Source organism: Ostrinia nubilalis, chromosome 22 (assembly GCF_963855985.1).
Source record: "Ostrinia nubilalis chromosome 22, ilOstNubi1.1, whole genome shotgun sequence".
NCBI classification, from domain to species: Eukaryota; Metazoa; Arthropoda; class Insecta; order Lepidoptera; family Crambidae; genus Ostrinia; species Ostrinia nubilalis.
In genome coordinates, this window is record NC_087109.1 from 11,894,772 (window position 1) to 12,038,950 (window position 144,179).

Sequence of the window (144,179 nt, forward strand, 5' to 3'; positions counted from 1 at the left end):
ATTTGGCAAAATTTTACTTGGCAAATGTTTATATAGCAAATGTTTTATTTTGCCAAATATTATATCCTAAATAATTTGTTTGGTCAAATTGACACTTCACATACTTATCCACCGTTACCCAGAAATCAAAGCATAAGGCAGATGATCATGGTTTTCACGTGAATTTTATGTAAAACAAAGAGATTGCAGAAAGTAGGTATTGCAGAAAATAGTAGGTTAGGTTAGGTTAGAACAGTGACCCTTAACGCGCGAAGGCGAGCGAAGCGTGCCGCGGCAGCGGCCGCCGAGCGCTAGAATCACCTCTATTGTTAATGAATCATTTGGAAATTTCGATAAAAAGAATGAAATATGAAAATTAATTTAGAACAAATTGTATGTTAACTACCCACTAAACAAAATAATAACCACAAGCTAATTTGTATTCCATTCTATGCACCAATCAAATTAGTTTGTAAATAGTTTATCGTGAAATATTTTTGCCAAATGAAACATTTGGCAAAACATACTTTGCCGAACAATAATTTGCTAAACAATAATATGCCAAAAACGACATTTGCGAATTAAAAGTTTGCAATAAGTTGTTTTGCCAAATGAAAATTTGCGAAACGTTGTTTGCGATGTGATAATTTGGGAAACCTTTTTTGGCCAAACATTAGTAATCCTATTAAGGGTTGTACCCTAGCTATCCAGCGCCACCATATTTTTTTTGATTACTTTTGTAATAGACCGAAATTAAAAAAGTGGTTTGAAAAATGTATAATATGTATCGAAGCTATTTTTTAAAATAATTTGTTTGAATTCATTAGATATTTGCAGCAAGTTACAGATTTAATTACTGCTAAAAGTTACCATTTTAGCTAATTTTGAATTTCGAACTTGCAGAATGTAATAAATACACGGTTTTAAAAGTAGCTTAGATATGGCTTTAACTATTTACAAACCACTTTTTTATTTCGGTTTGTAACAAGAGAAATCACGAAAGATTATCTGTGGCGCAAGTTTTAGAGGGGTAAGTAAGCTCCTTAAATATTTTTGTTACTATTACTTAAAAAAATAGATTCAAAATGTACTCTTCGTGCTTTTTTCAAAGCAAAATCTTTTACACAATCGTCGATATCAAATTGTATCTCATTTTCAATCGCCAGTATAGCTAGATTTGTTAGTCTCAACATAGACATAGTCGACCTTTTTTTTTCTTGTTCATGCAATGTTTTTTTTCTTATCCGCCGCCCCCTTTCATATGCCGCCCGGGGCCATGGCCCCCCCTGCCCCCCCCCAAGCTACGCCACTGCGAAAAACTTAATAAAACTCAGTCGAAGTGTCTACGCATTATACTGGGAGCTATGAAATCTTCGCCTATTAATGCTCTGCAAATTGAATGTGCGGAACCTCCCCTATATTTGCGTAGACAATACCTAAGCGACCGGTTTTACGTAAAAACTTCTCAAAATTCCAATCACCCTCTGCATGAAAAACTGGCTCTCCTCTCTTCACTAAGTAGCTCTGACTCCTCTCAGAGTTCACCTTGTGTTTTGTTGAGTTACAGGAAATTTACCCGCCTCCCTACTCCAATTGAGAAAATTCCATTGAATCCTCTTTTCAGCAATAGCTATGATTCCCTTCTTTTCAATCCCTCAATAATCCTCAACTTTGGCATATCTAAGGACTCGTGCTCAGCTGGTCAGGAATTCATTAATATTGTCTCTGAGCACTGGCAAGGTTGGTTAAAAATTTACACTGATGCCTCCAAGCTGGATGAAGGTGGATGCACTGGCGCAGCAGTCTGGATACCTGCATACAGAATAGCACTAAGCTTTAAGTGTCCTCCAGTTACATCAGTCTTCACAGGAGAATCAGTCGCTATACTAGAAGCTATTCGTTACTCTATCTCACACCGTCTTAATAACACCTTGATCTTTACTGATTCTCTGAGCTGCCTCCAATCTATTTTAGCCAATCCATTTAAATCAAAAACTAAATTCCCCATCGTTTTCAAAATTAGAGAAGCCCTTTTTGAGTGTAAACAGCTCGGTTTAAATGTCACTTTAGCCTGGATCCCAAGTCACCGAGGTATCCCTGGCAATGAAACTGTAGATTCATGTGCTAAAAACGCTATATCCACAGGTTCACTGGATCACTACAGATTATTTGCTCATGATGTCTCTTCGCTCCCACGTAAACACCTGTTCAAGTCGTGGAATACTCACTGGGTTAACTCCAAGAGATATGTAGGCAGATATTATGCTGATATCCAACAGGATATCCCCTCAAGACCCTGGTTTTTCAAGCACCGCCACTTACCAAAAAGAACAGTGTCCATTATCTGTCGCCTGCGTATAGGTCACGCGTGTACCCCTGTACACCTCGCAAAAATTAGGATCAAGGATAGCTCCATATGCGAATGCGGCTTGGATGAAGGAACAGCTAATCACATCTTTTTCAACTGCCCCAAAATTGACCATTCGTTGTATGAATTCCTTCCCAAAAAAATCCCTTTTCCAACTAACCTTAAATGTGTCCTTAACTTTACTAATCCCCATACTTTGAAATCTCTAGTTAAATTCATTAACATTAATAAAATTAATTTGTAACCTTTTGTAACAAGCAAGAGTTGGCAGTAAACTTTTTCCAAACTAAACCTCCCCATTTGTGTTCACTCGTATGTGTTATTTTTATGTATTGTGTTGTCTTATTTGAGTCGTATAAAACCAAAGGTGGCAATCTGACGTTTTGGTCAAAATTGAGTTATGGTAGTGGCAACACTGGAAATCTTGATTAAATTTATATAAACTACTCTCTCGGAATCATAAACGGCTATCTCCCATGGTTACAACTGTTTAAAATGGCCCTTAGTACCAAATCCGGCAATCTTCTGATACTTAGAAACAAAGATGGCAATATTGTATTCTCAACCAATAGGAAGCCCTCAATTTACACGTCATAGTATGGCGCATCTACGGAAAGTTCGTTAATTTGCAGTGCCTTTTAAAGTGAATTATAGGTGTCTAAATCATTGCATTTAGTTAAATTTATAATAAAAGTGAAGATGGAGAGTCACCCAATACCAGAGACTAATAGATACACAAGAAAGCGGCGAAGAAACACAGAAAACTGGAAGAAGAATGTGGCCAAAAAAATTAGGTTAGTTTCAATCTAGGGTTGTCCATTTTAAATTCGCGTTAGGGGGCTAGTGTTGGTACAACTGGGCTTTTTAAGACTCTTATACAGTGTGAGTCACGTTAAAGTGTACATATGAAAATAGATGAAACTAGACCTATTTTTATCGACAAAAAAGAGGTCAAAAATTTTTTGAGATTTTTTTTTAATTTTTTATAGAATTTTTTTTCTTCAAATTACTTATTGTAAAGAAAACGTAATAACTTTTAAACTAAGCGGTATATCCTGATAAAATAAAAACAGTAATAAAGCTAAATAACAGGCGATTGGCTCGTTTGGTTTAAATTGACAAGTCCGATATAATATCTTTAACAGTGTATTATTTATTTTTATGAAACTATAATTTATTTGCTTTATTTTGATGAATTACATGCTATTTTTGAACTCATAAAAATCTCCACAGGTATTCAGCTCCATCTACTGAAACTAATTACTGTGAAGAGTTATTGGCTGATACTAGCGAACTGCGTATTTGAAAATACGACTCACAGACCACAGTTACAATCGTCTGGTCATAAGTAAATTTGTAATGAGAAAAGTAATTTATTACTGTTTCTAAGAAAGTCTAATTTGAGGCTCATTTATGTGACCAAACATTTTTATTTTATTAAATAAACAATGAGTAATATTTTTCTTGCTTTGTTTGATTGACAACCCTGCATATTATTTATTTTCAAAATGGCTGCCTATTTAAAACTTCGTAACAAAAACGGCATTCTGCTCTTAGTTCAGTACCAAATACGGCAATCTTCATTTTTCAATGACAAAGGCGGCAATCTGAATTAAATAATTACGATTTTTGTCTATAATTATAATATTCTATGTGATTTACGTTGTGTCATTGAATATTCGTAGAAAATGCAATATTTTAAAAATGTTCTTGTTGTTGTAAAAAGTAAATCTAGCGTATACAATAGGGTTGCCAACATTTCATCAGCGAAATATAGTATTTTCCAAAATAAGGTGTAAAAAATATAGTACATTTAAAAAAAATATAGTATTTTATGGGAAAAACAAAAAAATAGACAAATATACATTTTTTAATTATTTATTTTTATAAAAACTATATTTTTTTGCAGTTCTTGCGCTGTGTAACAGTTTTTTGTTTAAAATAAAAGTGTATGCTTTGTCACATTCAATTTTTAAATTAATATAAATCAAAAGCTCATTTTTTATTAATGATACACTACTTCTGTTTCTTTCTTCTCGCCACTTCGAATTCATAACCGAAAATATCCTTTCTGTAAATGCCGAAGTGGCGGGAATAGAGAGCAGGAATGAAATTACTTCAAATAAATTTGGTAAGTCATTTTCAGTATTTTTTAAAATATGCTGCCATTTTTGGCCTGTACTTTTGTCAGTAAAGTCTTAGACTGTAGTCTTTTAATTTAGCAAAGATTTCATTCAATATCGTTTTTTCAGAGTATAGGTCGTCCATTTTGATACTCAATTTTTCTTGTAAATTTAGAACTTCTAATATTGTCTCACAGTCATTAAATGAAACCTCCTTTTTTAAATTTAATTTTTGGATTTTAAATAACCAATTGCTTTCACTGAAATCAAACCATTTATTAAGATAGTCTAAACATTTATCAAGAAATAGCAAAAAAATCTTTTGAATTCCATAACTTCATGTGGTGGGGATTTTGCTTCTAATTATTGCAACATTTTTTTTGTTTTGTAACCAAAAAAAATATCTTTTTTACGTTGTTCTAGCGCCGATTTTAAAATTGACATAATATGTTGTGATAAGGATAGAGAAATTTTTAGTTTTACAAAAGTAATACGATAGAGAATAATACAAAGCAATAAAAACCACCTGTTATAGGGGCATTTTTTGGAGAAATTGATCAAATAACCAAAAAAACACGAATTTAAAAGCAGATTTTTTTTTTAAAAGTATAATTTTTTATTATTTGTTGGCATTTTCTGGGTATTTTATGTATTTTATTTGTATCGCCTGTTATTTAGCATTATTATTGTTTTTATTTTATCAGGATATACCTCTTAGTTTAAAAGTTATTACGTTTTCTTTACGAGAAGTAACTAATTGGAAGAAAAAAAAATCAAAAAATATCTCAAAAATTTTTTGACCTCTTTTTTCTCGAAAAAAAAAATAGATCTAGTTTCACATATTTTCATATGTGCACTTTATCGTGACTCACACTGTATATTTTGGGGATCTTCAGTAATCCAGTCATACTCTCTTTCCTACTCCGGTTTATTTTATTTGGAGTCTTTTTGGTATTTTTGATTTTTAATCGGCGTTAGCGGCGCAATAGAATAATTTGACGCACTTTCGTTATCACTACCACTTTCCATACCTAATTATATAAGATTTCAACTTTTCAAAAGAAATAACAACATCTAGTTGAAAACGATTCTGCCGATAAATAAAGCAGACCAAAATACCGTTTGACGACGTTAAAATTTACGTTGTCAATTTGACATTGACCAGTTCGTTACGTGCGATGGGGCGGAAAGGTTCTGGAATGGAGGCCGCGTACCGGAAAACGCAGTGTGGGACGTCCACCTACAAGGACCGACGACATTGTAAAAGTAGCAGGGAAGCGCTGGACGCAGGCCGCTACCAATCGATCAACATGGAAAGCATTGGGGGAGGCCTATGTTCAGCAGTGGACGTCCTATGGCTGAAATGATGAAGTTCGTTACGCAAGCGTTCGGATACACGCTATCGCCTATCGGGTATGTTCACGGACCTCATCAAAGGAAATGGTACGTGCGCAATAGGTTATATGACTTAGCCATCTTAACAGTTAAAAGTTACTTTAAAGGCGCGTTCTTATTTTTTTTAAATGAAGGATTTGTTTGTTAGATTTGTCGGTGTTGAAAATATAGTATTTTTGCGTACTATATATTTTTTCAACAGTATATAGTACGCAGACCCGAAATATAGTACAATACTATATATTATAGTACGGTTGGCAACCCTAGTATACAACGTTTTTTTCATTTTGCCGACAATGAGTCAAACTGCAGATGGCCGCCTTTGGTTTTATACGACTCATTTGTGATGTCTCTTTGTTTTAGGTATTTTGCTTAGCATACCTTTGAATTTAAATTTCTCAAATACATTGTGTAAAAGCTGCGCACGTGATATTGGCGGAACAGTGTGCCTTGTGGCGAAAATACACAAGTTCATCGCCATTAATAAAAGAAGAAGAAGAAGAAGAAAGTTTGCTATTTTTATCAATTTTTCATGAAAAATCTTGTGTTTTAGTGAAATTCTTAGAAACCTGAAAAAATCTATCACTATGACATTTTAATCACAGAAACATAACTAATGTTTACGAATACCAGCAGAAAATCATGCAAATTCTTGAATTAGCAGGTTTTTCGTTTGTTTAAGACTTTTTCAGTCGACATGGAGGAAGGAAACTCGATTATCTACGGTCTGGAACACCAGGTATACCAGCACATATCCTTTATTTAGAATAAAACTTGGAACGACTCGTCATCAACTAGATTTTCGTGTTTTCAGACTAGAGCTCTGTCTCCTCAGTACGAGAGCGATGCCATTAGGTTCCTGATAGGAACGCAGAGTCTGAAGCCGCAGTCCAACCAGGTCCACGTTGTGGAATTAGAGGAAGACACTGGTGCTTTACATACGAAGGTATTTCTTTAAATTTTGACTCAGAATCTATCAAGCTTTTGAAAATCATCTTCATAAACTACTCTTTGTAGCTTGTATTAACTGTGCAATTACAGACTATACCTATTTCTCAGTAAACCACGATAATTTGACTTTTTTACTTCTCTCAAGTTAACTTCTACTACTCAAGTCCCAATTATACTAAAGCTAGAATAAAACAGATATTAGAATGTGCAAAACTGTCTTGTGCGAGATAGCAACATGTTCTTATAACTAGCGCCCTGAATAAATTGAGTAAATTGCTTAATTTTTCGCTTTAACATTTGTATGCCGACAAGGCTGATCACGGCTTGAACACATCTTTTGTTTGTACATCATACTCCTTACCTGTGTTTTACAAATGAATTATTTGAATTTGTTGGGTTACAGGTCTTCAAGCATGACATCGGAGAGATCTGGCATCTCCGCTGCTCTCCACACGATGTGGCCACGCTGCTCACAACACATAACGCGTACGACCCCAACACGTCACAATGTACTATGGGTGTGTCAATCTACAAGCTACCTACTGTTGAGGTAAGAAAATAACTGCAACTTAAATAAAAGGAACAGTTTACAGCTTTGGAAGTTACTGAAAAGAGTATTAATTCTGAAGCATTATCTTTAGTTCCGGAACCTATTGCTTGCTTTTGTTTGCAGTTTTGCTTCATACTGTTGTTAGTGGATTAATGTCTGTAAATAAACATTAGTAAATTCTTAAGCAATATTAATGACAATTTATCTATTTCTTAATTGTAATTTTGTAATAATGATGTTATTTCCCAGGTTATACCAAAGGATCTGGATGATTTGAGTGCAATACAGGGAAGAAATGCTGAGGACATGGAACTATTGCTCACTATCACTCCAGAGGTATGTATCATTTATTAAAAGTATATAACAATATAAATATATAAATAATGTTTACTAAACTACATAATTATTTAAACTTGATATTTCTATATCAAATTATGGTTGCCATTTTGGTTCAACCTTATTTTACTAAACAAAACACACAATTTTATATGATCCAAATAAACAATTCTTCTTTTTTTCTATTTGATTATTTTTTAATTGCTCCAGTGCCCCACAGTTTGGCCACTGGAAATTAGCAGCAAGCATGAGCTGTATTTACCTATAAGGTCACCACATCTTTTGGTCTTGTCATCATTGCATGCATTACTTGTTTTTGTAAAGATGTGTTTGATGGTAGATCTTTGTCAATAAATAATAATAATAATGAGTTGGGAACGTTTTTGGTATACGTTTTTATAAATGTGAAATAAACTACCAAATACACGATCTTCTTCTCTTCCACCCAGAAACCGGAGGAAGAGATCCGTTGCGCGGAATGGCATCCTACCGACCCAACGCGGGTAGGCGTAGTCTTCGAAGCACGCGTGGCCGTGCATGACGTCACAACCGGCGCGGCGGCGGCGGCGGCCGGCGCGGGCGCACGTGCTAACTACCACGCTGGGAAGTGGAACCCACACCAGGGACATAGCCAGGTGAGATAGACACATATAAACCAGTCCACTTACTTTAGCCACGTGTTATCCGTTCGCTTTAAGTTTGCCGCTGGCGATATGACGTCACTCGAAGGGAAGCGTCTATAACTAGGTATAACACATTATAGTTAAAAAAATATTTATTAATATTGATAAAAGAATAAGAATAAGAATACTTTATTCAGCATAGAAAAATAAAATAAAAATACAGTACATTATAACATTAAACATTAAACTACAAGCTATGCTGAAGAGGCGTCCGCTCAGCTATATTCGCGACATAACAAGCGCCATGTCGAGAAGCTGGTTTTCAGCGGGAACCAACACGATGAAGATTGCGGATTGCGCGCCCTCTTGACCTTGTTAAAAAATGTGTATTTACGTAAAATAACACATAATTGCGTTTAATCGCGGTTGGAGGAGGGGACGCGCATTCCACGGACCGGCAAACTTAGCGCGAACGGGTAGTAGGCGTGGTGTTTGAAGCGCGCGTGGCCGTGCATGACGTCACAACCGGCGCGGCGGCGGCGGCGGCAGGCTCCGGTGCACGTTCTAACTACCACGCTGGGAAATGGAACCCACACCAGGGACATAGCCAGGTAAGATAGACACATATAAACCAGTCCACTTACCTTCATCATCATCATCATGTCAGCCATAGCTTACTTTGTCTGTATGTCCTTATCATACCGTCCTGTGAAAAGTGTGTGATCCCATTTTCCCGCTTTTCCTACAAAATATTCCTGAAATTGTGTGATCCAATTGTCCACAAGGTTTGAGTCTGAAATAAACGGCCGCTTGGTCAAGACATTTGTTTTTAAAAGCTTCCCGGCAGCATAGGACGTCCAGTCGTCCACTACTGAACATAGGCCTACCACTTACTTTAGCCACGTGTTATCAGCATCTTTTACGCTCGCGTGACGTCACAGCGGGGCGGCGGCCACCAGGCGGTCACCAGGGACATAGTCAGGTGAGTTTATAACCAGGGGAAATGTCAGGGACATAGCTAAGAAGGGCCTTTGTGGCCCAAAGTGTAATCTGCTCGCACACTCACTGCGGGCGCCCGTCGCACAGTCGCGACAGCAATATAATTACGCGCGAGCGATAAGGATGGGTAGCTTGGGGTCATTGGACAAAATTCTACGTGCTCACGGACCAGACTATAGATGGTGGGGAGCAGTCGGTTGTTTGACCCAGGGAGGAGGGAAAATCTAGCTAGAATAGAGAGGCTGCCTGTCTCGGGGGGACAGTCTAGGTAGGGTCCCCCTCATCAAGACACTTTAGAACTAAGGTGACTGAGGTTAGGGTGTACTACGCAACGCGGGTGGGCGTGGTTTTCGAGACACGTGTGGCTGTGCATGACGTCACAACCGGCGCGGCGGCGGCGGGCTCCGGTGCGCGTGCTAACTACCACGCCGGGAAGTGGAACCCACACCAGGGACATAGCCAGGTAGGTTCATATCCAGGGGGCAGTCTGCCTCAGGGAAAGGAGATATAGCCAGTTTCCAAGCAGGCAGGGGCATTTTTTTTATCCACAACGAGAAATATCTTGGCCTGTATCTCACCTGATGGTAAGTGATGATCAGGCCGAAGGTGGAAGCGAGCTTCACCCAAACCATTGTGGCCCAAAGGGGAAATCTGGCCTACGTGGTGGGGGTAGTCTGGCTTAGGTGATGGGGAGTAGTCTGGCCCAAGGCTGGAGGAAGGAAGTACAACTGCTCTCACCTGCTCCTCCTTGGTCATCACTACATAGTATAAAATAAAGTCGCTTTCCTGTGTCTGTCCCTATGTAGGCTTAGATCTTTAAAAGTACGTAACAGATTTTGGTGTGGTTTTTATAATGGATAGAGTGATGCAAGAGGAAGGTTTATAAGTAGAAAACATGCATATTATAGAAGAAAATAGCCGAGAAAATCGCGAAGTCGGGAAGAGCCGCTAGTTGCTCATATAGTTCCAATATACTGAACTGTCCTATCCTTGACGTTGACAGCGGGGCGCCACCGTCAATACCGAACCGGTTCGCTGGTTCCGATTTTTGCCATGTTGGAAACCATATAGTTAAACGATGGTAGCGCCCCCCTGTCATTGAGTTTGGTGGGACAGTTCAGCGTGGGTCATCTATACGATAATTCCCATAGAAGGTACTTAAACCAGACTGCTCCCCTGTTTGACTCAAGACGAAGTTGTCTCACCCACAGTCCCAGAGTGGGAAATATACTGGTCATCACAAAAATCGGCCCACCTACGTTTTACAGGAAAACTCGTTTCTACTGACACAATCATGGTGCCCCAACAATATTGGTGTTATTTGAAAGCCCAATAAATATCCTTAAATAAAAACACATTTAATTTCTTAATAAATGATTTAAACGATTAACATATACAATAAACGTGACTTGAAAAAAGACCTCACTTTGGGCTCACCTCTGGGATCAATTAGACCAATTTTTACCCGACTACGGCAAAGCAAAAGGAGGGTTATGATTTTGACAGGCTATGTATGTATGTATGTATGTATGTATGTTCATGTGTACCCTCGTAACTTCTAAACTACTTATCAGAATTCGACAAATGATATATCATTAGAAGCGTCTTAATTGTCCGCTGGTTATAGGCTATATGGGGTTTCACAAAATCTAATGTGGCGCCCTCTAGCGGACAAAACATACAGAGTAAAAAAATAAAGTTAAGATAAATATGCCGTGTTTGGTATCATTTGAAAGCGCTTTACTTGTACATTTTGAATATATATATATTACTAGCATTTGCTTGTGACTTTACCTGTATTCATGGGCTAATTGCATATAATTCACATCTTTTCGTTCATAGCTTCTTTACTACTTATTAGTTCATCAATTTAACTTTTGTTTTCACAAATACACTTTATCACCAAAATAGTACAAATAATAAAAAGTAAAAAAACTAAAACCCAACTACGACAAAAAACGACGCTGAAAAAGTATAAAACAAGATTTTCAGAATACTAAACTGAACAAAGTTGCTAATGTAGTTGCATAGTAATTTTCATGTTTGGAAAGGCGTAGTCACACGTTACATATGTATACCTACCTACCGTAGCACTTTGACAACGTGTGACTGCGGTTTTCCAAACATGAAAATTACTATGCAACTACATTAGCAACTTTGTTCAGTTTAGTATTCTGAAAATCTTGTTTTATACTTTTTCAGCGTCGTTTTTTGTCGTAGTTGGGTTTTAGTTTTTTTACTTTTTATTATTATGGTTATAAAACCAAATAATGATCTCACGTGTCCTCTTCATCAGATTGATAGCGATTAATCCCTACTTAACAGTTTTATAGCCATAAAAGTTGGCTCAAGCGTAACTACCTATTTTTTGAAGAAGTGACTCTGGATTCTTCTACAGACACATTTTTGGGGTAAAAACCTTTCCTTTAATGAAATGAAGTTTAGAACTAGGCTTTTAAATGGTGCCAATATTAGTGGGAAGTGTGGAAGGCATACGTTTGAAAGTGCTTGTCGCGGGAGGGTCGATTTTTGTAATGACCAGTGTAGTAGCTGTATGGGAAGTCGTTCAGTTTTCTTAAATAATAAACTAGCCTATCTCCACCTTTCCAGTTTGCGGTGCTTCAAGACATGCACGTGAAGTGTTACGACACGCGCGCGGACGGCGCGCGGCCCGCCTGGGCTATCGACCACGCGCACCGCCAGCTGGCCAGGGACCTCGACTTCAACCCCAACAGGTAATAGTCAACCTTATACTTATTGCTTTAGAGTGCATTATGTTTTCAAATTATAAATATCTTTTTTGTGGGTCTTTCGTGGTCCTTTTGTGGGCCTTTCGTGGGTCTTCAGTGGTCCGTCCATGGGCATTTAGTGGCCCTTTCATGGGACTATAAAGGACCGGTGGTGGTCCTTCCGTGGGTCTTTTTTGGGGTTTCCCATGAGGTTTTAGTGGTTCTTCCGTGGGCTGTTAGTGGTCCCTACATGCGTCTTTAGTGGTCCGTCCATGGGCCTTTAATGGTCCTTTCATGGGACTATAGAGGACCGATTGTGGTCCGTCCATGGATCTTTAGTGGTCCTTCCGTGGGCCTTTAGTGGTCCTTCCGTTGGTCTTTGTGGTCCCCCCATAGACCTTTAGTCCAAGACATGCACGTGAAGTGCTACGACACGCGCGCGGACGGCGCGCGCCCCGCCTGGGCCATCGACCACGCGCACCGACAGCTGGCCAGGGACTTGGACTTCAACCCTAACAGGTGGTTGTCAACCTTGTATAGATTGCTATAGAGTGCATTTTGTTTTCAAATTAAAATATCTTTTCTTGTTCTAGTGTGCCAAATAAATGTATTTTCTTTCTTTCTTTCTTTTTTGTCGGTCTTTACTGGGTCTTTAGTGGTCCTTTCGTGGGTCTTTAGTGGTCCTTCCATGGGTCTTTAGTGGTCGGTCCATGAGCCTTTAGTGGTCGGTCCATGAGCCTTTAGTGGTCGGTCAATGGGCCTTTAGTGGTCGGTCCATGAGCCTTTAGTGGTCGGTCCATGGGCCTTTAGTGGTCGGTCCATGAGCCTTTAGTGGTCGGTCCATGGGCCTTTAGTGGTCGGTCCATGGGTCTTTAGTGGTCGGTACTTCGGCCTTTAGTGGTCGGTCCATGGGCCTTTAGTGGTCAGTCCATGGGCCTTTAGTGGTCGGTCCATGGGCCTTTAGTGGTCAGTCCATGGGCCTTTAGTGGTCGGTCCATGGGTCTTTAGTGGTCGGTACTTCGGCCTTTAGTGGTCGGTCCATGGGCCTTTAGTGGTCAGTCCATGGGCCTTTAGTGGTCGGTCCATGGGCCTTTAGTGGTCGGTCCATGGGTCTTTAGTGGTCGGTCCTTGGGCCTTTAGTGGTCCGTCCATGGACCTTTAGTGGTCCTTTCGTAGCCCGTTAGTGGTCCTACCGTGGGCCAACCCCAACAGGCGACTATCACCATTATTGACATAGTATTAGAGTGCATTTTCCAGGGCCGTTAGCGACTTTCCAAGGGTCTTTAGTGGGCCGTTAGTGGCCTTTCGATGGGAGTGGTCCTTCCGTGGGCTTTTAATACAAGACACAATATGCGCGTGAAGTTACGACATGCGTATAATCTGTAGCAGCTGATTTATTTAACATTTTTGTTAAATTCAAATTTTTTATTGCATATTAGGTGTTATTCTTGATGCAAGCCTATCCTAAATTCTCCATTGGTTTTTACAGGCAGTTCCACTTAGCAACGGCGGGTGACGACGCAGCGCTCAATATCTGGGACTACCGGAACGGAAAGGAACCCATATTCAGCAGGACTGATCATTCTCACTGGTGAGTGCTACTAATCTATTTTAACTAGGAGTATGTAAAAAAAACACTGTTAAATCCAAACCTACGTTCGTATCTTTCGTTTGCCGAGTGGCTGGAAACATAACACAACTTTGTTGAAATTTTTATTTCAACAGAACTCGAGATGACAAAATTTAAATTTTTTGTCCGTCAAACAAATAAGTAAATATTGCGTAGAATTAGATAAGTTACGATTGTGTCGAATTTTGCAGTACTTTGTCTTACACGAGGTGTTGGTGTCCTCTCCTAGTAAATTAACAATGTAAATTGATACTGTATGGTTAGTTTTAAGGTATTATTAAGTACCTAGAATAAGCTATGCTATCGCATTAGGTCTTACGTGGGCGGGGCACGTAGCTCGTAGAGCTGATGGCCGCTGGGCAGGAAAGTTCTTGAGTGGCGACCACGAGCCGGAAGACGTAGCGTGGGCAGGCCTCCCACTAGGTGGACCGACGATCTGGTGAAGGTTGCGGGAGGTGCCTGGTTGCAAGCGTCGCAGGACCGGTCTTTGTGGAAATCCTTGGGGGAGGCCTTTGTCCAGCAATGAACATCTTTCGGCTAAAACGAACGAATTAGGTCTTACGTAACTGTAATGATGGTGTAAACGTGTGAAATTTTTTTTAATTAAAACCCTTCTTTTTATTATACACAGGGTGTGGACAGTCCGCTACAACACGTACCACGAGCAGTTACTGCTAACCGGCAGTTCAGATGCTCGCGCGCTACTCACAGCCGCTGCTGCCGTCTGCAAAGACCCGGATGACGACACTCCTGGGCCCGTGTAAGTTTCATCATCATCATCATTTCAGCCACAGGACGTCCACTGCTGAACATAGGCCTCCCCCAATGACTTCCACATCGCACGGTTGGTAGCGGCCTGCATCCAGCGCCTTCCGTGTAAGTTTACCTAACCCTAAACCATGTGATCCTATCAGTATACACTGTGCTCTCTTCAGTGAACCCTGTGCTCCCCTCAGTAAGACCTGTGACCCTATCAAAGAAAGAATATACTTAAATAAATAAATATCCTTAGACATTTTACACTACGCTTCTAGTCCCAAACTAAGCAAAGCTTGTACTATGGGTACTAGACAACGGATATAAACATACTTAAATACTTTTTTTTTTGTAAATACATACTTATTATACACAGAAAACACCCAGTCCAATACAAACAAATATGTTTATGCACACAAATGTTTGTACTGTGCGGGAATCGAACCCGCTACCTCCGGAATAGTAGTCCGTTTCGAACCACTACACCAAATGGCCGACATCTCAGTTAACTTTGCTGTTTTCAGTAAATACTGTGCCCTATTCTGTAAACTATGATCCCATGAGGCAGGTCTGTGCTCCTCACAGTAAAGACCTGTGATCCTATCAGGAAACCCTATGCTCCCCTCAGTGAACGTTGTACTTTTCTCAGTGAACTCTGTTCTCCCCTCAGTAAACCCTGTGTTCCCCTCAGTTAATTTGTGGCCTCATCAGTGAACACTATCTCCTATGATCCCGATCTTTGTTTATTAAACTTTTTTGTCCACGGACCCCTTAGAAATCGAGCACAATAAGGACCCCTTAATAAAAAAGCAGAAATATTTAATATTGTTATATGGTCCATAGATAAGGCTGCATAGGTTAAGTAAGAAACACTGATATAGACTTACTTTTCTTATTCCATGTAGGCTGGAAGACGGCGTGCTCCAATCATATGAACAGCACGAGGATTCTGTATACGCTTGCGAATGGAGCGCCGCGGAGCCCTGGACGTTCGCCTCGTTAAGCTATGACGCGCGTCTCGTGCTGTCGCGCGTGCCGAGACACTTCAAGTACAAGCTGCTGCTGTGATGACGTCACACTGTGCTAGGATGACGTCACCCTGCTGCTGTGATGACGTAAGACTGCTGCTGTGAAGATGTCACGCTGCTGCTACGATGGCGTCACACTGCTGCTGTGACGACGTCATAACGCTGCTGTGATGACGTCACACTGCTGCTACGATGACGTCACACTGCTGCTACGATGACGTCACTCTGCTGCTGTGATGACGTCACGGAGTGGAGCGCCGCGGAGCCCTGGACTTTTGCCTCGCTGAGCTATGACGCGCGTCTCGTGCTGTCGCGCGTGCCGAGACACTTCAAGTACAAGCTGCTGCTGTGATGACGTCACACTGTGCTGCGGTGACGTCACGGAGTGGAGCGCCGCGGAGCCCTGGACGTTCGCCTCGTTAAGCTATGACGCGCGTCTGGTGTTGTCGCGAGTACCGAGACACTTCAAGTACAAGCTGCTGCTGTGATGACGTCACACTGTGCTGCGGTGACGTCACGGAGTGGAGCGCCGCGGAGCCCTGGACGTTCGCCTCGTTAAGCTACGACGCGCGTCTCGTGCTGTCGCGCGTGCCAAGACACTTCAAGTACAAGCTGCTGCTGTGATGACGTCACACTGTGCTGCGGTGACGTCACGGAGTGTAGGGCGCGAGTGGAGCGCCGCGGAGCCCTGGATCGTCACCTTCGAAGAGATACGACTTGCAACTCGTGCTGTCGCACGGGCCAAGACACTTCAAGTACAAGCTGCTGCTGTGATGACGTCTATGGCAGTAGTTTGATTCACTCGTAACATTCCTGATGGTAGTTGATACAGCCACGGATCTTTGGCAAACCGGTGCAATGGGGATTATGACGTCACATTTGAATAACTTGTTGCTAAATGTGGGCAAAAATACTTAATTGTTATAAACAATAAATAGATGTACCTAACATAGAGCTGAGTCTGTTTTCAAATAAGATTTGTAAATTTGAGTTTTCCGTTTCGAAAAAGGCGATGAGATGCACACTTTTCAATTTTATTATAGCGAGTATGCCCTTTTCGTAATTTTATATTTAAAAAAATATGCATACTATTTATTTAATGTTATTGTACTCGTAAAATTAAATTATTAAGATTTAAATAAACTGTTTTTTATGTACTATCTATCTAACCAATTTAACCGCGACTCCGCGATTGGAAGCGAGAACGACACAAAATGCTCAACATCCCAACTGTCAGTGTTGCCACTATCAACAAATGTTGCCATTAGAAAATATTGATAAAGTTGCAACACTGTTATATTTGTGGTCAAATATTTTTGACCCTTTAAAAATAAAAGCTGCAGTAACCATTTAGAATATTTATTAAATAATGCACATTCTACAATATTTTAGTATCCCACTAGATGCAGTCGGAATACTTGGGCAACTTGTTCTTGAAGAGAGTGCCGGAGTCGCGCGACGTGTAGCCTTCTGTGTATTCGAACGCTGGGTGGCTGGAGATCACCTGAAAATGGAAAAATAAGTCAGTTTAAAAATAAATACAGTTTCGTATCAAAAAAGTTTCCTACAACCTCAAAAGATTTATGAGGGATAATTAAACTCGTAGTACAAGCACAATCCAAAGATAGTGGTATCTAAATCTAATATTTGATTGATATCGATTTATGTTAATCGATTACTGGGCAACAAGTTAGTTCTCCTAGGCGTCATCGGCGCTAGATAAGATTGGGGATTTCAGCCCGACCGGACCTTTATCGATTATTTCGACCTTATTCAGCAACATAATATGGGTTTGCTCCCACTGCTTCTGCTTACCTATTCGCGCTTGTAGAGAATCGATTATTCCGGTATCACTATGAGACAAAACCTACTTTGACTGTGGATTAGCTCGTAGACAATCGATTAGTCAAGTCAAAATTTCTATATTTGTATAGACTATTTATAGTGCTTACAAATCGTCTATTTTGCTCTTAAGGAGCCTCTACATGTCTCATAATCTTTTTACCCTACCAGCTCTTCGAGATTATTTAGCATCATTAGCGGGCAAAATCTATTTTGACTGTGGGTTTGCTCGATTATTTAGCTTCACTAGCGGGCAATACCTATTTTTAGTGCTGATTAGCTTACCTACTTTGCAGATTTGCGAAGTAGGTAAGATAATCTATTATTAGTCGATTATTCGACATTTTTAGTAGACAAATCTACTTAGACTTACCTTATCGCGCTCATAGGCGTCTTCAGCGCTAGTGATAAGCTCAGGGACATCGGTCCGTGGGATCGCAAACAAATTCATGAGCAGATGCTTGTTGTTGGTGTACAGCATGCGCTTGTCTGAGTACTCCACCTCGCGCGGGAAGCGCCAGTCCTTCATCTTGGGGTCTTAGACTGGGTTGCAGCACCTTATTTTAACCGTAACAATAACCGGTGCTTTTTGTATGGAATTTGACAGATTTTTGACGTTTGTCAAAGTAAAAGTAAGATGGTGCAACCCAGCCTTAGTGGTATCGATTGATTGACAATCGATTACTCGGTAAGTAACTAGTTATCGCTCTCCTGAGCGTCATCTGCACTAGTGACTAGAGATGGGTTTCCACCCGGGTAAAAACCCACATGAGGGTAAAATCCCAATAAAAACCCGTTTCATTCCACCCGTGGGTGTTTACACCGGGTGAAAACAAATAATTTTATAATTATTTCAATTGGTATCTTTTCTTTATTTTTATTGAATTTTTCTCATTAAAGTTTATTGATTAATAAGTAATAAGTCAAATTTAACACTAATATGCATTTATATCGTGGCCAAATCGTAAAATTGAACACGTTATGATGATGTGACCAATTATTTTATAAAATGGTGTTATTTCAAGAATCGTTGAACCGATTTAGAAGAAATTTAGTAGGAACACAATAATTTGTGATCATGGCAAGGACATGGAGGGGGGGGGGGGGGGGAGGATGCCAAAGATGCCAAACTCTCTCTTTGATGACATTACGGTATAAAGTTACAAATAACAACACCAACTACAAAGTACTTCTGCTTAAAAACTTGAAATCGAACCGCCCTTCCGCCACTGTAAGGCATTGTAACGTTTTTCAAGACCTCCTCTCCCCCCAGATTGCATTACGTAACACTAGAACGCCCCCTTAGCAACAAATACCACTTCTCACTTTAAAAAAACTCTATTTTTGTTTTCACCCACCAGAATGGGTGATAATGGGTAAAAACCGGGTTTTTACCCAAATCACCCAGTTTTAACCCAATCGGGTGAAATGGGTTTTTACCCACTACCCATCTCTACTAGTGACGATGGGGGAGTTGGTAATCGATTATTCTATTTGTCGGCCGTTTGGTGTAGTGGTTCAGAGCGGACTACTATGCCGAGAGGTCCCGGGTTCGATTCCCGGCCGGGCAGAAATTGAAATCATGAATTTTAATTTCTGTGACGGGTCTGGGTGTTACTATGTATAATATTATTATGTATGTATTAAAAAAAAGTATATAAGTAGTATATCCGTTAAGCTAGCACCCATAACACAAGCATTAAGTTGCTTACTTTGGGGCTAGCTGGCGCTGTGTGAAATTGTCCAAAGATTTATTATTTATTCAGCAACACTCGTGGGTTGCTCCTACCGGTTCTGCTTACCTAGTCGCGCTCGTAGGTAATCGATAATTTAGCATCGATTAATTTGACTGTGGGTTTGCTCGACGATTGTTCGTGGATTATTTATCATCACTAGGGGGGTAAAACCGTTTTACTGTGGATTAGCTTGTAGATAGTCGACTATTTGGCATAACTAGCGGGCGAAACCTACTTTAACTGCGGGTTTTCTCACCTTATCGCGCTCGTAAGCGTCCTCAGCACTAGTGATAAGCTCAGGAACATCGGTCCGTGGAATAGCGAACAAATTCATGAGCAGATGCTTGTTGTTGGTGTACAGCATGCGCTTGTCGGAGTACTCGACCTCGCGCGGGAAGCGCCAGTCCTTCATCTTGGGGTCTTAGACTGGGTTGCAGCACCTTATTTTAACCGTAACAATAACCGGTGCTTTTTGTATAGAATTTGACAAGATTTTTGACGTTTGTCAAAGTAAAAGTAAGATGGTGCAACCCAGCCTTAGTGGTATCAATTGATTGGCAATCGATTACTCGGTAAGTAACTAGTTATCGTTCTCCTGAGCGTCATCTGCACTAGTGACGATGGGGGAGTTGGTAATCGATTATTCAGCAACACTCATGGGTTGCTCCTACCGGTTCTGCTCAGTGTTGCCAACAGCTACCAAAGGCTCGTAGCTAGGAATTTAACAGAAAGTTGCTAGATTGAGTATTTTTTTCTCCCTAAAAAGTAGCTAGAAGTAGCTAAATTCCGAAATAAATAAAATACTAAAGAAATAAAACACTGCAGTTAATAAATCAGCTATAAACTTTAACCAACTTAACTTTAATACTGTGACTACTTAATTAACAAATAAAAGAAGACAATATTTTGATTATCTACCGAATATTATAATTATCTAATTATGTACGAGAAGAAGATGTAGAAGGTTGAGAAGATGTAGAAGGTTCAGCTGCACATGATTTGGAATATTTTTCCATAGTTCCCATTTTGTCAAGTAGGTACGGCTTTAGGAAAAACGTAATTGTGACAGCACTGGCCGCTTTTCCTGAGCGAATCTTTTATGCATAAAAAGAATTCAGAGTTATTAAACTCATTATATTCCTCTGTTTATTTTTTATTAAATTCATTTGGGAGAACAATCTTTGTACCTCAGCATTTCAATGCGGAAGTAAAAGACATGCTATAGCGAGTTCACTTATGTCTTCAAATACTTTGTAAAAATATATCATAATCAATAGTTGCTAGAAAAAGTAGCTAAAAAGTTTAGCTACAAATTAAAAAAAATTGTAGCTGCCTGACATCAAAACGTTGCTAAATCTAGCTATAAAGTAGCTAAGTTGGCAACACTGGTTCTGCTTACCTAGTCGCGCTCGTAGGTAATCGATTATTTAGCATCGATTACTTTGACTGTGGGTTTGCTCGACGATTGTTCGTGGATTATTTATCATCACTAGGGGGGTAAAACTGTTTTACTGTGGATTAGCTTGTAGATAGTCGATTATTTGGCATCACTAGCGGGCCAAACCTACTTTAACTGCGAGTTTTCTCACCTTATCGCGCTCGTAAGCGTCCTCAGCGCTAGTGATGAGCTCGGGGACATCGGTCCGTGGAATAGCAAACAAATTCATGAGCAGATGCTTGTTGTTGGTGTACAGCATGCGCTTGTCTGAGTACTCCACCTCGCGCGGGAAGCGCCAGTCCTTCATCTTGGGGTCTTCGCGCTCGGTGTACTTATCGAAGTCTAGACGCTCGATGTCCTCGATTACCTGTGTTGAAAAGGATACATTAGCGATAAAGGGAAGCCACGCGGTGGGTGGCGGATTTACAGTTTTGCCGCCCGTAGGCTAGGGTGTTGTTGGGTCTTTATTTAACTTTTATCTTCTGAAATTGAGTAAGCGTCATCTGAAATCTGCTGCCCCTAGGCCGCGGCCTATACGGCCTATTGACAGATCCAAGACTGGCCGGAGCGATGTCGCTGCGGCGTCCTGCATTATAAAAATCAATGATATGCCAGACGGTGCGTTCCACCGCACTTCTGACTTCGATTGAGCGAGACGGTGATTTGTACAGTGATAGATGCGGCAAAATGTTTTGTGGCTTCTCAAAACTGCTCTTTCTAGCAAAATGTCTTGATGACGCCACTCTTGTGGCTGAGTTTTGGGGTGACACTGTAGGTATAAGTTGACACACTACAAGAAGAAGCGACAAAGTCGGTGATGAAAATCAGAAATACAAATAGTAATTAGAAAGATGTTCCCGTAACGCGTTGACTCGCGCGCACGAGACTGCGCCAGTTTTAGCTGAAGCCCTAAATGTGCGAAAATTTAAAATATTACAATAACAGGAAAACAGAAAAAAAAAAAACAAAACAACAGTTTCTGAATCATATTATTTGTAAACACTTTCAAACTCTGTATCATGAGACTAGATTTATTAAAATGTCAACATACCACATCAACCTCGCCACCACCGCTCCAGTCGTACACCAGGAGCTCGGCATGCGTGGAGATGTCTCGCAGATACTTGCTCTTGTATTGTTTCTCCACTTCCGTGAGGAACTTTGGAGTGAGGGCCTTACCACGCACTTCGTGTTCCAAGTTACGTTGCTTGATCGCTTTCACCACCTGTAATTAATATGAATATTAATACATAGAAAGCCTGCCTAATTTCAATGTAATTAAACTTGTTATAAAATGTATTTTTTGCGGCTATCCAGTAAACTATATTCTGCTCTAACATGAATTTAGGCCCATTCTGTGCTTCAGTTAAATCAATCACAATAAGGGTTTTCGCGAATGAAAGATCCGCTAGATGGCGGGACGTGGATGTGGGGTCTGACTACTGCGTGATTGGTGGATTTTGACATATCTGTCAATGTCATGTCAAAAATAACCAACCATGCAGCATTTGGACCTCGCGTCTAAGTATTGCCATCTGGCGGATTTTTCATTCGCGAAAACCCTCATTGAATCTATACCTATCCTATCAATCCCCAGGCGGTCCCACATGACCACGTAACAATTGATTAACTATTGTATCTTGATTCGTGAGGCTTGAAGGGTTGAAAACATTAATGCTTTGAGACAAACAACGAAGAAATATGATGTATGTAACTATTTCTTCATAGTCAATTAATACTTACACCATCCACAGGCAGGTCCAAATAGATCACAAGGTGAGGCCTCAGCAACTCCTCAATCGTCGCGTTCCTCAGCTCATAGTACACAGACTTCACCCCTTTGCTGATGTAGTTCTGCGAGAGCATCGCTTCCAAGAACACGAAGTCAGAGTACGGAGACCTCTCCAGTACAACTCCTTGGCCAGTGTTAAATAAGTGGGCCAAAGCATCAATGTACTGGCTGTATCGAGCGCTGTATGTCATAATCTGGAAGTTACCCGCCAAACGGTGGTTCGGACACTGGTTGAAGTTAACGTGGTCGAAAGTTCTACAGTCTTCTGGTATTTGATCATCGAACATGCGCAAGTCACAACCGTTAGGCCGTTTGTAGTGGTGGTCCATGTTCGCTTCTTTAAAGTGCTTCATGCCGAGGTCCTCGGCCAGGGCTGCAGCGAACTCCGTCTTACCGACGGCCACGGGGCCCTCGACGACGATGACCTTCGAGTTGTCATCGAATCGGTGAGTGGTGCGGTCGAAAAGACTCCTCAACCAAGTGTAGTCCTTATTCTCATAGTCAAAAGGCGCAGGCTTCGGCGGCGGCGGGGGCAGCGAGTCCCTGAGGGCTTTCCCAGCGATTCCTCGGTGCTGCACGAAGGTGCAAGCCGCTATTTTGCCTCCTTGAGCAGGACCTAGGACCTTAACCACTGCGGTCCTTACCAACGTAGCCATGGTGGCCAGAGGTATCAGCCACTAGCAAGACACCTATAAAAAATTAAAGCTGCAATTATCTGTCTTTAGGGACTGGAATTTCAGGGAATTGTAGCGTTTCTTACCCCAATTTTAGATCAAAACAAAATCTTCAAAGAAATAATTGTGACATAACCATTCCACTTGGTATCGTTCAGAAATGTTCAGAAACGTCATTATTTAAAAATATTTATTAAACTATAAACGAAACTGTAAAACTCAATCATTGCATGCGCATAATTTTAACTTATAAAATAGTATTTTTTGTATTATTTATGTTTGTGTACTTCATTTACATGAAAAGAAAATTGTATTTTATTAAACAAAATTTTATTTTCAGATTTTTGAACGCAAACATATGACGATTTGACAGTAACTGACAGGTGTATTCTTTTTAATCTGTGGAGTGAACGTGTGTACCATGTGAGATTTATTTTGCAACAAAAACCACAAAATAAACACGAATTTTGTTCTATTTAGTATTACAAAATAAATAAAATGGAAACAGAAAACATAAATGTTGAGGAGTTTCTGCCCGCCAAAAACCCAGTGAAGTTGAAAAATGTGAAACGCAGAGCTGTATCGGAATCTGGTGATGGTATGGAGGTAGAACAGCATAACGGCATTGAAGGGAAGCCCAAACACGCGCGTTCTCGTCCGAAGAAGGCGAAGAAAAACGCTGAACCCAATGAAGCTAAAGTAAACATGAGAAAAGTCGCTGTTCCCGCACACAGGTACATAACCTCAAAATTGTGTGTTTATTTTTAGTATGTGGTATTTTCTGTTGAATTTGTTTCCGTACTCAATACTTTTCCCTCTGATTCTATTGTATTATTGTATATGAATTCTTTACTATAAAATAAACAAAGTACCTATGTATAAATACCATTTAAATCATGTTATTAATATAAAAAAATGTCTAAGAAGTGGTATTTCCTAAGATTCACAGTACTTAGTACCTAGATTTCAATCACCTCTAATTTTTGGCAGATTAAAGAAAAAGGATATTCTTATTTCATCTGTTTTTATTCCCTTGTTATAACTAGCTGATTTATATTTCAGATACACACCACTAAAAGAGAACTGGCTAAAGATCTTCACACCGATCGTAGAGCACTTACTCCTGCAGGTCAGATTCAACACGAAAATCAGGAACGTTGAAATCAAAGTGGGCCCAGAAACTAAAGACATTGCAAACTTACAAAAAGCCGCTGACTTTGTGAAGGTAAATAATACTGTTTTTCTCTTTTTCGTCACTAAATGATCATTAATCTGATCATTTTGTAAATTTTTCACGAATCCTGAATCTTCCTTTTGCCATTTTTGCTTTCTCTTACAACCAGTTTCAATAATTACATTATGTACATCTGAGTGTCATAATACCTCACTAAGTTGTCCCAGTTGTTGAAGAAAAACTACTGTCCAATTTTTGGTACTTCTCTCTCAGATTAAATGATAACTTTTTGAACTTATGATACGTAAATAAGATTGAAATTATGGTTGTCTCTCATAATAACTGTGTCTAAATTGGTTTTCCTGTTACAGGCATTCATCTATGGCTTTGACGTTGAAGACGCTCTCGCACTCCTCAGGCTAGACGACTTATTTGTGGAGTCCTTCGAAATAAAAGACGTCAAAACGTTACAAGGGGACCATTTGGGAAGAGCTATCGGTCGTCTCGCTGGCAAGGCTGGCCGAACAAAGTTCACGATAGAAAACGTAACGAAAACCAGAATAGTGTTAGCAGACTCCAAAATTCACATACTTGGAAGTTACCAGAATATTGCATTGGCAAGGAGAGCTATATGCAACTTGATCATGGGATCTCCACCATCAAAAGTGTACGGCAATTTGAGGAGTGTAGCAAATAGGGTCGCTGAAAGATTTTAGTTCTAATATATTTATCGTTCACAAAACTTGTTTTATTATTCTTCAACAGCTTGAAAAACCATACCACAAACTTTAACCTTATTAACTACATGCCACAATAGTTACAATTATTAAATGTTTATGATTATGTGAAATAATGATTATTTTTCTGCGAAGAAAAAAGTAGTTAATTAGTAGCTAACCCAAAAATTACAGAACACAAACACAATTTAGGTTTTCATCAATGGTTTATTTTGTTTATAAAATCTTAAAACAGTTTACAGCACCAGTAACTTACAGAACAGATTGTTCCATTTCATAAGTTTTAATAAATGCATAATTAAATAATGTTACATTTTGCATGATTTTATTATAATAATAATTTATACAGTTGCAAGTGTTGCCCATTTGGTAAAACAGGTACTAATAGTACCTGTTTTACCAAAAAAAAAAAAAAAATGGGCAACACTTGAAAACTTTGTAATAGTACCGTACTATTACAAAGTTTTCTTTTTTGCTGGTTGCCTATGAATTACTAAAATACATGTTAGTATATTTTGAAATTAATAAAATATAATTAAAACAGTTTTATCGCAAAATAAAAAATATAACGATGGTGTTGTAATTAAATTTTATAATTTATACGGTTACTAATTTAATTGAGACAGTTAAAATATGTAACTATAGCAATATTAGAAAAAAAAAAACAAACTATGCTAAATAAAAACAAGACAGAAAAACGGAATGTAGAATTAATAATACCTTTTCCATTAGTAATAACATGATAATTATTAGGTTAAAATTAAATAACGAAATTGTTACAAATTGACACCCATTTTTATAAAGTACACAAGTAGTGGACGAAATTTTTCAAACATTTCTGCTTAAAAGTTTTGTTCCCAACTTGTGGTGACCGTTTGAAGAGGGTAATTATTTTAAACAATTATGAAGACTCCGATTAACGTTTTAAGCGCTCAGAGGCTTAGTTTTGGTAATCGCGTATACGCGCGCCTTATGGTTTATATTAAAGCACCAAATATAACGCTCTTGCAAGCCTAAATAAGTTCAAAAAGTCAATCGAAAGTGTTCGAAAAAAATTAATAATAATTCAGATAAAAATAATATCTATTTAACTATCAATATCAAATGTATGGCACAGCCATAATGTTTTTGGGTAGGTTATAAAAATATTTATTTAGAAATGCTAAATTGATTTCTTGTAGGTAACATGGTGTTAATACGTTTACTTTGAGCACGACATGACGTTCAGTACCGCCTCTGTTCTGTGGTAATACCGCTCTAGATTTCAAACATATCTGTAAAAAACAAAATACATACAGTATTAAATTATACATAACATAGAGATATAGAGAGTAATCAAAAATGTGCTCCTTATCCACTGCTGTATCAGTACTCAACGTTCGATTAATCTTTAATACAAAGCAATGTAGACTGTTTACATTATGACTAGAGATGGGTTATACTAGGTAAATTTGATACTAGGTGCACCTATTCCAAGTATTTATTAATACTTGATCCAAATACCTATTCCACCTAGTACGTAGTAATTTACCATACTTGACGCGACTAGTGCGGACTAATCCACGTATTATGACTTTAAAATACAATTTTCTTCGAAAAGATACAACCGTAGTATTAATAATGCAATTTGAAATTGAATAATAATGTTTTTGCTGGCTGTTGATTTATTGATATCCTCCCTTCATACTTCAACAGGCTATTCCTATCTCACACCTGCCTGCGCTCAAATTTGTTTGTCAGACAGAGACGGAGTGAATCTCTACGTTCGCACATAAGCTTAGCGAGAAATACGCGGTGCGCGTAATACACGACTACGGATTATGCAATAATAACCTCTATTACTTTGAAGGTAGGGTCGGAAATCGTGTAATTTAAAAAATACTAGGTGGACGACTACGGATTATGCAATAATAACCTCTATTACTTTGATGGTAGGGTCGGAAATCGTGTAATTTAAAAAATACTAGGTGGATCAAGTATTTTAAAAATTGGAATAGGTGCCACTTAGTACTGTAAAATACCTAGTGTGTGGATCTGTTCTAGTAAATACGTCTCATCTCTAATTATGACGTCTGCAGCAATGTGTTCTGTTTTTGATCATATTGCTGCGACACCGGCCCCGTCCCCTTGTCACATCTCCCTTTAGTTTCTGTGATCTGTGAGCATACCTAAAGTAAACTCATGGTAAGAACACTGGTGATATTGTCACTTACCACGGCTAGTTCAGAGACGTCATAAGTTCCATCGTGCTAGAGTTGCAGCAAGTAGGGCGAGTCGAGCGCTCCCAAGGGGCCCGATTTCCGGCCCCCTAAGTGGGCCCTAAGGTTTGTGAATCCAAGTCTGGTGATATTGACACTTACCACGGATATTATAGGTTCCATAAGGCGTATCGTGCTACAGTTGCAGCAAGTAGGGCGAGTCAAGAGCCCCCAAGCCGGCGGCGACTCCGCCCTCATTCGCGTCGGCTAGCTTGGTGCTACCAATAGATCAACATGGAAATCATTGGGGGAGGCCTATGTTCAGCAGTGGACGTCCTATAGCTGAAATAATGATGATGACACTTAAGGCTTGGGCAGACCAAACGCGGGGCAGTAGCAGCGCAGTTTGAATGCGGGCCCGCGCAAGTTGTAATACAAGAAACTCTTTGAAGTGTGTCACACCAAATTTAAACGCGGGCCCGCGCTCCAACCGCGCCGCACTGCAACTGCCGAACGACAAACGAGGCGGCGCGGGAGCGGGACAGAAGCGGCGCGAACGCGGGCCCGCGCTGTTGTATTACTATGGCGGACATATTAGCATGACACACCGGACGCAGGGCGGTTGAAAGCGGTTTTCGAATATTTAAATTTTTGACAACCGCGTTGCAACTGCTTTGAAACTGTGCTTTCAGTGTGCCTCAGCAGCGCTGCAACTGACTCGCACTGCTTCTGACCCACGTTTGGTCTGTGGAAGCCTTTACTGACTTACCACGGCTAGTTCAGAGACGTCATAAGTTCTAAGGCGTATCGTGCTAGAGTTGCAGCAAGTAGGGCGAGTCAAGAGCCCCCAAGCCGGCGGCGACTCCGCCCTCATTCGCGTCGGCTAGCTTGGTGCTACCAATCGATCGACATGGAAAGCATTGGGGGAGGCCTATGTTCAGCAGTGGACGTCCTATGGCTGAAATGATGATGATGATGATGATGACTCGATAGCGAGCATACCTAACGTAAACTCATGGTAAGCAGTTAGAAGTAAGATAGCCAGTTCCTCCGCGGTTGAGGATTCCGGGTGAAGCTCGCTTCCACCTTCGGCCTGATCGTCACTTACCATCAGGTGAGATACAGGCCAAGAGCTTCCTCGTTGTGGATAAAAAAAGCACACTGGTGATATTGTCACTTACCATGGCTAGTTCAGAGACGTCATAAGTTCCATAGACGTATCGTGCTAGAGTTGCAGCAAGTAGGGCGAGTCAAGAGCCCCCAAGCCGGCGGCGACTCCGCCCTCATTGGCGTCTGCTAGCTTGGTGCGCAGCATGTGCCCCACTTGCTTGTTGCTGAAGATCTTGTCTTTGGTGCTGTTGGAGGAAACGTTCCTCTATTACTGGCTATGCCAAAGACTGTATTGTACGCGTGAAAATTAAAATACAATAGTTGGATATTTTTATTTTTCCATTGTTACTTAATTTTTAGCGGTAAGAGTTGCAGTGAGATGCAAGTTGCATCTCAATCTAAAAAAAAAAGTTATGGGTTCGATTTCCGCCTTATTCAATTTAGGCTGAGTTGCGCCACCTTACTTTAACCGTAAGGCCCAGAACAGACGGTGAAACGCAACTGCAACGAAACTGCAACTTTTGAGTTGCATCTAAGTTTCTGCCATAGCGTCCGTTGAGAGACCACACATGACGCGACCAGTTTGAAACTTTCAGTTTCAGTTTCATTCATCAGAATCATCAGAAAGTTGCAGTTTCGTTACAGTTGCGTTTCACCGTCTGTTCTGGGCCTAACTATAACCATAACCAATGTTTTTTTTGTATGGCGATTGACAGATTTTTGACGTTAAATAAAGTTAAATTAAGATGGTGCAACTCAGTGTTAAATTATTGAACGGAAGCTCTAGACAAATGACATTCTTGATCGCTCAGAAACATTTTATTTTGCCACTAGTCTATGGGGGCAAATGATTAAGAACTCACCCAATGATGACCCCAAATATTCCTAGTTCAGAGACCAAGTCAGTGACGGGCGGTGGGACAGATGCGCCCGGTCTTACCACGTATCCGGAAACCTAAAAATATAAACATACAGGTGTTATTTCTTCCAGTGGGGCCAATGGGAAAATATCAGTTGCATTATCCCCCTCTAGTGGAAATAGCGGAAAGATTTTCTTGCGAAGCGAAGGTATTTAAAAAATTGACTACTCAATGTCGTCAACAATATGGTGTAATTTAGCTTTTCTCAAGGGTCGAGCACCGTTTCTGTGCCGATGCGATATGACAAGTAGGTAGCTGTGTTGGCATTTAGCGCATTTTTTCCATAGCTATTGTTTTTTTACTGTAGGTAAAGAATACTTCGCGCGTACGTCATTCACTACTTGCTCGTGAATGCCTTGTGGATTAAACCCGCTGGGGGGTACGCCACACGTGTATTGTTTTCGACGCTTATTCGGGGAGATGAACAGGCCTAGTATAAATAAATAAATAAATAAATATCCTTGGACATTTTACACTGCGCTTCTAGTCCCAAACTAAGCAAAGCTTGTACTATGGGTACTAGACAACGGATATAAACATACTTAAATACTTTTTTTTTGTAAATACATACTTATTATACATAGAAAACACCCAGTCCAATACAAACAAATATGTTCATGCACACAAATGTTTGTACAGTGCGGGAATCGAACCCGCTACCTCCGGAATAGTAGTCCGTTTCGAACCACTACACCAAACGGCCGACTAAATAAATATCCTTGGACATTTTACACTGCGCTAGTGTTGCCTTGTAATTACCTATTAACTCTAGTTCGACACCAGCAGGCAGCCAATCCTAATTTTTCAACGGACTAGTCTTAATCATACGTGTGGCTCTCGTGGTCTCTACTTGCGTCATACGTGTGGCGCAAAGATAGAAATATGGACTATTGTGGAAGACTAGAGGCCTATGTCCAGCAGTGGACGTCCAGCAGCTGATATGATGATGATGGTCTATGGAAGTAGTTGTATCTCACCAGCGGCGGCAGGATGCGTTCCATGAGGATGTAGGCGGCTCTTGCGGCTAAAGCGCATGAATGGAAGTAGACTGGTGTGGGAGACTAGAGGCCTATGTCCAACAGTGGACGTCCAGTGGCTGTAATGATGCTGGTCTGGTGTGGTAGTAGCTGCGACTCACCAGCGGCGGCAGGATGCGTTCCATGAGGATGTAGGCAGCGCGCTCGCGGCTATGACACAAGGATGGAAGTAAACCAGTGTGGAAGACTAGAGGCTTATGTCCAGCAGTGGACGTCCAGTTGCTGTAATGACGCTGGTCTGGTATGGTAGTAGCTGTGACAGGATGCGCTCCAAGTGTGGAAGACTAGAGGCCTATGTCCAGCAGTGGACGTCCAGTTGCTGTAATGACGCTGGTCTAGTATAGTGTAGCTGTGACAGGATGCGCTCCAAGTGTGGAAGACTACAGGCCTATGTCCAGCAGTGGACGTCCAGTTGCTGTAATGACGCTGGTCTAGTATGGTGTAGCTGTGACAGGATGCGCTCCAAGTGTGGAAGACTAGAGGCCTATGTCCAGCAGTGGACGTCCAGCGGCTGAAATGATGATGTCCAGTGGTAGTGACTCACCAGCGGCGGCAGGATACGCTCCAAGTGTGGAAGACTAGAGGCCTATGTCCAGCAGTGGACGTCCAGCGGCTGAAATGATGATGTCCAGTGGTAGTGACTCACCAGCGGCGGCAGGATGCGTTCCATGAGGATGTAGGCAGCGCTCACGTCTGTGACGCATGGATGGAAGTAGACTGGTGTGGAAGACTAGAGGACTATGTTCAGCAGTGGACGTCCAGTGGCTGTAATGACGCTGGTCTAGTATGGTAGTAGGTGTGACTCACCAGCGGCGGCAGGATGCGCTCCATGAGTATATAGGCAGCGTTCGCGACTGTAACACATGGATGGAAGTAGACTAGTGTGGAAAACTAGAGGCCTATGTCCAGTGGACGTCCAGTAGCTGTAATGACGCTGGTCTAGTATGGTAGTAGCTGCGACTCCCCTACGGCGGCAGGATGCGCTCCAAATGTGGAAGACTAGAGGCCTGTATCCAGCAGTGGACGTCCAGCGGCTGAAATGATGATGGTCTAGTATGGTGTAGCTGTGACAGGATGCGCTCCAAGTGTGGAAGACTAGAAACCTATGTGCAGCAGTGGACGTGGCTGAAATGATGATGATGGTCTATGGAAGTAGTTGTATCTCACCAGCGGCGCATGGATGGAAGTAGACTAGTGTGGAACACCTGAGGCCTATGTACAGCAGTGGACGCCCAGTTGCTGTAATGTCGATGGTCTAGTATGGTGTAGCTGTGACAGGATGCGCTCCAAGTGTGGAAGACTTGAGGCCTACGTTCAGCAGTGGACGTCCAGTAACTGAAATGATTAGCATCCAGTATCTCACCAGCGGCGGCAGGATGCGCTCCAAGTGTGGAAGACTAGAGGCCTGTGTCCAGCAGTGGACGTCCAGCGGCTGAAATGACGCTGGTCTAGTATGGTAGTAGCTGCGACTCACCAGCGGCGGCAGAATGCGCTCCAAGTGTGGAAGACTAGAGGCCTGTATCCAGCAGTGGACGTCCAGTGGCTGTAATGACACTGGTCTAGTATGGTGTAGCTGTGACAGGATGCGCTCCAAGTGTGGAAGACTAGAGACCTATGTGCAGCTGTGGACGTGGCTGAAATGATGTCCAGTGGTAGTGACTCACCAGCGGCGGCAGGATGCGTTCCATGAGGATGTAGGCGGCGCGCTCGCGGCTGTGGCGCATGCGTACGAGAGCATCGCGTACGTCCGCACCGTACAGGTTGTTACCACCACCTTCGCGCTGCGGTTTCAGAACGAATCTGCAAATGCACGTGTTTATTCAAGTAAATAAGCGTTTCATATCTAAAAGTAATAGGTACAGACAACACATCAGGCTACACATTTTTGTCACAAAATCACCCCTATTACAACTACAAAGATACCAGTGTATAGCTTGGGGCGCCGTAGTCTGCACAAATGATTAATGATTTCTGAAATGCAGATGACAATACTTAACGCCCCATCTGGAACGTTTGAAAGGTACTAGTACCTCTCAGTAACTCTAAGGCCCTTTTCACATGTTCCGGTTGCCGGCTAACCGGTGCCGGGTACCCGGTGGTGAAGTGTATGGGCATGCCGGATTAATTACGCCGGAACATGTGAAAGCTACGTACCATGCCCATACACTTCACCACCGGATACCCGGCGCCGGTTAGCCGGCAACCGGGACGTGTGAAAAGGGCCTTAGGGAACATTTTACCCGACGACATATGAGATTTAGATGTTGATTGACACCTCTCAAGGCTAAGCATCTCTAGAGGAGGGCTTCGCCTGCGGGCGTTTTACGCGTTCATAGGCTGTAAACACTCGACAATTTATAAATGCTCATTACTCACCTCTCAACGTCCTCAAGCGCCATTTCCACAGCCCTCTCGCCGCCCTCGTCAAAGTCCAACGAGTAGAGACCTGTGAATGTATCTTTCACGCGACTGCTTCCCATAGGGACATCTGATATGCTTCCCCTAAGGACCTGGAGTATATGAGCTCACCTCTCAGCGTCCTCCAGCGCCATTTCCACAGCCCTCTCGCCACCCTCGTCAAAGTCCAACGAGTAGAGCCCCGTGAATATATCCCGCACGCTTCCTCTGGGGACACTTGATATGCTTTCCCTGGGGTCACCTGATAAGTTCATAGACTCACCTCTCAGCATCTTCTAGCGCTATTTCTACAGCACTTTCGCCACAGCCTGGAAAATATATGCTCACCTTTCTGCGTCCTCAAGCGCCATTTCTACAGCCCTCTCGCCGCCCTCGTCAAAGTCCAACGAGTAGAGGCCCGTGAATATATCCCGCACGCGACTACTCGCTGCGCCCGCGCCCATAAACTTCTCCAACACACCCGGTCCTGCCAGTGCTTGTTGCACCTTCTTCGTGCCGGCTAGCTGATAGTGGATGGAGGGGCACTTGATTGCTCTAAAAGTAAGTCATAAGTCATTCATTTTCTACAGAGACTTTTAAAAAGCGCTTTTACACGGCCCAGTATTACTTAAAGCCACTGCTTTGGGATAGTAATGGGAAAGTGTTGAAAAGCAGCGCAAACTAAGGCAAGCTGTGAGGAAGAATATAATTTATTTATTTGTGAAAGATTTTTTAGGGTAAATGGCAGCCTATGACTTTCTATCTTTTGAGCAGTATTCATCAGATTTAGAAATAGGCGTGGAAGATTTGGGGAAAATTTGATTCCTTTCTGGTTTATACTTTATAGCAGTTATACTTCGGTGTCCGCGTTTAACGTCATTTTACATGAAATGAAACACATTACTTTAGTATGAATTTTACTTAAATGATAACTCACGTGGATCTCTCAACGCGCAGTCTTGCGTCCCACTCCCGCGACGATGGGTATTGCGCCGGTTCGTATCCCGACCGGTAGTACACCACAGCGACTGGGCGTCCATCTCTGAATAATTTTTATATATCTTTACAATCAGGCAAAAAGCGCATCTCCACTTTCCCTAATTTTAACCTTATCATTGCTTCGGAACATTAATACTAGTAATGTAGCAATCGTCTGATTTTTTCCCATAGGCCCCATTGGGGACGGCTGGGAAAAGTGAAAAATAATATAATCATAATACAAATTGAATGGTTATTACTTTTATGAATTTTTTATATTAATAAATAAGATCAACTCATACTCACATAATCAATTGCTTCTTATCGTTAAGTTCAGTCTCTTCATAAATTTCATTTAAAGTCTTCCTCATTATCTGCAGACAAAAAGTGACATTACAAAATATGTTTAGCTACCATACTCATCCAACAACGAGCAACTACAAAAATTGGACTATTCCCAGCTTTCGTTCCCACCGCTGACATTTGTGTAGCCAGGATTTATACAACATTACCGTCAATAAAAATCCAACCGATTAAGGTGAAGTTTGTCCCAGTGGAAAGTTAAACTGTCGTTGGACTCGCAACAAAATTAATTAGAAAAACAGGAGTTCGACTTCTGTCCCGTGCAAATTGCATGACATGTGACAAAAAATGCGTAACCAGAGCAACTACAATAGCCCACCTGTATCTCAGGACGTGTCTCAGATATATAGAACTCGTGGAAGCGTTGATCGCAGATGTTGTAAGAGACCTCTTCCACAACGAATATGACGACCGCGTCCGGCGCCCCGAACAAGTCGAAAGCGTCCGTTATACCCGAGCAGAGGCCGGATAGAGCGCGGTTTTCGGGCATCTGTTTAAAATATAATAATGCTATAATATTTAAAATGGACAAGTGTTGACGACAGCAAAATTCGTTTTCTTAGTTAATTTAAAAAATATATTTATTGGATAACGAAATCAAGTAAGTCTACATGCGTATATTAAGACCTCAAAGGTATGATTCTGAATTCCGCTACTTGCAGCAGCTCAGGAGCTCGCTTCCACCTTCGGCCTGATCTTCACTTTCTATCAGGTGAGATGCAGGTCAAGAGCTTCTTCGTTATAAATAAAAAAAATATGACAACCTGAGCTCGTGCAGCGGAGTTCGGAATCATACCTAAAGGCATACTAATAAATCTAAGAATGCAGAACCTTATGAAATGAGAGAAAAAACGTGTTTCCCTAACAAATAGGAATATAAATTTTACTTACATTTTTAATTAGATCACCATGTCCAAGTTGCCTCAATATGTAGCTGAAAATATTGAAAGTTTTATAAGCATTTAATAATAAAAAGTCGAAAATTTGACCCATATAATTTATTAAGATAGAATATTTTTTTTTAATAATTGCTGAATATTATTTAATTCTTTATACATAATTATATTTTAACAAAACATGCTGATATCATACTTTTTATAATTCAGTAAGAAATCTAATGTGGTCAAATTTTCGGACACAAAGAGACAAGAAAAGAAAAGAAAAAAGTAGTGAAGAACAACCAAAGCAAACCATCAAACAGCTACAAAAAGCGCTCAATCAACAACAGCACAGGGCCCCTAAAACAAAACAACATCAACTAGATACCAAACAGCAAACACAAATACTATTAGATACCACCTTCCAATATCAAACATATTTTTTTACCTGTGTTGTGTATTTTTCTCATTGGCCACCACCAAAAATATTATCTCCTTTTTGTTTTTAAAATAAAAAAAGAATTTCCTACCACTAAGGTGCTCAATGGGACACTTTTCCCAAACGCCACCCTTTGAGAAAAATATTTTTAAATATGACAGCGAATATTTAAATGGTTAGACCAATGTAAAGAACATTTAAGCCTTTACAGTAAAATAAAATGTATTACTGGAAGATGAATCATCAAATTCTATTCAACGTGCACAATTATGAGACCCCTATGAAAAAAGCAAAAATATCCATACTGCTTTTTTTAGTCCGAATGTGTGTTACCCAGCCCTAAATCTACAACTACAATCTAACTCAAACTACTTTTATTTAAAATGCGTTTTTTTTTTATATTTTGATATCATAAAATTATTTTATTTGCATTCAGTTTTTTGAATTTTTTATTTAGGTATTAATTAATTCATGCAATGTTACAAACGTTTTATCTATCGCTTTTGGAATATTATATTTTATTTTAATTTTAGTTAAATATATTAACAGATATTTTTGAATAATGTGGTATTATTTATTTTAAAATGTGATGCATTTTTGTTTTCAATTTTATGTTAGTTTTGTGATTCGTATCAAAATTAAATCTTAGCATAAGCTTCATAAGAAGGGACTGTGTTTATTTGTAAGTTTGTAGCTAATTTATTGTGTTACTAGGACTTTATCTTATTAGTATATTTAGGCAAAGGAGTGATAGGAGTTGATTGGAGCATTTTTGTAAACAGTAATTAAATCATTATCTATCGTCTTAAAGCGAGAAAGTATTCCTACGTTAATTTCTGAGGTTTGAGACACTGTCTAACCATAGATCAGAGAGTATGACTATTGCCCGTTTTCACCATAAATCCCTAATTTTTAAGTGACCCCTATGAAAACAGAATTCCTGTTATGTGTTACCATAGGGGTCACTTAAAAATTAGGGATTGATGGTGAAAACGGGCATAATTATGTCTATTCTGTCTGCAAAACAATTATCCGGGGCCATCAGTGACTTACGAGTCATCATTCGTGTTAACCAATCTGTTATCGACATGGACAGAGTAGTTACCTCAGGAACTAACTTAGCGGCTGCCCTAAAAGACTTAAAATTCCAAACCTCAAACCATTACCACTCCAATGCTCGAATTTGAGAAGAATTTAGTTCTGTAAATTGAACGAAAACATTACATTAAACCTATGTATAAATATTTAGTCAATGGTAGGCTTATAAGGTCAACACGTTCAGAAACAATCCATCAGAAATGTAACAAATATTTTGAACGCAACATTTAATTGTGCATGGGTGATTAAAGCAAAGTCATTTTTTGAAAGATGTGTACCCTAAGCCATACCCAGCAATGACTGGACAGAAAGACAACAACATCTGAACAACAGCACACGATTTAATGTTTATTATTTGACCGACAATGCAGGCGTGGTCAGGTAACATCTCTCAAGTGATCGCACTACTGAAGCTTTTAAAATGCGTCCACAAGATACATGCTCTCGAATATCAACTCAAAAAAACATCTAAATAATACACTAAAATAATAACCTAACTTTACTTTAAAACTATGTGCAAAGCTAAGCCATACAAGTGCAACAAACAACAATAAAATAAAAACGGACAAGCATAGACATGATTCGAGTGGAAGAGATGGATGTATAGCGTGCATTGAGACGAAGAGATAGCAGTCACATGAGAGATGTCGACTGATACTGTCGCTTAAGCACATGGGGTTGTTTGTACCTGGATACTTCCTTCTTAAAAACCTGTTACAAGACTAAGAACTACTAAAAAGTTTGCATTTTAAAAACGGTAGGTAATTAGGGTAAAAAATAATATAAAAAGTCCGTTTAGCAATCTAAAAAAATGCAAACATTTTTAATAGTCCCCACCACCAGAGGTGCGACATGTGCTCGTGAGAAGTGTGTGTGAAGAAGGTGATTAAAGCCTAAAACATATTTACATAATTTCACAACCATGTTTCAGTTTTCATGCAAGTGTTTTCCTGTAAAAAAAACTCAAGACTTCACAGAAAAAAGACATGCTCCTTAAGGGATGGTAGTGGAAGGAAAAACAGAATGTAGGTGCATGCAGTTTGTAACACGCTTTCTCTGGTGGCGCCATGTTGGTTTTTAGACAAACCTGTGTCGTTTACGTCTATTTCGTTATTTATTTTTTTAACATTTTGATTAACTGCGCAGAGCGGGAGAGGTGTATTGTGCGTACCAGATCAAAACGGAACCTCATATTAAAGAGAACGATAGAAACAAAATGATGGGGTCAGAACTCAGAAGAAAAAGCATATTTTAGATTTTTTTACAGTCACACCGTTCTTGAACCTTCACAGGGTCTGAGCCTGCGCCTGGACACCGCTGACTGTTGCCAGTGCCTTACTGCACTGTTTTTAATTACATTTTGTATGTTATTTCAATTTTACTCATACTTTTTAGATTAATAAATGTATTACTGATTAGCTCTTAAATCATGAATATACCCCTTCAGCACTGCGTTTATTATCAAGACATGAAAATAGAAAATAAAGATGTTAAAGTATCCAGGTAAATCCCCATGCGCACGCGACGCGTCGGTACCGAGACATGGCTGGTAGGTTCGACGCGATGGCGCCGAAACTGGATGCCACAGTGTTAAACTCCACTTGCTTAATGTGGTTGCCGCCCTTCTGCATCAGGTAGTCGGAGCGAAACAGGCCCAGGCTGAGGGTCTGCAATATTATACAGTCGGTAACTAATAATAAAATGGCTTCGTGAATCATCAGCACATTCATTCTTCTCCACTGCAGGGGACGAATCTTTAATTTACACAGGGAGGATTCGGCCTTCACTCCTTACGCTGGCCAGACGGGCCGGGGAGGCCTGTCGACATCCACAGAGAGAGTGGAGGTAGTCCTGAGCCCCGATTACGGTAATTTTTAACGTCTCCAATCCAGACACGCTTCTCGATTCTGCGATACGATTGGTCGTTCAACAGCGTACGTCAGCTGTTTTGACCAATCGTATTGCAGAATCGATGAAACGCGTCTGGATTGGAAACGTTAAAAGTTACCGTAATCGGGGCTCTGTTCCACTCTGCCGGAACCATATGGCTTCGTGAATGGCAGAAACTTATGTAGATGGCGCTTCTTTTCCACTAGGTTCCATAAGCTGCTTGTTAAGAATAAAGTTGCAAGTTTTGCCTTGAGGACTGCTTAGTCATCATGATATGGCAAAAGAAGTGACCAGTTTAAGAAAGGCCTCCCCGTTTTAATTTATTAAAATACAAATTCCACTGCCCTGGTTATTTTTTTTTGCAAATTAACAAATAATAAAAACAAAAATACATAAACCCATTAGGACCCGAATATTCCCATTTGTCCCCTGATGGGACTATAGGGACATTCTTCCCAGACGACCCGGATATCGTTCACTTCCGATAATATTTATGAATAGTATTAAATTATATTTATCTGTTATTCTAACACATTTATGTAAATATGACGCGAAAACTAAAACTAAATCAGCATAAAATACAGTCATCAGTCTTATGGGAACGATATTCACAGTAGTCCCATCAAAAGATAACTATGTAGGGATAAATGGGAATACATGGATATTCTTACACTATTTTTTACAGTTTTTACACACATACTTTATACAATGACTTGTTATTCTAATTTCCTTGTTATGAAGGTCATAGCTATAAGATAACAATGCATACTTTAATAATATTCTGTCCACTCATTGTTGATTACAACTTGCTCTGAACATTTGATATTAAAATAAGAATCAGACGAACTTTGGAATTACATCATTACTCTTGTACCAATTTTTTTTGCGCAAGACCTCAAGTTTGAGAAAACTTGAAACAGATAATAACTAAAATGGTGATAAACTGGAAATAGTTATTTGTGTGTTTAGGGTGTTTTTATTGTAATATCTGTGCTTAAAAAATGTAGTCAAAAAACTTTGCATATAAATAAATAACGTGTTTTTATCCTAATAGTAATAACCTATCAAGTCATTATTGTAATAAATAATATGTTCACGATTTCAACTTCTTTTATGTAAGACCTAAATAAATAAATTGTGTCATTTTTAGATTTATAGCAGTCTTTACTTACACGTCATTTTTAATTATGTATGTTCTCATTATTATTTATTACATAAGGCTGCTAATATATTCACTCGTTTCAAAGTTATTGACGATTGTGAAAACACCTGTATCATTGATACTGCTTACGTCCGATCCATTTAATATCATTTTGGAGTTTAAGTAAGCGAAGAAGTTAATAATTTTCGTTTAGAGAAAATCATGCATAATAGTAAATTATTAGTTTGCACCAAGAGACTTGAACAAATACTTGAGCATTGCACCTAATTAGATAAGTATTGTTTTCTTAACACCACAGCGAGGGTCGTTTATTATTATCATAATAATTATTAATTACACATTTTATTTACCAAATTATGAAAGTATTAATGCAAACCATATCCTATTCCTGTTCAAGTCTCAAATAGTTGCTACAAAATGCTGTTTCAATTTCTCACTATCCAATTGTTACGGTTAGCAAGACAATACAATTGTTTACCAACATACGCTTCTTGTAAGATGTTAATGTCGAGCATCATTGTTTAAGATTTAATACACATTCATGTTAATAATTGATGATTATTGGCTAGAGGTGGGCGCCGATATACAATTGGCCGGCGGCGGCGCGCCGACTTTTTGACCTCGGCGGCGGCGGCGTCGGCGGCGTGACCTTGTTTGACCTTTGTTCATTAGGTATTTTTTTTAATCTGCTTTTTTAGTATCTGTCGTCAAGACTAATCAGGTGATTTGCAGTTGTTTGGGGTTTGAGCCACTAGAGCAGTGGTTTATCCTAGTAAATTAGCTCTCTTGATCATAGATACTTTGATATTTGGATAGCGGGTTTGGCTGAGATCAGGTTCTCGTGTATTTCCTAAAGGCGAGCGTACAAATGTGCCGGTAAAAGTACCCTTAACATGTATTTTTGAGCTCTTTGGAGGCACATAGTTAATGTTGGATTAGCTGACTGTTGGTGCAATATTATATTCAGTTCTGTTTTATTTATATTTATGGTCTTACCATGTTATTCTACGGTCCAGGATTTTAATGCAGGTTGATTGCAGCAATGTGTCGAGGTCTAGATTGGCCGGAGGATAAGTTTCACGTCTTAAATGATAATATGGTGAGACTTCGGGGCTTAATTACATGTGCCACTAGGTCAGCCAAGCAGCTGACTTTGCAACAGTCTAGTCACTAAGATCACAGTTACATTTGAGGAAGGCCGCAGCTTTCTGGTGTCTGGGCTACTTTACTAGTAGATGTTATAGAGTATCGGACCAAGTACAGATTCCTGGGGTACTCCAGCTCTGCAGCTAAAAAGAGAAGATTTTGTCACAGAGTTTGATTTAAAACTGTCTGTCACTGAGATAAGAATCCATCAGCAGGTAGTAGAAATGTGCTAGAAGGTACTTTTTAATTTCATAGAGTAGTCCTTTATGATAAACCCAGCTGAAGCCGCAGCGAAACCAGACGTACGGGATTCTTTCTTTTCCAAACATTGTACTGATTATGGTTGGTATGGTTTCTGCCAAAATTTATGGTCGGGTATACTATATTACATGGGTCATAGTTAGGCAAGGGAATAAACGAGCAAGAATGATCCTTTTCCATAATTTTAACAATACAAATGTCAGATTAATTGAGCGATAAGAGAATTCATTAGGCGACTTGCCAGCCTTATGGATCATTTACAAAGTTAAGAGACTTGCGAGGTTCTCACTCAGAGTGGTCATTGTCAAGACCATGGACTTCATGGTGATCAGATCAAATGCAAGTGCTTTACGAGGCTCCATTTTTGATATTTCTTTAGTTTAGCCTTAGCGTTAGTTCTTTCGTTTCAGCCGAAAGACGTCCTGCGCCGCTCGCATCCAGGCACTTCCTGCGACCTTCCCTAAATCGTCGGTCCACCTAGTGGGAGGCCTGCCCACGGCTCGTGGTCGCCACTAAGAACTTTACTGCCCCAGTGGCCATCAGCTCTACGAGATATGTGCCCCACCCACTGCCACTTGATTTTAGCGATTCTGTGGGCTATATCAGTCACTTTGTCCTCCTGTGTCTTTCGTCCTCAATTAGCGTAGTAGGAATCAATCTTCTACTTTGAACTTGAGGAGGGTAAGCGGAAACATGGCGGTCAACTCCTCAGATAGTCAAGTACAAAGATGTCCAGAAGCAGCATACGAAAAGATGCAAAATGGGCCCTCTCAAACACAAAAGCGGGATTGTGTTGTGTAGAGGCGAGTCCGCGAATTCAAGGAGCAGCGCACAACTGAACTCGACGCAAAACGCGATGATGTAAATCCCGTCCATCTATCGCCATTCACTATAATTATGTTGGCGGCGGGTAATTACTCTCAATGTGCGAGGAGTTTGCCGCGAAGATCGGCTTGGTAAGCCATCTTCGGGCGCACCAGCGCCGCTAAGACAGCTAAGTAGAAGTGGTCACCATGACCGAAATCGGTCGGATGAATCATCATCATCAGTAGGAATCAAAGGCAGGCATAGCTGCAAGTGTCGGATCAAGTCCAATGCTTGATCTTATTTTTTTTGATTGAATTGTGGATTTTTTGGATTATCCGTGTCAATGGGTCAAATAAACCGGCTCGTCATGTAGCAAAGGTCTGAGATTTTTCTTCTCAGTTCGCACTCATGTATTATCGGACCTAATAAGCGGAGAACACTTTGAGCGAGGTACTTTGTTGCCTTCCAGAGGTTGTGGTTCCCATTTGCATTCCGAGACATCTTAGCCAATCTCTGTGTGAGTGATTCGCTTAAAGTATAGTCCAATAGTGTGGGTTGTCTGCCAGACGAAGGCGGCGATTTTTTTCTTGACAGCAAGAGGGACCGGCGCCTCTCGCGATCAATTATTTACTAGACCAAGCAGCAACTTGAATAATGTAGTTGATTAACTGTTAATAAAGTTAGTATTAAGTTATTCAATCAATTTATTAGTATATCAACTGCATTAAGTTCGATTGGTGTACCAATTTATATGGCATTAAAGAATAAATATTATAGTTAGTTCTTCTGTTATATGGTTTACTGATGGGTCAAAAATGGGCCCTAACGTAGGCTTTGGCGTGTATGGAGAGCAGCCGAAGCTTAAGCTATCTCATAGCCTGGGTAAATTTGCCTCTATCTTTCAGGCAGAAGTCTACGCCGTTATTGAATGTGCGGAAGCTAACCTGCGAAAAATTATGCCAACCACATAATTTACATTAACTCAGACAGTCAGGCCGCGCTGATGGCCTTAAACTCCAACTTAATTACCTCAAAGTTGATAGAAAACTGCATGAGTCGACTGAATACCCTAGGAGAACGTACCAGAGTAACGCTGAGATGGGTTCCAGGTCACGCGGGAATCGTGGCAATGAAAATGCCGATGAACTGGCCAGAGCGGGAGCGGAGGGAACACAATATGGTCTAGACCCCTTTTGTGGCATTCCCAAAAGTCTCGCTCGAATGACCCTGGAGAACATCTATTTAAACAAATCCTTTAAGGCATGGTCAGACACGCCAGGATTAACTCATTCCAAAGCTCTCATAAAAGCCTATGACCGAAAATGCTCTAAGCAGATCATAGGACTGAGTAGGATTAAAATGCGCATCTTAGTTCGAGCCGTCACTGGACACTGCAGCTTAAACAAGCACTTGTCCACTATGGGACTGTCCGAATCAAGAACGCGCAGGATGTGCCAAGAGGCAGATGAAACGCCACTACACATTCTCACGGCTGCGGACCTTTGATGCGCAAGCGGAGCTTACACCTGGGCAAACACATCCTAAGCCCACAAGATGTAAAACATATCGCCCCCCAAAAGATACTGCAATGACTCGGAGATGAACTGTAAGGAAAATAGCGGCCATCACAATAGATCGGTACCGATCGCAGTGATACTAGGACTTTATTGAACTAGAATAGCCACTCAACTCAATTAAAAAATAGTTCTTCTGCGTTCGAAACACAAATCAGTACAGTAGGTATAGGAGAGGAATAAATTGAAAATAGTTGGTACAGTATCAGTATCGGCGCGCCGACAGCTGGTCGTCGGCGGCGGCGGCGTGAAAAAATTCGCGGCGGCGGCGGCGCGCCGGCGTGGCGCCCACCTCTATTATTGGCTTAGACATCACGGATGTAATTGATTAGGGTTACTAATTAACTATTTTAGATTCAACTAAAATTGAGGCAAAATATTTACAGGCTTAACCTCGATTCAGGGAATTTAAATAGATTACAATGGTAAATTGGAATTACTTGAAACGAATGATAAAGCTTCTTTCCATTCCACTTATAAAATAAAATTACAGATTATTAGCTCTTCACACCATACAAAGCGTAACAAGAAAACTTGATACATTTCTCGTTTTTTTGTACACCCTGTAATACTTAATATTATTTAATCTTAATAACTTCGCAGTAACTCCAGCAAATCAATCGAAATTAATATTTTACAAGCCAACCACTCCCTCAAATAATAAGCAAAATAAAACTATAAAAATATTTACACACAACGGTTATTTTAGGCTCAAATTCAGTCGAATCTAATTAATTTCTACGTCATGCGAAATAATAGTTAATTATTTTAGCTACAATTAGCAAAAACTGTTACTTTACTGGACCTAAGCGGACCCCTCGACTATTAAGAATGTCGTTTACGCCCATTTGATGACACGAGTAAAGCATACTACAACAGTCTGATACATAGATGTTTTTATTAAAAAGCAAAACATTAGAAAGTTTCACGATCAATCTTTTATACGCTAAAATGTCGTCACGGTTCAGTTCATTTCTATTTTTCTCGCTTGGTAAAAGCGAATTGTTATACATAGTTTTTGTTATTACCTAATAAACAGTGAAAGTTAACCGCTATCAAAAATAAAGATTATTTTGTAGAAAAACTTCCGATTTTTGGGAAGACTCATGCATTACATGGCAAATAAATGATTTATTATTATTATTACGTTTTTTGAAAGATTTAGGTGAAAATTAAATTGTATGCTTTATCGAACTGTTGTCACTTTAAAGCGCAATATGAATAAAATTACACTATACCTTTCTTTAAAAGTCAATAATTTTATTTTTATAGTGTAGTACATAGTACCAATTTCTAAACTAACGTAATTATTTTGTAAACCTATGTTCCTGTTTTAATTTAATTCTAGAAAGGTGGCTTTAATGTTGTCCCATTATCCACCTAGGGGGGGATGGTGGGAATAATTAGGTTTTTGGTAAATTGATTTAATTTTGAGGTCTAAAAAAAGATTGTAGCTTGCAGTACAATGCAGTATTAAGGAAAAAGACCACAACTTAAACATTGCATTTTAAAATATAGTTTAGAGACTGCTACAATAGGATTATTATTCATTATTTTATTGATATTGCAACTGCATTTCAACAATGGGCGTAAATGACATCGGCTGGTACGTGATTGCGGTCGCTTTACAATGGAGGCGCAGGCGTATAGTTATCCATAGCAAAGTGATTTATATGGACACCGTGAAGATAATTCTTCCCGAAACTTTTTAAAGATAACTTTAAGGAAACCATCGGGCCCAATTTTTCTACGAAAGTTTTTGTGTTCTGTATTGCTAAAAGTGCGATAACTTGCGCGTGCGCCTCCATTGAATCAGCGGGCCTATTTCACACCTACGTATTTTGAGTTCTATTCGTCTCTGTCACTCGCTTCTAGTTGTTATCACGAGCAAATGGGACAGATAACGATAGAACTAAAAATACGGAATGATATTGCGGGGTACCGAAGAGCGTTTCAAGACGCGACCCTGAACTCCACGTATTCCTGTTGTCCCCCAAGATTTGTTCCCCACTCGTGGATTTTGGGAAAAAGTTGCGATATCCGCCAGTTGGGGCAAAAAATGGGGCACAGTAGGAATACGTCCGGACCTCTACCTCTGAATCTCCCTCGAGACGGGCCCTAGGTGTCCGAAGCCGGACGCAATACTGTTAATCTCCACTTGCTTCCACGAGCAGTAGGGCGTGTGCTTCGCGCACTGATTCTCCGTGTGGGGACACCGCGACTCCAACATGATGTCCGAACGGAGCATGCCTAGCGATATCGGCTACGCCGGACAGATGACGTTGTAAGCGCAGTTGGGGCAAGTGCTTGGATTGGGGCAAATGTATGGACCCGTTGTCCTAAATGAACGATGGAACGCGGCGACGCTATGCGACCAATACTTCACGTGACGTGTGCCCTACGTGATTAAATAGAGCACTATCATAAACAACGTCTAATTGATATTTTCGCGTTTGTCGTTCATCTAAGACAACGGGTTAGCGCGCCAACTTTAATGGGGCTATTCTTACTCAAACGGGCATGGGCAGTTAATATATTTAGTTATTTCGGGACTTAATGACAAGGGTATGAAGGGTTCGCCTTTTAGGGCTAATTCACATTGATTCATCATCAAGAAATATCTCTCCACTGCAAGATCTACACGATCCTTCAATTAATGGAGGATTTGGCTTACACTCTCCGTGCTGACCAGACGGGTTGGGGCTATTAACGCTCCTAATTTCTCCCAAGTCCTGTATTGTCATTTTCTACAATTTGACCACCAAAAATTTACTTCTTTTTGTACCTAACGACTTAACACTGTGATGCTGAAGTTGAATTTGAATCTGGCACCAATGTTAATTTTTCTAGGCGGCCAGGATTTAGAAATAACCTTTAGTAAGTCGTCTCCAATGAATACATGAATCTTGAATATCTTTGCCGCAATTACCCCATCGGCACTTGCCTCAACTGCGAAATACCGAAGAATGGTGTACGACCATTGAAGTAAAATAATACATGCTTATTTAATATTTATACATAAAAACCTATATTACCATTAATTTCTTTACATGCATCATTTCTGACGTTAATATTCGTAGAAATATCACCCTGTATAAGCATTATAAATTCCATTATTATAGGCACCACTCGAAGCAGACGCTTTGACACTTAAGGAAGCGATAACGGCAATATTTTTTTGACATATCGGAGCGAACTGGGCGGAGCGAGCTAGTAGACATTGTAGTTATCCCTTACAAGACAGACATAGCAGATATGCTGGTTTTAACTTTGGTGACATAATCTCTAAAGCCTGTACCTATTCACTCTTGTACGGTCTAAATATTGTAATTGGACCAAATAAAACAGGTTCGGGTCTATCTGAGTTTTGAGTATTGACGTTCTATAATACTTGAAAAGCATTAACTTCATTCAGTTTTCAAACGAAAAAATCGAAATCCATTGTAAAAATAGCATATCTGCTTGGTCTCCAAACTCCAGAGGCTTCGCTTTTCTTGCTCCACTCTTAATGGACCTTCGCACTGGTGGATTGGACCCATTGTGGTAACTTGAAATTTTCACTCTATATTATTAATATTCGTTACTAACGGGTTCTTGCAAAGTCCCAACTCTTAAGTCTATTGAAATTTCTGTTTTTCCTGATAGAAACGATTGCCCATTTATAGCTATACCATTATAAAATTCGGACTGAATAGCGAGGAGCTCTGAAGTATCATAGCCGCTAGCAGATATTATTAGAGATATTAAAAACTAGTCTCCGCTTTCCGAGATAGCCGATAAAAATTGGCAGTTACAGTCGTTTTTGGGCGAATAAAACCTAAAATTTTATTTTAATTCCCATTTGTCCCCAGTGGGGGCAACTGGGAATAACCCTTACATTTTTGTTAGCCTAGCTAGGTTTTTCCATACTCAAGTACTTCCGTACTTTTGCTATTGTTTAAGCCATTGTATAATACTTGTATTTTTTTCTTATTCCAAACAAATCAGACCAAAGCTGCTTATTAGATTGTCTGTTAAGAAAGGTATTTCCTTTATGGGGTTACTTCTCTTCCCACAACTGCAAATTCTGTAGCTGTACAACATCTTGGTTGCATTTCAATGAAACCTAATCCCGATTCAGTAATAGTTGTGTCATCTTTAAATACCAGCTGGGCTAGGATGCGCGCCGTGATAAAATCTTATCGATGATTTTAGACGACAAATGTATGGGCTTATCGCGTAAAATCGATAAAATACTTAGAGTAGGCGCACACCGTTGATTTTACGTCGGCCAATAGTTTTAGTCGGGCAGTTGATCAGTATGGGCATCATGTATGGGAGAGCGCACACTACGCCGATTCGATTTGGCCGATTTTTCATACAAATTAAAATCGGGCACAACTATCGGCCAACTAAAAATCAACGGTGTGCGCCTACTCTTAGTGCGATAAAGGATTATCGCGGCGCGCATCCTAGGCCTACAAAACTGTTTACTGCTGCAGTTATATCGGCTATCTCAGAAGTCAGAGGAAGGTGAGGGTAGATGAAGAAAAGCATATTTACCTGAGCCACCCCCTCGTTCCTGACTTTCACCCAGATGTTGTAGAGATTGGCGGTGAACTCGTCCACTTGCAAGGCGTTCTGTAGCGTGTGTTCTAAGAACTCGTCGTCATGTGCCACCTAAATAGATTTTACTTTAAGAACTCTCTCAAATTATACTTTTAAGTAATGCTTTGAGCAGGACATCATTCGAGCTGCAAAGACCGCAAATTTAGGCCTCCACCGCGAATTTCGCGGGTTTTTTGCGTATATTTAAAACAACCGGCTTCCGAAAACAACGGCGCGGCTCCACGCTCTGCCCGCAAACTATGAGGCAGAGGCCTAAGACACCCCTCGGGCTACAGACTTTTTGTCGGCCGACAACTTGGTCGAACTGTTAATCAGTATGAACATGTATGGAAGTACGTACATTACACCGATTTGGTATTGTTATATTCCTTATACAAATAAGAAGCCGACCAAACTATCGGCACGCTAAAAAATCTACTAATAACACCAATTTTTTTTTTCGCTTTTTTTGTGTGTGTATAAATAAAAAAATTAAATAAATAAATATTATAGGGTAGTTGACACTGCCAGACAATTGAAGCTTTATGAGCTGTTAAAAACCTATGCTAGAACTCAGCTGGGCTGTATTTAAAGATCAATTTTTATGCTTATGTTACGGCTAAAGATATGTGTGAACATAAACTTAAGATTAGCCGGCTAAACTTAAGTTTAGCTTCGAGAAGCAGCTAAAGTTCGATAACATGTTAGTTTGCGTCGTGATATTCCATCTTTAGCCGGCTAATGTGCACATTAGCCAAAACGAAACGGCTAAAAATGTGTTCGATGGGCGCGCCAGGCCGGCGGAGGGCTTGAGGGGGCGGTGGGGAGACAACGAATAGCTCCATATTATTTAACAATTGTGACTAGATATTGTTTTAAGTAATTAACACTGAAGAAGTTTTATTTTGTTTTATTTTGTAATATTAAATACCTACCTACAGAAGATTTTGTAATGACCAAATGGTTCTGTCATGTATTAATCTGTGGAACTTTTTACTTTTAAATGTCAATGTCAATTCACATGTTTGTTTTGAGGTTAGGCCACTTGATTTCCGGCTACCTAGCCAAATAAACAGCTCTCGCAATAGTCACCGTGTTATCATTATTTTCGGACATAATAGTGGCGACGTATGGTTAAAACAGTGAACAATGGATACAAAAGCAGTGAAATTCGATGTGTTCAACCCTCAGACTGACAATTGGGACATTTACTTAGATCGGTTAAAGTTTTGTTTCGAGGCTAATGGCGTCATATTGGACGCGGCAAAAAGGGCTAATTTTGTGACAGTGTGTGGTGCGCGTGTGTATGAAACATTACTTGCGTTAATAACACCGAGGAAAGTTTCTGATTTGCCTTTCAGTGAGATAGTGACTGTTCTTACAAGACATTATAGTCCAAAACCGAATGAGATTTCGGTGTCGTTTAAATTCTACAAACGTGATCAAGGACGTGGTGAATTAGCGTCAGACTATATCGCACAATTAAGAAAATTAAGTTCGGGGTGCAATTTTAATGACTTAGAACGAATGTTACGCGACAGACTTGTGTGCGGTATGAGTGATAGCAAATTACAGTACGAACTGTTAAAACGTGACAATTTGAGTTATCAACACGTAGTGGACGCCATGTTATCATCGGAAAGTGCCGGACGGGACGTGCGCATGATTCAAGACGCTGCGAATGCGGCGTCGATGCCCACCACAACAGCGGCGCCCTACTTTGAGCAGCCCGTAGCGGAGCCGATGGACGTAAACGCGGTTCAAACGAAAACAACTCGTCTATGCTATCGTTGCGGTGATCGTCACCCTGGAGAGTGCCGTTTTATCAATGCAATTTGCCGGTTTTGCAAGAAAAAAGGACATCTAGAAAAAATCTGTTTAAGCAAAAAGAAGAACAGTCGCGATGTAAACTTCACTAGTGAACCGAGTGATCGTTTGAACGGCATCTACTGTGTGCAAAGTACTAGTCGCACACCGCCATACGAGGTTGACGTACTACTGGCGGGTGTCCCAGTCCGCATGCAGGTGGACACGGGCACCAGTTTCTCCATCATCAACGAGTACACCTGGAACGTGTTGCGCTCACGACTTGCGCGCGACGCACTACGCCCCGCATCACTCACTTTACGCACTTGGACGGAGACACCGGTTCAATTGCTGGGACAAGTCACTTTGTCAGTTTGCTATAAAAACAAGGAGCAGAATCTATGTATTATAGTAGCTAAAGGAAAAGGACCTAACCTTCTGGGTCGTGACTGGTTGACGCCGCTTCACATATCATTAAATATCAACTTTGTTTGCGACAACAAATTGATAGACAAGATTATATCAAAACACCAAGAAGTTTTTCAAGATGGATTAGGTACATATCGTGGTAATCCAGTCAAGATACATCTGAAACAAGGAATGACACCTAAATTTCTGAAAGCTCGGCCGGTACCTTTTGCAATAAAAGACAGAGTAGAACGTGAAATAGACAGACTGGTCAAAGAAGGAGTATTAAGACCAACATCTTTCTCCGACTGGGCTACACCAGTAGTGCCAATAGTTAAGAAAACAGGAGAGATTAGATTATGTGGAGACTATCGCAGTACTGTAAACGCAGCTACCGAATCAGACACTTTCCCCATGCCCACATCTAATGAGGTATTTGCAACCATAGCCGGAGGGAAATGTTTTACAACTCTAGATTTAGACAGAGCGTACACACAGGTGGTAGTGGATGAAGAAACGTCAAAACTTCTCACACTCAATACGTGCAAAGGACTTTACACAGTACATCGCTTAGCTTTTGGAGTTAAAGCATGTCCGGGAATTTTCCAACGCCTTATGACATCCTTGTTGGCAGGCATCCCTGGAGTTGCCGTCCTGATTGATGACATAATTGTCTCTGGTTGCTCAAGTATGGAAATGGAGGCCAGACTGGACACAGTTTTAGACCGAATTAAACGGGCAGGACTACGACTTAACAAGACCAAATGCAAATTTGCCAGAGACAGTGTAGAGTTTCTAGGCTTTAGAATAGACTCAGAAGGCATTCACCCTGCACCAAGTAAGGTGGACTCCATAATTAACACACCGGAGCCTAAAAATAAGCAAGAGCTTCAAGCATTTCTCGGATTATATAACTTTTATGAAAGGTTCATTCCACACAAGGCCACAGTTCTTGAACCATTACATCGGTTATTAGACAAAGCACGTACCTGGAAATGGACTGAATTGGAACAAAATGCCTTTGACACAGCAAAGCACTTACTGACTTTTGATCTGACACTTAGCCATTACGATGTGAACAAACCGCTGATCCTTACCTGTGACAGTTCAGAGTACGGTGTGGGAGCGGTACTGTCTCATGAAGACGAGAACCATAATGAGTGTCCAGTAGCCATGGCTTCAAGAACTCTGCATTCTCACGAACGACGCTACTCACAACTTGATAAAGAAGCAGCGGCAATTATGTTTGGAATAACAAAGTTCCATAATTACTTGATGGGACGACATTTTCGGATTGTGACTGATCACAAGCCGTTATTGGGAATATTCAACCCCAAGAAACCAATGACTAGTATGCTTTCACCCCGTTTGACAAGAATTGCCATAGCCTTGACTTCACATAGCTATGAAATAACATACAGACCTGGGCCGCAGATCGGAAGTGCTGACAGTTTGAGTAGATGGCCTCAACCGGTACCAGATCAACTTGAAGAACCACTCTACGAAATTTTACTGATGGCTGAAAAACCTGAGGATTTCCCTTATGATGTGTCACACATAGCTTCCGAGACGAAAGGCGACCGCATCCTATCTAGAGTCATGCATTACATCCAATGCGGTTGGCCAGCTAAAATAACCGATCCTGAGTTAAGGCCTTTCTGGTTACAACGTGCAGAACTTTCAATACAAAATGATTGCATACTACTGGGCTGCAGAGTTGTAGTGCCGAGGTCCCTTCGTCCAACAATCCTACGTGTTTTACATAAAACACATACTGGAATTGTTCAAACCAAGACTTTGGCTAGAAGCTACGTTTGGTGGCCACGCCTTAACGAAGACATCGAAGTGCTAGTGAGCGGATGCTCAAAATGCCTGGAACACAGACATATGCCACCTAAGACCAGCCATGAATGGATTACACCAACCAGACCGTGGTCGAGAATCCACGTTGATTTTGCAGGCCCATTTTACAATAAAAACTTTTTGATAATGGTTGATTCATACTCTCGTTGGCCCGAAGTGTTTGTAGTAAATAACATAACCTCCGCTACAGTGATAAAATTTTTAAGAAACACTTTTGCCATACACGGATTGTGCGACGTACTAGTGTCGGATAATGGTACATCTTTTGTATCAGATGAATTGAAGAGATTCCTACAAGCTAATAACATCCGGCATGTCACCACGGCCCCCTATCACCCGGCCACAAACGGGATAGCGGAGAGGATGGTACAGACAGTGAAAGACAAACTAAGAAAGATGGATGATTCATCATGGGACATCAAAATACCAAACTTGTTGCTAGGCCTGCGGGTTACTCCATGTACTACAACACACAAAAGTCCTGCAGAACTGCTAATGGGAAGACGTTTACGAACGTTACTGGATACTGTACATCCTGAGAATATTCAACATAAGAGAATTGAGCAACAAATTGAAGAAAACAATCAAAGACAAGGAAGAGAATCGAATGTTGGACAATCAGTGATGTACAGAAACTACAGCAACCATGGCCCTAGATGGTTACGGGGCACAGTTACTTATAAGAACGGACCCTCCAGCTACCAAATAGAGACGAATGGTGGCGGAGTAGTAAATCGTCATATTGATCAAATAATCAAAACAACAGCAGCAGAGGAGATAACTACCAGAGTAACAAATGATACAGATGCAGTCGTAGAAGGAACGCCGGAATTGATTACTGACGATATCATAGAGATACCAGATGCAGACAAGTGGGCTGACATCTTGGGCATTCCAAGCCAAGCTACTACAACACCGGCTCTGGGAAAGATAAAAAACAAACCAAATTTGCATTCTAGAAGCCCCTATGACAGACCTGATGCCTCCGCATCAGGAGATGATAACCTTTACATAAATTTCCTAACTTAATTACTGTTATTTAAATACATAGTGTTTCATGGGGATAATTTATTAGTTTGGTAATGTTGATATTCACTTAGGGGGGAGATATGTCATGTATTAATCTGTGGAACTTTTTACTTTTAAATGTCAATGTCAATTCACATGTTTGTTTTGAGGTTAGGCCACTTGATTTCCGGCTACCTAGCCAAATAAACAGCTCTCGCAATAGTCACCGTGTTATCATTATTTTCGGACATAATAGGTTCCTTATTATTTTATTTTAATGATTAGGTACCTAGATATTGTTTTAAGTAATTAATATTTTGTTATTGTAATAATTGTAATTTTGAATACCTACATAGGTACATAAAAGTATGTGTAATGAAAGTGATTATTTTTTAATAAAGTTTTCGTGTCAAAATAGTAAACATTATTACATTGTTTCCTTTTCCATTTCCTTCTACATTTTTAGCCAAGGGCCTGCGGTTACACTTAAGTTTAGCCGGCTAAAGATAGAAGAAACTAACATTAACACCTCGTCGAAGATAAACTTAAGTTTAGCCGGCTAATCTTAAGTTTATGTTCACATCTATCTTTAGCCGTAACACTTATACAAATAGCATGCATTATTACAGCAGGAACAAGTTTTAGCATAGGCCCTTATTTATTAGCTATCTTAAATAAATACGATTATACTATCTTAAATAAACCTCACCTTATGCATCAGCTCGTTCAGTACGGGCTGCAGCTCCACAGCTTTGTTGAACTCCGTCTGTGGGAATGGTGACGGCAGCAGTACAAATGGGGCGATCTGAAAATTAAACTCTTAGGTTAGGTTAGAAAGTTGGTTATTTGGTTAGGGCGCAAATTTAGTTTAAAAAATGTTTAATTCTGATATAATTTGATCCTACTCTGTATTTTTTGGATTATGATGTTATTCATTGTGTGGACTTTCATGAAAGTTATATTCAATATTAAAAAAAACCTTTAGTACCATGAATACTTCTGCAAAATGTTTATTATTGGAACACACTTCCCAACTTAAATAATTGTTGTCTTCAACCATACCAATCACAGAGTGAACCTCAATATACCAACCCCTGTTATAATCAATCTCTTACTAAGTTCTGTTATATTTAATTACGATCTTTTGACTTCAAATCTAATCATACAAAGAATACAGAACTTCTGCTAGTTAGCGGCGATTAATAAGAAAATTGGGCAAACGAATACACTAAAAATTTAATTTAAATAGCTTTAATTGTTACAATAGTTATACCTAATTGTGGTTCCCTGACGGGAGACAGGTTAATAAATGTGTAATAATTTAAAATATCAGACCAAAATAGGAAGAAAGAGAAACATAACCAAGACCCTACCCTTTGACCAAGTCAAGTGTTTATTAGTGTTTTATTTGGCCTAAATTACCTTAATTTAAAGATTGGCCTTACCTGAATGGAGTCCTTATTGAATTGCTTCTTATCCCTCATTCCAACTCCATGCATCAACGCCCAGTCTTTTGCTTTTTCAATAACATTCACCAAGACTTTGTGGTCCAGCGGCAAAGGAATACAAGTCGCCAATCGAGCTTGAGACATCGTTATCACAGCTTCAACAGCAACGAAATAAACACAAGCAACCTAAAGAGTTACTGCACGAACCAAACTAAATACGTTCGGCTTCCTTACTTGCGATTTATTTTGAAAATGAAAACCAAAGACGAAAACCCCTATTTTTGTGATTTTTTACTGTATTCACTTGACAGCTGACTGACAGTGACAGCCAAACAGCTGACGTTTTTGTTTCTTAAATTATCTTTAAAAAGCTGGCCAACTTGAACAACGAAACACTTCAAATACCGATTTCTAAATGTGCGTCTACCTTAACTTTACAAATTCAATAGCTATGGTTCAAACCAGAAAATTAAAAAGTTATAGTGCTGTCTGTAATAAGATTTATATTTCCTCCTTAATTTCCTCAGAACTATTTCAAATTACTATTTGAATACATCGAGCATTACGCTGAAATTCAAAATCAAAATCAAAATCAAAAATATTTATTCAGTTTAGACCACAAGTGGCACTTATGAACGTCAATAGAAAATAATAAAAAAAGAAAAGGTAGCCCTTATGGGGCACTTTACATGTCTCCTTATCTTTTGGGCCCTACCAGCGCTTCGAGACAAACATATGGCAAGTGCTGAGAAGAAACGCCGGAACAAACTCAGTCACCACTTATTGCCAGGAATTATCTAACGGTAAGAATAGTCAAATTTAAGTACATCAAATATGTGCAGACTGAACTGACCACGCATCCTTGTCATCAATATAGTCTCGAACCTTGTAGTACCCTTTGGACATAAGGGTATTTTTTATATGTATCTTAAATTTGTTTATTGGCAATTCGACAAGGTTGTGTGGTATTTTGTTAAATATGGTAATACATTTCCCCAAGAATGAATTACCTATCTTATGCAACCTAAATGATGGAACAGCAAGTTTATTTTTATGTCTCGTGTTAAATGAGTGGACGTCACTTTTCTTAGTAAATAAATGTATATGTTTACGGACATACATAATGTTATCAAATATGTATTGCGAAGCCACAGTCAATATATTCTATCGGGTTTCGGAAATAGTTTAATCAAAATGAGAAATCAGTAACAAAATACTATTAAAAATGTGATGGCATTAAGGAGAATCGACTAGTCGATGGATGCAGCACTATTGTACCTATTCTTTTCAAATAAATACTTTGAGTTTGAATATCTTTCACGCGAAAATATTGTACTTAATGATCGTGTAATAAAAAAGAGTCAAATATCCAGTTTTTGTTTTATTTATTAGTTCAGAGCTCCGATTACGGTAATTTTTATTGTCTCCAATCCAGACACGCTTCTTGATTCTGCGATACGATTGGTCGTTCAACAGCGTACGTCAGCTGTTTTGACCAATCGCAGAATCAGAAACGCGTCTGGATTGTAGACGTTAAAAGTTACCGTAATCGGGGCTCAGATCACTCAGCTTTCACTGTAAACTTGACGAGCACCGAGTTAACTGAGCAGCTGTTATAATAACATCACAGCAGCAAGCAATCAGAAATCACGCAGTCTCGAAAACTACGTAATTGTCGAATCAAAAAAATATGTAATCTCATTCATAATTTTATTTCAATATTTTCATAACGATATTTCAATTGATGTATAAAATTACCGGGTTCAATCAACATAATGCATCACTAGTTAGTTTTTTTTCATCTGTCAATGTCAATTTTTCCCGCAGAATTTTGTTTGAGAGGTCCGGGTGCGGAAACTTCCATACTACGATCAAACTTGCTTCCAAACAGCGACTTTTTTTTTTTTTTTTTTTTTCTATGATGGCATGCACGGCTTGTGCGTCAGCCACGACGAGGTAAGGTAAAGTTAGGGAAACGTATAGGAAAGTAAAAATGGAGAACGGAAAAATAAAATTGCAAAGGATCAGGAAAGTTAAGGAGAAAACAAAATATTAGGTAGATTAAATTTTTATGTTATTATTACTCATATAAACAGATAGGGTATTATAAATATCAATAGAATGCATATTAAGGAGGCAGGCTATGGAAGTTGGGAATGGTACTCGTAAGGATATAAGGGATTCGATGAAAGAGGATCGGTCATGTAACGGACAAATGAAAAACAGATGATTTAAGTCACCTGTGCCAGTACCACACTCACACAAATCAGAATTCACAATTTTAAGTCTAAAAAGATGCGTAGGTATACAGGCATGGCCAATTCTCATACGGATAATATTAGAGGTAGAGACCTTTCCCAGTTTCATTTTAAAAAACCATGGTTTTAAAGGAATGGTTGGTTGAATGATCTTGTACCATTTTCCTTTAGTTGCACTAGAGTGCGTCCAATCCAATTCCCATGATTCACGCAAGTAGGACTTAGGGAGGGACAAAAGATCATGACAGTAATTTTTATAACTAATCATATCACCATTCACAACAGCTTCATTGGCAAATTTATCAGCCTTTTCATTACCGAAAATATGGCTATGACTCGGAATCCAGGCGAAGATTATTTTGTATCCCAAAGTAGAACATTTATGAAGCAACTCTCTGCATTTAATTACAATTGGGTATTGAATATTGCATTTAAAGGGAAATTTTTCTAAGGCTTGTAAAGCGCTCTTAGAATCTACGAAAATTACTGTTTTTTTCAATTTCATAATTTGGACATATTCTATGGCTTTATAAATTCCACAGCACTCCCCGGTGAAAACTGATGTTTCAGGAGGTAATCTGACCTTTTCATGAATACCATACTGATGATGGAAAAGCCCTACTCCGACCACACCATCGTTGGAGTGTTTGGATGCATCGCTATATATATGATGCCAATCGGCCCAATTATCTTCAATAATGAAGTTAAATTTATATTTAGCGTCAAGTGAATTTTTAGGGATATCTAAATCATATATTATTTCAGGAGAAAGAACTAACGACTCAAAAGTAGCAGAAAATATGGGAAATTTTGGAGTTCTGTGAGTCGGAGCTTGAAAAGATATAAATTTACGGTAACTTAAAACTAAACAGGGAAGGTTTTTATGAGCCCAGTAAGGAGATGTACCAATAGAATCAGATAAAAGTTGTAATTTTAAAAATAGAGGGTGATTTGAATATTGTAAAACTCTAAATAAAAATTTGTCTGATAAGAATTGACGGCGCAGTCTAAGAGGAGGATCAGTGCATTCAACCTGTAAAGTATTAATGGGGCTAGATTTCATAGTACCAGAAATAATACGGAGAGCCTTTGATTGGATGCTGTCCATTTTTTTCAGACCGACTAGATTGCAAGGTTCTAAGAAGTAAGCTCCATAATCAAGAACACTACGTATTATAGCGTTATAGAGAAGTTTTAGCGAGGAAGGGTGAGCACCCCACCAGACCCCTGAGAGGCAGCGCAAAATATTTAATAAACGCTCACATTTGGCCGTGACATAATAACAATGAGGAACGCCTGATAGTTTGTCATCTAAAATTATTCCTAAAAACTTTGCTTCCTTACAAGCCTGGATAGTAATATTATCATAGTAAACAAAAACAGGAGGTGGCATCCGCATTCTACTAAAAAGAACCACAGAACTTTTTGGGACCGATAATGATAGACAGTTATTATCTAACCAGATTTTAAGGGAACTTAGAGCTGCCGTTAAGCAATGACATAATTCGCTTACTGAATAAACGGAAACGTACAAAAGAAGGTCATCAGCATACTGTAGAATATTAATTTTATTAATAAAAACAGATTCAAGGTCGTACGTATATACGTTATACAACAATGGGCTTAAAACAGACCCCTGAGGTAATCCTCTCCAAAGAACTCGGGTCAGGACTGTTGAATCTTGAGTAGTAATGTGAATAGATCTTTCTGATAACATACTAATAATGAAATTGATTAGGGTAATCGGTACCTGTAGCTTTAAAAGTTTATTTTTCAGAATAGATAAATTAACACCATCGTAAGCGGCTGTGATATCGAGAAAGGCAGCGAGGAGACATTGATTATTAGTAAAGGCTAAGCGAATATCTGTAGTAAAAATTCCTAAACTATCCATAGTACTCTTCCCTTTTCTAAAACCAAATTGACTGGTAGCTAATATACCTTTGCTTTCTAAATACCATTCTAATCTATTTTTAACTAAATGCTCTGCAATTTTGAGAAGAACAGACGATAAAGCAATAGGCCGATACGAAGTGGAGTTATCTACAGGAGAGTTCGGTTTGAGAATTGGTATTACCTCTTGAGATTTCCATGATGGAGGAATATTACCGTTAATCATGATGGAATTAATTATTGATAGAAAATATGAAAGGCAAGAATCGCTTAAATTAATGAAAAAAGAATAAGGAACACCATCAATACCAGGAGCCGAATCTTTCACGTACGACAAAATGCCTTTTAATTCAGAAAAAGTAAATGGAGCATTTAAATCTGTAAGGTTTTCAGTGCAAATAGGATAGTTTAATTCATGATATACTATATCTATAGGAGGCACAGAAGGAGGCGCTAATTTGTCTAGAAAGCTATCAACAATTGATTTATCTATGAACGAGGGAGTACTCTCTCGGAAACAAGATCTAAATCTCCGTATATTTTTCCATACCTCAGATGGGGAAACGTCTGGTGATATCGAAGTGCAAAATGTCTTCCATCCTTCCCATTTTTTTTGTTTAAATAACTTACGGGTGCTGTTTATAAGTTGAGACAAAATTTCTAAATTTTCGGAAGAGGAAAATGCTCTGTACGCACGTTCCGCTAATTTTCTTTTTTTAATAGCTTCAGCGCATTCTTCATCCCACCATGGGGGAGGAGGAATATATCTACTACTATTTTTTTTAACAGGAAAAATATTGTCCGCCACGTCAATTAAAACTTGAACGAAGGTATCAGCACAATTGCTATGATTGTCTAATTGTAAGGAAGGAAGTGACTCTAATCTTTCCTCCACTTTTTCTTTAAAAAGTTTCCAATCAGCATTAATCAATTGGTACTTCAATCGAGGGGGACGGATTGGGATTGATTTGTCAGAAAATGGTAAAGTAATAAATAAAGGATAATGATCACTGCCATATGAAGAACTAAGTACGTGCCAAGTTAAAGATGACGCTAAGGAAGGAGAACATATGGATAGATCAGGAGCGCTGAATCCTTCAGAACTAGCAGTGCGACGTGTAGGTTCCCCGGAGTTTAGTAAACATAAGTTATTCACATCTAAAAAATCTAAGATTCTTGAACCGTAATAATTAGATGAAGAACTACCCCAAGAAGCATGTTGGGCGTTGAAATCTCCCATTATTAAAATGGGTTTTGGAAGGGAAGGTAAAATACTGAGTAAAATTTCATCATATATAATAGAGGATGGATGTGGAATATAAATAGAAACAAAACAAATGCCGTTTACAGAAACTGCTATAATGGAATAATCATCATTATGAATAGGAATGGGAATGTGTTTGAAAGGCCAAGAATGCTTGATCAGCAGTGCAACACCACCATAGCCATCTAGACGGTCCTCTCTAATGCAGGCATAGCCTGCTACCTTAAAACAACTACTAGATTTAAGCCAAGTCTCTTGGAGAGAAATGGCTAAAGGGTCATATTTATTAATTAAATGAAACAAATCTGATTTTTTACTGTAAATACTGCGGCAATTCCACTGAATTACCACTGAATTCATTATTATTTATAAAATTACTATTAAAAGTACTATCATGCAAATTATTATTTTTATTACTTACAGAGTTTTGGGATGAGGCAGCGTTGGTCGGTGTGAAGTTTGAATTATAATGAGACAATGAATTAATAAGTGTGATAATAAGTTCTTTAACAGACATAATATCAGACAGTAAAGAGTCTTTACTTGAATCCTTATAAGCAGTGCCGGATGAAGGAAAGTTTATGTTGAAATCTTTAATAAGAGCATCATGAGAGGCCTTATCATATCCAGGACTAATTACTGGAGGGGATCTAGGCTTAAGAAATACTGTTTTTTTATATGAACTCCTGCTGGGAATACTATCAGATGTATTTTTCAAAACTGGTCTATTTGTGTTTACTGGGGCTACTGTTGTCAAAGCATCAGCATAAGACTTACCAAGAGGAGGGTGTAATTTTAAAGCCTCAGAATAAGAAATACAATTCTTAGCCATAGTCTCTTTAATTTGCTTTTGACGGGAAAACTCAGGACATTTTTTGCTGGTCGCAAAGTGAGAACCTGTACACAGACAACATTTAACAAACTCTTCATCAACTGAACAGCTGTCACCCGAGTGGTCATGACCACATTTAAAACATTTGGGAAGAGATCTACACTGTGACTTAATGTGACCATATTTGCAGCATTTGTAACATTGTATAGTGGGGAAAATGTATAAGTCCACAGGCAGAGAATTGTAACACATAAATACTCTCTTTGGAAGTACTTGTCCATCAAATGTGAGAACTACAGTCTCTATAGGTATGTATTCAACTGTGTCTTTTCCAATAGTTTTCCTTTTCAATCTCCTTACTTTAAGAATGTTGCCACAACCTATAGGGACTGTAATATTCTGTATGACTTCCTCATCAGTCCAGTTGGTTGGAATGCCCCTCACTACTCCCATGCGAGTAACATTTGATGTTGGAATAAATGCTTTATAGCGATTGTTGGACAAGACAGTACTACTTAAGAATGAATTGGCATCCTCATAATTACAAAAGGAAATAGCTGCACGATTTCTGCCAATACGTTTTAAACTGCCATTTATTATGTTTTTAAAACCATGTTTTTTCAAAAACAAACCAAGAGTAACCGGGTGAATTGAGGTACTTTGATTGGAAGTTATCTCTTCTTTTTGTATGTGTATGACATAAGGAGAAACATCAGATGCCTGGTAAAGATTTCTGCCAATTGGTAGCCGCTGAGAATTGGAATTATTGTTCTCAAAATCAACATCAAGTGAGTTTGGTGAGTTTGACACTGGCACAGAGTTTTTAGCAGTAGTATCATTGAATTTGTTTGGTTGTTGTTTTGACTGAATTATTACTTCGGAATGAGATTCCGAGTGACATTCACATGAGTCAAGTGAAGGAACTGTAGAGCTTTTATGATGACGTCTCCTCTTTTTATTACAGTGTTTACAATACTTAGGTACAGAGGCCCGTTTTAAACGTTTGGATTTATTTTGAGAATGTTCGGAGCCATCCGTGCATGAACTTTCAGTATCTAATGCTGAATAATTATTAGCTATAGTGACATTGTACGAAACCTGGGGGACGGAGCCCCCAGGTTCGTCTGGGTCGTTCATGTAACCAGAGAAAGAGGTAAAAACTTACCAGAGCACTGCCAAAATCACTAACTAATAAATAAATAGAAAGATAAACATAAATATACTACACTCCACTACTTAACTGATCTCTATTTACTAGATAATTTATAAAAATCGCAAAAGCAAAAATTGAGACAACCGCCTAGCTTGACGTTTCCCGCGCTTTTTCAACAGCGACTTCAGTCGATAAATTCCAATACTTTTTTTTTTTTTTCTTTATGGCTCTCGCGGATTGCGTTTAGCCACGACAGGGTTCTTGATTTTTGCGTTCAGTTTTGCCATAAGTTTTGCGGACATTGCGTTTAGACAGGGTGGGATTGGGTTAAAGTTAAAAGGTAGGGAAACGAATCAATTACGGAAGGAAACGGAACAAAGGATGGTTTTCATAGGATCAATTTAGGTGTGATATAAGTACAAAATAATAAAAATAAAATAATATTTACATAAGTACAATATACATTACTATTTACAATTTTATATTATTATGGGTAATAAATTCGGCTAGGATATTATAAACATCAATGTTATTGGTATATAATAGGCAAGTGATGGATGTAGGAAAAGGAATTTTAATGGCTAAAAGAGAACTAATAAAAGAGGAACGATCATATAGGCAACAGTAAAAAAATATGTGATTTAAGTCTCCGACGCCAGAACCACAAGTGCACGAATCATTATCAAGTACATGAATTTTAGCCAAGTGTGCTGGAGTGCACACGTGACCAAGTCGCATTCTAGTTAAAATGGTAGTAACTGTTTTGGAAAGATTCATTTTAACAAACCATGGTTTACAAAGGATGGATGGTTGAATGAGCTTGTAATGTTTCCCCTTAGATTGGCTAGTGAACTCCCAATTCTCATCCCAGGCAGATTTGAGATAAGCTTTGGGAAGGGCTGCCGTTAAGTCATGGCAATAATTTGTGTACGGATGTATATCTCCACACTCAACCGCTTCATTGGCCAGCTTATCAGCTTTATCATTTCCTGGAATATTGGTATGACTAGGAATCCACGCAAAATTAATTAAATGACTGTTAAGACTACATTTGTGAAGTAATTTCCTGCATTCTGTAATAATAGGATAATTAGTATTGTTCTTAAATGGAAATTTATGTAATGCCTGCAAAGCACTTTTAGAGTCACAAAATATTACAGTTGTTTAATTTCATAAGGAGAGCATACTCTAAAGCCTTAAACAGTCCAAAACATTCTCCTGTAAAGACTGATGATTCTGGAGGGAGTTTTATATTCTGGACAATATGATATTGTTTATGGTATGCGCCAACGCCAACATGACCCGTTGGAGAGTGCTTAGATGCATCGCAATAGATATGATGCCAATCGCCCCAGTGTTCGTCTACGATCTGATTGAACTTAATGTTAGCATTGTAGTCATCCTTATGTATGTCTAGGTTGAAATGAATTGTCGGAGTAAGAATAAGGGATTCAAAATTTACAGAAAATATCGGAAGAAAGGAGGTTCTGTGGACTGGGGCTTGGATTGATATAAATTTACGAAAACTAATAATCACACAAGGAGGAGATTTACGTGACCAATAAGAGGAAGTATCAATTAAATCATTAAGTCTGTTGAGTTTGCTATATATAGGATGGTCAGCAAATTGAAGTACACGGAAAAGATACTTGTCACATAAATATTGGCGGCGTAATTTCAATGGGGGCTCAACACATTCAGCTTGCAAGGCATTGGTTGGACTCGATTTCATAGCACCAGCTATAATCCTTAGCGCTTTAGATTGAATCGCATCCAATTTACTTAAACCAACTAAATTACAAGGCTCTAGATAGAAACTGCCATAGTCAAGTACACTTCTTATAATAGCATTGTATAAAAGTCTTAATGACGCTGGGTGAGCACCCCACCAGACTCCAGAAACACATCTTATTTCTTAAAATATTTAAAAGCTTTTCAGATTTTGCAGCAATGCTATAACAATGAGGAAGCAATACTTTTTAACTACCCTAAAACGCTCTAGATGTCGCTGCTCCTGTTTCCTTCATATTTTCATTTTTTCTTAATTAAAATATATTTCAGAATATTGTTAATTACAATGTGAAAACTTTTTTTAAAATGAAATTAATTTGTTTTGATTTAAAACTGAACGGTGACATTTTTTGTTATAATTTACATAATAGAGTAGTAGAAATTACTATTTAACATATGGCAACTTTGTTTTTCCTCCAAAATGGCCGGTGTTGTTTTTGTTAGGTTGAATGCATTCTTGTTTTCTTAGCCATCGTTTATGAGTTCTGTGGCCCTTTTAAAGTATTGAAGAGTCGAGTCAAATTCAAGTTCATTCCTTCGTACCTGCTGCTGTTCTGGTTCATCGGAGTTTTGTTCGTTCCTTCGTGAATCGCGAAGAAACTTTCTGTTATGTTCACAAGTGATCTGAGTTTTCTCAAAGTGCAAATGCTTTTTTAGTGTTGTTGAAAACTTTGCGAAAAGACGCTTTTGGTGTATAATATTATGTGTGTTCATAAATAAAGTAAAATTATTAAATTGAAAAGTTTTTGTTTATTTGCATTTCCATGTGCAATGTAGAATTTTTCCAAATCCATTGTTTTGAAAATAATACAATACGTACACCATAAAGATAAATACTTTCAAAATAATGGATTTGAAAAAATTCTACATTGTACATCAAAAAAACAATAATTCTTTGAAGGTTATGAGGGCCTATGTGTGCGTGAACTGTGTGTATGTGTGCGTGGACTTTATGTATGTATGTGTGCGTGGACTATGTATGTATGTGAGCGTTACGTACGTAGGTTAAGTACAGGGAATCTAACACCAGGCTGTCAATTAGTAGGTTCAAAAATTTGACAGAGAGGGTTCTCTATTTCCTATGTATTACTTTTCTCTATGGAGAGGTCGGTTTAAGGTTTTTCTGAAATCTGAATTTTCAATTTTGATTTTAGGTTTGCTGATTAGAATTTATCTTTTTGGCGTTGTTTGATTTTTCCAGATTGAATTCCGATAAGAACTGAGTCTGTCGTGCGTGTTTCTTCCATTTTGTGGATTTTTCTTCAACTAGGTACCTAGGTACCTCGTTGAATTGAAACCTGAAAATATTTCGCTTAGCTCATGTCTCGAGCTTAAATTTAGTAGTTTTGCACATTTTTTAATACATATAAATTATCCAATTTCGTGTTCATCATGGATTTTCTCATTTGTACGTTGTTTGAATTTGTAGGTAGTTTTTTTACTCATTTAAGATGGTTCCATTTATTGTCACCCCCACATTTGACAAAGGCAAGGATTATTAAAAGATTGGATAAATAAAATGTAAGTTGTCACTTGTCATCCCAATTGAAGCTTAAAATATAGGTACCTACTACAAGCATAAATATGGGATCACCCCCTTGTTTTGTCCGGAGCAATTTAAGAAACTGAATGACTTATTTATCTATCTATGGTATCGATTTAAAGTTAATATTACCTTTAAAATGGTACCATATTTATTTATGGTCTATTAGTAATTTAGTTCTTATGATCACTCAAAACAAATAGAGTGATTCCATATTTTTCCTCGTGAGTATTGTTCAGTTATGTGTAATGTTGTTCTAAATTTTGAGATAATTTGTTATTGTTTAGAATGTCAGGTGTTGTAGTTGGGTCATAAAATAATTAAAAAAATATATAAATGTCAATTGATTTATTCAATTTACACTAAAATTATGCACAAAAGAATTAACAAATTATTTTTACACAATGTACACTAAAAATCAGCCTTAGCTACAAACTAAATTAAATATCTCACAAAAATAATGCATCTCAAACTAAAAGAGCAAATCCTCCAATTAATTTTGAACCTCTTGTTATTGACCTGAAGTTCAATATTAATTGGGGAGATTATTTTAAAGTAGATATGCTACAAAATAAAACTAAATGCTAAACTAAAATTAATAATTGTGAAAGAATCTAAAGCACCCTAAACACACACTCGGCTTAGTTTCGCACTGGGGACAGTAGATGTCAGTTTTCACCATACAGCGAATGCAGTAGTACGTCTTGAACGTCTTTCTGTTCCGCTTCTTGCCAGGCAGCTCTTCCGGGAGGTGAATCACTTCCCCAGTCTTTGTTTTCACCCTTCGTTGAATCCCCATCATCTTCTCCCATTCCTCATCTGAAGATGAGTCCCTGTGAAAAGAAAGAAATAATAATAATAAAATATTTATTTTCATGAAAAGGTACAATACAAGGACCAGCAATAGTTATTGCACTAGACTCAATTAAATTAAATAAATAAATAAAGTTAAATATGTTTAATAGAGAAAAATTATTACAGTCAATCTGGGTAATTAGCCATCAGTATAACTTTGGCACAAAATATAATTGTGATTTTAGTAGGTACTATGCTTTAATTTGCCATATTTCAAACAAGCTTTGTGAATATGTCAAAGATACAAAGCTTATTTGAAATAAATAAAACCAAAGTGAAAGAACAAAAACCTAAATTCGCAATTATATTTTGAGCTAATTTTTGGTAGCTGAACTAGTCACAAAATTTAAATATTAAAAATGTAGAGCTTGAATTCATTAAAATTGATTTAAATTAAATAGAATTGGATAAATAATTTCTTCATAAAATAAAAATGGAGCAATTTTATATTGCTTATTAATAAAATAATTTTCAAAAACTATCAAAATATAAATGCATAATTTTATTTATCAGGCAAGATTCTGAATTTTCAAAAACATTCAGTAAATATGAAATAAGGGTGAATCTTTTTAAATGTAGAGCTATATAAAACAATAATAATTGTTTTCGTACTTACGTATCAATAGAAAGCGCAGAATTGTCAGAGGTATTGGTTGACTCCATCGTGTTACAAAATCACTTTTACTAACACTCAAAATAAAAGCACTTAACCGCAAAAGTTGGCCGTTCAGTTGTTGTCACTAACACTCAGCAAAGGCACAAAGTCGCTAGAGTCGTCTGTTCAGTTCGAGTATCTTATTTAGAATGAAACGTGCACCCTACCCAAAGTTTGTAAGGGCTCCCATCCCCTCTACTTTCAACTCGGTAGCTACCTGAGTCAGGTGGTACGTAGATAAAAACCTTTACCATACGAAACAAAAGAAAAGAAGTACACAAAAGAGTCGGCACAATTTAAATACCTATTTGTTATCAATGGAGTTCTTGACCCTTTGTTTGTCTTATCTCTAAGCTGAAAGTAAAAAGTAACACGTGAGAAAAATGAATAGAAAAACAATTAGTAGTTTGTGGAATGGTTTATTGTGTTCTAAAATCACTGATGTCATGAGATTTTTTAGGAATGTAAGAAAATATGTTTTTGTCCAAATTCAGAATGAAGTGTTAGGAAGTTTGTTTGGTTGTTTATCGCCGGTTTGCTATAATTAATCCTAATACAAATCCGTCCGTCAACTATCAAACTTCAATCTGTTGATTAAATATCCATAATTTTCGATGCTTTTACACTTTCATAATATTCAAATAGTCTTATAAACAATATGAATATGTAAAAACTTCGAAAACGTCTAGATTTTGACCAAAAACCAAATTGAGACAGTTGATTGACGAATTTGCATAAGGATTGATTTATAGAAAACCGGCATAAATTGTATGGTTTCAAACTGGTAACAAAAAAAGTAATGAGCGTAAAATTTAAATGGGATAATTTTGTTTAGGGTTCGGTCGTCGTCGTTTCAGCCAAATGACGTTCATTGCTAGACATTGACCTCCTCCAAGGATTACCACAACCGGTCCTGCACTGCCCGCATCCAGGTACTTCCCGCGACCTTCAATAGATCGTCAGGCCCGTGGTCGTCACTCGAGATTTTTTTCCTTTCAAGGTTGATATTTCTGTCTGGGTTAGTTTTAATCGGGTTTTACGCGAACCTTCCCATTCGTATTTCATCACGAATTCAAAATTGGTCATTCATTTTGTTCCATTCGCAAAATGCGTCACACTCAGATAAAAGTTGTTTAATATTTTCATTCTACAATTGAACTATTGTTTATAAAATGGTAGGTAAAAGTTAAACTTTTATCTGAGTGCGACCATTTTGTGGCTTATTCCACTATTCCCCGTTGACAATCCTCGTCAACGGGGATTAGTGAACTCTTTGTTCACTATTCCCCGTTATTATAGGATTTTATTTTAAACATTATAAGCTCCAATTGGCGTTAACGGGGAATAATGAACAAAAATTCACTATTCCCCGTTGACGGGGATTGTCAATGGGGAATAGTGGAATAAGCCCATTTTGTGAATGGGAAAGTGCGTCAAACACGTTTGAATCCAAAGTAAAAAAGCAATATTGTGTATTTGTGCATTGTCTTTTGGCCTTGGCTTAAGTATCTACTATAGGTAGCGCATTAACACAGGACGGTGTTCATCCCGATTAAGTCTGTAAGGCGTACTGCCCACAGAGGCGAAGAGTCATAGAAATGTATTCGTCATTTTACGCTTGTTGTAGTATGCCTGCTTGCAGCCTTCATACAAAATTTTATGCTCCGTCGATAGAGTTTTATAGTTTTGTGTGTAAGTAGCAAGCAGGCGTACCTACACTGATCGTGATATGACGAATTAAGCGTCTATAAAGCTTGACCTCTATAGACAGTAGCCCTTTCGGACCCGCGCTTAAACTAGAAAGAAATTTGTAATTTTGATCATGAATTTTAGGTAATTTGGGCCCGCAGATTACGAATCTGCTATAATTTTCCAGATGTTCCGCCGCCATCTTGGAAAATTCACATACCAACAATTGTATCAAACTGGGCCCTTCACTTCCTACGTACAGTTGTGAGGGTCAAAATTGTAAGGGTTTTGGAAATTTTATCAATGGCATGTATTCCGAAAAACGTATTTATAACCAGTAAGGAATAAACAGGTTTCATTTTTATACCAGTATTTGCCATTTAATATTGATTTGTGGGCAAAACCATCTGTTTCATGAGCTCAACAGTAAATATAGCGCTCTAAATATTCCTATGGAGTTTTAATATCTTTTGGATCATCAACAGCATCTCCTGGAAGATGTTGACGATTGAAGGTCTTCGTCTGCTATGCCGCTTGCATACTCAGAGGTATGTATCGTCATGAATGTCTGACCCTTCATCAGAAGAAGAGGAATAGTTCATCTGAAGTGGTCGAAACTAGCTTTTGTCGTTGTCATCGCTCTCATCCCCAGATGCATTGAGCATCTCTGCGATAGTAGCGTCGTTTAAAATCGGAAACATGGTGCGGAAACCATGAAAAATTAATAATTATGAGAAACTTAAAATACGCATAAGGTATTGTAGGGCCCACGTCGATACAATTGTGTCAGTAAAGTTCGTTAAGCTGTTACGCCAAAGCCTTTGCTTACAAGTAGTCACTGTTATCACAAAAAGATGCTATTTTTAACTATTTGTCTAATCAATAACTTGGATATTAGGTACTACAATTACAAAATAAAACCATAGTAGGTACTTTCTTTCGCCAAGTCGGGGAGCGCAATCAGTCATGAACTGTACAGGTTGTAACCTGCTCACCAACTGCGCATCGGACAAAATTTGCACGGGAGGTGAAAGAACGCATCCCGCACAATCGTACGATACTCAGCCCATCCACTTCCGATGTAAAACTAATGAGATAATCTCGATTTTGTAACCCGCACAATTGTATTGGAGCGGTCCGAAAGGGGTAGGCCTTAGATACTCTATTTTAGCTTCAGCGTGCCCATTTTCCACGTATTCACCTAAGCTCACTGCCACTAAAATTTTTGCGTTTCCTTCATTATCTAGATTTAATCGAATGAAAAATGTAATTGTCTTTTGGTCTTGGTTAGGTTCAATAGGTAGGGCATATAAAATAGTAGGCCTTACTAATTTATTTTGGCTTTTTATGCCCGGTTTCTAAATTAAGATTTTTAGTTTGCGCGTGTTGATTTTCTATAAATATGATGTGAAACTAACACGCTTAATTTGTGTTTTGAGGTTCGACATTATGGGTTTTATATTATTGTAAGTTGTCATCCTTTAAGCTTAAAATATACTTATGAGCAAAAATATGGGATCACCCCCTCGTCCCGAGCAAATAATACAAAATGGTATAATTTCAATTGATTTATTAAATTTACACGAATATTATGCACAAAAGAATTTACAATTATTATTTTACAAATAAATGTACACTAAAAATCAGTCAAATTAAATTAAGAGAATAAAATATCTTACAAAAAAATACATATCACATTAAAGGACAAATCCTCCAATTAATTTTGAACCTCTTGTTATTGACATGAAGTTCAATATTAATTGGGGAGATTATTTGAAGTAGATATGCTACAAAATAAAAGTAAATGCTAAACTAAAACTAATAATTGTGAATGAATCTAAAGCACCCTAAACACACACTGGGCTTAATTTCGCACTGGGGACAGTAGATGTCAGTTTTCACCATACAGCGAATGCAGTAGTACGTCTTGAACGTTTTTCGGTTCCTTTTCTTGCCAGGCAGCTCTTCCGGAAGGTGAATCACTTCCCCGGTCTTTGTTTTCATCTGCTGAATCTCTGCCATGTCTTCCCACTCCTGATCCGAGGACGAGTCCCTATGAAAAAAAAGAAATAATAATAATAAAATATTTATTTTCATGAAAAGGTACAAGGACCAGCAATAGTTATTGCACTAGACTCAATGAGGGTTTTCACGATTGAAAAATCCGCCAGATGGCAATACGTAGACGGGAGGTCCAAATGCTGAATGATTGGTTATTTTTGACATGACATTGACAGATATGTCAAAATCCACCAATTACGCAGCAGTCGGACCCTACATCCACGTCCCGCCATCTGGCGGATATTTCAATCGCGAAAACCCTCATTAAATTAATTAAATAAATAAAGTTAAATATGTTTAATAAAGAAAAAAAATACAGTCAATCTGGGTAATTAGCCATCAGTATAACTTTGGCACAAAATATAATTGTGATTTTAGTAGGTACTATGCTTTGATTTGCCATATTTCAAACAAGCTTTGTGAATATGTCAAAGATTATCTATATAAATAAAAATGAATTGATGTTCGTTTGTCTGATTAATACTCGAGAACGACTGGGCCGATTGAGCTGATTTTGGTTTTAAAATGTTTGTGTAGTCCAGGGTGAGCAAATACATCCTAGACCGCATCCCACTTAACATCAGGTGCGATTGTGGTCAAATACCTGCCTTGTTATGCATTAAAAAAAAAAAAAAAAAAAAAAAAAAAAAATACGCGCGCGATATAGTTTTTCTGTGACAGACAAAATTCCACGCGGGCGAAGCCGCGGGCGGAAAGCCAGTTTGAATTGAAATAAATAAAACCAAAGTGAAAAAACTATACTAGTCACAAAATTGAAATTATAAAAATGTAGTGCTTGAATTAATTAAAATTGATTTAACTCGAATAGAATTTGATATAAATAATGTCTTCCTAAAAAAATACAAAGTTTTTCAGCAATTTTTGATTCCTTAATACATAATTCTAATTTCGGAAATCAAAATATTTTAAATGCATAATTTCATTTATCAGGCAAAATCTCGTATTTTCAAATACATTCAGAAAATGTGATAATAAGGGATGAATCTTTAGAGATAGAGCTATCAAAAATTTAATGGTTTTCGTACTTACGTATCAATAGAAAGCGCCGAGTTGTCAGCGGAATTGGTCGAATCCATTGTGTTACAAAATCACTTCTAACACTCAAAATAAATGCACATAAAACCACAAAAGCTGGCCGTTCAGTTGTTGTCACTAACACTTAGCAAAGGCACTAAGTGGCTAAAGTCGTCTGTTCAGTTCGAGTATCTTATTTAGAATGAAACGTGCACCCTACTCAGAGTTTGTACCTAAGGGCTCCCATCCCCTCTACTTTCAACTCGGTAGCTACCTGAGTCAGGTGGTACATAGATAAAAACCTATACCATACGAAACAAAAGAAAAAAAGAACACAAAAGAGTCGGCACTATTTAAATATTTGTTATCAATGGAGTTCTTGACCCTTTGTCTTATCTTTAAGCTGAATGTAAAAAGTAACACGTGATAAAAATGAATAGAAAAACAATTAGTAGTTTGTGGAATGGTTTGTGTTCTAAATCACTGATATCATGGGTTTTTTTTTAGGAATGTAAAAAAATATGTTTTGTCCAAATTCAGAATGAAGTGTTAGGAAGTTTGTTTGGTGATAATCGCCGGTTTGCTTTAATCCCAATCCAAATCCGTCCTTCAACTATCAAACTTGAATCTGTTGGTTAAATACCCATTATTTTCGATGCTTTTACACTTTCATAAAGTTCAAATAGTCTTTTAAACAATATGAATATGTAAAAACTTCGAAAACGTCTAGATTTTGACCAAAAACCAAATTGAGACAGTTGATTGACGAATTTGCATAAGGATTGATTTATAGAAAACCGGCATAAATTGTATGGTTTCAAACTGGTAACAAAAAAATGATGAGCGTAAAATTTAAATGGGATATAGTCCAGTCAATGAATGCCTTAACGACGGTGTAGAGAGAAATCCGTGGAACACAATTTCTGACCTCGGGACTTTATTTAGCCTAGTTAGGTGGTGAACATAGCAAAAGTCCCCGCCCTTAGCCCTTGAGCCGGCAGGGAGAGGGGGGTTTAAAGGTACCACTTTTCGGTTTTTCGCTTAATCCTCGGAAACTATGCGTCCTAGTGACATGATTACTATGAACCAAAAAAAGCTTATTCAATTTGCTACAGGCGAGACCGTCAAGTTTTTCTATATCTTGTATAGTTTTTGCGGCATCTGCTCTAGAAGGTCTGTAAAATTGGAAATTTAATTTTTGTCTTACATGTTCCTATCAGGAGAAAATCGACTAAATCAACATTGAGCAAACACTATAGACATGCGGGAGCATGTTAAGCCTAGTTCCAGGGAGGGGACTGCATCGTGCGTATATTTATACGAACCAATTGGAGCCACTTTTGACTCCTCATCATTCAAAAACTACTGTGCATTAACTCTTCAAATTTGGCTCATGTATTGAGACTTGCAAGATATACATCAGCTTTAAATTTCATAAATATACCCCAAACGGTTATTTAGGTATTGACGTTCAAAAATCGACATTTAGAACACTAAAATCTATCTATCACCTGTGAAATGTTAAAATTTACTGGTTTTTTATTTGTTCCTTTGTATTTACATAACTACCTTTCTGGATGCCAAATTTGAACCTTCGAGGGCATCTGGAAGTGGTTAGAATTTGGTATATAGGTCAGACATGTAGATTTTTGGACGTCAATACCTAAAGAACCGTTTGAGGCATATTTATGAAATTTGAAGCTGATGTATATCTTGCAAGTCTCAACACATGAGCCAAATTTGAAGTGTTAATGCACAGTAGTTTTTGAGTGATGAGGAGTCAATAGTGGCTCAAAGTGGTTCGTCTAAATATACGCACGGTGCAGTCCCCTCCCTGGAACTAGGTTTAACATGCTCCCGCATGTCTAGAATGTTTGCTCAATGTTGATTTAGTCGATTTTCTCCTGATGGGAACATGTAAGACAAAAATAAAATTTCCAATATTACAGACCTTCTAGAGCAGATGCCGCGAAAACTATACAATTTATCAAAAAAGTTGACTATCTCACCTGTAGCAAATTGAATATGCTTTTTTTGGTTCATAGTAGTCATGTCACTAGGACGCATAGTTTCCGAGGATTAAGCGAAAAACCGAAAAGTGGCACCTTTAAACCCCCCTCTCCCCGCCGGCTCAAGGGCTAAGGACGGGGACTTTTGCTATGTTCACCTCCTAACTAGTCTAAATAAAGTCCTGAAGTCAGAAATTGTGTTCTACAGTTTTCCATCTATAATGCTTTATTGACTGGACTAATAATTTTGGTTAGGGTTCGGTCGTTGTCGTTTCAGCCAAATGACGTCCATTGCTGGACAATGACCTCCTCCAAGGACTTCCACAACCGGTCCTGCGCTGCCCGCATCCAGGTGCTTCCCGCGACCTTCACCAGATCGTCAGACCCGTGGTCGTCACTCGAGATTTTTTTCCTTTCAAGGTTGATATTTCTGTCTGGGTTAGTTTTAATCGGGTTTTACGCGAACCTTCCCATTCGCATTTCGTCACGAATTCAAAAATGGACATTAATTTTGGGCTTATTCCACTATTCCCCATTGACAATCCCCGTCAACGCCAATTGGAACTTATAAAATCAAAATAAAATCATATTATAACGGGGATTAATGAACTTTTTGTTCACTAATCCCCGTTAACGGGGATTGTCAACGGGGAATTGTGGAATAAGCCTAATTTTGTTCCATTCGCAAAATGCGTCACACTCAGATAAAAGTTGTTTAATATTTTCAATCTAACAAGAACTATTGTTTATAAAATGGTAGGTAAAAGTTAAACTTTTATCTGAGTGCGACCATTTTGTGAATGGGAAAGTGCGTCAAACCCGTTTGAAACCAATGTAAAAAAGCAATGTTGTGCATTGTCTTTTGGTCTTGGCTTAAGTATCTACTATAGGTAGCGCATATAACACAGGACGGCGTTCATCCCGATTAAGGCGTACTGCCCACAGAGGCGAAGAGTCATAGAAATGTATTCGTCATTTTACGCTTGTTGTAGTATGCCTGCTTGCAGCCTTCATACAAAACTATAAAACTCTTTTATGAGGTCTTTAAGCTCCGTTGATAGAGTTTCATAGTTTTGTGTGTAAGTAGCAAGCAGGCGTACCTACACTGATCGTTATGACGAATTATGCGTTTATAAAGCTTGACCTCTATAGACAGTAGGCCTTACTCATTTTAACTTCAGCGTGCTCATTTTCTACGTATTCCACAAAATTTTTTGCATTTCTGTCATAGGGATGATGACTGGGTAATTAAATCGAAATTCTATTTAGTCCGTCAGACAGATAATTAGAAAATATTAGACTTATATTTTTTAATTTTTTCCTTAATCGGATAATTACAGTGTTATATTGAGTTGAAATGTCGCGTGACGTCACTTTTGAGTAAAAATTCTACTCAAGCGTGACGTATCGCGCCATTTCAACTCGATGTAGCACTGTTATTATTTAACTAGCTTTCCGCCCGCGGCTTCGCCCGCGTGGAATTTTGTCTGTCACAGAAAAACTTTATCGCGCGCGTCCCTGTTTCAAAAACCGGGATAAAAACTATCCTATGTTCTTTCCCGGGACTCAAACTATCTCTATGCCAAATTTCATCAAAATCGGTTGCGAGGTTTAAGCGGGAAAGCGTAACAGACAGACAGACAGACAGAGTTACTTTCGCATTTATAATATTAGTTGGGATTATAAAAGAAAATAAAAAATACGAGTCTAATATTTTGTAATTATCTGTCTGACGGACTAATAATTGAAATTTTGTCATCTAGCCTATTACCTATCTAGATTGATTCAATGTAAAATCGAATTGTCTTTTGTTCTTAGCTTAATTATCAATAGGTAGCGCATATAAAATAGTAGGCCTTACTCATTTATTTTGGCTTTTTATGCCCGGTTTCTAAATTAAGATTTTTAGTTTGAGCGTGTTAATTTTCTATGAATAATGATGTGAGACTGCATGAGCACGCTCAAGCTTAATAAAACTCTCAATTCAGAAACCGGGCATTAACAGCGTAAGGGCATGTGTCTGAATAGGTTTTTTTGCTGTCTAATAAAAAATAAAACCAGTTCTTTTAGGTTCAACTCGTTTTTATTAAAAAAATAATAATTACAAAACTAAGATTTAAAACTTTCGCGTTCCATTTCAAGTGAATACATAATGTAACTCATTAATAAACGTCGCGTTAAGACTCGTGTCTTACTATTTTAATTCTTAAACTAAAACTATGGGATTTACAATAACAATTTTGTCAATGTCATTATTTAGCTGATTTTTCAATCGTCGGATAACTTTTAACTGAAGAATAAATTTGGCACATTGACAGTTTCAGTATGGGAAATATGTCAAAATAACAAGTTTATTTTTCAGTTAAAAGATATCTGACTGATTGAAAAATCAGCTCTATATCAAAATTTTACACTGTCGTATTGTATAAATACCTAGTCTTATTAAACAATTTGAAAATGTAAAAACAACGAAAACCGTACATTTTTTACCAAAAACAGATTGAAATTTGACAGTTGAAGGACAGATTTGGATAGATTAAGGAAAGCGGGCGTAAGCTAATATGGTGAAGGAAGCACTTTGATGCGGCAGGACCGGTGGAAATCTTCGATAGAGGCCTTCCAGCAGTAGACGACTTGGTTAAAACTAAAGGGCTCTAATAGTCGTGGTACCACCGAAAACAAGGCAAACACAACTTTGGTTTCTCAACGCATCGAGGGCAGTAGAACAACGCTTCATCCCAGCATCGAACGCAGTTGTACTTCTTGAAAGTGTGCTGGATCTTATGCTTCATCTGAGGGACTTGCTTGGGAAAATGGATGGAAAATGGAGGGCAATAGTGCGTCTTCTTCTCTTCGATGTCCTCCCATTCGGACGAGTTGTCTCTGAAAAATGAAATTAAATGGTTAAAATTGGATGGAAACAAAAAATTAAGGGAAAATTAGAGTAAATACATAGGGACGGTAATTTATTTTTATGGTGTCAAGGAAAAAGGATGCGAATTAAAAAGTTTTTTGACTCATCTCCTTTTTCCTTGAAACCACTACTACAGATATTGATGACTGACTTATAATAATTACTAAATAAATAACAGATACATTAAAATAAGATACCTACATAAATAAGAATCATACCCCTTTATTAATAAAAAAGTTACTCACTACCTAGTTGAACTCTAGCTTAAATTGTCATTTAGTATGGAAATGTCATTTTAATTTAGAGTTCATCCTAGGTGTAACATTTTATTAATAAGGGGGATAGAGTTCTAGCAAGTTTATTAAAATAAATAAATAAAATTGCTATTAAAACCAAATTATATGAAAAAGATTGAGATAAATCGAATGGTTATTAAACCGGGTTTCTAATAATCAATCCAAATCCGTCCTTCAACTGTCAAACTTCAATTTGTTTTCGATCCATTACAAGTGATTTTGTTATCAGTATCCAAATTTTTAGCAGCGACTCAGAATCAGTAACTTAATCGATTTACGTAAAGATAACATTTTTTTTTCATATTTAATTATTTTTATCCGCTGCGCGGTTTCAAAATTGGCTCACGTGGTTAATTTGCTTCGTTCATAGAAAAATACGTACACACAGTTTACTACAAAGCTAAATAGACATAATGGTACGCGAAAATAAACCTTAACTTTTAAAAATTACGATATGGGCACCCGCGAATTAAAATAATAATTTTCGCGAAAAATACCGCGGTTAAGAATAATTAAGATAAAGTTGTACTTTTAAATTGTTCTATAGAGCTTATTAAAAAAAATGGATACTGATAACAAAATCACCCTGCATTTTCGATGCGTTTACAATTTAATATTGTCTAAATACTTAAATAAATAGCATTTAAACAATATGAAAATGTAAAAACATCTAAAACCGTAGATATTTTGACCAAACATTTTGGATTAGAATTGATTACAGAAATCCGTAGTTGTTGTAGAAGTCTGTTTAAAATAAATAAAAGAATACTTACAAATCAGAAGAGCTTTCACGTTTCACGTCAATGTTGTTTGCAGACATTTTTACGCAGCGCCACACAAAACAACTCACAGAACTGGTCGAGACAAAATTCAAGACTAGAATGCCGTGTGTCAGCCAGAAGCTATTGTTAGTTTCTCATCCCCACCACTCATCCACACACCTGGTATTATTCGGCACCCTTTTGTGTATGTCTTATCTTTCACGTTCCATTCTTTTAGTTGTCTTTGTTAAGTTCCAGGTAAAAAAAGACCTAAAGCAAAGGTCAGATATTCCTTTTGTTCGATTTAACTTTTACATTTGAAGAATTTGAACCCTGTTTTAAACTTGTTGTTTCAATTCAGTCCTTTGTCTCTACCTATTTCTAAAGATGCCGCCGATAGCATAAAAAAACAACCATAATGAAAATGAAAATTATTTATTTGCAGAATGTGGTACATTAGATGTTACATAATAAGATAGAACAGAACACATTAATCAGATTTGAACTAGAATACAAATGTTTTATACAAGTCAATTTGTTTATTGATTAAATTTTACTTAGTTTATACTTATTTTAGGGATTTAATGCATAGGTATGTAGTTTCGGTTATGGATACGGTTACGGATATTAGAATAATATTATACTCGTTTCGGGTAACCGAACCGGTATAATAATATAATAACCGGGTTACGGATATCCAAAAGTTTCGGTTACAGTTACGGATATCTGTTCTAAGTATAGAATGCAATTTTGTGTAGATTCCAATAGTTGTCCAACACAGTTCATGCCTTACGAATAGAATGGGTACAGAAGAGTTTTCTTTGGTCTCACAAAAAAGCTTTTATCTTATAGGAAAAAACTCATGTACCTACTTCAAAATGATGAGGATTGGCCACACTCTCCGAAGGGGTCCCGATCACATCCCCAAGCAGGCTCTGGATTGGAACCCCCAAGGAAAACGCAAGCGTGGTAAACTTGGCGGCGCACTGTGGCAGACGAGGCGAAGAAGATCGGCAAGACTTGGAGCGAGATCAAACACATAGCTCAAGACCGAACGCGATGGAGGACTGTTGTGGACGCCCTCTGCCCCATCTAGGGGACATAGGACCATAAGTCAAGTAAGTCAAGTACTTCAAAATGCAATCCTTAAATCAGCGTAGGGACTTGCTTGACTCTGCCTAAATCCGAAACTATCCGAAACCTTTGAATCGGTTATAGGTTACGGTTACGGACATTTTTTTATTTCGGATACCTAGCCGAAAGTTTCGGTTACAGTTACGGATATCCATAACATTTCTGCTTATTCCCAGCTACAAAATGAATAAGTTAAAAGCTCACATAATTTTGAAGAAAAAAAAGCAAATATGAAATAGTGGTTTATTAAAAAAAAAACAGCAATTTATAAACAAACTAGCGGCCCGCCCGGGCTTCGCACGGTTACAATGGAATTTCCCGGCTTTTCTCTTTTATAATATGCATGTTTTATACATATAAACCTTCATCTAGAATCACTATCAATCTATTGAAAAAATCCCATCAAAATCCATTGCGTACTTTTAAAGATCTAAGGCTGAGTTGCAACACCAAAATTTGTCCGTAACTATGACGATAACCGGTGCTTTTTGTATGGAATTTGACAGATTTTTGACGTTTGTCAAAGTTAAAGTAAGATGTTGCAACCCACCCTAAGCATACATAGGGACAGACATATTACAGATTCAATTGTTTCTAACAAGCAGTGGGCACCTGAGTTTCTGCCGTCCTGTGACGGCTATAGAGCTAGTTAGGTTATGGGTGAATATCCCAAACACGTTTTTTACGCGGCGGAGCTGAGAATCGATGGGAGAAATGTAACTAGACCGATGATTTTTTTTCTGTATATAGTTTATACAGCGTTTTACACGATAGCAAAGTCTTCAGGACAATAGGTAGTTATTTTATGTACTAAAAAAATTTTCAAAGACCCAAAATCTAATAGCGGTGGCGCGTCCTAACTCTATTTCTACTCATAAATTGTGTTATTCCTTCTTTCTCGGGGATTCTAGTAATATAAAAATAGTATAGCCATAAAATACATTAAATAAGACTTCCAAATGATATGAAAGAAATGTGATATTTCATATTTTAAGTGTTTTAAATAGCCTTTCAAAACTGTCCCACGGAAAAAAGCAATTACAGTGGCTCAATTTCGACACTCTCTTACTTCTCCAAAGAAGTTTTGAGAGACGTAGACTTCTTCTTCCCTGTATCACTCAGCTGTGTCCTCCTGATCGGGCTATAAAGACTTGCGACTTGTGGTATTGTTTTTCCAGCAGACCCGTAAATATTTGTATCAGCGGCACAGGAATACAAAATTTTTCAATTTCGCTGGCAAGTGTATGAGTGAAAGCTACTTACTTAGATGCTAAACGATTCTTTAACATGATTAAAGTTTGGTGTTTTGTTGTATCTGCATACTGAAATTATTGATCAGAATTATAGTTTTCTTTATAATTTGAATTTTGTAACAGTTTTTCAATTCCGGTGGCGCAATTTCGGTGGCTCCGGTGGCGAATCTATTGCCGGAATTGGTCTTATTGGCTCTGGAGCATTGTACCTAGGTCTACTAAGGTCTCAGTCATAACTACAATATCGTCAGTGAATCGAAGTTGTGTGATGTACTCGCCGTATCTTGATACTGAGCTCGGTCTAGCTCAGAAGCTTGAAAACCTCTAAGTGGGAGGTAGTGAAGACTTTAAGAGATTATGGTGTCTCCAACTCTGAACCCTCGCAGCAATCAGATAAGTTTCGAGTTCTGATCTTGGGGGAGGGCTGATATTATGAAGTTTTCATACAAATACTTCAGAAGTTGCATGTATCGACAGTCAATTTGACGCCATTAAAGAGACTGTAGCACAGCCCAGGTCTTGACCGAATCGAAGAAGGTACAAAAAGGCCACTAATAATGACTGATTATAGTCCTCAGTCTTCTGCATAATTTGACGCAGCCTTAAATATGTATACGTAGTATTACGAACGTCTTTTCGAAAATGAGGTTGTCTGGGAGACTGGATGTTGGATAGCGAGAGTGTCATGTTTCAGGGAGTATATGGGTGTGAAACGTGGAAGGTCACCAAGGTTATCTCGCACCAGCTGCAGGTCTTCATCAACCGCTGCCTTCGCCGAATTCTCGGCATATACTGGCCCGAGAAAATCTCCAACGTCGAGCTATTGGAACGCTGCCACGAAATTCCGATCGACCAGCAGATCAAGCGCCGCAAGTGGAACTGGATTGGCCACACTCTCCGAAGGGACCCCGATCACATCCCTAAGCAGGCTCTGGATTGGAATCCCCAAGGAAAACGCAAACGTGGTCGACCCAGGCAAACTTGGCGGCGCTCTGTAGCGGACGAGGCGAAGAAGATCGGCAAAACCTGGAGCGAGATCAAGCGAGAAGCTCAAGACCGAACGAGATGGAGGACTGTTGTGGACGCCTTCTGCCCCATCTAGGGGACATAGGACCATAAGTCATGTTTCAGGAAAAAGCTGCCTCACCTGACTCTGGACCATCGCCAACGTCCATTCCATTCCAGTCTCTAGCACCACCACCATGTCTTATTTTTTGGTTTATCGACCAATAAACATGGTGGTATTTAAGAGAACTTTAGTACTAGCATTCCATCTGATTTCATAAGCTCAGTTGTGATTTCATTATCTCCTGGTACATACCTTGTTGTTTTTAATAGGGCATTCTAATCTCACTCAAGCTAAAGTCTAGGATATCTTCGCTAAAGTGTCGGAATAATCTCGATCTTCAGCCTAATTACTAGTAGTGCTTCTTAATCTCTCCTAGCAGCTTAGGCATTTACCAAAATGGTTCTGCTATCCTCGTTATTCATGTTGGTATATTCAATTTGGTCCTCGCAAATACATACTTTCGATTTGTTACAAAAAATCGTCTCTATAATACACTTTGTATCAGCGTGAGGACTTGGATAGCTATTTATACATCGATACTAAGCAGAATCTTAAAAACAGATAAGAATAGTCCTGAAACAGCTAAAATTTCCCAAGTCTCGTAGGTTGCAATCTATTCTGCCACTCGAGATGAAAATTCGTGGGGCTTTGGAGCTGGATTGGCACTGGTCGTGGCTTAGGCTTCATCAGTCGACAGCTTTTGAGCATCTTTTATTCGGCATTCTTCTATTTCGGTGATGACTTCTTCTTCTTCCTCGGTCCCTCACTGATGAAGATCGCAACCGCAGATAGTGTTCCTTCATAGACTGCGGTCATAAGCTGTGTGGTGATCGGAGAATGCAAATGTGATTGCCTGTTCGTCTAAAAATGATTATTACATTTTGATTTTTGCAGTACTATTAGGGTGCAGCTCAGTACGCTTTTACAGTTCTGGCATCTTTTGCTAGGCCTTCTCTCTCTATGAGGCTGGCTGGATTTAGTTCTCCGTTTCTTAATTGTACTACTTTCATCTAGCTCATTGTCGCTAGGTTTGCATAGTTTTCCGTTAAATTACCCTGTCACAAATATGTAATGTGTTAGTTCAGTAGCTGGTATAGATCTAGAAATATCTTCATACTTAATCTCCAGTTCGCATGGTCTTTAGCGAATAATTAGTTGCGTAATTCTGAGTATAGGATAGGTATGATACCATCATGAAAACTTGGCTAGCCTGGACCAATATTTTTACTTATGGAAGATAAACCTAACACCAACCTGGGGCAGTTGGTCGCCCTCCCGGGACTAGAGTTAGTTTCTGGGTTTGAGGGTCATGTATGATGTCTTTGTGATGACTCTAGAATAACGGGGCTGTTGGCGGCTAGAAAGTTTTGGATTTGTTCTCTATGGAGGGATTTTGCCGTTATCACCATGCTTAACACAGGCTGGTTGGTAGTTCCAGTATGGTAGTATAATACCCGGAAAGATGCTGCAGCCCACCCTCCAGTATTTTGATTCCTTAGTCGGCTATTACGACTCACGTGGGAAGATTTGATGCTTTTTTAGGGTCACAACACAGGCCTGAATATTTTTTTTAATTATAAACATCTTTACTGGATAATAATACTTAATTGATTACAAATAAATAAGTAATTTGAGACAATCATCCGTAACATTCCGAAGTCCGCTGTATAAATAAATTTCGGTGGATTGGTTCTTAATTCCGGTGGCTCAAATACAATTTCGGTGGCTCTTGATAATTTCAAATTGACATATCTCGAGAAGTATTAATAATATTTTGATCTCTACCATATCATTGAATAATACAAGTTATTTACTATTATTTCTGCCACAAAAAAGTTTTGGAAAGTGGAAATTAAAATTCGCCACCGGAATTAGGCAAAAAACGAGTTTGTTGATATTCACCCTTATTATATTTCAAGCGTTCTAACATATGTACTTACATATTTGATCACTCGTGGGTTTGGGAAATTTATCCTTGTGTGGAATCATGAAGGTAGTGTAATACTCCTGCAATTAATAGTCTTCTTTCTTTTATTTGACCTCGTAAGTTCACAGCGAGACTCGAACTCAGATAATTGTTTTGTTGTTCAAGTTTATTCAGCATGAATTTCAATGCTAAGACCGCTGTGTACAATGTAGCATCACACCTGGTATTATTCGGCATCATTTTGTGTGTGTCTTATCTTTCACGTTCCAAGAAAACACTTTCCGTTGTTTTAGTTGACTTTATTGTTAAGGTCCAGGTAAAAAAAGGCTTAAGGTAAAGGTCAGCAGATAACCCTTTTGTTCTATTTTACTTTTACATTTGAACCCTGTTTTTATACTTTTTGTTTCAATTCAGTCCTCAGTCTCTACCTATTTCTGAAATATGTCGCTGATAGCATGACGACATACAATTTACACGTCGCGATGTAGTTTTCAATTATTTTTTTTCTAAATTGATTGTTAAATTGCTACCGATAAACAGTGTAAAGCATGTATTTAAAGCGGAGCGATAAAGTAATCTGAATTAGGGATAAAAAATTGATAAATACCAAAAACTATGCGTTGGTATAAAGAAGTATCGAAAAAGTTAAAATTAGCTACGAAATAAATCAGTCAAAAGCTTACATTATAAATTTTGAAGAAATAACTTAAAAAAAAAAAAAAAACCGAGTTCAAATGCGTGAACACAAAAAAAAACTAAAAATTAAAAAATAATTCCTAATATCTATTACCTAATACTATAATTTTCCTAAACTATGTCAAAGTAATTAAAGTTAAACCAGCTAAATATCTTACAATAGTTATACTTATATACCTATTGTTTTTTGGAGTCGGTGCCAGTAATAAATGAATATCTATATTATTAAGGTATATACGGGTCGAATTAAGAACTTTCCCCTTCTTTTGAAGTCGGTTGAAAAATAACAAAATAGGTTTAATATTTGTGATTTATTTTCAAAAACCAGTAGTTTATAAACAAATACACAAATGATAGGTTGCGAGACAATATTTATCAAACACTCCAGTATTTGATGGCAAACTTGGCTACCACTAGATAAGTCTTTTGCTGTTAAATATTTTCAGAGGTCCAACCATGATTGATATTCTCGGAGTCGGTGCCAGTCTGCCAAAGTTCAATTGCAACATTTTAACATGTATTTTTAAAGATGCGGGTACACATCTTTCCGGGAGACCTACCATTGTAAAGGATCATCCTGCCTTCTGACATATTCTTCATTGAGGTAATTGTTAAATTCTCGTATTCCTGCTGCTAAGGGGTTTTCTGGTCTTTTAATAGTTGCCATGTAGCGGTCGAATACATCCCAAATGCTTTATTTTGTAATATTAGAAGTACTACATGGAAGGATTCGATGTGTTCACCTAGTAGTGCAGGTTCTTCTGATGGACTGGTACTAGCGGCAGTATTTGAACAATGTGTAGTAGTTTGGCATATGCGACGTTTTAAACTCTCACTCGCTGTTCTAAAGGCCTCGGGTATTCGGAAACCTCTCCCTTTAAATTTCGGATCTAAAATTGTGCTGTCTGCGTATATAACGTTTTTTTTTCTAAATCACGAAACCGTTGTTTTAATTGATCGTGCAGTGTTATCATGGATTTATTTAATTCTGCATGTTCACATGATATTTCCATCGTACGAGTAACTCTTGTTTCCTGTTTTTATCTACTTTATTTATAATATATTCTGAACATTCAACGGCACTAAACTTTTCGGTCATCAGCTTTTTGTTATGGATTCACGTAAGACTCGGCGCAAATGGGCCACCGACCACAGCCACCGGTGGCTGTCGCGCGCTACCGCCACATTTCTAAGTGTCAGAAGCGAGCGACAGCCACCGGTGTCTGGAAGCCGCCACATTTTATAACCCTATTTTCTCTAATTTCTGTATTTTTGAGTGAACTGTGTGCATTATTGAGTGTACGAGAAACAAGGTATGCCTCCGAAAGCGGATTTTCAAAAAACTGTATGGGTGCAAGTTGAAAAGTTGGACATTTATGGTGGGTTGTCTTCTTGGTCTTTACTAAGATTGTCAGTAAGTAACAGTATTTTTGGTTCTTGCATTAGGACAGTGGTTGCGCGAGTTTTTACTCCTTTCTGCAGGCATTCCTTGGTGGCTGCAAAGCTGACCGAGTTTTGCCTGGATTATCCTTAGGGCGCCCTTAGCAATATCTAACAGATCTACTATGCTATGCTATAGCGTCCAACTTTTGCCATTGGGGACACTCCACTTTATGCTGGGTGCGAAGGGACCAGCTCCCCAAGGGCCTCTCTGCTCCTAAGCCGACTATTTTATGTTTGTCAAGGCCATATTTTCTTAGACAAGACAGCTTCTATAATTCCGATTGCATCGCTACTTTTCAGAGGTTTTAGGGCCAGAAATGACTCTACCTTTTTTTAGTTTTTGGCTGAAATACCTGATGACAATACCAAGTATACCTTTCTTGCAAATAAAAAGTTTTCTATTCTATTCTAAGTTGCTTCAATCAATTGATTCGTCAATAATAATACTGTATTTTTGCTGTACGCCTGTACTATGTCTTTTATTAGTTCTTCAACGAAATCTGGAAACAAGACATTTTTAATAACTTCGGTACACTTAGTACGATGCATTTCTAAGTCAACCGTTGCTTTGGAATCAAGGAAAGCCGATTTTACTAAATCAGTTAGGTGATACCTTCAGCTTTGCGCGATTTATTTGCAGACTTCTCAACGGTCTTGAATTTGTTAATAGACAGTTTGACACCATACCCCAATAATTCGAAACCACGACTGTTTTAAAAAGACTTTTCATTCTGGTCTTAAAAACCTAATTTATTTTAAATTACCTGTAAATTTCGATTTTTGTTCGCATTGTAATTGAAAAAAGTAGTTTAATTGGGTTGACATAATAGTGACGTCTCTTGCTTGTAGTGCCATACAAAATCTATGGGAGAGTTTCGTTTTGACAGTTTTAAAAAGTACGTCAATTGACTGTGGTGTCAACATGTCTATTGTATTACTATATTATTTGCATCTTTTGACTGTGCTTTTTAGTTTCAGCATGTCTGCGTAAATCAACTAATTTGGCAAGCAACTCTGTTTTACAGATCATGCAAAAGGCCTTAGTATCATCGCCAGATACAGGCTTGAGCCAGATTTTGAATTCATTATGTGATTCCCAGTCGTTCCTAATTTCATATACCTAATTTAATTGTAAGTTTTTTTTTCTTAACCCAGTTGTTCCTGAAACATCTTTTTACCTCAGATCTGAATGAATTTCACATATTGTTTTCAAAATGCGACTACTTGGACGAAAAAAATATTTAAAAAAAAATCCATCGCTTGGAAATTTCGGAAAATGGCGTTCTTTTAAAAGGACGCTAGCAAAATGTACTGCTATTACAATGACTAGAAAAGTGAAACAATACTTTCAGCTTAACATAGATTTATTGAGAAGTATGGAAGTTTTCAAAGCAAGATTTGGGATGCAATGTAACATTACATTTAGGACAGTAAAATTTAGCTTTTTTATGGCATAAAAAACAGCGCAGTTGATTTTATCTCTATACCTTATTATATGGTCCTTTCCGTCAAAGCGTGAACTTTCCAGTAGAGCTGTTGCAACACTTCTGCGAAATTGAAGAATCATATGTGCCCTTATTATTTTTATATATCTGCCAACAGTTGTGTAAAGCTATGTCTAATCCGTGGCAAATCAATGAGAAGTACCATTTTTTCCCCCTTATCGAAGTTCTGTATAGTCCGATATTTTGATCGGATCTGTCGGCACCTCCCATATTCTCGTTATATTTTTTTATGATAGATGGTTGGTCTACAAATATATGTCGGCGCGCGGGGCGCAATAAATTAAATAAGTTAATGTTATAGTTCTCACAACACTTTGAATGTGTTAGCTAGTTTATTGCTATGGAATTTTAAGCAACGCCAAAGCTCTTATGGTCAGAGTTAAGTGCGCCCCTGGGAACGAAGGTGACATAAATCTCCATGTTGCCTGACGTAGTTGTGGACCCGTTCAAGTGCAGTATTGATGGATTAATAGCTTTACAAAAACTTCAGGTACAGAGCCCTGGAACGTAGAGATTTTGGGACTCGGTGTTAGAGTCATTGCACATTCGGGTTTTGGACGTGGTGGTGACTGGGCGTGGTTCACAAATTCGTCAATCGCTCCCAATTTATTAAGTCTAGGCGTCTCTAGCTTTGTTAAAGTAATTCAGTAACTTTGATCTTTCTGTTAAATTTAACTGTGGACAATATTGATTAAATTACGAACCAGTCTTTACATTCTAGTCTAGTAAAGTTAGTCGTTTATAATCAGTGATTATAATTAGTGTTAGTATCCACTCGCACGTGTTCCCTATACGCCCACATAGGTAGATAGTATGAATTCAATGAGAGACCCTTCTGGTGCCGTCCGAGAGCCCGACGCTCCGACATATATATTTTTTTGTTGCTGAGAAAACCTTTTTACTTTCGTCAGAGGCTGGATCGTCACTGCATTTGAAGCAACAGTAATAGCGCTGTTATCGTTCCACTTACACAGTAATATTTATTCTGTGCGAGTTGATTGATACTTGAATGTCCCTCTTGATGTCTTCTTGAAATCTTTGTTTGTAGGCAAAGGACATTTTGCAACGCGATTTTCGCGTATAGTTCCTGTGGCCTTGATTCCTCTTACTCGTAGTTCATCGATAAGATGGACACTTGTAAAAAAATTATCGAAAAATAAGTGAAATGGAGCTCGCTTATTAACTTGTTGCAATACATCTGCATATCGCAAGACTATGCTGGCACCCAAACCTAATGAGTACTTGTATTTGTTTCAAGTGACTGAAGATTGATTGGCAAGGATCAAACCAATTTATGTAGCCCAAGCGTGTTGCACCGACCCAAAACTTATATCCCCATCTTATTGGCTTACCTCTTATAAATTGTTTGCAAGGATGACCTCCATAATAGGGGACCATAGCCTCATCAATGCTGTGATGCTCTTCAAATGGTGCATTTACAGGAAAACTTTTATTTAGCATCTTAAAAAATTCGCGTATTTTAGCAAACTTGTCATCAGCCTCGAGATTTGTGTTATTGCAACAGTGAAGGTTTGTCATAATAAATGTGAATCTATCTCTGGACATAGCATTATACACAATAGGCATACCACAATCCGATGTATTTTGCCAGTACATACATCTTCTAGGCAGCACAACATACCCACTGTATAGCAATATTTGTCATAATAAATGTGAATCTATCTCTGGACATAGCATTATACACAATAGGCATACCACAATCCGATGTATTTTGCCAGTACATACATCTTCTAGGCAGCACAACATACCCACTGTATAGCAATATTCCGAAAAAGTAACGCATTTCATCAGTGCTAATGTTATTCACGTGTATGTTTGCATTTTTTTGAGCTGCATACAGATTTGAATAGTTCACAAACATGTTGAGGATATCTTCACCAAAACACTGATTCAAAGTACTGTAGCGGAGTCCACTGCGAACCAGCAGTCTGCATATCAAGCCATGGCTCGAAGGATGGATTTATATCTCGCGCCAGCCAAGTTTTTTTTTCGATAAACTTGCAACAGAACTGTGTCCCTATTCTGTTGATAAAACACGCCTGCGTTTTGATAACGAAGAGAACGGCATATCATCTTCTTCATCTTCACTACTCTCTTTTATATGAAAACAGATTTCCGCCTGTGTCCGCAGCTGCGACCCAGGTAAATTGCTGCCGACGGTGTAAATCTGCACGGTGTCCTCTCGGCACGCGCGACCGATGTCCTCCGGGGAAAGAGCCGTGTCGAAATCGGGGGAGATACGGCGAGCCGGGTGGAGAAGTTTCGCGACGGGGACGGGAGCCTCCAGGGTGATATCCTCCGGTAGTATGTCAGACACGCGCCGCAGCCTCGTCCTGTCCACCTCGGCAACGCGCAGAATCTCCATGTCCAGTGGCGTGAAAGAGGCCAACGCCGAGGCAGCGTTGGTGGAGGCAGTTCTATACGCCCTGGTAGCCTTAATGGCAAATCCCCTCTATAGCGATAACAAAGTCTCAGCATATGAGTTTTCCGTGGTGCCGCATCTCCCCAAATTCCAGTCCCGTAGGTGACGATGGGGACGATGACATATCTGTAGATGGCGTCAACGTTGCTGGGATGGAGACCCCACGTCGGCTTTACAAACAGTGCAAGCCTGTTATACAGTGTTAGCAGTGCACTGATCGCACTGGTCCTTTTTCGGAATAAAAAAGATTATGTAAGCTCTGATCCAACACCACAATTCTCATGTACAAGATACGTTTGTCCTGCAAACCATGTAGGATAGTTGTCTCTTCGCCATCGAATTGTTCGAAGACATTTTGCTGATAAAAAATGAAGATTGGATTCGACTTTTCTACTACATTTTCTAGAATTCTATTGTATAAGAAAAATAAGTGAAAATAAAATTCATTTATTTCAGACCTCCATAATTCGATAAATTAATAAAAACATATACATCACATTATTATAAAATTCAAATCAAAATTAAAAAAGATTTAAAATAAAATTAAAAACAAAAATGGAACATTTTTTCGATATCTCTTGTAATCTTGATTTCTTGCCTCCTGCGATTCCTCCGTTAATTGACCAATAGGAAGTAACGCAGAGCATATTACTTGTGGTCCATGGAATAAATACTTGTACAGTAGGAGGCATGTTGACGTCACATAAAAAAATGAGATTTACATGTAAATCCAAATAAATCTATTACTGACATTATTATAACTGTATCTTTTGGTAAAAGGTAAGACTCTACCTATCGAAATAAAACAAAATGATCTCTTTTAAATGAATACAAACATTCTTCTTAATTGTCACCTGTCAAATCAAATAGGTCTTATTGATGAAGTGGAAGGTGATTCTATCTCAGTTAGTGATGTACAAACAAGGCTCGAGGCTTCCGAGTCCTTTTGCCGAGAGCTCAGAGTCGCTAACAGGGCTCGCCTCGTTTGTATGAAGCTTGGAGTCTTTCGCAGAGCTCGAGCCTTTTTGAAAGCCCAGTTAACTTTTGTGCTTAACTTTTGAATAAAACTGCAGGAATTCTGATACCTACAATAAAATACATATTTGAAAAACGTTTTTTACAAAAGGACACAAATGCATTCGGATATTTGGGAAGAAAGTGGGCTTAAAAAATGGTAACCCGCCTCAGATTCCGAACTCAAATATCTAGTTCTAGATCTAGGAGGACCGAGTGTCGGTGGCAAAGCATTGCCTTTCTAGCCTAGAAACATTTTTATAAACATTTTGAAAATTAACAACAAAGCTGGATATTAATAACATACATTCCAATACAATTGTATTTTAAATTGTATTTTGTTTTAAAATACAAGTTGAAATAAATCCAACGACAGGTACTTCATTTCAAACTTCGTAACAAAAGTATGTAAGTTCTTCCTTCGTTTTCGTGAAATGGAATGATAATAATTCTATGATTACAACTTTAATATTAGTCACTATCGAGTTGTTAGGCGCAGCAGTAGATGTGGGAGTGGAAGTATTTATTATTTTGTTCATAGAAATTCATTGTTCATAGAAATTCAATTTGATCATATAGAAAACGAGTTAATAAAAGTTTATTACTAATAATGCTTTGGGCGTTCCATTAAGTTAAGATCCATTATTATTAAGTAAAGTAGAGCTATTTCTGATTGTGTGCTGTAATATTTCTTTGATTGATGAAGAGTTTATAGGTTTGTCTTTTTGAGTAATTATGATTTTAGTTATAGCATTGGTTGAAATGGTCATAAAAAAGTCTGATTTAGTCAAGTTTTGTACTTGTGTTTCAATGTTTCTCGTTGTTAGTTGCGGGAATGAATTTTCGTTAAATAAATCTGAAAATTTGGTTGTTTATGATTTAATTTTGTTTTCATCGATTTTTTTGGGGACACGTATTAGATATTGCTTTGTGTTACATTTGGCGGTTTTGGGATCCTCTTTGCAGTTTTTGAAATTATGATTTTGTGTACAGACGGAGCACACTTCTGCATTTTTACAGTATTTGGCAATGTGCCCAAACTTAAGACAATGCAAACGTTGCTTTACTGGCGGGAGGTAAACACTGACCTCGTACCTCCAGGAGTTGAGGTACACGTAATGTGGTAGTTCCGTCAATGCGAAGGTAACGGCGACAGTCTGAGTAGGCTGATATGACACCGAACCACCCTCGACCCTCGCTTCGCACGCGACGCATGAATCGCCTGACCTGTAAGTTAAACTGTCGTAAAAACCATGACAGTCTTGAGGTATAACTTGTTTTAACTGTTGCAAATGATTGTATTTAGTTTGTGAGATTGGCAGTGGTGCGGTATAGAGCGATCTTTCAACTGTTGGAGGAATCTTTTTTGGACGTCGTGGCAAAGGCTCCAACTCATCATCAAAGTTCAACTTGTGTTCTATGGTGCCATCAGGATTATATTTGAGAAGCCTAATTTCTACAACACGATTTTCGCCTGTAGCACGACGGGTCTAATAGAGTCATAAATTAAACTTTCTTTATTCGCGAAATCCTTAAAGAAACTGAAATCTGCTATGATGATGTCATAGGGGAATGGTTTCAGCCTCTTTCAAAACAGCAGCATACTGACTGGGTAAGAAAATTTCACGGTTCTTCAGCTTTCGATCAATAACAGAGTGCACCCTGTGCACCGAGTCAACCTCCATTTGGGTGTGTCCTTTTTCTAAAAACTTTTGATATATAACGACATTCTTTTCAACATGCCAAGCGTAGAATAGCATTAGAAACGATAACATTTCTATTTTGCGAGGTGTGTACCTGCGAGATGCGATTGCGAGATGGGTATCCATCTGAATAAATTAAAACATCTTTTGGATCTTCGTCTAAAACTCGCTTTAAATTATCCGTGAAGAAAGAAGCATAGGTACTCGCCTTTAAATCACTCGCTGTCTCGTCAAACCAATAGCAGGTTACCTTGTCGTTTCCTAAATTGTAAACAGTGAAAATGTGCACAGCAAGCTTCGTTTTAAAATACAATGCACTTGCCTTTAGATCTGGGCACAATTTCACAGCTTGCAAATCGGCTGTAAGGTGTAACATTATTGTAATGTGACAACACTACTGACTCTTAAGAGAGCAAGAACTATCATTAGAAAAGTGCATAAATATGTGTAAGACCGCAGAAATAGCGACACAATATATGAGAAAACTGACAGAAGAAGACTCGAAAGATATTGACAAACTAAATAGAGATCATCGCCAACAACCTATGAGTAGAACATTCAAATGTAAAAGCTGCGGATATCAACACCCTCCACGTTGTTGTCCGGCATATGGCAAACAATGTAATTATTGCAAGAAGATGAACCATTTTTCTACTGTCTGTAGGAATCGAATGAAGTATCACAACATAAAGGAAATACAGCAGAATCCTCAGCAAGAAACAAATCAAGAATAATATTTAAATTAGACACAGGTGCCGGTTGCAATCTAATATCTAAAAAATGTTGGACAGTTTGGGAATTCATAAAAAGTTAAATAGGTCAAGCTCTATTCTTAGAAATTACAATAGCTCAAAAATTAATTTACTAGGCACATTAGATTTATCATGTATAATAAAAAATAAAAAACATGTTTTGAAATTTCATATTGTAGATTGTGATTCATCTCATCTCATGATATTATTAGGGGAAATACAAAAACAAGATATTATAAAGCAATACTCTTAATTTATTTACAGGAATAGGAGAACTGAAGGATTATGTTTATGATTTCAAGTTGATCCCGAACTACACAGGGAAAGTAATTCCTTGTCGACCGGTGCCCATGAAGCTATTAGATGCATATAAAAAAGAGTTGCAAAATATGGAGGAAAATAAAGTAATAAGAAGAATAGAAGAACCCAAGTGCTCCAAGCGGCGCAAATATGCAGCTCTCAATGAGAGTTATATATTTGTGCCGTTTGGGGTTGAGACTATGGGACCATGGGGTTCAAGCGCTCGTTCCTTTTATAAGGAACTGGCAAAGAGGCTCACCGAGGTGACCGGTGATCAAAAGGCTGGCAGCTATTTCGGCCAGAGAATTAGCCTGGCCATTCAACGTGGCAATGCTGCCAGCCTTTTGGGCACCATTCCTGACTGCGGCGCTGGGGGTGAAGTATTTTTTATTTTGTAAATAGTTTTTATCATTAGTAATTTTAAATTTTTAGTTTTTAAGTCATTTTAAGTTAATATAGAAGAACCCACAGATTTTGTAAATGCAGTGGTAATAGTAAGAAAAAATGATATTCGCTTCGCATATGTCTTGACCCACAATATCTCAATTCTTGTCTATTAAGAGAACATTTTAAATTACCAACATTTGAAGAAATTGCTGCAAAAATGGCAAACGCTAAGGTATTCAGTAAATTAGACTGTATTAAGCGTTCTATCAATTGAAATTAAGTGAAACCAGTTCAAAACTAACCACCTTTCAAACACCATTTGGTAGGTATTGTTTTTTAAGAATGCCATACGGAGTAAAGGTAGCATCAGAGGTTTACCATAAACAGTTTTCTCGCTTGTTTGAAGGCATTCCAAATGTAGAAATTTTTGTAGACGACCTAATTTTATGGGCTGATAGTGAAGCTGAACATGAGAAAATTTTACACAGAATATTACAAAAAGCTGCATATTATTACATTTAATGCAGACAAATGTATATTTAAAACTAACAAATTAAAATTTTTGGGACATGTTTTCACTGATAAAGGCATTTATATTGATGAGGATAAAATAGACAGCATAATAAAAATGGTCTTATTATCCCAGAAGTAACGGTATGGTAGAAAGGCACATACAAACTATCAAAAAGATGCTAATAAAATGCGTAGAAGATAAAAAAGATCCATATAGAACTTAGAAACACCCCCATCTCAAACAACATTGAATCACCTAATCAAATATTGTTAGGTCGTAAAATTAGAGGTCTGATACCAAATCTGGAAAGCATCAGTAGTCAAAGTCAGCAGAAGGTCAGAAGTGAATTATTAAAAAGGCAAACTAATCAAAAATATTATTATGACAGAAATGTTAGGCCGTTGAAGGAGGTTTCAACGGGAGAAAATGTATTAATAAAAAATCACAAAAATGGGACTACATACATGCAAAGATATTGGGTCCATCAAATAAACCTAGATCATAATTATAATGTTATAACAGAATCGGGAAATATTGTTAATAGAAATAGATATCATTTAAAAAAGAGCTCAAAAAATTATAAGTTTATTGGAAGTGGTGTTAAAGAAATACCTACAATATCCAAAGTTTAATAGTTTCAATGAGGCTATACGAGGGCGGCACTGAAAATTTCGGGAATCAAGGAAGTGAAACAACATTACTATTTAAAAATGTATTTATTGCTTTTTAAAGTATTCTCCGCGAAATTTGACACATTTTTCCATAGACGAAAACAATAATTGAAGCAACCATTCCATTCGGAAGTTTGGGTCTCCAAAATGGCCGTTTTGTAGGCGTCCACAGCTTCTTCAGGTGATGAAAATCTCTGACCACGCAATTTATTCTTTATTTTAGGGAAAGTATAGAAATCATTAGGGCTTAGGTCGGGGCTGTACGGCGGATGGTCTAATAATTCTATGTTTTCTAGCTCTAAAAACTCTTTTGTTCTGTACGCGGTGTGAGAACTCGCATTGTCGTGATGGAGGATGATGCGGCGGTTGCAGTTCTCTTTACGGAGTTCAGAAACGACTTGTGGCAAACAAATGCTAGCATACCATTCTGCATTAACCGTTCTTTGTCCCCCAAGAGGAATAGTCGCAACATGGCCGGTTATGGAGACAAACGTGGCCACCATTTTTTTTGCAACACTCCGTGAACGAACAATTTTTGTTGGCTTTAACTCATTTTCGAACACCCAAACTCGTGACTGGTTTTTTGTTTCGGATTCGTACGCATATAGCCAGGATTCGTCACCTGATACGATGTTGTATACAGCATTTGAGGATCCTGCATGTAATTTTCCGAGAGTTCTGACGCACCAAGTAACGCGAGCCGCTTTTTGCTCTTCACAGAGCGAATGCGGTATCCATCGGGAAAACAACTTTTTTACACCTAATTGTTCATGCAAGATTATTTGTATTTGACTCATGCCAATGTCTAAAGTTGCCTGAATTTCGCGGTATGTCACATGTCGATCTTCTTCAATCAGCTTACGCACAGCATCAACCAGGGTGTCCACATTCTGGAAAGTCAGGGAAAGTCAGGGAAAAGTCAGGGAAGCTCATAGCAGTCAGGGAAAGTCAGTGAAATAGAGGGGTCACCTGGAAAGTCAGGGAAACATTGAGATTTTGTCTACCAAAACACTGTTTGTCTCCCGAAATTTCCCAGTGATTGTAAAATGAGGGATTTAATTAATTTATGCTCTAGAAAGACCTTTGATCTTGACTATCGAAGCATTTTTTTTCAGGTTTGGAGTGATCTACATTATGACTTTGTTTTTAGTCATAATTATATTACTCCTTTTTAGTTTTTTATCTAATGAAGTGGATTGATCTAAATTATGACATAATTTTGTTCATAATTAGATTACTTTCATATAGTTTTTTTTTTCAGGATTTGAGTGATCTATGTTATGATTTTTTTTGTCATAACTAGATTATGTACTCCTTTTTGTTTTAATAGTTGTACTTTTTTGTTTCAGTAAAATGATATATTTTCTATTGTCGATGTGAAAGTGCAACTTATAACTTATGTTTATTTATATTTTTTTTATAATTATTTATTGATTTGATTATTGAGTGCAGACTAGTGAGCAGTTCACTGTGAGTGCTATTAATACAGGGTGGAAACGATAAGTGATCTCATTCGATTATTTCTAAACTACACAAGATATCGAAAACTGCTTACTGATCTTAAAAGTGCTTCACGAGCTCTTTCAAACGATATCAGCAATAGGTTACAGAATTAACTGGATCTATCCGAAAAGTCAACGTGTCCCAAAATTCAAGGATAAGCCGGCGCCGCAGGATGGACGTAGTCATGACTACTTTAGGAAAAATAAGAAAAAAAATCTATCTCAATTATTTTTTAAGTTACACAATAAATTACGAAATTCTTCGAATATTGACACCCCTTATGATATTTTACATTACCACGACCACCATTTTTCAAATATTTCTGTTTTTTTTGTTTGTATCGGCAACTTAAGTAGTGTTGCTGTCCACCCCAACTCTTAAAACCCCCAGAATCCTTGCAGTTTTTACACAAAAGTTAATCAAAATATTTTATTTCCTTAAAATTTTGAACGATTTTTACTTTCACTCCACTTTTACTTATCGTTTTGTAAAAAAAAAGTATGAACACCACTGCGGCAAGTTTTTTACAAAGTTGACGCAACTATCCAAGATTCCAAAATGGTATAATACTCTAAGAAGTCTAGTCGCAAAAAAGATATGCGTACAAGCACTTCGCTTGTTAGTTAGTATGGGATAAATCTTGCAACTGAATTTAAAACCAGTTCTCCTCAACCGATTGAGCTGAAATTTGGTATACTTATGTAAGTACGATGAAAATGCAATATTATGGTACCATTGAGCTGAAACTGGAGGTGGCCACAGGAACTTCTAAACGAAACGGCGGAATTGCATCTAGTTTGGGTTCGTAGAGCACTTTAGTGCTAGATGATGTCCAGGGTCCTGATGACGAAGTCAATTATAATTTTCAAACGAAGTCAAGCTTGTTTTTAAAAAAGTTTTTTTTTATTACAACTTTATTTTAAACTTTTTAGTTGTTTCTCAATCTCATGGCCTAAGTGCTCGGGAAGACAAATCCAACGAACCCAAACTCGATAAGCTTCCGCCGTTTCGTTTAGGACTTCCTATGGCCAGCTCCTGCCACCTCTTGATTTCATCATCAGGACCCTGGACATCATCTAGCACTAAAGTGCTCGAAAAGACAAGTCCAACGAACCCAAACTAGATGCAATTCCGCCGTTTCGTTAAGAGTTCCTATCTCAATGTCTCTCTGACTCTGACTCCATCCAGCTCAATGGTACCATAATATTGCATTGTCATCGTACTTACACAAGTATACCAAATTTCAGCTCAATTGATTAAGGAGAACTGGTTTTAAATTCAGTTGTAAGATTTATCCCATACTAACTTACAAGCGAAATGCTTGTAAAAATGGTACGCATATCTTTTTTGCGACTAGGTTTCTTAGAGTACCATTTTGGAATCTTGGATAGTTGCGTCAACTTTAAAAAAACTTGCCGCAGTAGTGTTCATACTTTTTTTTTACAAAACGATGAGTCAAAGTGGAGTGAAAGTAAAAATCGTTCAAAATTTTAAGGAAATAAAATATTTTGATTAACTTTTGTGTAAAAACTGCAAGGATTCTGGGGGTTTTAAGAGTTGGGGTGAACAGCAGCACTACTTAAGTTGCCGATATAAACAGAAAACCAGGAATAATTGAAAAATTGTGGTCGTGGTAATGTAAAATATCATAAGGGGTGTCAATTTTCGTTGAGTTTCATAATTTATTGTGTAAGTAAAAAAATAATTGAGATAGATTTTTTTCCTTATTTTTCCTAAAGTAGTCATGACTATGTCCATCCTGTGGCGTCGGCTTATCCTTGAATTTTGGGACACGTTGTATACATAGTTGGTCAGGGAATTTTGAAAAAATTGTCAGGGAAAGTCAGGGAAAAGTCAGGGAATTTTTTCGAACATTTGCAGTGGACACCCTGTCAACGTTTTCTTGGGTGACTGCAGTTTTTGAACGACCTTGACGGGGACCATCACTGAGCTTGACACGTCCACGTTGAAATTCAGCAAACCAGCGATAAATTATGGTTTTGGATGGGGCTTCATTACCAAATGCAGAAATCATCCGGTCAACACACTGTTTTTGTGTTAAACCACTCCGAAAGTCATAATAAATCATCGCTCTTGAATTTTCTCGAGTCAATTCCATTTTCTCAACGACTTATCAAGTTTCACAAGACCTTGTGATAAGACCGAGAATCTTTTTTTAAATAAATAAATGGTATTCGATGCTTAAAACCAAGGAGTTTGCAATTAAAAATATTTTAATATGTTAGGAACAGTGGAAATATTCTATTCCCGATACTTTTAGTGCAGCCCTCGTAGAAGTTGAACATCCAGGATTTAATGATTGTTATGAGAATGTAAGTCACCAGGACGCACTTAATAATAAACTTCTATCACAGAATGAAACCAGCATAGAACCTAGCTGCATTGTAGAAAATAGAATGGAAGATAATTTAAATAATCATACATCATAAAATAATTGCAAAAGGTCAATTAAAGGTAGAGCCATTAGGCTTCCTAAATACTTAGAAGATTATGTGCAGGGTTAATTAATTATAGTTATGCTAATTGTTTTGTTCATATTCATCTAGTTTTGTATCAGAATCAACTGATAACAAATGTATATATCTTTTAATTAATTTGTTAAAAGGAAAGATGTAACATTATTGTAATGTGACAACACTACTGAGAATAGACTATAGATTGGGTATGTATTGTCTGTGGATAATGGAGAGTAAAACAGGATGTACACGACACAGTGATTATTTTATTTAGTAAATCCCAAATCATCAACAGTTAAATACAATAATATGATATAAGGGTATGTATTTCGCCGCTCTTTGCCCTCTCTTTGTCATAAATCTTCTCACTTCGTGCTAAAATTTTACGTGAAATATGCATCTCGTATATTTCATCTAAAACGTTACCGTCTTCATGAGCACAACATAAGTCACACGCATCTTTCTTGGGCTGGAAAATGCTTATGTTTTGTTCAGATAAAACATCCTCAAACAATTTTCTTGACACATGCTGTGACTTTTTACGAATAAACGGTAGAGTTCACGTTTAGACTGAATTATGGGCTCCAAATATAGTTTCATGCTGTTTTTGCGGCAGTAATGTGAGGGTAATTTAGGAAGCGCTGTCAAAAACTCTTCAATTGACTGTCACATTGTTCTGTTCATTTACTTGGGATTTTTCACCAAACCAGTAGCATACAGTCCATTCCTTTATTCCTAATGTTTGTAAAAATGTTTTTAAACAAACTCTTTCCTTTGTCCAGCTTCAAATAATAAACTTTTGTGGCACTGCGTCTTAAATTACCTTGTTTTTATCTTTTTACAAGGCTTTATATCGATTATCGACGAGAGAAACATTCTTTTTTCATCCCAGTTCATTTTCCAAAACTTATCAAAAATCTGTTTTCTAATACTCTCATTAAATTTTTCACAATTAATAACTTGCATTTCGATATTTTGATGATGATCAACATCAGTATAGGTGTACCAGAATCTCATGGCAAACAAAAATATTGGAAAAGTGTGTTTTTCATATGGTAATTGTCTATGGTTTAATTGTCACCTGTCAAAGAAAATTATGAAATCTGTCAGCCGCTGCAAAATTTTTGTAATCTCTTCTTGACTATTTGTTATTTTTGTGAAAAAGTCGAAAAAGTTCAAGCAAGGCATATTGTTTTCAATGTGAATTGTAAAATAAGGCATAATTCAAAGTCGATCTTTGATTCTAAAGCGCGTCGTCGAGTTGACAGTAAGTTGGACTGAAATGTTTTGATACATTTAGTTTATTACCCAACTGTGTCAGAAGGAGGGTTGTGTTTTTTTATATTATTCTTACTTAATAGCTGCTTTATCGGGGTTTTCAGGTATATCTCACAAATTGGTGCAGATGTTATGACCATGTAAAGAAAATTGAAAAAGATTTTATAAAGCAAGATTGAATAATGGAGAAGTTTCCAATTTTTTTCTTTGAAATAAACTTGAAATAAATATAAGTAGAACTAATAATAATTGTGAAATAATCATGAAAATATCTCTACAAATAAATAAGTTACAGGGCCCTAAAGTTGCGCATAACTATTCACGCCATTTTGATCGGTGTATTCACACAGTCATTCGGAGTACAAACAGTAAATCACCCCTGATCCAGCCAGTTCATTTTTTTTTAAATCTAGCAGTTTTTAATTTTTCAGCTAGGGTCACTCAAGATTCTTTCTTAATAAAATGTAACCTTTTTTTTAAATAACCCAGACCTGGCCATATACAAAAAGAACGGCACCGCCTATGTTTCAGTTCCACGCGAAAATATGTAGGTAATTTAAATAATTAATTTCTCAGACATTTCTTTTCTCACAGACGATTTATTTAATTTCCAAGACATTTTCCTATGTTAAAAACCTGATGTATAACAACATTCTTCCACCACACATAATACCTACCTAAAATGTATATTCGTACTTCATGTTCATTAATATTAGTCATAAAAGTAAAAAATTAAACAGTATCAAGATCGTTTATTCCAATTTCCCCAGTATTGCTCTCAACAAAGTTTATTTTCCCTATTTGCCATGAGATTCTGGTACACCTATACTAGAATCAGTAGCTGTGACTGCATCATTAAAGTCGGAGACTGTTGGTTGAACTGCATTAACAGATGGTGTGGTAAACTGAGTTCAAGTGTTGTGTTCTTCCACAGATTGGAAGGGCTTTATGTCGCCGTTTTCTTTTTTGATGAATCTACGCACACCTATAATCTCATAAGATGATGAAAGTTTCTTAAAAAGTTCCTCACCAGGAAGGCACGATCGCTGAAATGATATCCTCTTGGCGCCTGCCTGAGACTGTTTCGGGCCAAATTACAGCAACAGGATATTTTGAGCCTGAGCCCAGTGGTACAAAGCTTTAAACTTGCCGCTTTAAATTGGTCATCGTTTTCACTGTATACAGTTTTTCCAGTCAAAATTCGATTAATCGACCGGTACCAGTTAAATACTACAACTTTAATAGTAACATCCTCAAAATAGGCTCTAAGCTGGTTTTTATGTATTTTACATGAAAATTGATATTTTATAAACACACAATATTTTCAATTTATTTTAATGCAATTCTCTGGGACATGCACAGAGCAGCTACTGGGACTGGTGGTGGGCCAGCAGTATTTGCAACTGACAGATTTAAACTAAAAGTTCTAAATCTCATCGGTGTTCAAGTGGCTAGGGCTTGGCAGTAGAAGAAGATGGGTTGCCACAGGTTTATACTTCTTTATACATATTACTATACAATCACTAACATCTAAATCTAAACTATAATATAAAACTAAACTAAAAAAATACCGTTATTTAAACGTTTTAGATTTTTCTCAATTAACAGTACTTACCTTTGACTGATCGCTTGTCTAGCAGATGGAGTGTTAGGAAATTTAATATATTTTGAAATTATATTTTTATGTGTTATAGCCTTGGTAACCTCTTCAATATACACACTGCACATTTTTTGGGATATATTTTTAGCAACTCCCACTGGCCTCTAGTAGGATCCAGTTGCGTAAAAAAATAGTGCAGTTAATACCTAAAAATAAAGTTTAACTAAGTTATGGTATTGTTAAGGCCGGTAGGTCTATCTATTCTCATAAATAAAACACTGGATACATAAATTTATCTGAAGCCAAAGGACATCATCCATTTTGGTCCAAAATCAAAAGTGCCGGCCAAAAAATAAAAGTGCTGTATTCTGATAGAATACATCCGCCTTAGCATTTATTACTATGGCACCAAAGCTGTAGCACCACTGTGCATCGTAGTATTTGAGTTCTAAAAATATATGAAACGACTGACTTTGATCTCAAATACTACGACGCACAGTGGTGCTAACAGCTTTGGTGTCATAGTAACAAATGCTAAGGCGGACGTATTCTGTCAGAATACAGCACTTTTTTTTTTATTCGCCGACATTTTTGATTTTGAACAAAAAATGTATGAATCGTCGATGAATTTTAGATCTCAAATACTCGACGCACAGTGGTGCTACAGCTTTGGTGCCATAGTAACAAATGCTAAGGCGGACGTATTCTGTCAGAAGACAGCACTTTTTTTTATTGGCCGACACTTTTGATTTTGAACAAAAAATGTATGAATCGGCGATGAATTTTAGATCTCAAATACTCGACGCATAGTGGTGCTACAGCTTTGGTGCCATAGTAACAAATGCTAAGGCGGACGTATTCTGTCAGAATACAGCACTTTTTTATTTATTGGCCGACACTTTTGATTTTGAACAAAAAATGTATGAATAGTCGATGACTTTTAGATCTCAAATACTCGACGCACAGTGGAGCTACGGCTTTGGTGCCATAGTAACAAATGCTAAGGCAGACGTATTCTGTCAGAATACATCACTTTTTTTTGTTGGCCGGCACTTTTGATTTTGGACCAAAAATATATGAAACGTGGATGATGTCCTTTATTCAATAAACTTAAAATTACTTAAACACTAAAATTTAAAAATTACTAATAATAAAAACTATTTACAAAATAAAAAATATTTTACTCCCAGCGCCACAGTCAGGAATGGTGCCCAAAAGGCTGGCAGCATTGCCAAGTTGAATGGCCAGGCTAATTCTCTGACCGAAATAGCTGCCAGCCTTTTGATCACCGGTCACCTCGGTGAGCCTCTTTGCCAGTTCCTTATAAAAGTAACGAGCGCTTGAACCCCATGGTCCCATAGTCTCAACCCATTATATTACCTTATCTTCCAACTCTTCCCAGATTACACGTGGAGTTGATTTTAATTCCGCAATTTCATTTAATTCTTCGCATAATGATCGCGGCTTGCTTCGGAAGCCGGTATCTATTTTTATTTTCGACTTCTGGAAGAGCTCTTAGATCATACGTGCGAGCATTTGCACGAACAGCGGCCATGCGATCACGCTGATCTTGGGCTCCATCGGCCTCTATCATGTTCCACTTGAAAATTGAATGTGAATGTGATGCCATCGTCCATGTGTTGACTTGACTATAAAATTAAACTTCCAGTACTAGGTAGAACTCATATTTTTTTAAACAAATCTAACTGCACGTTTATTAGATGAAGTTGACTAGTTTTTTATAAGTTTGAAGATAGGGTTAAATTTTAGTGGGAGTATTGGATAAAAATAAGAAAATTTCACTCTATGGTTTATGTGGTAGAGATGGTAACATTATTAAAATTAAAATAAAATTCTTTTAGTTCAGGCCAGGGCCCATAAAATTCCAATAATAATTACATTAAATAATTAAAATAAAAAAATATGACAAATAAATTAAATTAAAAATCCAAGCAATCAATATCATTTTTTTTAATTAGATTAAATTAAAATTAAATCAAATTAGGAATTAAAAAATACAAATTTATTTATTTTATTCTAATTTGTCTTGTTGCAAATGTCATGTTCAGCGAAATGAATAAAACAAGTTTTCTGTTATTCAAGTAATAGTAATGCCCAATTTTTGTCTGCACGGCACTATCTATGTTTGGTATATCTCGATTAAGCAAAAAGAAGGCACGATCGCTGAAATGATGTCCTCTTGGCGCCTGCCTGAGACTTTCGGACCAAATTACAGCAACAGGATATTTTGAGCCTGAGCCCAGTGGCACAAAGCTTTCATTATAGGCAATTATCCTTAGGCAAAAACTTGCCGCTTTAAATTGGTCATCGTTTTCACTTTTTTATTCTCGCCTATACATTGTTTTATATCAATGTTTAATTGACGCATTGGAATACAATTTGGTGTTTTAAAGAATAATTAGAAGGGGACTTGGTCGTCATTAGATCATTTTTGTAAGAAAGCTTCAAAAGAAATTCAAGGACTCTGATCCACGCGTGTAAAGACTGTAAAGGTGTTATGACGTATTGAAGGTTCGACACGTTAATTGCTTGTGAATCAATTACATACTTCTAAATTATTGAATTTGGATGTCACGCTGCATATAGGGCATCTCTTTTGTGAGTTTGTATTCGTAATAATATTTACTACTTTCCCATCAACCATGCACAAAAACAAATTTGTGCTGGTACATGAAATCTCAATGTTTTTTGACGTAACTGCTGTTGATGGTGTTAAGTTTTTTATTTGGTCCTCTATAAATGCCTTCTCACCCAAAATCAACTCTTTAGATTCTTTTCGAAACTGAATATGTTCGTCTTCTAATGATCAATCGAATGACCTAGATTTTGCAAACCCTTTTGATATATTTTTTTTTTTCATATTAGTAATTTTAAAAACGACCCACTTTCACATCTTTTTTCTCAAAAATTAAGTAAAATGAGCACACATGAGTTTTACTCTTGCATTTGAAACATAAGACGCTATCGACTCACGGCATTAACTTAATCTTGTCCGATTTTGAGGGTTTCTAAAACTAAAAACTTTAATAGTAACATCCTCAAAATGGGACCCAAGTTGGTTTTTATGTATTTTACACGAAAATGGGTATTTTATAAACATACAACATTTTCAATTTATGTATTTTTAATGCAGTACTCTGGGATTCTGCATTTCTGCGGGTTGGAAAAGAAAAGATCCAAAAGCAAGGACTATAATTATGAGCACCATCTCATATAAACAACTAGAGTATATCAGTGAATGTAAAACAGCATTTGAAAAGATAAAAAAGTCTGACACGATGTATTTAACATAATCTACAGATATGCAAATAAATATGCAGAGGAAAAATTTAAGAAATATTAAACTGACCAACTATACTACAGTTAAATATTTTTTTGAAAAAACTACAAATGGGTTTAACTTTAGATGAACCCGAGAAGTTAAGATACCTGCTCAAAGCGCTTCCACCAAGCTATTGGGAACGTGCACGACATTAGCGCCATCTGCCAACGGAACTTAAAGGGGCATAAATGTCAAAAATAAATAACAACAGCTTTCTTATTTTATTTTTACTTTCTGATTAGAGTAAATAAAATATACTTTAAAAGACAATAAATGGTACGTTGAATGGAATGGAATTTGATAAAAACTGTTTATGGAGAAATAGACGTCATTATGAAAACTGGTTTTGAGTGTGTAAAACACACACATTAAGTTTCCAACCCCAAACTCAGCTAAAAGGAAAAAAAATGGTGCTAGCAGAGCATGTGAGGAATGTAGAAGAGCTGAGAACTAATGGCAATAGTTATTTATTGAGCCACCATCATTCGTCAAACATCGGTGACCTCGACACCCTATAAAACAAGTTTAAACGTAAGTAATCTCCTAACCTAAAAATATGACTAAAGATTTAGAGAAAGTTATAAAATTAATATTCATTGCATTTATTACAGATCGATCATGCTAGGGTTGTCACAGGAGTAAAATGCAGCTGCGTTTAAAACCAGAGCGGCAAGTGCAAACATGTTGCTGCTTTAATATGTTACATTAACAACAAAGTTAGTAATTTAAAAACGAGCATCGAACAACAATGGGGAGTATTCGTCAATTTGTAGCTTGTAAATATTCCAAAGGGAGATATTTTCAAGATATGTTTGGATCAGTATCTAAGACTGACTGTTGTGAACCACAATCTATATTACTTCTAATATCTCCAATTTATGCTAACTTCTTATGTTTGGATGTGTAATATAAGTGCAGAACTTTAAACTAAAACACAACAGACATGTACAATATCATTAATACAATTAAATAAATTAACACAATCACATTAAATCAAAACAACAATGACAAGACAAGTTTGTTTGCTTCCCTTGCCCTTTTTGTTACACATTTGTGCCGCGACGAGCGCAGCGATCGTTTTCTTTACCCCTTCCACCCACTTCGCACGTTCCCAATAGTTACATTGGAGACTTCCATGATGTTATACCAGAGGAACAGAGAACGAAGAAAAATATGAGTTTTGCAGCTAAAAGATAATTTCAATTGAATCAAATCGAGAATTGTTAGCAACAGATTTACTATCAGGGGGCTTTTTTAAGAGTCTGATTCGCTAAATGAAGTTTTATTAATTTCTGTTTTTTTTTTAAATATCCATGAATACTGAAGACCACCGTAACTTTTTTGGAATATTAAACTATCTGTGTTCCTCGCCATTTAGTAAAATCTCCCTGGATAACTGTTGTATCATAAAATGGTCTATGATTGTTGTCTATGGTCGACTGAAAAAGACGGCCATGTTGTTTTGGCATCATGAAAAGGGGCTTGTAATAATTAAACATGCTCAGTCAGTAATTCTGCCTCTTAACTCATGGTGACTGCTGTAAAAGTCGTAATAAATGGAGAAAAAACAACAAGCAGACATGAAAGAGGCAGCGCAGGGTGGAAGAGGCCACCAAGCCAAGGTGACACCACCAGGAATTTTTAGTTTTGTAGTAGAATGGCCGAAATATAAAACCAGATTTATGGGGTACATGAGTATTTACATGAGTACAAGCTTTTCCGAAATGCTCAGTCAGAGGTTACGAGACGAGTTTATTACAATCTGGTGCGTATTCGGAGAGAGACACCGGACTACTAATATGCTTGAAGCATGGCACAAAAAGCTTAATAAAACAATAAAAAAAAAGCAACCGAATATCATAGAGTTGTTAAACACACTGCTCAGCGACGCCTCCTCATCGAACAACAATGGGGAGTATTCGTCAATTTGTAGCTTGTAAATATTCCAAAGGGAGATATTTTCAAGATATGTTTGGATCAGTATCTAAGACTGACTGTTGTGAACCACAATCTATATTACTTCTAATATCTCCAATTTATGCTAACTTCTTATGTTTGGATGTGTAATATAAGTGCAGAACTTTAAACTAAAACACAACAGACATGTACAATATCATTAATACAATTAAATAAATTAACACAATCACATTAAATCAAAACAACAATGACAAGACAAGTTTGTTTGCTTCCCTTGCCCTTTTTGTTACACATTTGTGCCGCGACGAGCGCAGCGATCGTTTTCTTTACCCCTTCCACCCACTTCGCACGTTCCCAATAGTTACATTGGAGACTTCCATGATGTTATACCAGAGGAACAGAGAACGAAGAAAAATATGAGTTTTGCAGCTAAAAGATAATTTCAATTGAATCAAATCGAGAATTGTTAGCAACAGATTTACTATCAGGGGGCTTTTTTAAGAGTCTGATTCGCTAAATGAAGTTTTATTAATTTCTGTTTTTTTTTTAAATATCCATGAATACTGAAGACCACCGTAACTTTTTTGGAATATTAAACTATCTGTGTTCCTCGCCATTTAGTAAAATCTCCCTGGATAACTGTTGTATCATAAAATGGTCTATGATTGTTGTCTATGGTCGACTGAAAAAGACGGCCATGTTGTTTTGGCATCATGAAAAGGGGCTTGTAATAATTAAACATGCTCAGTCAGTAATTCTGCCTCTTAACTCATGGTGACTGCTGTAAAAGTCGTAATAAATGGAGAAAAAACAACAAGCAGACATGAAAGAGGCAGCGCAGGGTGGAAGAGGCCACCAAGCCAAGGTGACACCACCAGGAATTTTTAGTTTTGTAGTAGAATGGCCGAAATATAAAACCAGATTTATGGGGTACATGAGTATTTACATGAGTACAAGCTTTTCCGAAATGCTCAGTCAGAGGTTACGAGACGAGTTTATTACAATCTGGTGCGTATTCGGAGAGAGACACCGGACTACTAATATGCTTGAAGCATGGCACAAAAAGCTTAATAAAACAATAAAAAAAAAGCAACCGAATATCATAGAGTTGTTAAACACACTGCTCAGCGACGCCTCCTATTATGAAGTGATTTCAAAACAAGTAGAAAATCTGTCAGCATCTCAGCAGTGTAATCGTTTACAGGAGTCTTATTATTAATTGCGCATCTGTGATTCTAAAAGTAATCTTTAAGTATATGACCATAATATTTTGTGACAATTAAACTTACTTTTATGCTGAAGATTTTTTAAACAGTGACTGTTAAATAAAACTGATTATTATTTACACATTATTTTTTTATTTTATTAACAGGTTTTATTTTCGGTATGCAATACCGAGGTGGAACCTTTTAGATCTGTGTCATCCTTCACGTTTAGTGAAATACCGGGGTGGTTGAAACTTGATTTGATCCATCCGCCCCGTTAAACGATATACCGGGGTGGTTGACACTTGATGTGTTCCATCCACCCCGTTGAACCCTAAGACTATGACTATCGAGGTCGTTGAAACACTTTTTCCCATCTGTTAGCGACGTCAACCGAGAAAATACGCTAATTTATTAATTAGAATTGATTAGCAATGTTAACAGACAGAAAATGTTGTAAAATAATCAATTAGAGATAAATAACATTCCATCTCTTTCTCACATTATCTGTCATCTCGCTTGCACATCAATTACTCTTCCACACACTTCTGGAATATTCGAGAGAAAAAAGAAACGGGACGGCAACATCGGACCTCTCGCTTCGAACATTCCAGAACTATGGTCCAGAACATGAGAGACAGAGACAGGAATATCGGGAGAGAAAGGGATGGATATAGCCCGGGGCCCTATAAATACGGAGCGAGGCGCTCCGGGAGACAAGTTTAAGTTTAAGTTTATTTGATGTTTTGTTCAGTTCAGAGAACAAGTGCTCCAAGCAACAAGTGATCTGAAGAAGCAAGAACTGAGAAAAGGAAGCGAATAATAAACGCGAGAAGTCTCAGCAAGTGAAATAGTGGTTTTATTCCTGCAAGTAGCACCTACTACGCCTGACATAGTAAGGGCAAGCTCTCAACGGCAGTCATCATCGTCCGGTCAGCGCTCTCGAACACAAACAAACGCATACAGTCCACTGCAGTCCACCACATTTTCCTGGTCCTTCGAGCCGGATCACCACATTTTCCTGGTCCTTCGAGCCGGATCACCACATTTTCCTGGTCCTTCGAGTAGCCGGATTACGGGAATAGCGAAGATGCCTGTCACCAGGTCGGAGAAGCTACGAGGTGTCGCCGCCGCGGCTAACGCCGCCGCCGCAGGGAGAATTACGTCGCCGCCGGTTCATGGAGGAAGTACTCCGACGGAAACCACGGATACTTCATCAACGCTGACCCCGTATCCCGCCGGGGGCGCGTCCTCACCGCGCATCGCCAGGGACCACGCCGCGCCGGCTGTTAGCACCCGGGTTATGGGAGAGCCCGGCGTGCATTTGGGAAGAGGGGAACCAGCACCGCGCTCCTACACAGAGGAGATAACCGCTGACGTCACGAAGCCACACGAAGCACTAAGGGCCCGTATCGCGGAAGCAGAGAAGAGACGTGCCGCCGCCGCCGCCGCCGCCGCCGCTGCCGCCGCCGCCGCCGCAGCCGCCTCCACGCCCACCGCGGCCAATGTTGCCGCCGCCTCTGCCGCCGCCGCGACTCCCGCGACTACGGTGACCACCGTGCCGACTGTTGAAGGACAGTACGCGCCACCCACGCCGCAAGTACATGAACAAACGCCGCGACTGTCACGAGTGAATCAAGACACGCGCTCCGTCCGCTCGTCAAGAAGAAGGGCAGAAATAGAGGCCAAATTAAGAGTGGCCCGCCAGGAACTGGAAGTTGCCAAAGCGGAATTGGAGTTGGCCCAATTGGATTCCGACATGGAAGAGGATCCAGAAGAAGTGCAGTACAGGCAAATGCAGGTCGAAAATTGGTTGGACCACTCGAACACCATCGCCGAGAGGGTCCCGCCGGAACTACAGCCGCTACCGCCGCCGCCGACCGCCGCGCCGCTGCCGCCGCCGCCGCAAGTTCTACCGCTGCCGTCGTCGCCGTCGCCGCCGCAAGTGTTGCCGCCGTTGCCGCCGCAAGTGTTGCCGCCGACGCCGCCGCCGCAGCCACTAACTTCGGAAGGGAGGACCGATATTCAAGAATTGGCCATGGCCATCACCAAGCTGTCACAGAGGGCAGAAGGTGGCCTCACAATGCAACTAGTCGACCTCCCAAGCTTCAACGGCGCATGTGAAGAATGGCTCGCGTTCAGAAGGTCTTATGAAGACACCGCGCGCTCCTACACGCCGGCACAGAATTTGGCGCGACTACGAAGGTGTCTCCAGGGGCACGCGAGGGAGGCAGTCAAGAGCCTCCTGTTCACCGCCGAGGATCCGGAAGAGCTGATGAAGAGCCTGGAGGTCCGGTTCGGCAGACCTGGAGCGATTGCCCTGGCGGAATTGAAGAAGATGGAAAGGCTGCCAAGGGTCAACGAGTCATCAGGGGAGATCTGCATGTTTGCCAGCCGAGTCCGCAATGCCGTGGCCACCATCAGGGCACTCGGCAAGACGGAATATTTGTGCGCACCAGGAGCCGTAGAGTGTCTTATTGAGAAGATGCCGCCGACAATGAAGTCTCGGTGGCTGATGTATCAACGTGAGCGCCGAACAGAGGGAAAACCTGCGCTCGAACTCATGTACGACTTCATGGAAGTTGAAGCAGATATGAACAGCGACTACGCTCCCCCAGAAGTGTCCTGGGATCAGAAGAGGAACACGTTCAAGAGGCCGATCCACCACGTCCCACAAGCGGAGGGATACTACGAAGATCAGAAGACCGACGTGAAGAAGTGCCCAGAATGCCGAGAAGATCACTGGCTGTACGAATGCAAGAGGTACAGGGAATCCAGTGTAGACGAAAAATGGGAAATGGCGAAGAAGGCAAGAATGTGTTTCAAATGCCTGCGCTTCAAGCACGCAAGGAACACATGCCGGGCACAGCCGTGCAAGAAGTGCACGAGGTGGCATCACACCAGTCTTCACTCGGAGAAGTCCGCAGCAACGAAGACTCAAGAGAAGCCCGTCAAAGGAGTTGTGTCGTCGGTGCACGCCACAAGCTGCATAACCTACCTCAAAATGACGCCGGTAAACCTCTACGGGCCCAAAGGGACAGCAAAAGTGCTCGCGCTCCTGGACGAAGGGTCCACCGTCACGCTGCTGGACTCATCAGTGGCAAAGAAGATTGGGGCGCAAGGAAAGCCGGAAGCCATCACCATCGAGATGGTCGGGGGGAACGGTATGCAGAAGAGCAACTCCCAGAAGATCAACATGAAAATCAAAGGGGTCCATTGCAGAAATAAGCTCAAAATGGAAGCGAGAACTATCGACAACTTGAAGCTGGCGAAACAAGGGGTCGAAGAAAGAATGCTTCAGAACTGGAAACACCTGAAGAAAATTAGGAAGAAGCTGGTCTACGACAAAGAAGTACCTAGACTTCTGATTGGGCAAGACAATTGGGGGCTGATAGTCACACGGAGACTACGCAGAGGGAAGGCCTCCGAACCAGTCGCCTCTTTGACCAGCCTTGGATGGGTCCTGCATGGATGCAACACTGGAGGAAGTGATCCAGTGAAGTTAGTGCACCACAGCAGACTAGTAGAAGATGGAACGGAAGCCTTGATTCACCGACACTTCGAGAAAGAGGACATCGGAGTGGAACCACGTCGGCCATGCAACGACGCTGACAAACGGGCTCGCAGTGTCCTGAAGAAGACCAGCAGAGGGCATCAGGCACATCAGCGTCCCATCAAGAAGAAGTTGGATGATCCTCCCACCAGGATGTTTCAACATGGGAGGTGCCTAAGAAAGAAGGTACGCACGGTGAAGACGACAGTAATGGCCGTCCTGGAAGAAAAGACATCACCGGAAGAAGTCTTGCACACGCTCCTCCTCGAAGCGGAACACATTGTGAGTTCGCGTCCACTTACCTGTATCAGCGCGGATCCCAACGACGAAGAAAGACTCACGCCGAACCACTTCCCGAACGGAAGATCCTGCGGAGCGATGACGCCGGGCGTGTTCAAGGACCGCGACTTCATCGGGAAGGCGAACTGGAGGACAGCGCAGCGCTTTACGGACCACTTCTGGCGAAGATGGCTAAAAAAGTACCTGCCAACTTTGATGCCAAGGAAGACAGCCGGACGGGAAACAGAAGACCCTCGAGTCAGCGACGTCGTTTTTATAGTCGTCGTATCGCTTCCAAGGAACACTTGGCCATGAGGGGAAGTGCAGAGGGTATACCCCGGTCCGGACAGAAGAAAACGAGTCCTCAACGTGCGAACACCCGGAGGAGTGCTACGGCGACCGACGCGACGAGTGGTAGTCCTGGTTCCTGCCAAGACGTCGCATCCGGAAGAGGGAGTGCTTCGCACTGCGGGGGAGATTGTTAGCGACGTCAACCGAGAAAATACGCTAATTTATTAATTAGAATTGATTAGCAATGTTAACAGACAGAAAATGTTGTAAAATAATCAATTAGAGATAAATAACATTCCATCTCTTTCTCACATTATCTGTCATCTCGCTTGCACATCAATTACTCTTCCACACACTTCTGGAATATTCGAGAGAAAAAAGAAACGGGACGGCAACATCGGACCTCTCGCTTCGAACATTCCAGAACTATGGTCCAGAACATGAGAGACAGAGACAGGAATATCGGGAGAGAAAGGGATGGATATAGCCCGGGGCCCTATAAATACGGAGCGAGGCGCTCCGGGAGACAAGTTTAAGTTTAAGTTTATTTGATGTTTTGTTCAGTTCAGAGAACAAGTGCTCCAAGCAACAAGTGATCTGAAGAAGCAAGAACTGAGAAAAGGAAGCGAATAATAAACGCGAGAAGTCTCAGCAAGTGAAATAGTGGTTTTATTCCTGCAAGTAGCACCTACTACGCCTGACATAGTAAGGGCAAGCTCTCAACGGCAGTCATCATCGTCCGGTCAGCGCTCTCGAACACAAACAAACGCATACAGTCCACTGCAGTCCACCACATTTTCCTGGTCCTTCGAGCCGGATCACCACACCATCCACCCCGTTGACGGGGCAGATCCACCGGGGCCGTTGGGACTAACCCATTTATTGCATGGGAGAAAGGGCAGAAGACGTAATTTTGCAGTTTGGGGAGGACGCCATGTTCTACCTTAACCTATTTTCACTTGTTATACCAAATAATGAGAAAGGGGTGATCTACGAAGCATCGATTAATAAATCAATAGTTAATGTAGATAACTGGTTAAGACAGAATAATCTCTTAATTAACGCCTCAAAAACTAAATACATTCAGTTTCATAACGTCAAAAGTAAAAGCATAAACTTAAACTTAAAATGCCGAGAACAAATTATAGATGAAGTCCATGAGACGAAATTTCTGGGTATTACACTGGATCGCCATTGCAATTGGAAAAGTCATGTTCAGGGTATATGTAAGAAGTTAAGCTGTTTCGTATTTGCTCTGTATCGTCTAAGAAATACAACAAATGAAAAGACTGCCATCATGGCATACCATGGTTATGTATCATCAGTGTTGAGATATGGAATAATTTTGTGGGGAAACTCAACAGATGTGCAAAAGGTGTTTGTTGCTCAAAAAAAATGTGTGCGAGCCATAAGTGGCATTGGGCCACGTGAAAGCTGCAGGCCTATGTTTAAGAAATACAACTTACTTACAGTGACAGCCATGTATATCTTTGAAATAGGAACTTTCATAAGGCATAACATGTCATTCTTTAAAACAGAAACTCATATACAGAGGCTACGACCAAGAGACCCGCACAAACTGATGTTGCCACAACATAATAGTACTCTCCATAATAACAACTGTTATATAATGCCCATGTATAACAAAATGGCACGTCAGCAGCGAGAACTCAATGTCTGATCATAGACATATACGTTTTGATATTTCAGGGCTGGTAGAAGCTCAATATCCAAGAGTAAGGAATCCAAAAGACACCTCCTGGGATATGTATATAACCCTGCTCAGTGAGAATCTAAAGGATATACCCAAAACTATCAAAACACCGGACTCTCTTAATGCCGCGGTCAAAATGCTCAATAATGGCATAATCAATGCCTACGAACGAAGCTGCCCCGAAAAAGAAGTAAAATCTAACAAATCACCAATGTGGTGGAACAAGAAGCTAGAAAAGCTCAGAGCCATCACACGTCGTATATTCAACCGTGCCAAACCGTGCGACTGGGACAAGTACGGAAAGGCCCTAACAGAATATAACAAACAAATCAGAAAAGCCAAAAGAGCCTCTTGGCGACGCTTCTGTGAAGAAATTGCACAAACTAACAAAGGAGCAAGAATTCACAAAATCCTCGCTAAGACCCCAAACAACTATCTTGGACTACTAAAGAAGCCAGATAACTCATTTACGAACACCGAGATGGAGACTCTGGATCTCCTTAGGTCTTCACACTTCCCGGGTTCGTACCAAATCAATACACAAAGCAATACCCAAAGGAATGATGAACTCCATAGGGCTAAATGCTCAGACTGGAATAAGGCCTCCAATATCTTTAGGCCTAACCAGATTAGATGGGCTTTGGAAAAGTTTAAACCATTTAAATCAGCGGGAGAAGATGGCATCTTTCCTGCTCTTCTACAAAAAGGTAATAACTTACTTCTCCCGCATCTGGTAAAAATATTCAGAGCAAGTTACGCCTGGGGTATTATACCAGAACCATGGAATTGGGTCAAAGTTCGTTTTATACCCAAAACGGGGAAAAGGGACTACTCACAACCCAAATCCTTCAGACCCATAAGTCTAACATCCTTCCTGATGAAGGCCATGGAAAGGATATTAGACCAGCACATTAGAGCCAAATACTTAGTGAAAAGACCACTAAGCATCAACCAACATGCATACCAAAAGGGAAAATCTACTGAAACAGCCCTGCTCGATCTGGTCGATAAGGTGCAAAAATCCCTAGAGGATAAGCAAACGGCCCTATGTGCTTTTCTCGATGTTGAAGGTGCATTTGACAACACCCCTATAGAAACCATTCTAAAAGGAATGGAGGCAAAAGGGATTGATATAAGCACCATCAGATGGGTAAAAAACATGCTCTCCAACCGAGTAGTAAACATAACCCTCAATGCTGCAAAGCTTGAATTTCTTGCCACAAGAGGATGTCCACAAGGAGGCGTACTATCCCCACTTTTATGGACACTAGCAGTAGATCAACTTCTTGCTAAGATGGCAGAAAAAGACTATGATACTCAAGGCTATGCTGATGACCTAGTGGTTATCATCAGAGGTCCCTGCCTGAGCACAATTTCAAGTCTAATGCAAGGCGCTCTCAACACCATAAGTAGGTGGTGTAGAGAAAACGAATTATCTATTAATGCGGATAAAACAGTGATAATACCATTCACGAGGAAGAGAAAACTGGAAAAACTGGTAAATCTGAAATTAAACGGAAAAACTCTTCCTTTCTCAAGCGAAACCAAGTATCTAGGGGTAACTTTTGACCAAAAGCTTACTTGGAATTCGCACCTAAACAACATCATTCAAAAAGCCAAAATGGCTCTGTGGAGTTGTTGTCGAATGGCAGGGTCAAGATGGGGACTAAAACCCGCAATCGCCCTATGGCTGTACACAGCGGTCGTGAGACCGATAATAACCTATGCCTCTGCCGTCTGGTGCAGCAAGGTCAACCAAATGACAACAATACAGAAATTGAGCAGCCTACAACGGCTAGCCTGCATCACAGCAACCGGAGCACTATCAACGACACCAGGGGCTGCATTAAATGCTCTGCTTGATCTTATACCACTGCATATGCATGTGCAAAAAGAAGCCAAGCAGAGCACATATAGAATCTGCACCCGCACGAAAGTCAGATGGGCTTCTCAAATCCTGATAAGACTCAAGGAATCAGTACTTGAAAACAAACTTCTGTGCATGCCCAGTGACGACATGCATACGGAATGTAACTTCACCAAACTATATTCCGTAAACATACCTCCTAGAGACAAATGGCTAGAAGGCCAAATGTCATTTAAGGAAGGTAGTCACGTCTGGTACACGGACGGATCCAAAAAGGAAAATAATGTAGGTTGCGGGATCTACGGAGAGAGGCCTAAGCTCAAAGTTAGCCTAAACATGGGGACTGAAGCCTCAATCTTCCAAGCCGAGGTCTTTGCCATAAACAAATGTGCAGAGATAAACTTGGAAAGGAAGCTCCAGGATCAACACATCTACATCAACTCAGACAGCCAAGCAGCACTGCTGGCCTTAACATCCTTCGAATACACGTCAAAATTGGTGCAAACATGCACCGAGACACTGAATGCACTGGGAAATACCAACAAAGTAACGCTTACATGGGTACCAGGACATTCGAATATAGAAGGAAACGAAGTAGCAGATGAACTCGCCAGAGATGGAGCCGATAACCCTCAAATCGGCGTAGAACCGTTCTGTGGCATTACCAAACAACGAGCCACCACGCTACTAACCGCCCTCTGCAAACAAGAGGCTATTGAGTGGTGGAAGTCTACATCGGGACAAAAACACTCAAAAGCACTCATTCAGGGATATAGCAATAAAGTAACTAAAGAACTGCTAAAGTTCAAAAGATACAAAGCCTGTGCAGTGACTAGAATACTGACCGGCCACTGCAAACTAAACAAACATAAATCGAACATGAACATGACCGAGGAAACTCTGTGCAGATTCTGCCATACAGAAGAAGAAACGGCCATGCATGTTCTTTGCTCATGCTTCCCGCTTATGAGCAAAAGAAGTATCCATCTCGGGCGACACATCATGCACCCGGATGAGATAGCAGATATCACGCTCCAAAGAATCTGGAAATTTATAGACTCAACGGGACTAAGCAGTGAACTTTAAAGACAAGGGCTGCCACAATAGATCAAACCTGGTCGAGTTGGCGCAAATAAAGGCCCAAAAACCAATAATAAATAATAATAATGCCCATTCGCGTATATAATAGAATCCCCTTAGAAATTAGACAATTACCTACTACTTTGTTTTTACGTAAATTAAAACGCTGGCTTGTTGGAGAGTGCTTTTATGACATGAAAGAATATTTTGACTTAAATAAACAATGTAAATGAATGTGTACCTGACAAGCATGTAATATTATTATGATTTTATTAATGGACATCTTTTTAATTTTAATTTATTTAATGTGACATTTTTGTTAAGTTTTTGCATGCCGACATTCGGTAGAGCACGCATGCACTTACAAACTGCTTTATGTATAATTTGAACAAATATGTACCGTGTCTCTTACGCAAATAAATGATTTCTATTCTATTCTATTCTATTGAAAAAATTCGATGATTTTTCGCACCCAAACGAAATGTAATCTATGAGAGATTCAAATTCAACGCCAGGGTGCAGCTACAAGGCGAAAGGGTCGACGAATTTGTCACTGAAATACACCGACTTGCCGAGCACTGTGAATACGGCGTTCTGAAGACTGATCTTATCAGAGATAGATTGTCGTTGGTATTGCAGATAAAAGTCTAAGCGACAGGATGCTACTCAAACCAGATCTTACATTAGAAGAAGCCGTACAAATGGGAAGACTATCTGAAATACAGCAGGAAGAATAATATTATTCCATAACACTCAGTGTTGCCACTTCAGAAAAAGGGGAGGTTCCAATTAATTTGTTTATGCAAAGCTTGGCACAGATGTCGCTGTGTACTTCAGAGCCATAATAAAAAAGACGCATAAAAGTTATCAATAAACTTTTAGCATTGTTCGAGTTTTACTCGTCGTTTTACATTTATTTTATAGTCTAGTAGTAAACAAATACTACTAAAGGATTTTTGAAGATTTTTATGCGACAGGACGATAATAATTATGTTGTGATCATTAGTGACTGGTGAAATCTTAGTTTTGAAAAACAATTGAACTTTAAGTGCCACGTGATTACTGTAGGTAAATAAGTATTTAGTTTTTAAAATATAATGTATAGAACATGGAATGTAGAGGTCTTAAAAGCTAAATTAAGAGAACGGGGTGCATCTTTGAAGGGCAGAAAAGCAGACCTAATTGAAAGGTAAACATAACCTCAATGTCATGTTATAAATTTTATTCATCGTATAATATTAGCCTAGACGTCTTAATGTTCTAGGTGACATCAAAATGTAATGTACTTCGCGGCTTTAATAAGTGAATATTTATTTTACATACTTGAGGCATATGACAGGAATCAGAATTTTGATGCTGTTCAAGCGGAAGAAAATGATGATCCAAAAATGGTTTTACCAGAAAATGATGCTTATCGGGACATCAACAGCAGTATGAAGCTACCACCAATTACAAAGGAACATAACCCTTTATTTCTTACAGTAAGTTCATTCTTTTAAGTACAGTTCTTACTAATTCTGATACAAAAACCTAAATCATTTAACAATGATATGTACCTAAATAAATTTTACATTTTTTTCACATTCAGATATCATAGAACCCAAATGATGGTAAATCATTATAATAATATGAAGCACGCTTCCTACATATTTTGAGAGCAGCATTTATTGGTGACTCATGCTACTTTAAAGGATATGTCAAAGCTTCAATGAAAATAATTATGTATCAGAGGATTCCGTGGAGGGTAGTTGAACGGGAAGCATGGTCGATCTGTTTTAATGGTTTCAATTTATTATTTAATGGACTTTAGTGTACAAATTTGGTGTTATTTTGTGTTCTAAAGTGCAGTGAAGTGATAAATTATAAAAAACATTGAAATACTTCGAATTTGAGCGCGCATCGAGTGTCGAGTGGGTTGTCGTATGAACAACCCGCTTTGGACCCGGTGGCGTCTTGAAACCTACTTACGGGCATACTTAACTCCACGGAATCCATGAAAAATCAATAGAACTGAAACACCCACGTTCTATTGATAACTATGTCAATTTTCGCTCGACATTGGCAGAAATAAACCTCCCAGAGAGGTTTGGTAGCCATTAAAAAAAAAAAATGTATCAAGCTAATGTTAAAGTAAGTATAAAAGGTGAGATTTTGGAGTACAACTGTGAATGTGTTGCTGGTAGTGGAGTGAATGTTCACTGCAAACATGTGGCTGTAGTTCTTTGTGGACTTGAAAATTTTATAAATGACAAAATTCTTCTGAAAACAGAAGCACCCACAGAAAAACCACAAACTTTCTATATGCCCAAAAAAATTTTTACAGGCAGTCCATTAAAAGCGCACAAGTTGCCATCCAAAAGAAAATCTATTAAGAATATTGTATTCGAATATATAAAAAAAAAGAATGAATATTCAAGAATATACCCAAAAAGTGAGGAATATTATTCTTAACTGCAAATCCCAAATGCCATATTATATGCCATATGAAAGAAACCAGTAAAAATGGTTATGCCATGCAAATACTAGAAATAGAAAATATTTTATCAAGAGCTATTATGCATGGTATAATTAATGAAAAAGTTGCATTAAAACAGTATATTGATTTATACAAGTTAGATGTGACAGAAAGTGGAGTGCATATTTCAGAAGAAAGGCCCTATTTGGCTGCTTCGCCTGATGGTATTTTAAATGAAGAGACATTAAATGAAATAAAGTGTCCTTATGCTAGTAGACATCTAAGTTATAAGTCCAACTACAGTACCATACTTAATCTACATTGACATAACTTATTGTTTTAAATGTTTACAAAGTGGTGGCAATCCTGGAAATAAATTTCACTAATTAATTTCAGTGACAACAAACACACGCATAATAACCTGTTTACTAGAAAACTAATTAAAAAATAAAGGGTGTAAAAAAACCTATCACGAAGACTGAAACTACGCCTTCTGTACACCCAACCAAGTAATATTACAAAATATTATTGGTGGGAAATATTTTTTATTTTTATGATTAAAAAAAATACAATATTCCGCAGCCCGCAATGTACAGCGCGCCACGCAACGCAATGACCGTGCCTATGTGTGTGTGAGTGTATTGGAGCGTACGCGCTTTCCCGCCACTACCTACCGCGACCGCAGAAGTATTTTGTACACAAAATTACCACATTATTCACTTCCTACATTTAAAAAACACATTCCTTTAGCATTTGTTTAGGTTTAGAACTAAGTACTTACCGACTAATCCCCTTCGACGTCTTCTGGAATCGGCCGCTCCAACCGGACAAGTTGTGGCTCGAACTGACGGCCTTCCACGTTCAAGCAAACGCGTGCCAGGTAAATCGTGTTTTGATGCGCGCTCCAGTATTCCTTCACGTACAGACTGGTATTTAAGTTCCTCAAATACGACACAATACACGCCTAGACGAGGCGGACGGAGGCACAATCGGCTGATTTTCCAACAGACGTTGTACAGCCAGAACAAAAATACGTGCATCAGTACGGTGGTGCGCTGTAGGATGTTCAGCCCGATACCTACAGCCTGCAGGGCTTCAGATGCGTTTCCACGTGCCCTCCCATAACAGTAAACCATGTTTACGTACTCACGAGCACTGTACGTATGGTTAGGCATCTTTCTAACACACATTCACTATTACCACACTCACTATCACACGTTCACACACTAACTATCCGCACGAGAAAACAATCAAAAGTCGCAAGCGCATTCGACGGCCGAAGAAACCGAACTGGCTGGCAACGCGAGGCGCGAGCGGCCCCTCGCAACAAAGGCACTGCCCCGCGCGGCGAGACTGACTGACCAATAACAGTCAAGCAATACGTCTATCGAATGTGTCGTCGTGAATCGGTACTCTTCATTTTCAACTACAAATTAACGTAATTTTTAACTTAACAAAAATGTAATTTCATCACTTTAGTACAGGCAAGTCTATCAACGAATGAGATTGTAAAAGCGGCGGCAAAAATACTTTGATTAATCTTTGTTAACTAAAGATCCGTCCATACTTAATAATAATTAATGCTTTAAGCAAGCTTCCAAAATACTCAAATTTGAATGAATTGTAGATGCGCAATCGTTATTAATAAAACAATAAGAATATCAATACATTTTGATAGTTATTCCGTGTAATAAAGTTACGTTCATTTAAAATAATCACGAACAAGATGATGAATCTTTTTATGTTGAAGAATGGAAGTAATTGGTATGAAAGAAGTGCTAAAAGATATGAAATTTTGTTTAGTTTCTAAAATCAATCGAGTTTAAAAATAAAATCTTATCTTTTAATCTCCCATCGAAAGTGAAGGAGCAAGAGTTTGCCAGTGTGTTATTTCTAGGCGTTCAGATTGCAGTAATAAGTAAGTTAAGTTTTATTTTATTAATTACTATCGTAAAGACGTAAAATTTATTAAGTTAGAGAGCTAGAAATAATGAACCTGTGTGTAAGAGCATTTGTCATTTGTTTACAGTACTTTTTAATGATACAAGTTTATCACATCTGCTTACTGCCTGTGATTAACGATTAAAATTACGTTTATTTAGAATCGCGTGCATAACCATTATTTATTTCAAGTAAATTATGAAGAAAGGAAGTAATGAGTATGGAAGGAAGACTGAAAAAAGAGACCTTTTTATTTAGTTGCTGAAATCAATTAAGTTTAAAGAACACACAATCATCACTCCTATCGAAAGTGAATGCCTTAATCAACGATAGGAGTAACATTGCCAGGTATTTACTCTAGGCGTTTAGAGCGGTGTGGTGTAAGCAATAATTTGAGTTTTACTTTATGAATTTTATTACTATCGTAAAGACTTAAGTTATTGAAGTAGAGAGTTATTAATGTAAAGAATGACAGGCCTCATTCAAAAGATCATTATTCATCTGTTTACGGTACTTTTTAATGATACCTACTTACGCTTATCACACTTGCGTAGCTAATAAGACCTGTGATACTACATTGTGATAGAATAACGGTTATGCGTAAAAGCACGGTTTAGTTAGCAACCTAGGTTCTGTAAGATTATTTAATTTGCGGAAAGAAACAAATTCGTGTAAAGGGTTTTTATTAATTAAAATGTAATTTATTATTTTTTAGAATAAAAACTAAACTGGTAAGGTGATATTAAGGTGTAAGTAACTAATTTAAGTACTCATTTCATTTTTACAAACTAGGTAGATTTGGATTAAGCTCAGTTCAGTTGGTCCAGTCGTAGTCGTTGAACTCACAGTAGAGTTGAATGACTCATGGGCGAGCGCGGGTTGCGGTTCGGGGCGTGGGGGCAGCGCTTGAGCGTGTGTGCGCGCGCTGCTGTCCATTTCTTATTGTAAAGACAAAAGCCTTATTGTGACGAAAATACTCAAAATTTTAAAAAGGTTTCTTAGAAAAAAAAAATTTAAACAAAGAATTGAAATTGATAATGTAAAAATCTTGAAAAAAATATTCTGACTTTGACCTTCAATATCTCCTAAACCACAAGTTTCCCAGGTATGGTCCCAAAGAAAAAAATGATCCCCATGATGTGGAGAATAAGTAGTCTTCGGCTTCGGGATAGGTTTTTTTACACCCGTTATATGATTAGAACCATTTCTAAAAAGGTAATTTTACCTGTCGTAGCACAAATTTCTTGATAATCGGATTCTTTAAAATGTTTATAGCATAACCTCGAATTCTTTGAAGCTTTATTTTTTTTTATTTTTGTAGCTTTTTCCCATAACTTTTTTAATTTCGGATCGTTTGGAAATGTATGTCTTCCATTCTCATTGCACCCTAACCCTACTATCACACAGAGGCATTTTTTATTGAAACCAAAAAATAAAACTTTGTAATTCCTCCAAAATGTTTGTTATTGGTCAGAAATACAAAGCGCAGCCTAGCGGAGGATAAAATAAATGTACTATCCAGTAAACAACTCCATTATTTCGATACGTCAATAGGCTATTTGACAACATTTAAAATATACCACAAATTGTGGTCATCCTATCAGCTAAATGCCTAAAAAGGCATATTTCACTATAAATGAAACAAAATTAAGTATATTTTTTCCAAAATAAGCGAAATAAATTAATATAAAAAAAAAAATGTTGCGACGGGAACGTCTTGTGATTGGTTGCAACTCCGGTGACGTCTCATGCAAGTAAACAGCTATTTTTTTGAATGCTAATTGTACGAATTTTAAGTTTTCTCAGTGATAATTACATCTGTGAGCTACTTCTGAAGCTATTTTTGTTAATCTTTAAGGTCTTCTATACTTACAAACTCAGAATGGAAATAAGTTTTGTGCGAGCCGACAATAGCAACCTGCCAAAGATCGACGCTTTTATGGTTGCACTTTTCTTCAGAAATAACCCTGATTATTATTCTGCAGAACTTAAAAATGTGAAAACAGCTGTGTAAGTATTCTAAAGGATTATTATTAGATCGCACTTTTGGTCATTCACACATTTACTCTCAAGTCAACATAACCTCTATGTGGAGGTTATGTTAATACAAACTAAATTTTTGTCATGACCTTTGCTCTTGTTCCACAGGTCTGCAAGGGAAACTTACGGAGACGATGCAATTGGATATGTCCAGCTACATCGCAAGGATGGAATATGTACAGTGAAATGTAAAATGTGCCCTGAACATCGCGTCCGAACAAAATCTTACAATGTCACGATGGTTGTTAATGAACAGGACAGCAAAGTGATTAGCTGTCAGTGCCACGACTGTGCAGCTTCAGCTGGGGGATGCAAGCATGCTGTAGCATTTTTAATGTGGGTCCATCGCCGTTCAGAAGAGCCTGCATGTACTTCAGTTGAATGCTACTGGAGAAAACCTACTCTGTCAAAAGTAGGTACAACGCTGAAATACATTACTGTGCAGCAGTTGTCAAAAAAAGAAATCCCTCACCGACCAAGCATAACTTCAGTTTATGATGATTTTTTAGCAGAAGCCAATAAGAGAAACATTCACAACTGCGAGTTGCTCAAGCATCAGAAGAATTTTCTACATAGTGGTGTGATGCAATTTTCATTGCACTGTTTTATTATGAAACAGTCGCCAGATACTAAACAGGATGTAGATTTAGTAATAGAAAAGATGAGAGACACATTCAATAAAGCTGCCATAAGTGAAGTTGAAATGGCTACAAGGAAGCAGAACAAGAGCAGCTTGTGGTATGAAATGAGGTATGGCCGTATCACTGCTTCTAGGGCACATGAGGTGAGTGTATGCAAAACACCTGATGGCTCTTTAATTGCATCCATAATGGGTGCAAAAATACCTGATTCAGCCGCAATGCGAAGAGGCAGAGATTTAGAGTCCTCTGTCCGAAAGACAGTGAGTAGCAAGTTAAAGAAGAAAATAACCACATGTGGGCTATTCATAACTGAAAACTACCCTATGATAGCAGCATCTCCTGACGGTATAACAAATGATGCCATTATAGAAATAAAATGCCCTACCAAGGCCAAAACCAAAGAAAGTTATTTAAAAAATGGCAATATTACAAAAAAATTCATGGCTCAGGTGCAACTGCAAATGTATGCAACTGGTTATAAGAAGTGCTTTTTTTGTGTTGCTGACAGCGAGTTCGAAGCAACAAAAAATGTTGACATTATTGTAGTGCCTTATGACAGTGCTTATATTAGCACTTTATTACCAAAATTAGTTACATTTTGGAAAAACAATGTCTATCCCATTTTGTATGTTAACACCAGTGTATGAGTAATGAAATAAAAAACAGTTCTGTATTTATTTTTCAACCGACTTCAAAAAAGGAGGAGGTTCTCAATTCGACCCGTATGTTTTTTTTTTTTTTTTTTTCTATGTTTGTTACGCGATAACTCCGCCAATTATGAACCGATTTGAACAAATCTTTTTTCGGCGTATAGGTAATACCTCAAGGGTGGTCCCATTTAAATTTAATAATAAAAAAAACAACCCCCAAGGGTGGAAAATTGGGGATGAACTTTTTTATACGCAATATCTCCGCCGATTATAAACCAATTTGAACGATTATTTTTTTGTTGAATAGGTATTATCAAAAGGGTGGTTTCATGCGAATTTGAAGAAAATATTTCACCCCCAAGGGTGGAAAATTGGGGATGAACTTTTTTATACGCAATATCTCCGCCGATTATGAACCAATTTTTTTTGGTCTCAGTGTACTGCCTACCTTCAGTGGTAACATCAAGGTAATAATTAGTTAACTAAAAAGCAAGAAATAAGTAAAATTTTATAAAAAAAAATAAAACCGACTCCAAAAAACCTACACTAAAACGTAGAAAAATAATTACTAATTACCTACTTATTTATTAGGACGAATTATTAATATTTATGTAGGTATACCATGATTGATACTTTTGGAGTCGGTGCAGGCAAACTTTACATGTTTCATAATCTTGGCACCGACTCCAGAAGTATCAATTATGGTATACCTACATAAATATTAATAATTCGTCCTAATAAATAAGTAGGTAATTAGTAATTATTTTTCTACGTTTTAGTGTAGGTTTTTTGGAGTCGGTTTTATTTTTTTTTATAAAATTTTACTTATTTATTATTTAACTATTTAATAAGAGAATCCTGCAAATTAATTAGAGCACATGCAATAATAATAACATGATCAAGCACACGAAGTATGTTGGTTTTAATCACTGAATGTTGTTTTAGCATATGGAATTCCCTTACTCGTCTTATTACCCTTTCGATATGTATTCGCAAGCTAGCTATTATTTTAGTTTGTCGAACTTCAGATTTCGATAACTTTGTGCCAGCACTTACACTTGGTGGCCTTAATAGTTTCATACCCTTCTCATGAAGCATTTGTTCAAGATGCTTGAAACCTCTGTCAGCTAAGATGCAGGTTCCTGGTTGTAATCCATTTAGAAACTTACAGTTTTCTACTATCGTAACATCACTTGCTCTACCCCCAAACCCTTGAGAAACATAATTAACCAATCCATTAGGAGTGCAGGATATTAAATACTTCACAGTATTCCCCTTTTTGTATTCTGACCATGTCAGTGCTTGATGAAGAGCCTTAGATGGTTTTTGTATATCAATTTCTAGACAATCAATAATGCAACTGACATTATGATAGTTGTGTCTAAATGCAATAGGAAGATTACTTTAAATAATTTTTTTATCCAAGTTTACAATGAATGGTCTTAAAACACTACTTATTATTGGTATGTTTCCTACAAATAGTTTACTGGCATAAGATAATGATATTCCAAAATTATCCTCTAGTTCAGAAAATGTACTGTTTAATCTAATTTTTTTCAAGCATAGCAATATGTTTTCCACTTTTATATTTGTGTGCTTATGTATTAACTGAATTAGGAAATAACATTCTTTGGTTATACCAACATACATCAAAGGTTTCTTTTCAATCAAACGCATAGTATTTTTAAGGCATTGTAATTGTTCAATATTTTCATTGGTATCAGTCACATTACTATCGGAATCAGTAACCTTTGATGATGATGTAGGTATAAAAGGAGATGAATGACCACTTTCAAACAAAGAAATATCACTATCAGATTTTTCATCTTCAAGGCCAATATTTCTTTTAAATACTTTAACAGCTCCTGATTGTGATACTTGAAGACGACATGATTCAGGCTTAAAAGGCGAGGTGAAACGAGATGTTGTAGAAACTTTAAATGGGGAGGTGGAAATACTTTTATTCTGACATATTGTTTGAACAGCTTTGCTCCTATAATGCCTTATCACTTTAGTTGATACTTGAACAGATTTTTCTAGAGTTATAATAGGATTGGTGATACTTTCTTTGTCTTGAGTTCTTGGTAATTCTGAAAAGACAACATCAAAAATTATTTATTTAATTTAAATATGAATAACATAAACATTTAAGTACTAATATGATAGCTGTGACAAATATATACCTTCAGGTTCAATCATTTGTGTCATAACTTCATCTTTTTGTAATCTTTCAGTTTCAGTAACACTTTGATTTTGAAGACATTCTGTAATAAGATCAGTTCTTTGCCTTTTAAGGAATACTTTTCGAGAAGATCCTTCACTGGACAGCCGTCTTTTGCGATCCTCTTGGCAATCAAATTTAGTTGGCACGGCTTCATCTGCTAAAAGTATCTTTTGACTAAAGCCCATTTTATACATGTTATAGTTCTTGGTGTCAGTTTCCATCTGCAAAACAAACAGTATTACTGACTAGCAAAATTAAGTTTCACACACAATACAATAGCCTTTAATAAGCCTTTACAAGACAACACACAAAACTGTAGAAGTTAGCACGACTTACAAGTTACAAGTAATGAAGTTTTATAACATTGCCTGAGTATATCTCGTATTAAAATCAAGAAAAAATTTACTTACATTAAAGTGATCTTCACACATAAACACATTTGTATGCGTTAACATGCAATTTGGGTCTCTTCTAGCTAATTGTAACCACATTTTCCGTCTCTTGGGATTCGTTGGTACAGAAACAAATACTTTGTTTGGATCCTTTATAGACGTATTTGTACAATGCGGCACTACACACCATTTATAAACCATTTTAACCATTAAATTTGAAGGAAATTAATAAAATTCTCTTCAGTGTTATTCCCACTGACGTATCTTTTTAGAGGTTAGAAATTTGTTTACTGGTGTGTGACGTCACACGAGTCAGAAACATCGTTTTTGGCGCGGTTTTGATAATTTAAACTTTTACACCGTTTTTTACTAATAATACAGTAAATCTGCCAGAAATATTAATGGAGTGTGCTTATAGTATATCATAGAATCATTTAAAACGATTTTCAAAATTTGTCAAATAGCCTATTAGTTTCCAAGATATTGAATTTTAAAGGTGCGGGCGGCGCCTGGCCCGCCATTTTATGCGTGTGACGTCATAATATAGTGACTGGCTCAAACTTGTATAGGTGGAAGGAACCGTGGAATCTTGCAAGCTGAATTAGACCCACTTCCGGACAACCGATTGAGATGAAATTTCGCATACACATGTAATTTGGATGACCATGCAATATTATGATGACATGGAGCTGATCTGATGATGGAGCTGGAAGGTGGCCACAGGAACTCCATAATAAAACGACTTAACTCCATCGAGTTTGGGCTCGTTCGTTTTGTATTGACGAGTACTTCATTTTTATATAGTAATCAGGGTCTGATGATGGAGCTGGAAGGTCGCATCAAGTTTGGGTTCATTTGAATCGTATTGATAAGGGCTTTGATATAATATAAATCCTGCGTCATAAAAATACTAAAAAGTTACAAAATTGAAAACAAGAGATGTATGGAGGTGTGCGCACGTAGCGACGCGACGTGACACTGACTGTCTCTCTCTCTCTCTCTATGTCTCTTTCTCCCGTTCCAATGAATATCAGTCGCGTGCACATAACAGTAACATTTGGTAGCAGTTGTTGAAGGCTCTTCGCTTCGACGATGTAGCCACATTAAAAATGCAATGGTATGCTTACATCCACCACTGCTGGCGGTACAATCTTCGCAGGATACATTTAAAACTTCTTGATCCTTTTCATTGCATTCTAAACTACAGTGGTATGGTTTGGTACGTACGGTGTGTTCCGGTGTGATTCTACATTTGACCGTACACACATCACCTTCTCGTTTAACTTGTACAGTCGACAGCACGTTAACGTAAACACTGGTATCTTACCTAGTTGCGATAAGGGCGACTTTGCTACGAAAATGTATAGCCTGATGTGCTGTCGTCTGTACTTAAACAATAGCGTCATCGCCATAGCTCTCTCTTGCCGATCTGAAAAGTTAACTAAATACGGTTTAATTTTTTTGTAAGTTTTAAGAGTTAGGCTATGAAAGCTTTAACTATACAGAACCTAAAACTTTTTTTTACTGCGTTGCGAAATGAAATATTTAGGGAGGCATTACAAGTAAATAAAACGGAATACATAGCAACAAAGGTTAACTTACCTGTGCATTTTTACGCCTCGCATTTCGACGGCAAAGAAATCGCTGTTTGTCGCTAAATATTGAGCAATCATGAGTCCGTCCACTCTCGGTAGGTTATCGGATTGTCCTTTTTCGAATCCTTCATCCATTTTTTATTAAATACCATACAACACAACAACAGAACACAAAACACTGCGCTCCCGCTCCCGGTCGTTCAGCTCGAGCCTGAGTCCCGCGACCGTCCGCTCCAGCTCCGCGACCGACGCCGTATTGGCCTCGTCGCCCTGGTTGGCCTTGAGCTCCAGCGCCTTCATTCGCTCGTCCAGGCTGACGACGTGAGTCCAGCTGTCCACCCTCTCTGACAACTGCAGCAAGCCGTCCCTGAGAGACTTGATCTCGGCTCGCCTGGTTTTCACTTCGTCCCGCATTTCTTCCCTAAATTGGCGAAGCTCGCTCATCATGCTCTGGACGGCTTCGTTTAGCGAGAGCTGGCTGGACGCCGCCAGTCGCCGGAAGTACCCTCTCCTCGATGCTCTGTTCCTCCGCTGTCTGAGTGTCATCATTCAGAGACATCCCCGTCTCGTCCAGACTCTCCGTGCGGGCCGCCGCGGCCGCCCGACGGGTGGTTACATGGCTGACCTCCGAGGACTTGACCGGCGTCTCGGTATTGTTCACCCACCCACCCCACTTCCGCTGGCTACAGACGCATTCTGGGCATATCCACCTGCTCTTGTGCTCCGACGTCATAGTGTTGTAGAATCTGCACTCGAAAATATTTACACACTCTATGTGCCAGTACTGCGCGCACCTACAGCATTTCAGGTATCGCCTGTCTTGATATTGCGGCGGCAACCTGCGCAGGCGGGCATCTCCCCAGTTTTTTTTGTTACGGGTCCCCTTGTTGCCATTTTGAATTTTATTTCAGAAGTAGGAGCAAACTAATCAACAAAATCCAAAAAAAGAAACAAAAAAAAAAGTTCGTCTGGATTTGAACTCCTTGAACTCCAATTTCAGTCTCCATTTGAGTCATTTTAGGTGTTACGGTTGTCTTAAGATCTTCTACTACTGCTGATATGCCTCGTATTTCTTTCAGGATTTCTTGAAGTGTGGCATCCCACTTATCTAGTCTCTGATTTAACTAACCTTCTTTTGATCTAGGATCTGATCTAACCTTCTTTTGACCTCGTCGAAATTCATCCAGAGGTGTTTCAGCGCCTCTCTTAGATTGCCTGGTCTCTCTTTTCTCTGTACTAAGAGGTTTTATTCCTGTATCAGGAATCTTTTTGAGATCTGATGTGCTGGTTCCTGCGCTTGTAGTCTCCTCGTCATCATCCTCCATGTCGGAAAGGGCACTGCGAGATGTGAATGTGACGGATTTCTCCATCATGGTTTTGCCTGTGTTGATGGTTGAAGTTCTTTTATTTCTAGTTCCTTCGGCCACCTATATTTTATGTAACTCGTGACCCGACTAAGGATAGGGTCCCTGCGGGTTTAGTTAACAAAGCAATAAAGAAAGTCAATGTTGATTTGACCAACATTTGCGAATATACAAAAACTGTAAAAACGACTTTACTGAATGTTCGGAACGAAAGTCAGTTCGCAATCCTTTTTGAGCAAGCACAGCAGATGAGTTCAAGCGATATAGTTGTGCCAAGAATAACTGGAAGTCAAACCCTGCGCAATAATATTGCAGCAGAAACTGCCGAAATATACTACCGACGAAATGTGTTTTACCCTTTCATTGATCATGTTATTACAGAACTCGACGTTCGTTTTAAACCACATGAATCGACGATCGAAGGAATTCAAATGCTTCTACCTGAAAAAACCAGTAATGACTCCAGGATAAAAGAAAATCTTAAAAAGATTGCACAGACATTTTTGGGTGGGGAAAATGAAGGCACAATATTTCTGAGTGAATATGAGATATGGCACAATCACTGGAAATCTGTAGCACAAAAACCTGCAACTTTGATCGACGCTATCGATAACTGCGATGATCAGTTTTTCATTGATTCCGAAGAAATTATTAATCAGCAATAAAACGTAAAAGACTAAATTTATTACTTTAAACTTTCTTACTTTTGTTCTATTCTATATTCATTTTACAACCTTGGATCGAAACAGGAATAATCGACTTAAGGCTTCAGCAGTTCCCTCCTCTTCGGCATCTGCCTAGTAAGATATTTTTTCTTATGTTATTTCTCAATTTATTTTCAACTAGCTTTTGTCTGCGGTCTTCACCCGCGTGAAATTTAGTTTGTCACAGACCATCATAATACCTATATGTTATATGTTATTCTGGGTCATAGCCTATATTTTTTTTGCATGAGAGTACCTAACAAACATGTTAACAGACATCTAAACATCCATACAAACTTTCGCCTTTATAATATTAGTAGGATGTAAGATAGAGTAACCATCTTTCTTTCAACATAGTAATGTTGAAAATTAAACTTGCTGTAATAGTTCCATACATGTCTGTAATATTGTTGTAATAATTATGATTGTTAAAAGTGACAATTAAAATTTCAGTGTGGAGTAAGGAACGTTACATGGATGAAGCTAGACAAATAAGCTCTGTAGAATCTCAACCTCAACATTATTACTTAATTTTAATATTTTACAGTAGGACGCCGATTATCCGAACGCCGATTAACCGAATCGCCAATTATCCGAATCGGTCCTAAGCGTAATATAAAAAATTAAAACCAAGTAATTTTTATTTTGTATTGGTGTAACAAGTTGGAACTCGCAGGAGTCTACATAATTTCAACTGAGCGTTATTATAGAACTGTAAACACAGTTATTAAAGTTTATTCTATGTGTGACAGTTCGTTTTTAACATGCTTTTTCTTTATTACCAGTCTATGTCCGATTATCCGAATTTTCGATTATCCGAATCGACCCCGGTCCCAATTAATTCGGATAATCGGCGTTCTACTGTACTATGTTTGAATTTAATAGTTGACGGACTAAAATTCTATGTTTTATTATTTTCAGATGCAATTTCTGAACTGGCTGTTGGTATTACAACATCACAAGGTGAATTTACCACAAGCAACATTAAAGGTGAACACAGCTATTGTTCAAAAGAGAAAGTTCCACAAACAGGTAAGTTTACAATTTATTATTGTCCATTTTTTGGTACAATAAATAATATTTAATAAGGCAAATGTTCTTGGTGTAGAAAACATAAAATGTTATTGTGAAGATCTTTCTTATCTTACAAAAATGGTTATCCCTGGTTAGGTTAAATAAAAATAAGTTTTTTATAGAGTAAAAATACCTATGTAAAGGCGACAGCATGTCAAACTAAACACTGTTGGCTCTTATTTACAACTATAAGTACGCTTACATTTAATTTTGTAAAGCTAAAATTCTGTTTTGTTAATTTCAGATGCAATTTCTGAACTGGCTGTTGATGTTACAGCAGTACAAGGTCAATTTGCCACTAACAACATTGAAGATGAACACAGCTATTGTTCAAAAGTGAAATCTGCACAAACAAGTAAGTATATAGATTACAATTTCTGTCTATTTTTTCGGTATCTAATACTTCTAATAGTAGAATAAAACATATTACTTTTCAGAAAAATTTTTGTTCTTCCTTGATTATCCTTTGTAAAAAATACATATCAAAATAATAATTTGACCAAATTATTTTATTTTCAATAGCCGTCGCTGGAACATCTATTGATGTCACATCACCTCTTATTACAACTAGCCCTACAAAGGAGCATAGTTGATGCTTATGTGTATGAGATTAGAGTTGACTATCGAATGGCAGGTACAGAGTGTAACGAAAAGACGTGTGTTATATACGGCGACTTTATTGGGACTGTTTTTACACTGCAAAATTTGCCTAGCTACTCATTCAATGAATGAGACCGTGCGCTTGTCTATTATAAACATAACATGCCGCCCACCAAAGTACGACAGGACTTTCATTAAATTATTAGCATGCACATAGTATAGTTATACAATACAACAGCAAGTTACTACCAATATCACATAACTAAGTAAATATGATGGTATCCTTCCGTTTGGCCAAATTACTTTTCGACAAATTTCACTTGGCAAACAACTTATCGCCAAAGTTTCATTTCCCAAATGAACTTTTAGCAAATGTACTTTTCGCAACTAATTCATTTGGTCAAATTATCATTTGGCAAAATTTTACTTGGCAAATGTTTATATAGCAAATGTTTTATTTTGCCAAATATTATATCCCAAATAATTTATTTGGTCAAATTGACACTTCACATGCTTACCCACCGTTATCCACAAATCAAAGCATAAGGCAGATGATCATGGTTTTCACAAGAATTTTATGTAAAACAAAGAGATTGCAGAAAATAGTATGGATGCGAAAGTAGGTTTTGCAGAAAATAGTAGGTTAGGTTAGGTTAGAACAGTGACCCTTAACGCGCGAAGGCGAGCGAAGCGTGCCGCGGCAGCGGCCGCCGAGCGCTAGAATCACCTCTATTGTTAATTAATCATTTGGTTTCGATAAAAATAATGAAATATGAAAATTAATTTAGAACAAATTTTATATTAACTACCCACTAAACAAAATAATAACCACAAGCTAATTTTTATTCCATTCTGCACCAATCAAATTATTTTGTTAATAGCTTATCGTGAAATATTTTTGCCAAATGAAACATTTGGCAAAACATACTTTGCCAAACAATAATTTGCTAAACAATAATATGCCAAAAAAGACATTTGCGAATTAAAAGTTTGCAATTAGTTGTTTTGCCAAATGAGAATTTGCCAAATGAAAATTTGTGAAACGTTGTTTGCCATGTGATAATTTGGGAAACGTTTTTTGGCCAAACATTAGTAATCCAAATATGATCGCAAGTTAACATAATTATACAAAGAAATTAAACTCACGAAGTAAACAATAGTTAAGAAACTGTGACACAATGTAAGTATAATCCAGTAGGCTTTCTCAACATTGACATTTACTATTAAAATTAAATATTCGTACAAACTGAATTAATCTTCAACATAGATAAAGAAATTTACTGCATCATCATTAATAGGTAGTTCACACAATTTACTAACCGAACGTTTTACAATTTCATTACGATACCTAACACTGTATACTCTGGTACAACCGTCATTTCCAGGGTATTGAGCTACTATCCTACCTAATGGCCACTTGCCGGGTGGTAATTGTTCGTCCTTAAGTAACACAACGTCACCTACTTTGAATTCTGATTGTTTTTTATGCCACTTAGGTCTAGTTTGCAATCTAGTCAAATATTCAGTTTGCCATCTATGCCAAAAATCTCTAACTAACTTTTGAGTCATTTGCCAACGGTTTAAACGGTTAATATTTATGTGTTGTAAATTAGGAGAAGGTACGTTAATTGGGGCCTCGCCTATCAAAAAATGACCAGGCGTCAAAGGTTCTGGTGCATCTGGATCTAAATTGTCGATTGGAACCAAGGGTCGTGAATTCAAACAAGCTTCTATGTCACAGAGTGTGGTTGTCATCTCCTCGAACGTGAGACTAGCTGTGAGTATTCTTCGAAGGTGGTATTTTATAGATTTCACGCCTGCTTCCCACAAGCCACCGAAATTAGGGCTGTAAGGCGGAATGAAATGCCACTGTGTTCCTGTAAGACAGAGTTACGCAATCTGCCGCCCACCCTGAGGACATCATCTTCGTCAAGGTAAGGATTCAATGTTTTTAATTTACTATTTCTCTTTACATTTTTGTTAGCTTTTAAATCTTCAATTTCATCTTTAAATTCTTCTTGTTCAATTTTGATGCATTTCTTCAAAGCAATGTCTAATTCTTGTGTAGTTATTGGCTCATCTATCCCTTCTGGATTTGTTTTACTGTGTAAAAACCTTATGCTGTATACTATTACTGTTAAAAGTTCATTCAAATTGTCAAATTCTTCAAATTTTATTATCTTTTCTTCATTTATCTTCAAATTTGCATGTATGTTTCTTTGTTCTAAGTCTGTATGTGACACATTTGGTTTTGTAAATATGATTTCTTGTTGGCTTAACCATTTTGGTCCATCCCACCATAGCTTTAATGTTTTCAGGTCTGAGACTAGAGCGCCCCGAGAAGCAACATCAGCAGGGTTTTGCTCTGATTTCACATGATGCCACTGCTGGTGATTGACATTGTCCAAAATTTCGACGACGCGGTTCGCAACAAATGTCTTCCATCGAGTCGGTTCTCCACTTAGCCACGACAACACTATCGAAGAGTCAGTCCAAGCAAATATTTGTGAAGCAGGTATTCGCATTGCTTGTGCTACATGCCTCAGTAATTTGGACAATAGCACTGCTCCACAAAGTTCCAGCCTAGGTAACGAAACTGGCTTAACAGGAGCGACTCTTGTTCGAGCTGCAAGCAGTTTAGTGGTTATAGTGCCATCGAAGTTAATTATTCTGCAATAAATAACTGAGGCGTATGCTTTCTCAGATGCGTCTGAAAATCCATGCAATTCTATCCTCTTGGTTTCTTTGTTTGAACATCCAATCCATCTTGTTATATTAATGTCTTTAACGTTTTCAAAGTCTTGTTTTAATTTTGACCATTCTTCTTTCAATGCCTCGTCAAGTTCTTCATCCCAGTCTACCTTCTTCAACCACAGTTTCTGTATCAGTATCTTCGCGTTAACTATGCAGGGTGCTATCCATCCAAGTGGATCAAACAGCCTTTGAATTTCCGCTAGTATGTTTCGCTTTGTGATTGAGGTGTCCAGAATGGGAGGTAAGTTTATGTCATATTTGAATTGATCGTTTGCTAAATTCCATAGGATGCCTAACGCTTTAATAGTTCCATCAATTTTCAAATTTAGCTGTACTTTAGTTGAACGGTCTTCCGGTTTGATAGATTTCATGAATTCGGCACTATTAGACGACCATTTTTGCAATTCGAAGCCACCTCTTTTTAGTATTTCAGTCATTTGTTTGCATGCTTCTATGGCTTCGGCTGCACTGTCAAACCCAGATAGTACGTCATCCATATAAAAGTCTTCTTTCAGGATCTTTGCAGCGACAGGAAATTCTTCACCTTCATCGTCAGCTAATTGTAACAAGGTCCTGACTGCGAGGTAAGGTGCTGGTGCGGTTCCAAACGTAACGGTAAGTAAACGGTATTCTTTTATATCTTCATTAGGATTGTCTCTCCACAGAATACGTTGGAAATCGGCATGTTCTTTCTTTACTAACACCATTCTATACATTTTTTTCAGGTCAGAAACAAAACATACGGCGTGCATTCTCCACCGCAGGACTATGCTTCTCAGATCCTCCTGCAAAACCGTTTATATCAGAATATACCGTATCCTTCTGGGTATGGATCTGATTATAAAAAACGACTATTCTTACCGGTTTAGGAACCCCGACGGCGTGGCTAATGTGGTCACCATGCAAGGAGTGGCGCTCACTCTCTCGCTAGGAATCTCCCTAACCAAGAGCGATGTGTCCCGCAGGTCATGGTCGGGGATTGGAGTTAACGCCGATCCTTTCTCACAAACCCCGATAAGACGCTGGGTCGCGGAGATGACCCACGGGATGGTATTGGCGACGAATGTCGACACACACATGGCTGGGGTCATCAACGGGGACCTCACTATCACCCAGGAGATCATGTTATATTACGGCACTCAACCAGGCGAAGACATGTGGGGTAGTCATGTTTGCCTGCCATATCCGTCCTTCTTACAGTGGGCTCGCCAGTTCGGCATAGACATGGTAGGAGAGTATCACAACTCAGACGGCGTCATAAATGCAGAGGTTGAATCTCCTCACATCCTAATAAGTGAGCGTAGCAACGTTTCAGTCGCTTGGGTCACATCAGTCCAGGACACCTTCGCATACCTGCCTGCCGCCTTCATAGGCTATTGTAACGCGGTGCCTTATATGATTCCTCTTTCTGTGGAGGACTGGCAGACTATTTCTTGTTCAACTGACTTAGTCCACCCAACCCCTGCCGGATTTATGTCGAACCTGTGCACCATAACCATCAACAACAGGTACAGACACGTCAGCCAGCCCGGGCGTGTCATGGTGATCAACAAACACGCTATGAGGAAGGAGTCACCCTCGTGGATGGTGAGCAACCTACAATACCCGGATCCCCCCAACAGCGATTTTTTACGCAAACGGGAGCTTCAAAACTCACAGGACCAAGGCTCCCCAAGCGATGGGAAGAAGGTCCTACCGTCCCAACAGATAACAGAGGCGGACCCACAGGAAGTCCCAGCCCAAGGCTCGGAGACCTCCCACCCACAATAAACCCAGCTCACAACCACGCGCCCACCACGCCTGTAGATGGGCAGTACTTTTCAAAAACCCCTGTCAACAAGTGGCTCGGTCCTACTTGGGACCAGTCACGTGAGGCTGAGCCGCCCAGGCTTCACACACCAAGCAGCCAAACACAGAAAGGTACATGGGCATCAAATAGAGGAGGCAAACGCAGAGACCACAACAAGTGTATGAATGGAATGCTTTTTGATCGGGGAGCCTGCCTGTATTCGCTGGAATTGCACGATGAGTTCTACAACATGCTGGATGGCGTGGAATCGGAATTTCTACCAAACGTGCAAAACTTAGACATACTGGTACGCTTCTCAATCAAGACTCCGGCTTGGTTCCCCATTCGTAGATCTTCTTTTACATCTGGTCTCTACCTACACTACAAATTGACAAAGGCCAGCGGACAGACAGAGGTGGCCAACACCCTTCTCTCCATATACCGCTACCTCGAGCGCAGGTTCAGATGGCTGTTCAGCCAGGCTCCCGCCAAGGTGAACATGGGCGTGTACGATGATTACATCCGCAAGCACTTGAAAGCTATTTCGAAGTGGGCTTTTCCGCGGGTTTTCTCTGACGGTCCCGCCTATTGCTTTCTCATGCACATGGATATGCTTGGCTCAAAGTCGCCCTGGACCAAGGAAATGGTGGAGAACGACATCCTGAAGTGGACCTCCGGCGACTCCCCTGGCAACCTAACCCTGTTGGCTCCCTATCTGGATTCAATATTTCAGCAATGGGGTTACGATTCCAACGCTGCCAACTTTCTCAAGTTTAAGGAGTTCTGTAACGACCCCATGAGGTGGGGGACGAGTGGTGGTGCAAAGAAGGCAACGATAGAAGGTGAAAGCTATCGCTCGAAATGGGCATGGGCTTTTTCTCGTATGATGAATACTGACGGCTCTTTCAAAAGGGAAGGGGAGTTCGACCTTTATGAGCAGGCCCTGCTAGAACCGGAGGAGTGTAAGGTGGCTTTAAAAGAGGAAGAGAAGAAAACTCGTGAAATAATAACAACACCAATGGCATCTTACTTACGTCAGTCTTATCTCGCATATAGATGGAACAGACTTCCCGGCGACTCCCCCATCTCTAACCCGGAATGGCTTGGGCATTTTCAATCCACTGAATACAGTTGGTATGGCTGTGCAGACGCGGAACGTTTCGACCACTCAGTCAGCAAGGATATGGTCAAGTATGTGATCCGGAAGATGGGAGATATTGACGACGAGACACGGTGGGTATCGGATCGAGAGTTGGAATCGATAGACAGGTTGAGAATATCTTGGAACGGGAAAGAGTGGCCCTACAAGGGCGGGTTGCTATCTGGCTGGAGGATCACCTCCCTACTCGGCACTATGGTATCGATGTCCATCGGGCGGTACATCATTGAAAAGAACAAGATCTACGGTGCTAAGGCGGTCGGGATGGGAGACGACATCATCCTAGCTTCACCTATGTTGGGTATAGACAAAGACGAGCTTTATCGCAGCTACGCGGACACAGGGTTTAAAATCAACCTACTTAAAACAATATCAGGTCCAATTGGAGAGTTTTTACGACAGGTGTACTCCCCTCGAGGAGTAATAGGATATCCGGCTCGAAGGACCACTATGATGCTTATGTGTATGAGATTAGAGTTGACTATCGAATGGCAGGTACAGAGTGTAACGAAAAGACGTGTGTTATATACGGCGACTTTATTGGGACTGTTTTTACACTGCAAAATTTGCCTAGCTACTCATTCAATGAATGAGACCGTGCGCTTGTCTATTATAAACATAACAATAGTTATTGTTCAAAATCTGGACCTGTTCAAATAAGTAGGTACTCTAGAAATTCCTTCTACTTTATACAATAGTTTTATTTTTAATTGAGGCGTTCATTGCTTTAATCTAGTTATTATGGAAGGTAATAATATTGTAATAATTGGTATAATCATCATAGTCATCATCATATTATATTTCTTCATCATGCTGTATTTAGTGTGTAAGATTTGTTACTGAATAAATTATTTATCACTTGTCATTTTCATTTTCATCATCATCATTATCACCACCATAGGAATAGTGAAACCCCAACTGATTAATTAATAGTTATGTTGTAGTTTGGAACGCTAACGACTAAGCCTTCAAATATGTTAAACTAAACATCAAAGCCATTTTTTTTTATAATTATCATAACATTTGAAATTTTTTTAAAGATGAATGTAATAGTTTTTTTTCCTACAGGGAAAAGGATAAACAAAGACATTCCGTCCTATGTTACAACGCAACTTAGAAATTCCATGAGGCAAATAAAAAACTTGAAACGAGAAGTATTGCGGATGAAAAAACGCGGATTGACACTCAAAGCCAGATTGGAAAATGCAAGAAAAATAAGTGAAAATGCAGCTTTTCAAATGGTCATGAAGGACATGACGAGAGTGGGTAAGCTGTTTACAAGAATGCAGCAAACCCAAAGTGCAAAGAAACCTAAAGGACGGCGATTTTCATTACAAGAAAAAATAATAGCCTTGTTATAGAAAGAAGTCCTAAATTGTATCCTTTACTGTCTAAAGATTTTGTACTTCCATCGAAAAAGTCTTTAAAAATGTTTTTGATAAAATTGCAAAGACAGTAAAAACCATGAACACCGAAGACAAAATATGCACCCTAATCTTTGACGAGATGTCAATAACACCTAATATTTCTTATGATGCGGCAAAAGACGCTTTAAAAGGTTTCACAAATGATCGTAATATTGCGAATCACAGACAGACTGACAGAGTTGCTTTCGCATTTATAATAGTAATATTAGTATAGATTGCCATAATAATTTTACTTTCGTGTTTCCGCAGGCCCAATCCCAAACGGTTACTGAGGAACCAACTGCAGAAATCAAAACTCAATCAGTACCTTCAGAACCTCTTTTGGTAAGTTATACATGATGAAAATATGACCACAAGTATTTATGGCATATAAACCTACCATAACTAATGTAAATAAATGATTGGTGAAATTTTGGCAATCAAATTAGAGATTAAAATGAATTATGTTTAGGCGTGAAATAACAACAGACAGACAGAGTTGCTTTCGCATTTATAATAGTAATATTAGTATAGATTGTCATAATAATTTTACTTTTGTGTCTCCGCAGGCCCAATCCCAAACGGTTACTGAAGAACCAACTGCAGAAATCAAATCGGGACCTTCAGAACCATTTTTGGTAGGTGAAATGTAATAAAATAATAATAAATATGAGTATTTTATCATAATAATGACAAAATTTTAATAATACATCTAAAATAAACACAAAAAAATTCTTTTTAGAAAAAAGAACCTTCACGGAAGAAAGTCAAGCTAAATCTGTCAGCTTCTGAAAATAAAGTTTATATTAAATGTAAATACCTATTGAAGAAAGTCAACAGACTTAAAACTGCTTTAAAACAAAAAAAAGGGCTTGATGTTCTGCAATTGCTGCATTATGATGAAAATGTCCAAACACTGTTTGGACAAAAAATAAGCCCATCAATCCTAAGATGTTTTTATAGTATAGATACGTTATACCCGCTCAAGAATGGCAATGCAAATGAGATCCAATTGTACCTCTTGCATTTAGTCGGGCACGATCGCTGGCCACGAATGGCCGCGAACGCTCGTATCGGCGTGTGGTTGATTAATTGAAAAAAAAAATGCCTTCCTGTATGTTATGTATGGACCTACCGTGACGTCACAGCAAGAAGAGCGGGCGGCGAAGTACAGAAATGCTGACTCCAATGGAAACCTCACCAGAGCTTCGCAGCCCAGGCGACAGAAGTGATCGAGCATCCATCCAAATCGGTACTCGTCCTTTTTAATTAATAATAAGCTTTTTAAAAAGTTAATTTTAAACCTGAAAGTTATAATTGGCGCAGTCTTGTGGATGACGAAAAATCCGCTTCTTTCGACCATCAAAGTTGTGAAATTCGTCTGAAACCTACGAGCTAACATCGCTGAGAATGCAGCCGCAGTTCATTGTTCTGTAAGTGCCAGATTCCTTACATTATCCCATCCACATTTTATTAATTATTTTATTGTGTATTTTGTGTTAGAAAGACCAGAATCGTTCGAATTTTTCCGACTCTACTGTTACTTTTTGTGATTTTATTAATTTACGTTAAACTGAAACAAACTCTATATTTGTGAAAAATGGAAATCGGTTTATTTAGAGCCGCCATTAACATCGTTCCTGATTACGATGGTAGTCCAAATCAATTACACAAATTTATTACTACATCAGAAGCTATTTTACAGCAATATTATGATGACCAGCAGGCAAATGCCTTCCAGAGCCAAATGGTTCTCTATTCTTTATTAGGAAAATTGAAAGGCAAGGCCGAGGAGGTTGTTACCATCAATGGAGCCTCTACTTGGCAGGAAATTAAGCGTGTTTTGTTACAAAATTTTTCCGAATTTTTCCAATACACAACAATTAACTCATTCACCGCTAACCCTAGGCTAGTTCATCCCACTAATCCCCCTAATCACTATCTCAGTCCTCAAGACTCCTTCTGTCAGCCAGGGCAAATCCCCTGATCTCATTCGGGAGTCTTCAGAACTACTGCATTAGACCTTGGGAAAAACAAGGCTGCGCATGACGCAGTAGATGTCACTAAGCCCAGCGACAAAAAGAAGCCTTCACCGGCCCTCACTCAGACACAACAGGGCAAAAGGCGAACAGAAGAGTCGCACCTTTTATCGATCCGACATTTCATCAGAATTGTTAGAATTTGAAATGTCCTCAAAGAAAATCGGGTCATGGAGCAAGCAGGTAGAAATTGAGATCCCCTCTGTGATTGATGAGATCCCTGACAGTGGCCTGCCCTATGATGGAAGTCTAATGCAATCAATGGGTATACAGGAGCAAGGGACATACCAAGACATGGAACCACCTATTGAAATCCCCATGTCTGATGTGGAGCACAGCACAAGTGATCCCTCAAACACTGCAGGTCAGCAACCCGTGGCTGAAACATCACAACAAGTGACCAACCCAGCAAAACCCCAGCAGGACCCTATCAAGATATTCAAAGCGAAGTGGGGTGGTTTGAGAAAAGAATGCGTTGAGCCAAAAACAACGCTTACCGTTATTACAACGATGCGGAAAGACGTGCTAATCTGCATGAGGGAGTCTCTACTCATCAACAGAGAGACTCTTGATCTCCTGGACCAGAGCTGGGAGATGTTGGGGGCTGACAGAATCTGTGCCTTTGTGAACTTGTTTCTTCAGAAGACCCCTAATCCTGCCCTAACTTCAAATACAGGACCTTTGGCATACCTCACCGGGATGACAGACTCAATGCGAGCCACGCAAAGTGATCTGTTTATATCATACTTGGAATCTCAAGCAGCAATCACCGCAGATTTAAAGCTAGCGGCTGCGTCAATTGAGGGTTTCAGAAAGTCGATAGCAGACGCAGAGGCCACATGGAGGACCCAATCATCACTATGTTCCTCCTACATGGTGGCTCTAGAGAGTCAATTGAAGCTCTTGAAACTTAATATAGAGTCACATACCTCAGACCACTCAGACCCCAACCCCTCAACACAAGCCCTCCAAGCCAACATCTTCCAATTTGCACCATCCATACCAGTATGTCAAGACAAAGACTGGTTATGAAGTCACATATGATGGGGAGATCACAAATAAGATCAAAAATATATTGACTCAGGTGCAAAGCATTCTCAACTCCCTGAAGGATCCATTTATTCTTCTAAAAATCCATCCTGAAGTTATTAATTTCCAATTCAAAGAAAGTTATTAACTTCTAAAAGATCCAAGAAAGGCGGTTGACACAATGATCATTAATCTCACTGAGAAAACCCAATAAGAACCATGCCTTTCGTTCATTATTCATATATAGTATTTAAGGGACCAAAGACTAAACGACTTGCCAATATACAAAGTTCCTCTGAATGAAGGATAAAACTTTAGTTATAAGCTTTACTGCTAAGAAAATTATGATATTGTTGTTTCTTTATATACCCAGGTGCCATTTGACTCCGTTGACTGTTTTTATACAGGATCAGACAATTAGGAGGTCCCACCAGATCTGAGATTGAATCTCATGTTTAATTTTAAGGAGCAGGGCCAATACCCCTGTTGAAAGAAGGCTATTGATGTCTATTAGAAATAAGATTAAGATCAACGCGATGAAAATTCACTAACCAGGGATTTAATAAACCTTCGTCAAGACAATAGCTCTCCTCAAGATTTTTATGACCGCTGCATGCATCTTTTACATACTATAATTAATTATGTGAATTTACATGAAGTGGATCCAACTGTTAAACTGTGTAAACGCGAATTTTTTACCTCGCAAACCCTTAAAACATTTTTAGCCGGTTTGCGAGAGCCACTAGGCTCTACTATCCGAGCCATGAGGCCCGCCGATTTACCAACAGCAATTGAATTAATTAAAGAAGAGCAAAATATTATGTATCTAAAAAATAATCGTCCAAATTACAACTCGTTCGTTAATTTTAACAAACAACAACAGTTGCATCCACCTCAAAGCAAACCAAATAATTTCGGTAAAAATGTTCTTTCGCAAAATAATCCGTTTATGAACCAAAATCTCCAAGTTAATAATTTTTCATATCAAAACCGGCAAAACAACCCATTTTTAAATCAAAATCGCCAATTTCAATTTCCCAGAAACAATCAATTTAATTTTGGTCAAAACCGTCAAAATGCATTCAATAACAATCCGTTTAATTTCCCAAGGCCACAATGGGTGCAAAATTCTCAAAATAAACACAATTTCAACAACTATAACGGCCAAAATAACTCTAACATCAATCGTACAAACGCCGTACCACAGCCAATGAGCGGATTATCTTACAGATCTAGAGATATCCCATTGAGACCATCGAATTATAATCATTTCCAACCAGTTCGTCAGAATCCTAATTTCGTATTTGAGGAATTGCATTCCGAGGAAACAGCGGAAGCGCAACTGCAAGATGCGGAATATCCGGAATGTCCGGAATACCCGGTAAACGAAACATATTATGAAGTAAATCAAAACGAGAACGACTCGTCTAACTTTGTTGAGGATATCCCCAATGAAAATTTTTACCAGGATCCGGAGGAAATAAACCACGGATAATGGAAATTAATGTTCACATAAAACGGGAGCTTCCCTACATTCAAATTAATAATCCCCCGCTTAAATTATTAATTGATACCGGTGCAAATCAATCGTTTTTGTCACCCGAATCCATACAAAAGTTTTACCCACATTTTCGGTTAAATTATGAACCGTTTACCGTAACCAATTTACATGTTACCACCCAAAATAACTACACAATCGATATTCCAACATTTCCCGAATTCAAAGAGGATTCGATGTCTAAATTTTATATTTACAAAGGACAATGACCAAAAGTGGTCCAAATGTCCACCACTAGTGAGACCTATATTGGATTATAGTCCATTAAATAGAGATTAACTTTCAGTATGGGACGAAAAAAAAATAAGCTGTCAGTAAAAAGTTATGACTATTTGAAAAATTGTAGTAGTTTACGCGCTAATCTCAGGAACTACCGGTCTGATTTGAAAAATTATTTTTGTTATGGATAGCCCATTTATCAATGATGGTTTTAGGATAAAAATAACATCACCCTACAACCAATAGGGGCGGAGCAGTAAAGACAAATGTTGTAAAAATGGGAAATATTATTCAAACTATTTTTACGCGTACAAAGTCGTAGGCATAGCTAGTATAATATTTAATAAAATTCATCTATAAGCCCGCGCCACATGCGACATG

The 144,179-nt window shown here is 38.5% G+C and overlaps 6 protein-coding genes and 1 long non-coding RNA gene across 9 annotated transcripts; 3 read left to right on the forward strand and 4 right to left on the reverse strand.

Moving 5' to 3' along the window:
* The first annotated feature begins 6,448 nt into the window (after positions 1 to 6,448).
* LOC135082602 (EARP-interacting protein homolog) lies at positions 6,449 to 16,604 on the forward strand. Its single transcript, XM_063977382.1, has 9 exons — positions 6,449 to 6,604; positions 6,680 to 6,811; positions 7,220 to 7,366; positions 7,616 to 7,702; positions 8,152 to 8,337; positions 11,935 to 12,059; positions 13,543 to 13,644; positions 14,315 to 14,443; positions 15,345 to 16,604. Exons 1-9 carry the CDS (start codon positions 6,563 to 6,565, stop codon positions 15,505 to 15,507), a joined length of 1,113 nt encoding a protein of 370 aa, XP_063833452.1. The 5' UTR covers positions 6,449 to 6,562; the 3' UTR covers positions 15,508 to 16,604.
* Positions 16,605 to 16,810: 206 nt separating this feature from the next.
* LOC135082917 (NADH dehydrogenase [ubiquinone] 1 alpha subcomplex subunit 10, mitochondrial) lies at positions 16,811 to 23,120 on the reverse strand. Its single transcript, XM_063977683.1, has 5 exons — positions 23,036 to 23,120; positions 22,227 to 22,964; positions 21,535 to 21,708; positions 20,635 to 20,850; positions 16,811 to 16,971 (listed from the first exon to the last, which is right to left on the reverse strand). Exons 2-5 carry the CDS (start codon positions 22,929 to 22,931, stop codon positions 16,867 to 16,869), a joined length of 1,200 nt encoding a protein of 399 aa, XP_063833753.1. The 5' UTR covers positions 22,932 to 22,964; positions 23,036 to 23,120; the 3' UTR covers positions 16,811 to 16,866.
* A 209-nt stretch (positions 23,121 to 23,329) lies between these two features.
* On the forward strand, positions 23,330 to 24,865 carry LOC135082915 (RNA-binding protein pno1). Its single transcript, XM_063977680.1, has 3 exons — positions 23,330 to 23,683; positions 24,012 to 24,174; positions 24,495 to 24,865. Exons 1-3 carry the CDS (start codon positions 23,448 to 23,450, stop codon positions 24,837 to 24,839), a joined length of 744 nt encoding a protein of 247 aa, XP_063833750.1. The 5' UTR covers positions 23,330 to 23,447; the 3' UTR covers positions 24,840 to 24,865.
* A 671-nt stretch (positions 24,866 to 25,536) lies between these two features.
* LOC135082803 (glutathione synthetase-like) lies at positions 25,537 to 54,578 on the reverse strand. 3 transcript variants are annotated; one of them, XM_063977564.1, is made up of 13 exons: positions 54,236 to 54,577; positions 53,500 to 53,595; positions 47,661 to 47,777; positions 45,212 to 45,381; positions 34,755 to 34,797; positions 34,183 to 34,353; positions 33,807 to 33,874; positions 33,460 to 33,564; positions 32,871 to 33,077; positions 31,790 to 31,925; positions 29,032 to 29,123; positions 28,240 to 28,413; positions 25,537 to 26,134 (listed from the first exon to the last, which is right to left on the reverse strand). In XM_063977564.1, the coding sequence occupies exons 1-12, from the start codon at positions 54,380 to 54,382 to the stop codon at positions 28,284 to 28,286; spliced, it is 1,482 nt and encodes a 493-aa protein (XP_063833634.1). In that variant the 5' UTR covers positions 54,383 to 54,577; the 3' UTR covers positions 25,537 to 26,134; positions 28,240 to 28,283. The 3 variants fall into 3 exon arrangements, with proteins under 3 accessions (XP_063833634.1, XP_063833636.1, XP_063833635.1); XM_063977566.1 differs by lacking the exon at positions 25,537 to 26,134 and adding an exon at positions 37,815 to 37,945 and having other exon boundaries at positions 45,232 to 45,381; positions 54,236 to 54,578; XM_063977565.1 differs by lacking the exons at positions 25,537 to 26,134; positions 45,212 to 45,381 and adding an exon at positions 37,815 to 37,945 and having other exon boundaries at positions 54,236 to 54,576.
* A 10,727-nt stretch (positions 54,579 to 65,305) lies between these two features.
* LOC135082776 (uncharacterized) lies at positions 65,306 to 66,889 on the reverse strand. The gene is made up of 2 exons (XR_010259480.1): positions 66,444 to 66,889; positions 65,306 to 65,805 (listed from the first exon to the last, which is right to left on the reverse strand). It is a non-coding gene; the product is annotated as an uncharacterized LOC135082776 (long non-coding RNA).
* Positions 66,890 to 124,774: 57,885 nt separating this feature from the next.
* LOC135082597 (uncharacterized) lies at positions 124,775 to 128,748 on the reverse strand. Its single transcript, XM_063977377.1, has 4 exons — positions 128,111 to 128,748; positions 126,527 to 127,937; positions 126,076 to 126,337; positions 124,775 to 125,982 (listed from the first exon to the last, which is right to left on the reverse strand). The coding sequence occupies exons 2-4, from the start codon at positions 126,716 to 126,718 to the stop codon at positions 125,297 to 125,299; spliced, it is 1,140 nt and encodes a 379-aa protein (XP_063833447.1). The 5' UTR covers positions 126,719 to 127,937; positions 128,111 to 128,748; the 3' UTR covers positions 124,775 to 125,296.
* Positions 128,749 to 135,570: 6,822 nt separating this feature from the next.
* LOC135082667 (uncharacterized) lies at positions 135,571 to 139,738 on the forward strand. The gene is made up of 4 exons (XM_063977455.1): positions 135,571 to 138,813; positions 139,224 to 139,298; positions 139,523 to 139,591; positions 139,696 to 139,738. Exon 1 carries the CDS (start codon positions 136,570 to 136,572, stop codon positions 138,205 to 138,207), a length of 1,638 nt encoding a protein of 545 aa, XP_063833525.1. The 5' UTR covers positions 135,571 to 136,569; the 3' UTR covers positions 138,208 to 138,813; positions 139,224 to 139,298; positions 139,523 to 139,591; positions 139,696 to 139,738.
* Positions 139,739 to 144,179: the final 4,441 nt, after the last annotated feature.

Coding starts and splice junctions, on each gene's coding strand:
- LOC135082602 (XM_063977382.1), top strand. CDS start 6,563: ATGGAGGAAGGAAACTCGATTATCTACGGTCTGGAACACCAG. Junction 7,367..7,615: donor ACAAGCTACCTACTGTTGAG/GTAAGAAAATAA, acceptor GTTATTTCCCAG/GTTATACCAAAGGATCTGGA. Junction 8,338..11,934: donor CACACCAGGGACATAGCCAG/GTGAGATAGACA, acceptor CCACCTTTCCAG/TTTGCGGTGCTTCAAGACAT.
- LOC135082917 (XM_063977683.1), bottom strand. CDS start 22,931: ATGGCTACGTTGGTAAGGACCGCAGTGGTTAAGGTCCTAGGTCCTGCT. Junction 21,709..22,226: donor TGGACCTGCCTGTGGATGGT/GTAAGTATTAAT, acceptor TATTAATTACAG/GTGGTGAAAGCGATCAAGCA. Junction 16,972..20,634: donor ACGCTTACGAGCGCGATAAG/GTGAGAAAACTC, acceptor TTCCATTTTCAG/GTGATCTCCAGCCACCCAGC.
- LOC135082915 (XM_063977680.1), top strand. CDS start 23,448: ATGGAAACAGAAAACATAAATGTTGAGGAGTTTCTGCCCGCCAAAAAC. Junction 23,684..24,011: donor GTCGCTGTTCCCGCACACAG/GTACATAACCTC, acceptor TTTATATTTCAG/ATACACACCACTAAAAGAGA. Junction 24,175..24,494: donor AAGCCGCTGACTTTGTGAAG/GTAAATAATACT, acceptor TTCCTGTTACAG/GCATTCATCTATGGCTTTGA.
- LOC135082803 (XM_063977566.1), bottom strand. CDS start 54,382: ATGTCTCAAGCTCGATTGGCGACTTGTATTCCTTTGCCGCTGGACCAC. Junction 47,778..53,499: donor TGAACGAGCTGATGCATAAG/GTGAGGTTTATT, acceptor AAATCTATTTAG/GTGGCACATGACGACGAGTT. Junction 33,078..33,459: donor CTGCGCGTTGAGAGATCCAC/GTGAGTTATCAT, acceptor ACTTACTTTTAG/AGCAATCAAGTGCCCCTCCA.
- LOC135082597 (XM_063977377.1), bottom strand. CDS start 126,718: ATGGTTAAAATGGTTTATAAATGGTGTGTAGTGCCGCATTGTACAAAT. Junction 126,338..126,526: donor TGTGTGAAGATCACTTTAAT/GTAAGTAAATTT, acceptor TTTGTTTTGCAG/ATGGAAACTGACACCAAGAA. Junction 125,983..126,075: donor ACAAATGATTGAACCTGAAG/GTATATATTTGT, acceptor TTGTCTTTTCAG/AATTACCAAGAACTCAAGAC.
- LOC135082667 (XM_063977455.1), top strand. CDS start 136,570: ATGAATGGAATGCTTTTTGATCGGGGAGCCTGCCTGTATTCGCTGGAA.